Genomic DNA, 144,179 nt, shown 5'->3' with positions numbered 1-144,179 from the left:
TTGCCTGTGTATAAAGGGATTATTAATACTTTTCTTAGAAAAGTAAGTGAGGCCAAGTTGTGACAGGGCTTTGGATGCCATGTTATAGAATGTAGACTTTATTTCTTGAGCAGTAGAGAAGCATGATGGGTTTAAAGCAGAGCTTTATGGTAATAAAACTAGATACGATAGAAGTAGAACCATTCTAAGACAAAAGTCAAACTGCCAAAGTACTAAGATACATCCTACTAGCTATGGAGGCTTAGGTGACCCTCCTTAACTTCTCTGGGCCTCAGTTCCCCATCTGTAAAGCTAGAGAGTTGGACAAGATCAACAGCGTGAGTGACAGAGTGTGAGATGGTTGGATGGCATCACAGACTGTATGGACATAAGTTTAAGCAAACTTCGAGAGACAGTGAAGGACAGGGGAGCTTGGGGTGAGGCAGTCCATGGGGTCTCAAAGGGCCGAACACAGCTTAGCAACTGAACAACAACAAAAGGACCTCAAAAGTCCCTACTGTCAGGACCTCAGTTTTTCTCCTCTGTAAACAAGTGTGTTGAACCAGATCAGGGATTCTCAACATGGGCTCCACTGAGGGGTCATGCCCTTCCTCCACACCAGACTATATCTCATGTTTTAAAGTTCCTCCAGCTGATTCTAGTTGTATCCAGAGCTAAGAACCCCTACACCTGATGATACTCTCCCAGGTCCCTCTTCTTGCTCCACCCGAATTTATCCATCTGTTAAAAAAAAAAAAAAGCACTTTGGGAAATACCATCCGTCTGCTGGCTTCCCTTACTTCGGGGTCTCAGACCTCTCTGAGGCGCAGTGATTCGAACAAGCCCGGGCTTTGTAAGAGGGGGCACCATGGCTCCGAGGGAGGCCCTCCCGGTCATGGGGTCACCTGCATTTGTGTGAAGCGGCGGGTGGGAGCTGGGGTTCGAAGGCCAGGCAAACAGGTGCTGCTCATGAAAATCCAGCGCCACGGATGGAGCTGCCAAAGTTGGGACTTGGCACAGGGGAGGCGGCTTCTCAACCAGAGTGAATGGGCCGAACACTTCCTGGCAGCTCCGAGGTTCGGTCAGGCACCTGCAGGCCAGGGCTTCTTGGCAGGTGAGGAGGAGCGAGGAGAATAGGGCTTTTCTTGGGCTGTTCCCCAGAACAACCTCTCTTGACATCTGGGGAGAGAAGGGGTGGAAAAGACAAGCCTCCGCGTGTTCCTCTCCGCCTGTAAAATCCTTGCGGGTAGGGTTGGCAGGAAAGGGAGTTTGTGTTGAAGTGCCACTTTCCAGCTCTACGTCCGGAGCTTAGCATGTTCCGGGCACCGTGAATGAGACCGGCTGACGCTTTGTATCAAATGTAAAGTGGCCTCTTTTCACATGGTTGGCACTGGGGGCCAGTGACCACTCCGTAGGATCCAGAGCTCTCCGGGAACTTGGCAGGGCCAAGTCTGGGGCCTGAATTGCGGCTCTGTGGGGGCAGCAGGAACAATACTGTCAACACAGAACAGGATTCTCAAGCCTGGAAGCGGTGAAGTCCTTCTGTTAGAGACCAGTGAGCTCCTTCTGCCACCGTCCACCCCTCCTGGAGCCCAGGTCTCAAGTGCACCACAGATTTCCACCCAAGGCTGGGACATGCTGATTCAGTTTTGGAGATTGGATACCAAAATAATGGAATGTCCAGGAAAACTCCACATTTTACATGAACAATAGGAGTGAATAAATACTATTTTAATGAAGATTGTCTCTGGAAATCTGCTGCTGCTATTGCTAAGTCGCTTCAGTCGTGTCCGACTCTGTGTGACCCCATAGAGGGTAGCCCACCAGGCTCCCCCGTCCCTGGGATTCTCCAGGCAAGAACACTGGAGTGGGTTGCCATTTCCTTCTCCAGTGCGTGAAAGTGAAGTCGCTCAGTCGTGTCCGACTCTTAGCAACCCCATGGACTGCAGCCTACCAGGCTCTTCCATCCATGGGATTCTCTAGGGAAGAGTACTGGAGTGGGGTGCCATTGCCTTGAGGTTCACATTAAAGTAATATTTACTACTCTTTTTCATAAATTAAGCGGAAATTTTATTTCTAAGCTCTTCAAAGTTTATGATAAACATAAACTATCCTTTTAAAAGTGTGCATGTTAAATCAAAATGACATCATCAAAGTTAAACGCTTGTAACATTAAGGATTCTTTGAGGTTGTAAAATTTTCACATTACTTTTTTTTAACCATTTGCAATGTTTTGCAGGTCTTATTTAAAACATTTTTTTAAAGGCATGAAATAATACAGTATTTTTAAAGAGAACAATCATAGTACTCTTGTGGTACAAGAGTACCACAATCATAAAGTAGAGGAAATTAGGGAGACAAAGATCAAATCTATTTCATATATCAGATGGGGAAATCTAATATACAACACAGCATTAATCTTTCCAAACACATTTTCTAAGAAATACTTGCCAGATTTAGTGTTAAAAATAAAACAATTTTCTCATTTACAAAAGCAAATACATCATTTGATTGGTAAAATCTATTCTTCCCCTGGTATTACACTTGCTGGTCCTCATTTAGAAATTGTAAATTCACAGGAAAAGAACAAATTTATGTTATAGTATAGAAAACTTAGGAACAACTGATTACAGACATTCAATTTTTAAAAAATGTTTTCCTTCTTATAATGTAAACATTCAATAAACAAAGTATATATGATATTCCAGGTACACAAACACCAGTAATTCACTCATGAAAGAGATGTATTTTGCTATATTTCATGATAATGATTTGGTTTGCTTTAAGTATAAAGCAGTTCGGCAAAAGAACCAGGTGCTTTTTATTTAAAAATTTACTCCTTCACCCAGGTTCCTTATTTGAATGATTCACCAAGTTCTATAGGAGTTTGGCTATAGTGCCAGGCCACAGAAAACGTCTGAAATACCTAAAAGTCACTGGGCTAGAGAAAAGCATTCTTTTTAATTTGTGGAGACAGTCATTCATCACTTTGTGCTTGAACATATTCCTCAGTGAATTCTTCCGCACCATCTTCAGAGCAAAGCCCAAGTTGTGGGCTCCAGAGGGGTCAGTTCTATCTGGAACTTGGGCCAGCAGGGCGCCCTTGCCGGCCTTCTGCAAGCGGTGCTGCCTGAGGCCTTGATCTTCTCCACCTCGCTCCCATGCAATTGCTCTGCTAGGTGGGTCCTGGGCTCCCAGGGTGGGTAAATGAGGCTGGGTTGAACCTCTAGGTCTTCATCCTTATTCATATCTCCTCTGTGCTGATTCATCTTCTAAAAGCCTTAGAAACAAACTGCAATGGTGTTTTGGGCTAAATTATGTCCCCTCCACCCCAAATTTTATGTTCAAGTCCTAATTCCCAATATCTCAGACTGAGATTGTATTTGGAGATAGGGACCTTGAAGAGGTAACTGAGTTAAAATGAGGCCATTAGCGTCCTAACCCAGTATGACTCGAGTCCTTATAAGGTGAGGTGATCAGGACGTAGACAACAGACAGAGGGTCAGCCTTATGAACACACAGCCCTCTAGAAGTCAAAGAGAGAGCCTCAGGAGAAACCAATCCTGCTAACACCTTGATCTTTGACTTCTAGGCTCCAGAGCCATGAGAAAAGATTTTTGTGGCCTCCAAATCCATGAGAAAACTACCCACTCTATGGTATTTGTTAGGACAGCCCTAACAAATTATTACAGTTGGAGATATTATTATTCCCATTGTACATTGGGGAGACACTGAGATTCAATGACATGAAGCTGCTTGCTCACGTCTGTGGATCCCTGATTCAAACTCTGCTCTCATACCTAAACCCAAGCTTCTCCCACTAGGCTGTGCTTCCTGCAGATCCGGGAGGCAGCCGGGAGAGAGTATGTATACAGCAGAGCCGAGAGGAGACAAGGCTGGGAGAACTTGTTTGTGCTCCTCAATTTGACCAGCTATAGCGACATTTTTGGTGTCTGAGACTTCACAGATATCATCGTTGAGGCATCCAGGGAGGGTTCATGTGATTGCTAGAAACAAAAACCTATTCTGCCTGTTTCGTCAAAAAAGGGGTAGGGTGCCAATGCAGGAGATGCGGGTTTGATCCCTGATCTGGGAAGATCCCAAATGCCACTGGGCAACGAAGCCCATGGGCCACAACTACCAAAGCCTGTGTACCCTAGAGCCAACGCTCCATAACAAGAGAAACTGCTGCACAAAGAGAAGCCCCACTTGCTGAATCTGGGGAAAGCCCACGAGCAACCAGGCAACTGAGACCCAGTACAGCCAAAAATAAAAATAATTTTTTAAAAAGGGGGGGGTGGGAAAATATAGGGGCATCTCATGGCCTCCAATGACAGGAGATATGGTCAAGCCTCAGAAAAGACCAGAACTAGAAACTCTGTTAACCCCTCTCCCAGCCTGCATTGGGCTTCCTTGGTGGCTCAGTACGATGAAAGAATCCGCCTGCAATATGGGAGACCTGGGTTCGTTGCCTGGGTTGCGAAGAGCCCCTGGAGAAGGGAACAGCTACCCACTCCAGTATTCTGGCCTGGAGAATTTCGTGGGCAGAGAAGCCTGTTGGGCTACAGTCAGTCCATGGGGTTGCAAAGAGTCAGACATGACTGAGCCTCTTTCACCCTGCATTGATAGATGCTCAGAGCTTTTATGGGGAGATTCTCCAATTTGCTATTGACTGAGGGACTTTGTGAAATATTCCATTCATAAAGACTCCTAGTCTAACAATATGGAATCAGGAGAGTACAATTTTAAAACAAAACTAGAGCAAAAGGCCTCTGGCTTCTGGAATCAGGATAGACTTAGGTGTGTAGAGAGACTCTGCAGCTCTTATTAGCTAAGTTATCTTGGGAGAGCTTTATTGCTCAGAGACTCAGTTTCCCCCACTGGAAAATAAGGATAAGAAAGCCTATTTCAAAAGCACAGTGCCCACCACTTACTGTCAAATGTACTTAGCTTTCTTCTCCCATCACTTTGTAAGATAGAGGTGGCATAGAAAACCCCTGTGAGGTTATCATCAGCCAGGAGTTCTCAGTGTCTGACATGACAGGGCACCCCACAGGGGGAACTAGGGGATTGCCACTATCACTGGGAATTGGGATGTGAACTACTCTTTGGGAAGTAACACTTGCCTAGAATAGGACTCCATACTGTCTTCTCTTCACCAGAATGGCTATCTTCCTTCACTTGAAGCCCCAGAGGCTCTGGATGGGCTTTTGGGGAGAACTAAGAAGTAAAACGTCCATCATACGATTTTTATAGATGGGAGGAAATAAAGGGAAGAAGTGGTTTTGTATATTACTCTAACTGGTAAAATCAGGAAGCAATGCAAACCACAATGTGACCTGCATTTTAGAATTCTTTTCTGGCGGCCTTATCTGTCATCTTGTGATGCCCAGATGAGCCCCCACCTAGGAGGTAGGTGGATATCAGCGGTTCTTCTCATTCCCAGAAGAGGCTAGTGGGTGCACAGAGAGGCGAATGGGTGTGCCCCAAACAGAGCTAATTAATGGCCACGTAGAGAGAAGATACAGGTGTCTAAATGCTGGTCCAGTTCCCAAGGTTGCCAGTCCTGCCTTCGCCTGTGCTTGCTCCCTCCACAGGTGGCTCAGCCTGGACTGTCCAGGGAGTTTTCTTTCACTTTCAGTCCTAGTGCTCAGTTGTTCAGTCATGTCTGACTCCTTGCGACCCCAGGCTCCTCTGTCCATAGGATTGTCTCAGCAAGAATGCTGGAGTGGGTTGCCATTTCCTCCTCCAGAGGATCTTCCAGACCCAGGGATTGAACCTGCATCTCCTGCAGCTCCTGCATTAGCAGGCGGATTCTTTCCCCAGGCATCACCTGGGAAGCCCCTGGTCAGTCCTCACGAAAGGTCTAATGCTAGTTAGGAACTGGAGTTCCTGCCCTGTGGGCACTATAGGTGACATTAGGAGCACAAGAGTTTGGCCCAAGAACTGCCACCAAAAGCTCTGGTTTCTGTTTCACCTGGGATGGGGTCCAGGCACCTCAATGGGCAAAATGGGAAGCCTTTGGAAAACATATTAGGGAGAAAGAGAGGATAAGAACAACAAGAACTTCCACACACTGCGGTAGAGAGTGTAGTTCTATACATTCTCTTTGAAAAACCACTTATCGTTATTTGCTCTGTTGGAAATTCCATATGTATGGTACACCATTTCCACTAACGTGTGTAGCCTACAAAGTGAGCCTCAAACCAACAGGAAACTTGCACGAGAATGCTACAAGGATGCTCCTAAGAGCATTATTTGTAACAACCCCAATATAGAAACAATCGAAATGCCCATCAACTATGGAAGAGGTAATGGAATTGTGGTAGTCATGGAGAGGAATACTACACAGTAATGGAAACCAACACACCACAGTTACATGCAAGGACACGGATCAGTCTCACAAATACAATGTTCAAGGAAAGAAGCCAGACCCCAAATATTTCCTATTGTAGGGCTTCCATTTACATGAAGTTCAAAAATAAGCATGTGTTTAGGGATGCACACTGTGGTTATAAAATTAGAAAGAAAAACTTGGAAATGATTATGGTAAAAATGATTATGTTCTATAGAGGGTGGAAATGGGGTGATTTACAATTGGATCTGAGCCACAGCTGACTGGCTCAGATCATGAACTACTTATTGAAAAATTCAGACTTAAATTGAAGAAAGTAGGGAAAAACACTAGGCCATTTAGGTAGGACCTAAATCAAATCCCTTATGATTATACAGTGGAAGTGACAAATAGATTCAAGGGAGTAGATCTGATAGAGTGCCTGAAGAACTATGTATGGAGGTTTGTAATACTGAAGAGGAGGCGGTGATCCAAACCATTCCCAAGAAAAAGAAATGCAAAAAGGCAGAATTGGTTGTCTGAAGAGGCCTTGCAAATAGCTGAAAAAAAGAAGAGAAGCAAAAGGCAAAGGAGAAAAGGAAAGATATACTCATCTGATTGCAGAGTTCCAAAGAATAGCAAGGAGAGATAAGAAAGCCTTCCTACGTGCGAAGAATGTGAAAAAGTGTCCATCAATTAAATGTCCATTGCATTTCAATGTGAAGAAACAGAGGAAAACAATAAAATAGGAAAGACTAGAGATCTCTTCAAGAAAATTAGAGATACCAAGGGAAAATTTTATGCAAAGATGGGCTCAATAAAGGACAGAAATGGTATAGACCTAACTGAAGCAGAAGATATTCAGAAGAGGTGGCACGAATACACAGAACTGTATAAAAAAGATCTTCATGACCCATATAACCACAATGGTGTGATCACTCACCTAGAGTCAGACATCATGGAGTGTGAAGTAAAGTGAGTCTTAGGAAGCATCACTACACAAAAATTAGTGGAGGTGATGAAATTCCAGTTGAGCCATTTCAATACTAAAAGATGGTACTGTGAAAGTGCTGCACTTAATATGCCACCAAATTTGGAGAACTCAGCAGTGGCCACAGGACTGGAAAAGGTCCGTTTTCATTCCAATCCCATAGAAGGGCAATGCCAAAGAATGCTCAAACTACTCCACAATTCTACTCATCTCATACGCTAGCAAAGTAATGCTCAAAATTCTCCAAGCCAGGCTTCAACAGTACGTGAACTGGGAACTACCAGATGTTCAAGCTGGATTTAGAAAAGGCAGAGGAACCAGAGATTAAATTGCCAACATCCACTGGATCATCAAAAAAGCAAGAGAGTTCCAGGAAAACATCTATTTCTGCTTTATTGACTATGCCAAAGCCTTTGACTGTGTGGATCACAATCAACTGTGGAAAATTCTGAGAGAGATGGGAATACCAGACCACCTGACCTGCCTCTTGAGAAACCTGTATGCAGGTCAGGAAGCAACAGTCAGAACTGGACACGGAACAACAGACTGGTTCCAAACAGGAAAAGGAGTAAGTCAAGGCTGTATATTGTCACCCCGCTTATTTAACTTCTATGCAGGGTACATCATGAGAAATGCTGGGCTGGATGAAGCACAAGCTGGAATCAAGATTGCCAGGAGAAATATCAATCATCTCAGATATGCAGATGACACCACCCTTATGGCAGAAAGTGAAGAGGAACTAAAGAGCCTCTTGATGAAAGTGAAAGAGGAGAGTGAAAAACTTGGCTTAAAGCTCAACATTCAGAAAACTAAGATCATGGCATCCAGTCCCATCACTTCATGTCAGATAGATGGGCAACAGTGGAAACAGTGAGAGACTTTATTATTTGGAGGTTCCAAAATCACTGCAGATGGTGACTACAGCTATAAAATTAAAAGACGCTTACTCTCTGGAAGAAAAGCTATGACCAACCTCAGTTCAGTTCAGTCACTCAGTCATGTCTGACTCTTTGTGACCCCATGAATCGCAGCACGCCAGGCCTCCCTGTCCATCACCAACTCCCAGAGTTCACTCAAACTCCTGTCCATCGAGTCGGTGATGCCATCCAGCCATCTCATCCTCTGTCATCCCCTTCTCCTCCTGTCCCCAATCCCTCCCAGCATCAGAGTCTTTTGCAATGAGTCAACTTCAAATGAGGTGGCCAAAGTATTGGAGTTTCAGCTTTAGCATCAGTCCTTCCAAAGAACATCCAGGACTGATCTCCTTTAGAATGGATTGGTTGGATCTCCTTGCAGTCCAAGGGACTCTCAAGAGTCTTCTCCAACACCACAGTTCAAAAGCATCAATTCTTCAGTGCTCAGCTTTCTTCACAGTCCAACTCTCACATCCATACATGACCACTGGAAAAACCATAGTCTTGACTAGATGGACCTTTGTTGCCAAAGTAATGTCTCTGCTTTTGAATATGCTATCTAGGTTGGTCATAACCTTTCTTCCAAGGAGTAAGCGTCTTTTAATTTCATGGCTGCAATCACCATCTGCAGTGATTTTGGAGTCCCCAAAAATAAAGTCTGACACTGTTTCCACTGTTTCCCCATCTATTTCCCATGAAGTGATGGGACCAGATGCCATGATCTTCATTTTCTGAATGTTGAGCTTTAAGCCAACTTTTTTACTCTCCTCTTTCATTTTCATCAAGAGGCTTTTTAGTTCCTCTCCACTTTCTGCCATAAGAGTGGTGTCATCTTTATATCTGAGGTGATTGATATTTCTCCCGGCAATCTTGATTCCAGCTTGTGTTTCTTCCAGTCCAGCGTTTCTCATGATGTACTCTGCATAGAAGTTAAATAAGCAGGGTGACAATATACAGCCTTTTCCTATTTGGAACCAGTCTGTTGTTCCATGTCCAGTTCTAACTGTTGCTTCCTGACCTGCATACAGGTTTCTCAAGAGGCAGGTCGGGTGGTCTGGTATTCCCATCTCTCTCAGAATTTTCCACAGTTGACTCTGATCCACACAGTCAAAGGCTTTGGCATAGTCAATAAAGCAGAAGTAGATGGTTTTCTGGAACTCTGTTGCTTTTTCGATGATCCAACAGATGTTCGCAATTTGATCTCTGGTTCCTCTGCCTTTTCTAAAACTAGCTTGAATATCTGGAAGTTCACGGTTCACATATTGCTGAAGCCTGGCTTGGAGAATTTTGAGCATTACTTTGCTAGAGTGTGAGATGAGTGGAACTGTGGAGTAGTTTGAGCATTCTTTGGCATTGCTCTTCTTTGGGATTGGAATGAAAACTGACTTTTTCCAGTCCTGTGGCCACTGCTGAGTTTTCCAAATTTGCTGGCATATTGAGTGCAGCACTTTCACAGCATCATCTTTCAGGATCTGAAATGACCAACCTAGACAGCATATTAAAAAGCAGAGACATTACTTTGCCAACAAAGGTCTGTCTAGTACAAGCTATGGTTTTTCCAGTAGTCATGTATGGATGTGAGAGTTGTACTATAAAGAAAGCTGAGTGCCAAAGAATTGATGCTTTTTGATCTGTGGTGTTGGAGAACTCTTGAGAGTCCCTTGGACTGGAAGGAGATCCAACCATTCAATCCTAAAGGAAATTAGTCCTGAATATTCATTGGAAGGACTGATGCTGAAGCTGAACCTCCAATACTGTGACCGCCGGTTGGGAAGAATTGACTCCTTAGAAAAAACCCGACACTGGGAAAGATTGAAGGCAGGAGAAGGGGACAACAGAGGGTGAGATAGTTGGGTGGCATCACCGACACAATGGACATGAGTCTGAGCAAGCTCCGGGAGTTGGTGATGGACAGGGAGGCCTGGCGTGGTGTAGTCCATGTGGTCACAAAGAGTCAAACAGGACTGAGCAACTGAACTGTACTGAGGTTCTGGCCCCTGGCCAAGGTGCCGTCCCCTACCGTCTACCCTCCTACCATTAGGCTTCTCTCCTCCTTCACATCCGATCTGCTTGCCCAGGGCTCTGCCCTCCCTCTCAGGCCCTGCCCTCCCCTCAGGACCCGCCCCACCTAGCCCCAGCCAGGGCTAGGCTCTTCTGGGTGGGCCTCAGTGCACCAAAATTAGCGTATTTGTGGAAAGCCCTGAGACCCTGGTGGTTAAGAAAGCCTCTAAGCTCAGTTGTCGGTGCTCCCTTTCCCTCCTCAGCAACTCCCAAGGCCTCCTTCCTGTCCCTGCTGCAGCCCTTTTCCATGGGAGCCGCTGTGGCGGCTGTCGTCTTTCAGTGGCTAGGATTGGGCTTCTCCTGCAGCCCTGCAGGTTGTACCCAGGGGAACTGCCTGGGGTCAGAGGTTTCGAGGAGTGATGAGATACCAGGCGTTCTGGACCTCCAGCTCTTCCCAGACAGCAGTGGGCAGTGGCAGAGGGGGCAGGGACGACAGGCAGGCCTGGGGTAGCGAGGCTGAGCCGCACTGAGGTAAGGTGACATCTGGCTGGCTGCTTGGGGCACGTGGGGGAAGGGCTGGGCCCCGTGAGGGTGGAGGGGGTCGCGTGGAGGGACTGGGCCTGGGTTTGGGGTGTCGTGGCCCCCGGAAACCCAAGAGCAAGCATTTGTTGAACCTTTTCTGAGCGCCTGGCCCTGAAAATACAGTGGTAAGCAAAATGCTGACAGTCCAGTTGGGGAGACAGTCAGTAAACACGTACTCACAAATGTATAATTATGTAATTACAAATTGTGAGAAGAGTTGTGAAAGGAAAATACAAGGGACTCTGTGAGTCTCCTGGGGGTGAGGATAAACTTCCCTCTGGAAGCTTCTTGGTCAGTTCTTAACCTGAATCCTGGCACTGCCACTTACAAACTGGGTGTCCTGGACAAAGTGGGTGGTCAAGCTGTGCCATGGAATCTTGGATCAGAAATGAAGCTTGACTCTAAAGCCTTGTGTAAAGTGGCTTTAGAAAGTCTAGGAACTCTAGAAAGATGGGAGCTTGGCAGCTACTTAGAATATGTATTTATTTATGCAGCTCCAGTCTGTGTGCCCTCTGCTGTGGTCTGAATGTTTGAATCCACTCAGAAATTCATACATTGAAATCCTCATGCAATTTGATGGTGATGGCATTAGGTGATGGGACCTTTGGGGGTGATTAGGTCATAAAGGTGGAACTCTCACAAATGTAATTAGTGCCCTTATAGAAAAGGCCTGAGTGAGCTCCCTTGCCTCTTCCTCTAGGTGAAGACATAAGAAGTCTGCAACCTGAAAGAGGGCCCTCACCCGCCCATGCTGGCACCCTGATCTTGACTCCCAGCCTCCAGAACCGTGAGAGGTAAACTTCTGTTTTTTATAAGCTACCTGAAAGTGAAAGTGAAGTTGCTAAGTCGTGTCCGACTCTTTGCGACCCCATGGACACCAGGCTTCTCCGTCCATGGGATTTTCTAGGCAAGAGTACTGGAGTGGGCTGCCTTTTCCTTCTCCAGGGAACTTCCCGACCCAGGGATCGAACCCAGGTCTCCCACATTGTAGACAGACGCTTTACCGTCTGAGCCACCAGGGGAGTCAGTGGTATTTTGTTGCATGCGTGCTCAGTTGTGTCCGTCTCTTTGTGATCCTATGGACTGGAGCCTGCCAGGCTCCCCTGTCCATGGGGTTTTCCAGGCAGGAATACTGGAGTGGGCAGCCATTTCCTCCTCCAGGGGATCTTCCCGACCCAGTGATTGAGCCCCACATCTCCTGCATCGGCAAGCAGAGTCTTTACCACTGTGCCACCAGTGAAGCCCCTTATGAATGTTTATTCCTTGTTATTCCATTGTTATTCCTTGTCTCCACTAAGCAAGTAATGAAATTAAAAGTCTTACTTACAGAGCTATTGACTGATGCCATTATGGTAAAACCCAAAATAATAAAAACCTTAAATAATAAGCAACCTAATCTGCCAACAGTAGGGAAGTTGCTTAAGCTAAGGACAGTATGGCCACGTGAAGCAATACTATTCAAGTTACAAAAAAACCCAAGTGTTTCTGGGAATTCCCTGGTGATCCAGTGGTTAGGACTACATGCTTTCATTGCTGAGGTCAGGGAACTAAGATCCTGCAAGCTGCTTGGTCAAAAACAAAAAAACAAAACTGAAATGGTTCAGTATATAATTTCCTAGGGAGAAATGTGTTACGGTAACAAATGAAACAGTTTATAAAATTCTATATGATATAATCACAATTGTGAATATATATATTTTTTAAAAAACCTAAAAATCTATTTTCTGTTGGGCTTCCCAGGTAGTACAGTGGTAAAGAATCCGCCTGTAATGCAGCAGATGCAAGAGGGTCGGGTTTGATCTCTGGGTCAGGAATATTCCTGGGAGGAGGAAAGGGCAACACTGTCTAGTATTCTTGCCTGGACAACTCCATGGACAGAGGAGCCTGGTGGGCTACAGTCCATGGAGTCACAAAGAGTTGGACATAACTGAGCATGCACGCACGTGATTATCTTTGGTCGGTGGGTGAATGGCACATTGGTCTACCCACTGATGTTCCATTCCATCACTGGCCTTAGCTCTGGGTGAAGTTCAACCACAGTGGCCATTCTGCTCTGCGAACTCCACAAGGAGCACTTAGATGCACTCTTGAGACTGGAAGGGTCTTCTGCCAAGCCTCAGTGTGACTCTTCCACCCATGAGTGGACCCGAACAAGGCAGCATGGAGGAGAAGGCATAAGACTTGGGAGCCAGAGAATCTATATTTAAATCCTGGCTTGGCCACAAAAGAGTGGTGAGACTTTTGTCTCACCTATACATCTCTGCACCTTGAGTTCCTCATCTGTAAAGTAAGGAGAGTGGGCTGAGATGATCTCTGAGGTGCCTTTGGACTTTAACATTTTCCTTTGGGGGCTTCCCTGGTGGCTCAGAGGTTAAAGCGTCTGCCTCCAATGCAGGAGACCCGAGTTCCGAAACGGTAACCCACTCCAGTGTTGTTGCCTGGAGAATCCCATGGATGGAGAAACGTGGTAGGCTACAGTCCATGGGGTCGCAAAGAGTCGGACACAACTGAGCGACTTCACTTTGTTTGACCAGTATTGGTGAACACCTCTGTACCAGACAGTATTCCAGACATTGGGAATAAATAGGAAAACAAGGCAAAGGTCTGTCCCCTCCCTATAAACTGTAAGAGAGTTGTAGCACTATTGTTTTGGCTCATTTCCTGTAATGAGTTTTTAAGTGCCCCTGCCTTCCCTTCAGCTCCTTTCTCCTCAGTTTCACTTTACAAACTTTTATTTTTGTGTTGTCAAGATTCATAGTTTTAAATTCTGTTGGGTTGGGTAGTGGTACTTAACCCTTCCATACTTTGTCTATTCATTGATTCTAAATATTTTAAATCAATAACTATTTTTCATCACATAGTCAAGTTGTTGCCTTTTATTACACTTCCTTTTCAACAGTGCTTCTTGTCTCCTGGGGTTTTTAATTGCCTTTCTTTTTCTTATACAATTTGCCTGTCTCATATTTTCAATTTAAAAAGAAATCTCTTCCTCATAACAGGTATAGCAGTCATGGTTGAGTCAGAGAGCAGAATCATTACACACGTTATGGGAGACAGGATTCGTTATGGGAGCTACACACGTTATATCTCTAGATCTGTCTCCACCATGAGAGGGAAGAGACAGACCCCTCCTCTCACTCCAGATTCCTCTGACTCATGTGTTCTTCAAGACCTGTGCTGCTAAGTCACTTCAGTCATGTCCGACTCTGTGCAACTCCATAGCCGGCAGCCCACCAGGCTCCCCCGTCCCTGGGATTCTCCAGGCAAGAACACTGGAGTAGGTTGCTGTTTCCTTCTCCAATGCATGAAAGTGAAAAGGGAAAGTGAAGTCGCTTAGTCGTGTCCGACTCTTTGTGACCCCATGGACTGCAGCCTACCAGGCTCCTCCATCCATAGGATTTTCCAGGCAAGACTACTGGAGTGGGGTGCTTTTCAAGACCTCAGTTCAGTTCAGTCGCTCAGTCGTGTCCGACTCTTTGTGACCCCATGAATCGCAGCATGCCAGGCCTCCCTGTCCATCACTAACTCCCAGAGTTTACTCAAACTCATGTCCATTGAGTTGGTGATGCCATCCAGCCATCTCATCCTCTGTTGTCCCCTTCTCCTCCTGCCCCCAATCCCTCCCAGCATCAGTCTTTTCCAATGAGTCAACTCTTCCCATGAGGTGGCCAAAGTATTGGAGTTTCAGCTTTAGCATCAGTCCTTCCAAAGAATACCCAGGGACTGATCTCCTTCAGAATGGACTGGTTGGATCTCCTTGCAGTCCAAGGGACTTTCAAGAGTCTTCTCCAACACCACAGTTCAAAAGCATCAGTTCTTCGGCGCTCAGCTTTCTTCACAGTCCAACTCTCACATCCATACATGACCACAGGAAAAACCATAGCCTTGACTAGACGGACCTTTGTTGGCAAAGTAATGTCTCTGCTTTTTAATATGTTATCTAAGTTGGTCATAACTTTCCTTCCAAGGAGTAAGCGTCTTTTAATTTCATGGCTGCAATCACCATCTGCAGTGATTTTGGAGCCCAAAGAAATAAAGTCTGACACTGCTTCCACTATTTCCCCATCTACTTCCCATGAAGTGCTGGGACCAGATGCCATGATCTTCGTTTTCTGAATGTTGAGCTTTAAGCCAATCTTTTCACTCTCCTCTTTCACTTTCATCAAGAGGCTCTTTAGTTCTTCACTTTCTGCCATAAGGGTGGTGTCATCTGCATATCTGAGGTTATTGATATTTCTCCTGGCAATCTTGATTCCAGCTTGTGCTTCTTCCAGCCCAGAGTTTCTCATGATGTCCTCTGCATAGAGGTTAAAGAGCCTTGCTATTCAAAGTGTGGTCTGTGCTATTCAAAGCATCATCAACTTCACCTTGGACTTTGTTAAAAATGCAGAATCTGAATTTTAGTCAGGTCCTGGTACATTTTTATGTCCAGTAAAGTTTGAGAAGCTCTGGTCTGGGTTGCCTGTGGAGCCTGCCATTTTCTTCCTGGTCTTCTTTAGCTTATTGTATTGAGGCCTCCTGTCCCCATTGACCCTAAAATTGCTAACTTTACTCCTGAGGCTTTTCAGAGCCTGTACCCTTAATGCCTGAGAAGGCACTGTTATTGTTGTTATCAGTAGTAATAATAAAATAATAGATATTGTTTATTGATTATTTACTATGTTATTGATATTGTGTTAAGCACTTTGTATTGCCTCATTTCTTGCTCAGAATCTTCTATTGCATATTATAATTATCACCATATAATAGATGAAAAATTGAGGTGAAGTCACTTGCCCCAAATCACATGCAAGAACCTGATGCATCAGGGATTCAAATCCAACTTGTATGACTCTCGAGTCTGTATTTTTAAATATTGAGATATATATATACAGTCACATGTCATAACTGTATGGATGCCTCTCAAGCCTTCTTCCTGCTCCTTTTGAGGTACTAATCTTCCAAGGGTAGTTTCTACCCTGACATCTACCTGTTTAGATTGCCAGTTTTTGCACTTCGTATAAATGGCATGCCATAGGAAACTTATTTTGTCATCATGGAGCTACCTATCAACCACCTTGGACTTCCAGTTTTTGTGAGGAAACCCATTCTCTGGCATCTTTTGTTCAACATTGTGAGATTCATGCATATTGTTTGCATGTGGTATAGGTTTGTTGTATATGGCCTTTATTATGTTGAGGTAGGTTTCTTCTATACCTATTTTCTGGGATTTTTTTTTTTTATCATAAATGGGTGTTGAATTTTGTCCAAAGCTTTTCTGCATCTGTTGAGATTATCATATAGTTTTTATCTTTCAATTTGTTAATATGCATGTGGTGTAGATTGTTTATTCTCATTCTTGTGTGAATCTGCCTCAGTGTATTCACCTGATCTACTATTGATGGACATTTGGGTGACTTCCCAGTTTTAGGCTCTTATGGATATATCAACATTCTATACATATCTTATGTTGAACATAAGGAAGGGTTTCTTTCTAGATCAGTCCTAGGAGTAGAATTGCTGGGTCATAGAGTACATGTATATTCAGCATTATTCGATGCTCGAGTGGATGTACTAGTCACACTCCTGTCAGCTGTATATAAGAGATCTGGGTTGCCAACATGTTTAGTCTTTTGAGACATTTCATCTTTTTCATTTTAGCCGTTCCAGTGGGTATGTAGTCAAAGCCTGTGTGTATCTTTCACCTTTTTAGTGGATGCTGTTGGTTTAGTGGCCACTAGTGGTTGCCTAAGAATTGCCAGAATTCAGTATCTCCTTTCTTTTCTTTTGTCTCCATCCCTTTCCACGGGCTTTGGCAGAAGCTGGCATTGGCCTTGTTTCCATGTCTGGGCTTTATTTAACTGAGGGTAATCCTACTCTCCTTAATAATAATCAGTTTGAGAATGGGCAGGTGACACCATCCTGTCTGAAGAATCTTCAGGAAGTCTGTTGGAAGGATTTGGGTAAAGTTTCCTTAGTCTTAAGAGGGAACCATAGGAAAAGGTGATCTTAGATACTGTCGTGTCCAGATGTGATGTCATATTTGGGATTTCTTTCATCTTGCTGCTAGCTTTGGGGTGAAGTAGTATTCTCTTTAACCTTATAAGCTGCTGAATCAAGTACCTTGGACTTCTAGTCTTTGTGAGATAATTGTTCCCTTCTGTTTAAACCAGATTGAGGTTTCTGCTTCTTGCATCCTAATGGATACAACTTTTTCTTTAAAGTTGGTGCCCCCCCACGTCTGTGGGAAGAAAACTCAACTGCTTCTTCCTGGTGGTCTTCCCTATGGGCTTCCAGTGAAGGAAAGCCCCTTGTCTCCATTCACTGAGGCCTAAGGGACAGAAAAGGAAGAGCATGAGCTCCAGAGGCAGGTGCTTTGGGGGACAAGTCCTGACTCTTGCACTTGCTACAGTGTGTAGAGTGTGACCCTCAGTAAGTGCTTCATCTCCTTGAACCTTAGTTTTCCCATCTGTAACTTGGGGGCCAAGAATCTCAACTGACCTCACAGGATGTTTGTGAGATTCAGATGAGGTGTTAGAAGGGGAAAGTTTTCATAAACCATCACTGGCTGCAGAGATGTCAGGGCCAGCATCCCTCATAGACAGGCTGTCCTCTCAAAGCCAGTTGGTGTTAGAGCTGGGGCTTCATCTGATCTCCTGACCTCCGATGCAACATGATCTCTATCAAAACATGACTCAGCCTCACCACCTAGCACATCATCTCATTCTTTTCTGCCCTTTCTCCATTTCAAGGCCTGACTGGGCCCTGAAACAGGACTGTGTCAGTTTCCTGGGCCCACTTCTGTGAACCAGATCATCCCCGCCCCCCACTGGTGGTGCTCCATTGAGCCCAGCTTTGCCAGGCCCGGGTCATAATGCATCAGCCTGGACGGGTTTTTGTTGTTTCTTTGGGCTGCACACCCCCCTTGCCTATGGCTACTCTTGCTCATTTCTCTCGGGAGCTGCCTAGCTGCAAAAAAAAGGCCTTTGGAAACCTTTTCTTTTGAACTAGGCTTTATTGAATTTCACCTCCATTTTTTTTTTTTTTTTCCTTTCCAAATAGGAACATCATTTATCTTGGACTTTAAGTTGCAGAGCTCTTTAAGAGCTTTCTCTTTCCCCAGCTGCATTTGTTGACACACAGTCAATCTGTTTCTTGCCTCCACTCCCCTCCTCCCCCTCTACCCCCCAAGCAGGCCATAAAGTGTCTACAGCTGTGCCTTTATTACCCATCCCTTTCTATGCCCGCAAGGGGGACGAGCTGAAATATAGCACAGCCATTACCGCTGACAAAAAGGGACAATTTGAAAACATTTTTGCTTTTCTTTGGGAAAGCCGATGGCACAAAAGAAAGTGCATCATTTTATTGTAAATGCTTTTAAAATATGGGTCACTTGGCCATAATCAGCCCCAAAGGACAGAAAAGTTCAAAGCGTGAAAGCAGGCGCACAGATATCTAGTTCCCCCACCCTTGTCTTTTAAATTATGCTAATTGACACCAAGAAAAACAGGGATAGGTATCTCCAGCTAACCCAGGCCCTCCGTTGTCTCCAACTCCCTCTTCTCCTTATAGTAAAGAGCACATAAAATAAGTTTGCCGTGTCTGGAATGGCCACCTCCAGATCAGCAGGACTCTTTTCTTTTTCCTTCTGTTTCAGAAAGAGTTGGGCTTCCCTGGTGGCTCAGTGGTAAAGAATCTGCCTGCAGTGCAGGAGATGTGGGTTCGATCCCTGGATTGGGAAGATCCCCTGGAGGAGGGCATGGCAACCCACTCCAGTATTCTTGCCTGGAAAATCCCATGGACAGAGGAGCCTGGCGGGCTACAGTCATGGGGTCACAAAGAGTCAGACAGTACAGAAGCGACTTAGCATGCATGAATGCAGAAAGCATTAAGAGCAGGAGGCTTACGGCCTAGTCCTTTAAGATGGGATAATTTTCTCAGCTCGGGTGAAGAGGAAACTCTTAATGTGTTTGCTGAGGAGTTTCAAAGGTGGAGGGCTGCCCAAAGGCTACCTGTGTGTGTCTGACCAGGTGAAGGGAGAGAGCACAGAGGGCAGGAGGGGAGTGTGCAGGGTAGGGTAGGCAGGGGAGTAGGTATTCTTCTTAGGGCTGTACCCAGTCTGCAATCTTAAAGGTGTGATATTGATGGAAGCTTGTTAGGATGATGACGAGAGAGACGAGAGGTAGAGTGAAATGAAACACACAGCCCTCAGGGAAGATGGCCAAGTGGTGTCCGCTTGACATCCACCCCCAGGAAGCTCCCTTCTCTTATGATTTGGGTGTGGGACTGACAGTTGGGCCATAGGAAATAGGACTGGGTTTTGTAATGACACTGGAATGAGGGTTGTTACATACAAACTTCAACTGAGTGAAGTTTAAAGATCAAATTGACTCATTTGACAAATGATCTGGCAAGTAGAAAGGAGCTCTGAGAAGTTGAACAAAATAGAAGGCTCTTACAGGCAGAAGGGGGAAAGACTGAATTGTTTTAGGCTTGTAACCTACCTGTGGGGATGGAAGAGGACTATGCGTCTGATCACCTCATTGGTGCTGATAGGAAAAGCCCAGACTGACTCCTTCAGACTACATTCCCCAGGTACAGGTCTTTTACCTCCTTCAGTTCAGTTCAGTTCAGTTGCTCAGTCATGTCCGACTCTTTGCGACCACAGGAATTGCAGCACGCCAGGCCTCCCTGTCCATCACCAACTCCTGGAGTTCACTCAAACTCATGTCCATCGAGTCAGTGACGTCATCCAGCCATCTCATCCTCCATCATCCTCTTCTCCTTCTGCCTCCAATCCCTCCCACTGTGAGATGAGTGCAATTGTGCGGTAGTTTGAGCATGCTTTGGCATTGCCTTTCTTTGGGATTGGAATGAAAACGGACCTTTTCCAGTCCTGTGCCCACTGCTGAGTTTTCCAAATTTGGTAGCATATTGAATGCAGCACTTTCACAGCATTATCTTTCAGGATTTGCAATAGCTCAACTGGAATTCCATCACCTCTACTAGCTTTGTTCGTAGTGATGCTTTCTAAGGCCCACTTGACTTCACATTCCAGGATGTCTGGCTCTAGGTGAGTGATCACACCATCGTGATTATCTGGGTTGTGAAGATGTTTTTTGTACAATTGCACTATTCTCTCATGCTAATAAAGTAATGCTCAAAATTCTCCAAGCCAGGCTTCAACAGTACATGAACAGAGAACTTTCAGATGTTCAAGCTGGTTTTAGAAAAGGCAGAGGAACCAGAGATCAAATTGCCAACATCCACTGGATCATCAAAAAAGCAGGAGAGTTCCAGAAAAACATCTACTTCTGCTTTATTGACTATGCCAAAGCCTTTGACTTTGTGGATCACAATCAACTGTGGAAAATTTTGGAAGGGATGGGAATACCAGACCATCTGACCTGCCTCTTGAGAAATCTGTATGCAGGTCAGGAAGCACCAGTTAGAACTGGACATGGAACAACAGACTGGTTCCAAATAGGAAAAGGAGTATGTCAAGGCTGTATATTGTCACCCTGCTTATTTAACTTATATACAGAGTACATCATGAGAAACGCTGGGCTGGAAGAAGCACAAGCTGGAATCAAGATTGCCGGGAGAAATATCAATCACCTCAGATATGCAGATGACACCACCCTTATGGCAGAAAGTGAAGAGGAACTAAAAAGCCTCTTGATGAAAGTGAAAGAGGAGAGTGAAAAACTTGGCTTAAAGCTCAACATTCAGAAAACGAAGATCATGGCATCTGGTCCCATCACTTCATGGCAAATAGATGGGGAAACAGTGGAAACAGCGTCAGACTTTATTTTTGGGGGATCCAAAATCACTGCAGATGGTGACTGCAGCCATGAAATTAAAAGACCCTTACTCCTTGGAAGGAAAGTTATGACCAACCTAGATAGCATATTCAAAAGCAGAGACATTACTTTGGCAACAAAGGTCCATCTAGTCAAGGGGGCTTTTTCCAGTGGTCATGTATGGATGTGAGAGTTGGACTGTGAAGAAAGCTGAGCACTGAAGAATTGATGCTTTTGAACTGTGGTGTTGGAGAAGACTCTTGAGAATCCCTTGGACAGCAAGAAGATCCAAGCAGTCCATTCTGAAGGAGATCAGTCCTGGGTGTTCATTGGAAGGACTGATGCTGAAGCTGAAACTCCAATACTTTGGCCACCTCATGTGAAGAGTTTAACTCATTAGTTAAGTTTATTCCTAGGTATTTTATTCTTTTTGATGCAATAGTAAATTTCCTATATTTCTCTTCCTGCTATTTTGTTGTTAGCGTGTAGAAATGCAACAGATTTTTGTGAATTAATTTTCTATCCTGCAATCTTACCAGATTCATTGATGAGCTCTAGTAGTTTTCTGGTGGTATCTTTGGGATTTTCTATGTATAGTATCACGTCATCTGCAGATAGTGACAGTTTCACTTCAGTTCCAGTTTGGTTTCATTTGATTTCCTCTTCTCTGATCAATGTGGCTAGGACTTCTAATACTGTGTTAATTGAAAGTGGTGAGAGTGGGTATCCTGGTCTTGTTCCTGATCTTGGAGGAAATGCCTCCAGCTTTTCACCACTGAGTATGATGTTAGCTGTGGCCTTTAATATGCTAAGATATGTTCCCCCTATACCCACTTCCTGCAGAGTTTTTTTTTTTTAATCATAAATGGATGTTGGATTTTGTCAGAAGCTTTTTCTGCCTCTATTGAGATGATCGTATGGTTTTTATTCTTCAATTTGTTAGGTTGATGTATCACATTGATTGATTTGCCAGTATTGAGAAATACTTGCATCCCTAGGATACATCTGACTTGATCATGGTGTATGATTCTCTTAATGTATTGTTAGATTTGGTTTGCTAATATTTTGAGGATTTTTGCATCTATGTTCATCAGTGGTATTGGTCTGTAATTTTCTTTTTTTGTAATATATGTGTCTGGTTTTGGTATCAGAGTGATGCTGGCCTCATAGAATGAGTTCGGAAGTGTTCCTTCCTCTGCAATTTTTAGAATAGTTTGAGAAGGAGAGGTGTTAACTCTTCTTTAAATGTCTGGTAGAATTCATCTGTGAGCCATAGGGTCCTGGACTTTAGTTTGTTGGGGGTTTTAAAATTACTGATTCAATTTTGTTACTGATAATTGGTCTGTTCAATTTTATATTTATTCTTGGTTCAGTCTTGGGAGATTTTACCTTTCTAAAAATCTGTCCATTTTATTGGCATATAGTTGTTCATAGTAGTTTTTATAGTCCTTTGCATTTCTGTGGAGTCAGTTATAACTCTTTTTTTATTTCTGATTTTATTGGTTTGGGTCCTTTTCTTCTTGATGAGTTTGGCTAAATGTTTGTCAATTTCATTTATCTTTTCAAAGAATCAGCTTTTAATTTCATTGATTTTTTTCTATTGTTTTTTTAAATCTCCATTTCATTAATTTCTGTTCTGATCTTTATGATTTCTTTCCATCTACTCACTTTGGGTTCTGTTCTTCTTTCTCTAGTTCCTTTAGGTATAAGGTTGCATTGTTTATTTGCAATTTTTCTTGTTTCCTGAGGTAAATTTGCATTGCTATAAACTTCCCTTTTAGAGCTGCTTTGTCTGTGTCCCATAGTTTTTTGATCACTGTATTTTTGTTTTCATTTGTCTCCAGGTATATTTGATTTCCTTTTTCCTTCTCAAGCCCAGCTTGATTGCTAGTTAAATGATCTAATCTTTTGGCCTCCGTTTTCCATCTGTAAGTTAGGAACAATGGCTATGCTTTCAGGTTGTTGTGAGGACTAAAATGAGATTAATCATACAAAGCCCTTAGTGTCTTAGAGTAGGTACTTATTTCATCTAGTTTTTATTATTCCTGAGAACTCAGAGATGAGGAAAAAGAGGCTGGTTGATGATGTCCTCCCTTCCTTCCTTTTCTTTCAGCCTGTCTGGCTGCTTTATAAGGAAGAGAGCAGTGATTTAGGACTGGTTTCTTCAGAATTGACTGTACTTCATTTGTTAGTTGGTATGGTATAGTAAGGTAAAACATAATATCAGGGTCATTATAGCTAGGCATGAAATTCTTGCTCTGCCACCTCCAACTTTGTGACTTCAAACAAATTATCTTTCTGAGCCTCAGTTTTCTCATCAGTTAAAAGGTATAGGAACCCTTACTTGTTGATGTGCATACTGACTGAGATAATGTTTGTAATTTTTACCTCTGTTCTTTCCTGAGAGTCTGCCTATCTTGTGTTTTGCACTGGAAAAAGCAGGAGTGTGCAATATACTAGAATACTGATATGGGATGAGAAAATGAAGCCGGGACTCTTGTCAGAATATATAAATGAGGATCTCTAGGATTCGACTCTGAAAGATTTTCCGGGAGAGAAGCTTCTGCTAAGTACTTACAGTGCTGTTCTGAGATTTACCTTCACCGGTCTCTCAATTTGTGTCCCACTGTTTCCACTTTGCTTGATGATGATGAGGATGAAAGCAAGCTGAGATATCCCAATTCATAACAAGAAATCTGCATTTGGTCTTCTTTTGGTTCCTGGTCTAGGGGTCCTAAAACCCTTGGGATTTCCTAAGTGATGAGAGCCAAAAATGTGTCTTTGTTACGTTAATGAGGTGACTTTTGGAAACAGCCTATGGATAAGGGCTAGTTGCTGGGGGAATCAACCAGGTGATTAGAGTGGTGGAACTTAGAATCTCACTCCCTGATCTCCAGGGAGGGGGTCAGGTTGAATCAGGCGCCGCTGGCCAATGAAGTAATCAATCACACCTGTGTCATAAGGCCTCCCTGAAAACCCAAAACAGTGTTTAGAGAGCTTCTAGGTTGGTAAACACCTAGAAGGTTTGGGGAGACTGCAGTGTTCCAAGAGCATAAGTTAAGCGCCCTTTCCCCATACCTGGCCCTGTGCATCTCTTCCATCCGGCTCTGAGTTATATATCCTTTCCTAAGAAACTGGTAATCAGGTAAGTGAAGGATTTCTCTGAGTTGTGTGAGCTACTCTTGCAAATTAAACTAAACACAAAGAGTGGGTATGGGAGCCTCCAATCTATAACCAGTCGGTCAGAAACATATGAAACAACCTGGGCTTGCAAAAGGTGTCTGAAGGTGGAGGAAGGCAGAGCCCTTCACCTGTAGGGTCTCCAGGTAGATGGTGTCAGACTTGAGTTGAATTGTAGGGCACCCGCTGTCAGAGACTTGTTTGCGTTGGGGCAATCACCTACACCCCTATTCTGGTGTCAGAAGTGTTGAAAGTAGAGCTGGTGTGAGAGAAAGGGGGAACTCAGAAGGAGGGCTGGGTTTTCCTACTCACTAGTATTTTTGTTCTAGCTTGGGAAAAACTCCCTTCCCGTGGTTGCCCCCACATACAGCTAATTCTGGTGAAAATGAAAGGTGTTTTTCTTTTTTAATTAAAAAGCAAGGGTCGGCCTTCCCTGGTGGTCCAGTGGTTAAGAATTCACCTGCCAATGCAAGGGGCAGGGGTTCAGTCCCTGGTCCGAGAAGGTTTTATATGCCATGGGGCAGCTAAGCCCGTGCTCCACGGCTACTGAACCTGCGTTTCCTAGAGCCTGCGAGCCACAACTACTGAGCCTGTGTGCTGTAACTACTGAAGGCCGTGTACCCTATACCCGTGCTCGGGTACAAGAGAAGTCACCACAGCTAGAGAAAGCCCATGCACAGCAGTGAAGACCCAGTGCAGCCGCAAGTAAATAATTAATAATTTTTTTAAAATGGTAAAGAGGAAACAAACACAGGGAGTGTAAGAAGCCTGGTGTTCTATGGGCTTCAGTTTTCTGACTCTGCAGTTGTTGGCTTGCCCCCTGCTGTATTTTATATCAGTTCAGTTCAGTTGCTCAGTCATGTCCAACTCTTTGCGCAGCACGCCAGGCCTCCCTGTCCATCACCAACTTCTGGAGTTCACTCAAACTCATGTCCATCGAGTCAGTGATGACATCCAGCCATCTCATCCTCTGTCGTCCCCTTCTTCTCCTGCTCCCAATCCCTCCCAGTATCAGAGTCTTTTCCAATGAGTCAACTCTTCGAATGAGGTGGCCAAAGTATTGGAGTTTCAGCTTTAGCATCAGTCCTTCCAAAGAACACCCAGGGACTGATCTCCTTTGTAATGGACTGGTTGGATCTCCTTGCAGTCCAAGCGACTCTCAATAGTTTTCTTAAAAAGAAGCATCAACTCTTCGGCGCTCAGCTTTCTTCACAGTCCAACTCTCACATCCATACATGACCACTGGAAAAACCATATAGCTTTGACTAGGCGGATCTTTGTTGACAAAGTAATGTCTCTGCTTTTGAATATGCTATCTAGGTTGGTCATAACTTTTCTTCCAAGGAGTAAGCGTCTTTTAATTTCATGGCTGCAATCACCATCTGCAGTGATTTTGGAGCCCCAAAAAATAGTCAGCTACTGTTTTCACTGTTTCCCCATCTATTTCCCATGAAGTGCTGGGACCAGATGCCATGATCTTCATTTTCTGAATGTTGAGCTTTAAGCCAACTTTTTCACTCTCCTCTTTCACTTTCATCACGAGGCGTTTTAGTTTCTCTTCACTTTCTGCCATAAGGGTGGTGTCATCTGCATATCTGAGGTGATTGATATTTCTCCCGGCAATCTTGATTCTAGCCTGTGCTTCTTCCAGTCCAGCGTTTCTCAGGATGTACTCTGCATAGAAGTTAAATAAGCAGGGTGACAATATACAGCCTTGTTGTACTCATTTTCCTATTTGGAACCAGTCTGTTGTTCCATGTCCAGTTCTAACTGGTGCTTCCTGACCTGCATACAGGTTTCTCAAGAGGCAGGTCGGGTGGTCTGGTATTCTCATCTCTTTCAGAATTTTCCACAGTTGATTGTGATCCACACAGTCAAAGGCTTTGGCATAGTCAATAAAGCAGAAGTAGATGTTTTTCTGGAACTCTCTTGCTTTTTTGATGATCCAGTGGATGTTGGCAATTTGATCTCTGGTTCCTTTGCCTTTTCTAAAACCAGCTTTTCACATAGTATTTGTGATATTTATTCTCTGGGTTTCCTACCAACATGCCATCAAGGTTTCTAAATAAGTGTACTTTAAACAAAGTGTCCAGCTACCAAGTCTACTCCTGTCAGTTAATTTCTATTTTTACTTAATTGCATTGTTCAGCTCTAGAGTTACTTATTTTCGGTTATTGTTTCCTCCTTATCTGTTCTATCCTCATAATGGAGTTGATGTCTACAATTATTTAATTATAGTTTTCTATAAGTTTTCCTTGGTTCTGTGCTTTTCTGTTTGATTTGGTCTCTTTTTTAATTTAAATATAATTGATGTACAATATTGTATTAGTTTCAGGTGTACAGCATTGTGATTTGGTACTTTTGCAGATTATATTCTGTTTTAGGTTATTATAATAGTTATAATTTCCTATGACAGTATATTATTATTGCTTGTCTATTTTATATATAGTATTTCATATATACTAGAGTTAATTCCATACTCCAAATTTGTTCCTCCCCACTTTCCTCTTTCCTTTGGTAACCACAGGTTCTTTCTCTGTGAGTCTGATTTTGTTTTGCATATACATTCACTTGTATTATTGTTTTGATTCCATATAGAAGTGATAGCATATAGTATTTGTCTTTCTCTGACTTATTCACTAAGCTTAATATTCTTTAGATCTATCCATGTTGCTGCAAAATCAGTATTTCATTCTTTTTTATGGCTGATTGGTATTCCAGTGTGTGTGTGTGTGTGTGTGTGTGTGTGTGTGTGTGTGCATACACACACGTTTGAATATGCCACATTTTATTAATCTAGTCATCTGTTGATGGACACTTGGGTTGCTTCTTTGTCTTGGTTATTTTAATTAGCACTGTGACGAACATTGGAGTACATGTATCTTTTCGAGTTACTGCTTTCTTTTTTTTCCAATAAATATCTAGCAGTGAATTTTCTGGATTGTACAGTAGTTCTATTTTTCCTTTTTCAAGGAATCTTCATACTGTTTTCCATAGTGGCTGCACCTACACTTCTAACAACAGTTTTGGAGGGTTCCCTTTTCTCCACATCCTTGCCAACATTTATTTGTAGACTTTTTGGTAATACACATTCTGACAGGTGTGAGATGATACCTCCTTGTGGTTTTGATGTGCATTTCTCTAATAGTGATATTTGAACATTTTTGGTATGTCTGTTGGCCATCTGTATGTCTTCTTTAAAAAAATGTATACTCAAGTTTTCTTTGCATTTTAGACTAGATTGTTCAGGTTTTTTTTGATATAAAGTTATATGAGTTGTTTGTGTAGTTTAGATGTTAACCCCTTGTTGGTCACATCATTTGCAAAATATTTTCTCCCATTCTCTAGATTGTCTTTTCAGTTTGTTGAAAGTGTTCTTTGCTGCATACAAACTTTTAAGTTTAATTAGGACCCATTTGTTTATTTTTGTTTTTATTTCTTTTGCCTTAGGAGACTGATCCAATAAAATATTGTTATAATTTATGTCAAAGATTTCCCACCTATGTTTTCTTCCAGGATTTTTATGGTTTCAGGTCTTACACTTAGATCTTTAAACACTTGAGTTTATTTTGTGTATATATTAAGGGACTGTTCATACTGTTCAAACTCCCCAGGTTGGTAGGTGCTCAATATGCTACTGGAGATCAGTGGAGAAATAACTCCAGAAAGAATGAAGGGATGGAGCCAAAGCAAAAACAATACCTAGTTGTGGATGTGACTGGTGATAGAAGCAAGGTCCGATGCTGTAAGGAGCAATATTGCATAGGAACCGGGGTTAGGTCCATGAATCAAGGCAGATTGGAAGTGGTCAAACAGGAGATGGCAAGAGTGAACGTCAACATTATAGGAATCAGCACACTAAAATGGACTGGAATGGCTGAATTTAACTTAGATGACCATTATATCTACTACTGTGGGCAGGAATCCCTTAGAAGAAATGGAGTATCTATCATGGTCAACAAAAGAGTCTGAAATGCAGTACTTGGATGCAATCTCAAAAACAACAGAATGATCTCTGTTCATTTCCAAGGCAAACCATTCAATATCACAGTAATCCAAGCCAATGCCCCTACCAGTAATGCTGAAGAAGCTGAAGTTGAACGGTTCTATGAAGACCTACAAGACCTTTTAGAACTAACACCCCAAAGAGATGTCCTTTTCGTTATAGGGGACTGGAATGCAAAAGTAGGAAGTCAAGAAACACCTGGAGTAACAGGCAAATTTGGCCTTGGAGTGCAGAATGAAGTAGGGCAAAGGCTAATAGAGTTCTGCCAAGAGAACACACTGGTCCTAGAAAATACCCTCTTTCAATAATACAAGAGAAGATTCTACACATGGACATCACCAGATGGTCAACAGATTGATTATATTCTTTGCAGCCAAAGATGGAGACGCTCTACACAGTCAGCAAAAACAAGACCAGGAGCTGACTGTGGCTCAGATCATGAACTCCTTATTGGCAAATTCAGACTGAAATTGAAGAAACTGGAGAAAACCACTAGACCATTCAGGTATGACCTAAATCAAATCCCTTATGCTATACAGTGGAAGTGAGAAATAGATTTAAAGGCCTAGATCTGATAGACAGAGTGCCTGATGAACTATAGATGGAGGTTCATGACATTGTACTGGAGACAGAGATCAAGACCATCCCCATGCAAAAAAGAAAAATGGCTGTCTAGGGAGGCCTTACAAATAGCTGTGAAAAGAAGAGAAGCAAAAAGCAAAGGAGAAAAGGAAATATATATCCATTTGAATGCAGAGTTCCAAAGAATAGCAAGGAGAGATAAGAAAGCCTTCCTCAGTGATCAATGCAAAGAAATAGAGGAAAACAATAGAATGGGAAAGACTGGAAATCTCTTCAAGAAAATTAGAGATACCAAGGGAACATTTCATGCAAAGATGGGCTCAATCAAGGACAGAAATGGTATGGACCTAACAGAGGCAGAAGATATTCAGAAGAGGTGACAAGAATACACAGAAGAACTGTACAAAAAAGATCTTCATGACCCAGATAATCACAATGGTGTGATCACTCACCCAGAGCCAGACATCCTGGAATGTGAAGTCAAGTGGGCCTTAGAAAGCATCACTATGAACAAAGCTAGTGGAGGTGATGGAATTCCAGTTGAGCTATTTCAAATCGTGAAAGATGACACTGTGAAAGTGCTGCACTCAATATGCCAGCAAATTTGGAAAACTCAGCAGTGGCCACAGGACTGGAAAAGGTCAGTTGTCATTCCAATCCCAAAGAAAGGTAATGCAAAAGAATGCTCAAACTACCCCACAATTGCACTCATCTCACATGCTAGTAAAGTAATGCTCAAAATTCTCCAAGCCAGGCTTCAACAATACGTGAACCATGAACTTCCAGACATTCAAGCTGGATTTAGAAAAGGCAGAGGAACCAGAGATCAAATTGCCAACATCCACTGGATCATCAAAAAAGCAAGAGAGTTCCAGAAAAACATCTATTTCTGCTTTATTGACTATGCCAAAGCCTTTGACTGTGTGGATCACAATCAACTGTGGAAAATTCTGAGAGAGATGGGAATACCAGACCACCTGACCTGCCTCTTGAGAAACCTGTATGCAGGTCAGGAAGCACCAGTTAGAACTGGACATGGAACAACAGACTGGTTCCAAATAGGAAAAGGAGTATGTCAAGGCTGTATATTGTCACCCTGCTTATTTAACTCCTATGCAGAGTACATCATGAGAAACACTGGGCAGGAAGAAGCACAAGCTGGAATCAAGGTTGCCAGGAGAAATATCAATCATCTCAGATATGCAGATGACACCACCCTTATGGCAGAAAGTGAAGAGGAACTAAAAAGCCTCTTGATGATAGTGAAAGAGAAGAGGGAAAATGTTGGCTCAACATTCAGAAAACTAGGATCATTGCATCTGGTCCCATCACTTCATGAGAAATAGATGGGGAAACAGTGGAAACAGTGTCAGACTTTATTTTTGGGGGCTCCAAAATCACTGTAGATGGTGATTGCAGCAATGTAATTAAAGACACTTACCCCTTGGAAGGAAAGTTATGACCAACCTAGATAGCATATTCAAAAGCAGAGACATTACTTTGCCAACAAAGGTCTGTCTAGTCAAGACTATGGTTTTTCCAGTGGTCATGTATGGATGTGAGAGTTGGACTGTGAAGAAAGCTGAATGCCGAAGAATTGATGCTTTTTTTGGAGAAGACTCTTGAGAGTCACTTGGACTGCAAGGAGATCCAACCAGTCCATTCTAAAGGAGATCAGTCCCTGGGTGTTCTTTGGAAGGACTGATGCTAAAGCTGAAACTCCAATACTTTGGCCACCTCATTCGAAGAGTTGACTCATTGGAAAAGATTCTGATGCTGGGAGGGATTGAGGGCAGGAAGGACAGGGGATGACAGAGGATGAGATGGCTGGATGTCATCACTGACTCCATGGACATGAAGAAAGCTGAGTGCTGAGGAATTGATGCTTTTGAACTGTGGTGTTGGAGAATACTCTTGATAGTCCCTTGGACTGCAAGAAGATCCAACCAGTCCATTCTAAATGAGATCAGTCCTGTGTGTTCATTGGAAAGACTGATGCTAAAGCCGAAACTCCAATACTTTGGCCACCTCATGCGAAGAGTTGACTCATTGGAAAAGACCCTGATGCTGGGAGGGATTGGGGGCAGGAGGAGAAGGGGATGACAGAGGATGAGATGGTATCACCTACTTGATGGACATGAATTTGAGTAAACTCTCGGGGTTGGTGATGGTCAGGGAGGCCTGATGTGCTGTGATTCATGGGGTCGCAGTGTCAGACACAACTGAGCGATTGAACTGAACTGAACTGAAGGGATGTTCTAGTCTCATTGTTTTATATGTCTGGTTTTCCCACACAGCACCACTTGTTGAAGAGATTGTCTTTTCTCCCTTGTAGTTCTTGCTTCCTTTGTCATAGATTAATGGCATGTGTATGTGTTTATTTCTGATTAAAAAAACTCATCAAGATGGTTGTAGAGGGAACATATCTCAACATAATAAAGTCATTTATGACAAACTCAGCCAATATAATACTCAGCAGTGAAAAGCTGAAAGCCCTCCTTCTACATTCAGGAACAAGGCAAGGATGCCCACTGTCACCATTTCTGTTCAACATAGTATTGGAGTCCTAATCGTAGCAATCAAACAAGAAAAAGAAATAAAAGATATCCAAATTGGAAGGAAAGAGGGAAAACTGTCACTATTTGCAGATGACAATGGTACTGTATATAGAGAACCCTAAAGTCACCATCCTAAGCTATTAGGACTAATAACAAATTCAGCAAGGTTGCAGGATTTAAGATTAATATACAGAAATGTACTGCATTTCTATATGCTCAGTTCAGTTCAGTCGCTCAGTCTTGTCTGACTCTTTGCGACCCCATGAATCGCAGCACGCCAGGCCTCCCTGTCCATCACCAACTCCTGGAGTTCACCCAGACTCACGTCCATCGAGTCAGTGATGCCATCCAGCCATCTCATCCTCTGGCGTCCCCTTCTCCTCCTGCCCCCAATCCCTCCCAGCATCAGGGTCTTTTCCAATGAGTCAACTCTTCACATGAAGTGGCCAAAGTACTGGAGTTTCAGCTTTAGCATCATTTCTTCCAAAGAAATCCCAGGGTTGATCTCCTTCAGAATGGACTGGTTGGATCTCCTTGCAGTCCAAGGGACTCTCAGGAGTCTTCTCCAACATCACAGTTCAAAAGCATCAATTGTTCATCGCTGTATATGCTAATAAAGTGAAAAACTGAAGTGGAAGTGTTAGTGGCTCTAAGTCGTGTCTCTTTGTGACGCTATGGACTATAGCACGCCAGGCTGCTCTGTCCATAGAATTCTCCAGGTAAGAATACTGGAGTGGGTGCCCATTTCCTTCTCCAGAGGATCTTCCTAACCCAGAGATCAAACCAAGGTCTCCTGCATTGCAAGCATATTCTTTACCATCCGAGCCACCAGGGAAGCCCTATATGCTAATAATGAAATATCAAAAAGAGGAAGTAAGAAAACAATCCTGTTTAAAGCTTCAAAACAAAACAAAAAACTAGGAGTAAACCTAATCAGGGGGGCTAAAGACCTATATGCTGAAAACTATTAAAAAAAATTGAAGGAAATTCAAAGAATTCAAAGAAATGGAAAGATATCTTGTGCTCTTAGAATGGAAGAATTATGAAAATGGCCATATTACCCCAAACAGTCTATAGATTTAATGCACTGCCTATCAAAATAAACCATTTTTCACAGAACTGGAACAAATAATCCTAAAATTTATATGGAATTGCCAAAGACCCCAAATTGCCAAAGCAGTCCTGACACAAAAAGAACAAAGCTGGAGCTATAACCCTCCCAGACTTCAGACTGTATTACAAAGCTGCAGCGTAGTGTGGTACAAAAACAGATCCATAGATTAATGAAAGAGAATAGAGAGCCAAGGTCTCTCTTTTTCATGTGAGAGTGAAAGTCACTCAGTCGTGTCTGACTCTTTGCGATCTTATGGACTATACATTCCATGGAATTCTCCAGGCGGTAATACTGGAGTGGGTAGGCTTTCCCTTCTCGGGATTTTCCCAACCCAGGAATCGAATCCAGGTCTCCCACATTGCAGGTGGATTCTTTACCAGCTGAGCCACAATGGGAAGACCAAGAATACTGGAGTGGGTAGCCTATCCCTTCTGCAGGGGGTCTTCCCAACCCAGGAATTGAACCGAGGTCTCCTGCATTGCAAGTGGATTCAGGGAAGCCAGCCTCAGTTTATTCTTTGGCAGAATAGACTAGTACTATTTCACTGGACGTTGGGATGCTGTGTGTAAGGTGGCTCAGAAAATGAGTTGCTATGACGTCTCCTGTGCATTCTCAACAGTGTTAAGTGTGCCCCCCAGAGGGTAGAAATTGGTTAGGGAGTGGATCTTTTAAATATTGATATTCTGGAGTGGGAAGCCATTCCCTCTCCAGGGGATCTTCCCGACCCCAGGGATCTCTGACTGCTCTTTACGTTTCTTCCTCCAGCTACACTGGACACCTTGTAGTTCCCCAGTCATTATTGGTATTATTGCTCCGAGGTCTTCGCACTTACTTGCTGTTCCCACTGCCTAGAGAGAATATCGGCTAGACGTTCACATTGCTTATTTCTTCACTGCTTTCAGGTCTCTGCTCAAATAACACTTTATCAGAGATGCCTTCACTGACCCCATTTTATAAAACTTCTATCTGGACCTAACTCTGCTTTAGTTTCCATAGGTATTATTGCCCCCTGACATGGCATCAGGGATTGTGTGCTTTTTTAGGTTCACTGATACACTATATCTATTGTCTGTCTTTATCCAGAATTAAAACTCCTAAGATCAGGGTCTTTATTTTGTTCACTTATGTGTACCTGAAGCAGGCCTGGGGCATTAGCATGTATTCAGTGCATATCTCGTGAATGAGTGAATGGTGGCCTCCCTGAGTGTGAGAAGACCGGTATCTGGCCATTGCGTTGGAAGATCCCTACTTTTCATTCTCTTCAGATCCTTCTTTTGGGCCATTTTCCCAGCCATAAGGGTACTAGCTTCGAGTGCTCTTGGAGTTGACTGGGGGAAGGAGATCTTCTACCCGATCCTTCTGTTTTCAGTAAGGTACTCAGTTATCTTTTGTGCTCGAGTCCTTAGGTGCAGAGCCCTTCGAAATAGCTTCTCCTGAGGGAAGATTCCTGGTTTCTCTTGGGGAGGTAAGACAGGAATGTGTGCCGAGGCAGCTGGGCGAGAGGAACCTGGCTGCCTGTTTAAACCCCACCCACGTATCTGGAGTTTTGAGCATTTATTAACTTTGTTTTTAATATAACTTAATTAAAATTTATATAATTTTTAATAAGGAACAATTTTAATCAGCTTATAAAAATTCCTAAGCATTTAACAGTCTGCTCTCATGAGCTGGTATAAGCTGTGTCATCTTGCTTTTGGCTTCCCTTGTCTCTTGTAGGCTTTAATCTTTCTGCATCTTCTGTCTTCTTCCTACATCAAATATTTCTTGCTCATCTAAAATTTCCAAAATTTTTAGTTTCCAAAATTTTGTTGATAGCTCTTTTCAGCTGTCATCCTCTTTCTCATTTTCATTGCCTTACTGAGGTTAAGCCTTACTCCCACACATCCAATTCACTGCTATTTTAATAGGTTTAGGAGGTTGTCAAGGTAAATGCGTGTGTTCAGACTGCTTTGTTTAACCAGAAGTGTCTCTATTTGGAATTACTTTTAATTTCTTCTTGCATGTACATGCTTGAAAATGTATGATGTTACCATATTCTTTGACCTATGTAGGTTTTCTCTCTTGCTTTTTTTCCTTTTCCTTTTTTTCATTTTTACTATTGGTGACCTTTTATGGCTCACATAAAATTTTAGTATAAAATTCACTTCATTAATTTCTATTGCTTAATGTACCTTTGGTATGAAAATAGATTCATTTAATACCACAATAGTAACTCTTATAACCACAGACATTGAAACAATAAAAATTTTTAGTTTCAGGAATGTTTGCTTTGGGTAGAATGAAATAGTGTTTTACATCTATCAACATGTATTTTTGTTTACTGAGTTCATGACTTTATTCCTGGGTAGCTTATCATCTGTCTTGAGATAGAGGGGTGGAGGAGGAAGGAATTGTTAGAGAAGAAAAGAAAAAAGCAAGAAAAAAAATTTTTTTTTAACTTTAAAGACAAAATAATAGTTTTGAAAGTCATAACTCATTGTGGATAAAAGGATTCTATAAGTTCCTTTATCTTCCCCCTGTAATACAGCAAGACTTGGGTTTTGGTTGTAACTGAGACCCCCATGATATCTCCATCTTTGCACAACTCGGTTGTTCATCTCCTTCCCTTATGCTTTCATGACCAAGATAGTTCAACTTGAATTTCTGATACTTGTTACCAAGAGCTAAGTCCTTCCAATTTCGAGGTTTTGGGTGTTGTTTTTTTTTTTTTAAACCTGAACTTTGTGGATCTTCTTTCCACACATGATAGCTATTTATCATTATATATTTTGACAGAAATACAGATGGTCAAAAGGATATTATAAATTGAGTAATGCTTATCAATGAACTCTTACCACATCAACATGTGATACAGTATTTGTAAAACAGCTGTACTTGATATCCAAAACATTTTTCAGTGTGTAAAGGATGCTTGGAGACCCTACAGATCTGCAAATTCCTTGAAATACTTCATAGCACCACCCTCCTGTTCCCAAACCGAAAGTTGCTTAGCTCACAGGTTGGTCGAGCCAGTGTTTTAGACTATCTTTTCCCCAAAGTCATTCCCACCTGAGTTTAAATGAGCTCTTTCTTGCCTTTCCACAGTGCCAAATTGTGTTTATTCCAATGTCTAGGTATTTCTTTACTCCATTCCCTCTTTTTCACACCTGCCACTACTCCAGTTCAGGCCCTGCTTACCCATCGTGTAGCTGCAGCAGCCTTCTATCTGGTCTCTTTTCTTACTTCCTGTCCCTTCTCCACTCCAGTCTCCATAGGGAGATCAGCATGATCCTTCTGGTTTGTCCTTTCCTCGCCTGAAATGCTGCTCCTCACGTGTGCCATCTGAGATATGGGATGCCTTTATTTCAGTCCTACTCAGCTGCTTGTGTTCTATAATCACATCAAACACACAAGCTTTTGTTGGGGCCAGTTCTTTTGGTAGGAACAGTTTTTTTTCTCCTCCACATGGTGAACTCGTGCTCAGCTCAAATGTCACTTATGAGACTGTTACTCAACCCCACATTCCTGCTGGCATCCTGTAGCACTTTGTCTAGGCTTTGGTTATGGATTTCTCACACTATGGGCACTTTGGGGACAGGGACTTTCAGTTGTGTTTGTGTCCCCAAGCACCTCGAACAGTACCTGTGCATGCTGTCACTTCAGTCATGCATCAAAGTGAAGTTGCTGTCATGTCCGACTCTTTGCGACCCCACAGACAGGCTCCTCTGTCCATGGGACTTTCCAGGCAATAGCACTGGAGTGGATTGCCATTTCCTTCTCCAGGGGATCTTCCCAACCCAGGGATTGAACCCGGGTCTCCCGCATTGTAGACAGACGCTTTACCGTCTGAGCCACCAGGGCAGTCAGTCATGCATGGTACATGGTAAATGCTCAGTGAATGTTTACTGGACACCAATGTGGACTGGTGTGCTTGTGAGTATGGGCCTTTCTTTGAGACTAGCAGGGCTATGGTATTCTATGCAGTGGGGATCTGGAAATGGAGAGAGGAAAAATGTGTTGAAGTTATTTTCCAATTTTGTTTTTCCTATTCAATCTCTTCTGAAAATTTTTTCTCTCAAATAAGACTTTATTGCATTTTTTCTGACTGCAGAAGCAACATATAGTATAGTATTTACAGAGATATCATGTAGGTTTTAGTTCAAATTTTGCTACTTATTGTCTGTGTGGCTTGCACATAGTATGTAACATCTTTATGCCTTATTATTGTCATCTGGAAAGTGGGAATTATTCTAATAGTACTTACCTCATAAGACAGTCATGAAGATGTAATTAGTAAGTGCACATAAAGTGTTTAGACTATCTAATTATTCAGGAAGTATATACAGCTATAATTATGTTCAATGCAGAAAAGGTACAGGTCTGTGAGACCTGGATACAGTAGAGCTGGAGACTAGGGCCCAGGATCTTCCCTTTGTTACATTAAAGGAAAACACAAATCAGACTCCAGAAGCCTCAGATAATCATTTTGATCTTTTAAGACAGCCTTTCTCAACCAGGGTTCATCTGAACCACTGAACTCTGGACTGGAATAACAATTTTCTCCTCTCTGTCAAGGATGCTAGGTAGCTAACACCATTCTAGATGCAGAGGAATGCTGGTTCACTGTGTACAATGCATGATTCAGCAACTGAGGCTTAATCTCCCCACCCCTCCCTTAAGAAAAGGGTGTTCTGAGTCTTCTTAAAGACTGGATGCTGGGACAGTGTATCAGTCACATCCTCTCTAGAAACCTGTTTCCTTGCATCTTTTCACTTAGGGCAGTTGTCAGAACTCTCTCCCTCCTGCCTCCCTCACCCATATAACCTGTCCCTGGAACACCATTCATTTGTTCCTTCTCCGTGTTGGGCTCATCACTACCCACTGGTGTTGGCAGGTGTCCCTTCACTTTTCTTGAAAGAATAACATGTCTCTCCCCACCCCTGGGTAGACCCTTTCACTTCTGCTATTGCAGTGAAGAATAGCTCCAAACAATGTAATGTCAGTAACTGGACACCCTAGTAAACATGATTGACATCTTTTTTTTTTTTTCCTCACATGCAGAGTTCTTAAAGTCAGCTAGATACTGTGCTCTTTTCAAATGCCTCTCCTTAACAAAAATTACAGAATCATCTAGGCACTTAATCTAGCTGTGTCATGATCTGTGCCACCAAGGCTCCTGCTGGGCTGTGTATGGCAGAGCTAGTCTGCTCTCCTGGTGCCCATTCCCCTTTCCTGCAGCTCTGCAGTGCTGAAAAGGCCCACGCTGCCACCCAGAAAGGCAGCAGGCACTGATTATTGAGGGGATGAGGGATAGGTCATGATGTCTCCTCCATTAGTAAGGAAGAATAATACTGGGTAAGCAATTTACCACAATGCATATAATGGAATATCATATAGCCATTAATTTTTGAAGAATATTTATTGACATGGGAAAATGCTTACAGTATGTTAAAGAAGAAAGCAGGATACAAATCTGTAAATACAGCATGATCCCAATCTAGTAGTAAAATAAATTATATACGCATAGAAAAAACACAGGATGGAAATACACTGAAACATTAACAGAGACTATCTCAGGTGGTGGGTTGTGGGGTCAATGATTAACTTTAGCATTTTCTGTATTCTCCAGACTTTCCACAATGAAACATGTATTATTTTTAAAATCTGAGGGGGAAGGGAAGTCAACATGAGACATCTAGTACTGGGAGGCAGCAAGACTGATGGTCGTGAGGGGAGGTTGCATACTTATACCACCTCTGCCCACACCTTTATTAAGGAGGGACAGTAAGGTCCATCCTGTCCACCTCTCAGGACCAGTGGGTGTGTGAAAGGGGCTTGAAAGGGCTAGAAAGGGCCTCAGGTATTTGCTGACTGTTACTCTAAGCAGCTCAAGTGCCTTATGTTCAAACTTGCTTCCCCATACCGTTTTAAAGATTGGGAGGGATGTAGACACAGGGGCCTGCAGAGTGCAGTTGGCCAGTGTATTCTCACCATCCCCACTGCAGGTCACCGAGCCAGGACATGTTGAGGGTCAGGGCAGGGCGGTAGTGTTGGGGAGCCTGCAGCCCTAATCTCTGACCTAAAGGATTCCACGTCCTTATCTGAAATTCAGTACTAACTGAGCAAGTTTTCTGCTCATACTTCAACTTCATTTGGGTCACCTCCCTACGTAATAAGTTCTTTAAACCAGTTATGCTGAAATAGTTATTGGTTAAAATGGCCCAAGAATTACCAGTCTCCCAGCATTCCAAAGTCGTAAGGAGGCACAAGGTGGACCCCCGTGGGCAATGTGAAGGGGAAGGTGAGGTGTTGGGGGGTCAGACCAGCACAAGTTGGAGTCTTACTTGCTGTGTGATGTTGGGTAATTTACTGTGCTTTCCAGAGATGATCTCTAACATGAGATGTGATGAGAATACACAAGATAAAGATACATAAAAAGCCCAGCACAGAGCAAGCAATTGACAGATGTTGGTTCTCTTTCCATGTGCAAGATGAAGTCACTTTCATCTTCTCCCTCTGCAAATTCTCTCTTCAAAACAAAGCCTAGTGCCCAGCAAAGAGAAATTCAAAATGAAACAGAACTCACTGAAAACAGAAGAGCACAATAACTTAAACAAGACTGTTCAAACGCTAACTCTGCATAAAGCTGGCAAGATGGTATTTCATTAAACATGTCTTCATTTAGGTAAGCGACACTCATGCCAAAGCTATCTGATTGCAGAAATTATAAAAATATCTTAAAAATGCATTTGTAGAATGAAGTAACAAAAATACTTAAAATTCTTTTTTCTAAACTTTTTTTCACTTAATCTAAAATTATGAATTACCAAGTTTCACTTTATTTACTGTTAAAACATGGGTCGCCCATAACTTCTACTCCAGTTATTTTGGATGAAAATCCTAAAATGTATTGTGTTCTTTATAGTCTTTTTATAGAGTATTCTGGATTTAACTTTTTTTAAAAAGAAACACAAGGTCATCATTATTAGAATTAGTTTACAGGCCATACTATTGTATGGATACTTTCTGGGTCAACTAGAATGTCCTTTGGGAAACAGATGGTCCCAGACTTATGATACCTCAAGTAGTTCTCATTCTCCCCACATTCCTATCCAGTTTTCAGTTTGATTTTTGCTTTCAGTAGGTCTGCCTTCCATCCAACAGCCTCCTCCTTTGCCATTTTTTTTTTTTTTGGTGGACTTGAAAGTCAGATTAACTAAACATGTTAAAATATATGCAAATTTTAGCAGAGAGGCAAAAAGTGAGATAGATTCTTGAGGCTCTCACGTAGAAATAAATTCTAAGAAACACTGACATCTCTTTTGGCAGCTCAAAGGCCTTTTAAAACTGTATTCCTGATTTGTACTTTTGCCAGAGAAGTGACTTCTGGATAAAAGACATTTCACTAATACTCTGTGTACTTTATCCTTAAAAAAGCTATTTATTACAACTGAGATAATAGATGTAAAAGCACTTTAAAAAAGCATAAACAGTGAAATAGTATTTTTACCCCAATAAACAATAAATAGTATTGTTTATAAAGAAACACACACAGATGGCTAAATTGAATCAACCCCAATGTTTTATTTAATTTAAAGTTTTAAAAGGCAGTGGTTAAGCACATTATGTGTATATATATATATGTATATACACACACATATATATATATATAAGAGGAAACCAACCCCTTTTCAACTTTAGCCACTGATTAACTAGGCCCACTGTCTATTGCATGATTCATTTTCTACTTTTTCATATGACCAATCTGTTTTACCAAAGTAAAAACAGCCTTAATCAGTTTAACAGTAACTATTTGTGTTTCTTTTTTAAATAAATAAAGTTACCATTAAACTGATCACATATGGTAGAAAGGTAGAACACACACAAGCACACACAGTCCCCGATTTAAAACATGTGGCGTATCAATGACCTATATGTACAAATGGGTGCTGCTGTCTCCTCCACCCTCAGCAGAGGCCACAGAAGAACTCCCAGTACCCAGGGGTCCCCATTCCCTCTTCCGGGTTGGAGGGAATGTTTTCCTGGCACCCCTGTTGTTAGACCTCAGAATGCATGCTCCCCATGCAGCAATACAGGCGGGGTTCAGTTCTATGGTACTAGTGTTCAGGTTATTAGGGAATAAATAGGCATTGGTAGCTGCCTCAGAACTAAACCATCCTTTGTAACTTTATAGGGAGAAATGTATTCTGAAGTTCTAGATAACTGACATACAAACTTTTTTAATGTAATCAGTTTGCAAGTCTGGGGCTGTGTGTGTGTGTGTGTGCACGTGTGTGTGTGTGAGTCTCTATAGATTTATACAAAATTGAAATGAAGTGAAGAGTGGGGCTAGGCCTATGGAGCAGCTGCTTGGCTTCCATTCACTAAGGGTCACTTGCCTTAGCCCCTTTTAGCAGCTCATTCTGCTTCTCATGTGCCTCCGTCTCTGGAGAGATTCAGAAAGGGCAGCTCACACAAGTAAGAGGAAGGACACAGCTAAATCTTCTGTTAAGAATCTTGGCAAACAGAACTGCCAGATTCAACCAAGGCTGCCTTATACAGTGAAGTCCTTCAGTTCCATCTTGACAGAATGGAATTTTCTTTTCCTGTTCCTAGTCCCTGCAACTCCATCTAACTGCAGCTCTGTATGAATGCCTCAATATCGCAAAAACACAGGATCACTTCTTAAATACGCTGGATTCTCAATGAGTAAACCAGTTAATGTGTTTCTAGCCAAAGCAAGGGCATAAATGTTTTAGAGAAAAGATTCCCCTGGAGCTACAGAGAAAAGATGCTGATAAAAGCAATATTGAGATTTGAGCAGGTGATGCTTTCAGTCTGTGTCAGAGCTGGTCTCCTCGATGACAGAGTACTGGTTGAGTGCTTCCTCCAAAGGCGTTATTGTCCCATCAGGTTTTAGTCCCATTGGTTTAAGCAACTCCTCTCTGGAAAAAGAGATAAAAGAGAGAGAAAAAAGTATTCACCAGCATCACACACACACCCTCCCCCCGCCCAAATCCACATCCTTTAAAAAAAAAAGAAAAGTCTTTAAAAACCAAAGTATTTTTCCTCAAGCTCTCTCTGTGTGTTTGTAACAGGAAAGATGAAAGGGGTATGGAAAGAAAAAGAGGGAGATAAAAGACTTCATTCACACAGGCCAAACCTACTAAGCCAATTAAAAGTATGAAAAGTCAAGGTCTAAATGGGCTCAGGACAAGGAGCAGGTCTCTTCTGTTTTTAATAATTAACTTTTTTCCTTTTGTGGATTTGTTTTAGTGAAGTTGAAGCTGCCAAAATTTCACCTGTCCCAGTGGACCAGCCATGTAATTAAATGGCTGATTTGAAATGTATGGATTTCATTTAATGGAATAAATCTGCCATTTGATTTTTCCCTCTCCAGTCTCTAGTGATATATGAATACTTATTGATTTCAAATCAGTTGGCCTTTCCCAACTTTCTCCCTCCCTTTTCTTTCCTTCTTCTCTCCTTCTTCAAAAAAAAACAAAAAAACAAAAAAACACCATTGCTTTTGTTTGTGGCAGTTTAATTATGGGATTGACAGCCATTTTAATCTCTTCAAAGCTCCCCAACTGCCTCTCCTCAGCTAATCCAATTATATCTACTCCACAAGTTACGGCCTCATCTAAAGATGATTAATTATTGATTAAGCCAATCAAAAAGCATTAGGAAAGATTTGTTTAATCTTTTCATGGGCTCTTATTTATTATATGGAGATTATGGTGAATGTACTGTTGAGCTGCTAACTCTAGTCCTCCTCCCACCCCAAAAGGTCAGCAGTGTACTTTAAAAGGGTCTTGAAGAGCACACGAGCTGCTTAAAGCTTATTTCTCACAGAAACGGGCATCGCCCCCTACAAACATGTCTACAGCAAGAACCCACATGGCAGCAACTGTAATGTTGGTGGGAGCTAGAGTGAAGGAAGATAATAAAGCCTCCTCTCCCTCTGCTTCCTTGTGGTTGTCCCTCAGGCCAGCACAAAGAAGGGCTCCCTCCTGGGAAGGGCCAGCCACACAACCGTGTGCTAGTGTTACAAGTGCAGAGAAACTTCTGGGGAAGGGGAAGAACAGCTCAGTGGTCACTGGATAAGCCAACAGGAGCCTAATCAAGTAGCTCTTACCAGGAGACTACTGCTGAGAGTCTGAAGACTCTATTAATATGGATGTTTGACTGGTTAAATTGAGGTTGCTAAATATTTATAAAGTAGGAAATGTGTTTCGTGATCCCAGAAATGGGGTCAGAATCATAGAACTTAAAGTGGCCTTAGAGATCATTTAGTCCAACTCCCTTGTTTAATAAAGGAGACTGAGTGACTTACCCAAGGTCACATGTCTAGTGGCAAAGCTGGACCTGGGACAGTCCCTGAATCCCAGTTCAGGGCTCTTTGCACATCTGGATTAACTGCTCTAACTGCACTGAAGAAACACACTCTGAGTTCAGCTGTTCAACAACTATGTGCTGAGAACTGTGTCATGTACTGGGGAGAGAAGGAAGGCCAGGCACAGCTGCTGCCCTCGAGCAGTGAGTGAAACATACTCATGGAAAATAACTTAGGACATAATGGGGTAAATGCTGTAATAGGATCAGGAACAAAGGAAATCATAGCTCCTGAGACAAAGCATCGATCTAACCACCTGGGGAAGGTGGGAGCAGCACCTCCAGGGAGGTGTCCTATGCCAGGCAAAGATGGCACAGGACTTTTCTGGCAAGGGAGATTGTGTGGAGGGCTCTGTATGGTCCCACCTACTTGTGATTGTGTAGACCTTTCTGGATTGTGTCAATTTCTTTCTCTGCTCTCAAGCTGGGAAAGGGCACAGTGTTTGGGGAGGGGTAAGGTTCACTGAAGGAACAGCAGGAAGTAAGTCTGCAAGGGCAGTTTGGGGTCTGGGAGTCAAGTGTCTTGAATGTCAAAGTAAGCAGCTTGGGTCCTAGTCTGTAAGGAATGCCCAGCCAGGGTTGCTTTATAGGGAAGAATCTCTGGCAGCAGTGCAAAGACACATCGGAATCAGGGAAACTGGCAGAGAGGCAAGTCACGAGGATGTCACTGTAACAGTGTGTGTGAGAGGAGACAGAAAGTTGGGCTGTGGTTGTGGGAAGAAAAGGCATCACTTCCAAGGTAGAGCTGTCATCCACTGGGAGGGCAGAGTTGGTAAAGGGGAGTGACGAAGAGTGTCTCTATGGCTCCCAGCTCAGATGACCATGTGGATGGTGACCATTCATTCGAGCAAGAGCACAGCAGATGGAGCAGATTTTGGGGGATGGGGGAAGACACTGACATCTTTCAGGACAGTGAAGAACTCTACACGACAACCAGGCAGAAATGTTTAGTGGAACTAGAGAACAATCTGCTTCCACTGAAACTTCTCTCTAGTACCAGTTCATACTACACATCTGTACTTTAGTAACAATTCCTAGTTCTGGTTGTCCTGAAGGACTTTGTGATCCTGGACACTGTTTACTAATAATCAATACAAAAGGAGAAGGGGACCACCTTCTGGGGTGAAACACTAAGGGATCAGAATGTTCAAAGGTTTGAAGGGGTTGGTGACTGCAGGAACAGTAAGCTGAGGTGTGGTGAAGGGTATGGGTGGGTGGAATGGGATCAGTAGATGAGATTGTATGAATTCTACCAAGATAGTGATGAACTGCTGTGGGGGGGCATGCCATCACTCCTAATATTTCTGCATTTCTCTGGTAACAGAATGATACTGGGGCTAGCTACCAGCTTGCACAAGGTAGCCAGTACTTTCCCATCCAAACCCAGGAGGAATATTTTCAAATCAAGTCCATAGGTTTCACCCCTACTCCCTAATCCAATTTTATAATAGAAATAATTAAAAACATTACAAAAGTTTTATGACAAAATTATGAAAATTCACCTATAGAATAAAGGGGCTCATATTTTAATTCTCACTTGTGAACTATTCTTCTCAAGGCTTTATTTTTTGGATTTTCTGTATCACCCCTCTACTAACATAGATGCTCCTCTAAGGATATGAATTATTTTCTTTTTCACTTGGCTACAGGATGCTATAGGATGTCTTGTCTTACTGACACTCCTGTAGGAGAGGTGTCAGTGATAACTGGCCAAATAATTATGCATTCATGCAAATAAATTAAGGCGGCAATGTGATACACTGGAAAGAATAAAAAGGTCTAGAGTCAGGAAGTCTCTTTGAAGTCCTGGCTCTTCCACTTACCAGTTGTGTGATCTTGGGCAAGTCTCTGAGTCTCTGTATTCCCATCTGTGAAATGGGGATAATAATACTAGCTCTACCTACCTACTTCCTAGTGATGACTTAAGGGATTATAATACTAGCAGTGGTAGTAGTAACAGCAACAATAATAGTGTAAATGAAAGAGTTCTATGAACTGTAAAGGAGTCCTAAATATTAGTTGTTGTTATTATGGTACAGTGAAAGGCATATAAAGGTTTTGGAATCAGACCTAGGTTCTATAGCAGTAAGATCTTGAACTCTCTGAACTTCAGCTTCCTTATCGGTAGAATTGGGATAGCAATACCCATTTCACTGAATCATCATGCGGGTGAAAGGTCATTATACTTATGAAGTACATAGTGCAATGGCTGGGATGTAGTTGGAACCCATGAAATGCATTTCCTGTCCTTTATGTGCTTATGCAAGGAAGGTTTCCACAAGATTGTTAGGGCAGTCTTTGGGAATAAGTGGGGGAAGAGTATGCAGAAGCAAATAAAAGACATGGTCCCTGTCCTCAAGAAGCTTTTAGTCAGTTCAGAAGGTAAAACACACACACATTAAACAATATTAAAGGAATTACAGAACAGCAGATCAACAAGCTTGAGATGATTAACAGGCAGAGCTCTGATTCCCCTAGCCTGACAGTTCAATACACCCTTACTGTATCTGAAATTTATTTAAAGGCGATTTCTCATCCTGTTTGGGAATGGAAGGAGAGAGGATCACTTACAGATATGTGACTGTTTTCTCTTATGGACCCCGAGGCTTACTTTTCAAACCCCCATCCTAACGATTCTGATCTTCCTCTCTATCATATAACAGTCCACAAATACCAAAATGAATTCTTTGATATAGAAACTTACTCCTAAAAGGTCTGAAAAGTGACCTGGTTATACTAAACTGCTTCATTTAGTAAGATCTGTTGTATCTAGATCAGCAAGATGTGGACAGAGAATGGGAAGCATTAATGAATACCACAGAACTGTTATTCCACCAGTCATACGGGCTATGTACACATGGGAGGGACACAGAGGAGATGGGGATGCTGATCACAGGCTCCTGGCAGGAGATGGATTCAGGGCCAGACTGTAATGGCAGTGATGGACATAGATTCATGGGGAGAAAGGCATCCCGAAGCAGAAGATTAGTCAAGCAAAGGCACAGAAGCGAGAGTTAGTTGTGTGCAGGGACTGGCAAGCAGGCTGGCTTGGCTGAGATAAAGGAAAAAGAAAGCTCAAGACAGATATGGGGTACAAAAGAGGATTTGGATGGAGACTTTGCAATCCTGGGCTGACAAGTCTGGGTTACAGTACAGAGATATTTTGTCTTCTATTTCAAGGGTCCTGTATTTTAAGACTATTAAAAATAATTCTTATTACAAAGGTTGAAAGCTATAAAACAACACTGCTTTGACATATTAAAAAGAAAATATTCTACGCTTCATTTTCATATCCCTATGTGTCTAGCACAGTGCCTTGCAGATGGTAGATCCTCAATAAGTGTTTATGAACTCAATTTAGCTGCAGTTGGTATTATCTTGTATTTTCACAGAAAGGAATGGTATAGTGTTTTATGTGACTCCTAATAAACAAACCCTGACCAAGAGAAAAGGTTCACTTTCATCACCAAGATTTACAATTAGGAAAAGTATTAGCACTCTACAGGGAATTCTGCATGATGCTTTCCAGGGATTTCTCATTCTCTACTGGACTTGAGCAACTTGAGGACAGAGTCCATGTCTTATCTGGCTGTGATCTGCAGTATCTAGGATGGGCACATAACAGGTGCTCAGTAAAGTTCTACTGAGAGAATGTAATACATGGGTCATAGCATAAATGGACAACGGTAGAGAACCATTTGCCATGAGTCATCCTCATACTATTTTAACTATAATTACTTCCCTGATGAGTCAGTGTCGTCAGACATTCTGACCGTCCAGAAATCAAGGCCCTCTTTGTGCCATACAACCTGGAATTTCCAACCACTGATTCATGTAGACTTGGCTGCTTACATATGGGGCACCACTGGGTCTAGTCTCAGATTGTCCACTAACGTGCTTGGTGTCCTTGGGCAAGTCATTTCCTTCTCTGGGCTTGAGTCTCCCCATCTATAAAATGAAGGGGTTGGACAAGATGATCCCTAAGATTCTATTCTAATTCCAAGAGTCTAAATATTAGGTTACTAAGTAATTATGATCTACTTAAAAAGCTACTAGGTTTTTAAGACACTAAAACTGCTAGGCTTTTATTTCTAATCAAGATCTTCTAAACCTAAAAGTCAAGCACAGCAGCCTACCTAATTGTCACTGACATACACCAAGACCACAAGTCCTTTCTGCAAAGCTACCAGCAAATGATTAGAATGATTCCAAAAATAAAATCAAAGCAATGGCAAATGTTTTAAGGATGGATCTAAATTCAATCATGGCCCTCAATAAACAGGCCATTTCATGAAGAGTTACTGGTCCTAAATTATGAAGGTCCCATCTAAAAAGGATGGCTAGGTGTTAGATATATGTAGATCATGTAGTTAAACGAAGATACTGTATACTGAAATGTGCATCAGGGTTAAGAGATTCACATAGCAATAACTCCTTCATACTTACCTTCAATGCTATACACAGGCCTTAACACAAGTTAAGACTGCCCTCGTTATCATCAAAAAGTACAGTGATGTCTACTGGATAAAGAGCCCATTCTAGGCACTGTGACAGTATCATGGCGGGCTTCTCATCTGATCAGGCATCTGGCCAGGGAAGAGATAAGCCTCCAAGAATGTTCAACTGGAACGAAACATCATTTAGAAATTTGATCTTACTAAACGATAAGGAACCATAATCTATAAGGGCTTGGCCAGGCACGAGGACACAGATAAAGCACGTCCAAGAAAGGAAACCTTATTTTGCCCCAGCCTAACCCTCAGGACTGCTAACGGAAACCAAAAAGTACTTTTTTAAAGGTTTAGGGATGGGAGATTATGGAATTTATACCATACTGAAAGTTTTATAGTCTGTCTTTTTTTTCCCCAGATATAGTTCCGCATTTTCCTGAGCCACCATTTCCTTGTAAGTATGTTCCTCCGGGATGCCTGGGCTTATACAACCTCTCAGGACCTTAGAGAAAGCTCCACTTTTTAGACTTCTGGTTCCTATGTAACTTTCCCCCAGAAATGACAGTGCAATATTGGGGCTCAGATACTAACATACCCAATAGCACATTATAGAATAGGCCAGATGTGTAAGTGTATAAAACACCTTACTTGACCTGGAAACAAGAGAATACTCTTGCCCAAAGCACATGTTTTTGTGCAATACAAACAAAGCATTCAATTCAAGTGTACTTGTTGAAAAACAGGACATAATTAAGCAGTTGGTAAAATGCATTCTTGTTTCCCACTTGCAGATCTCCCAAGAGTCCCTTCGAATTTACCTATACGAGTTTCAGCTTCCCGCTTGCCACTTAGCTTGATAACGACTCAAAAATCATTCCCTTGTTTTCAAGGGCTCTTCTTTCTTGTCTGCTCTGTGTACTACAGGGCAGTATTGACACATGGAATTAATGACAGGGTCTGTAATGAAACAACAGTCATGCAAACACCAGTCTGCTCTTTTGATAAAACAGCATGTTAGAGACCTATTCACCTCCCTCTAATTGAGTACTGCATAATAGTTCCAATCCTTTTATGTAACATATTTTGTTCTATGATTAGAAAAGAAGAAAAAGGGGGAACCTATGAAGCATTGCTTCCTTCAATCACCCCCTGATTAATTCTGATTTTAATGAGGGTGGCTGTTATTTAGGCAGGTTCTGTTACATACTTGTTTTGTTGACTTCTGTACAATGTATAACAAAACCCAGGATGGGATAATTGGGAACCATTTCTTTGGCACAGGGATTCCTGTTCTTAATGTAAGGTTGGCTTGGAAAAAAAGAACCCTGACATTTAAAATTAGCCATTTTGTATTTAATTCCCTTTCACATTTGGAAGATGGGATGAAAATTAGTATATAAATAAAGCATTTTAATTAACAGAGCTTTTCCAAAAATGCCTGCTGTAACGGAGCCTGTGAAAGCCCCGAGAAGGAAGCTCTGTAATCTTTGCTATAATTCTGAGAGTGCATCTTATTTCAATACTTCAGCATCAACGGAATAGTCCATAATCTACTGAAGTACAATGGATTTCCTCAAAACTTGTGATATTCTGAAGTGTTTTAAGTGCTTTGTCCTCAAGAAATTAATACAACTTTCGGCACTAGTTAAATGTTCAGTTATATACCATCAGAGCATGTCCTTTGCTGATCCTTCATCTTTCAGTATAATCTTCCATCTGATGGCTTCCTAGTGCTAAAGTTACACTCATCTTTTACTAAGCCACTAACCAATAGGTAGGAGAGGTGTAGTGGCTTTTCTGTACCAAATCTGGGGTCTTCAAGCTCCATTTTTCAAAAACATTTCTGAGACCCTTCCCTCAGCCTCACCGTCATGCTTTGGGATTGGGTACAGTTGGGAAGTTAAACTACATAACATAAAAATATCATTCCCAAGAGAAATGGATATGGCACATTGTCCACACCATGCATGTCCTTCCACTTCGGGAGTTGAATAAACAGGCAACAGCCTTATAAATAGGGAAGTCTTTCTAAAGTTAATTTTCTTCATATGATCACACTGAATATAAGAATCTGTCAGAATATTCTCTTTTCAAAATAATTAAAATATTTTATAGTAACATAGAATCGTAGCAGTTTTACTGGTTTCCTTCATATGAAGCTGTTTTTGTTTTTGATATAAGCTGCTTAGGACCCGACTTGATGTTTGAGAAAAGCTCAATTATGGAATGAAAAAGCAGGAATGGCCTCCAAATCTTAATTTTCTTCTCAGGTAAATAGGCTTACTATCTGTCTTTGTCCTTTGAATCTATTTAAAATTTAGAGCATCTTACTAAAGATAATCAGACTGACAAATTTGAGAGCTGAATGTTGGTAATTTTTAAAAATAACACTCAAGATTTGGAGTCTGAAGTCTAAGAACAAAATCCTGACTATGTCATTAACAAGATGACTGATCTTGGTTTAGATACTTAATCACTGGTCCCATTTACGCCTCAATAAAATATCTCTTACCCTATCTAATTCACAAGGCTGTTTTCAAACTTAAAAGCAATATATAAAATATTAGTCTTTTATTATTCTCATTTCTGTTAGAAGATCACATGCAAAGCTTCTAAAAATGTGCTATCCACCTCACATTAAAGAGTATGGTTAAGAAAATATAGAGAAAGAGGTTAGGGATAGTGTTAGAAAAACAAAACTGAGTTTTACCCTTAAGTGAAGATGATCTTTATTTCTTGGCAATTTCTCTACAGACCTTTCTATCCTGTTGTCCAAAATTAGCAAAATAAATATTAGTAAGAGGTCAGCATGCCAACTGACAGTGTTGAATAAAGCAGTAGAAATGGAAGTTCTGACATGCTCTTCTCAATTAGAAAGGAGGAGGGTGACTAAGAGCAAGTAGTCAATGGAGATTATTCTTATTTGATGTTTCTCTAATAAACAAAAGCCACTATTTTGGCTAGCGCTTAAATCAAGAGCTCAAAGTAGGCATTCCTACTACAGAGTTAAGGGACAATGACTACTAATAAGCAACACAAAGATTGCATGACATCCTACTTAGAGGTGTCCAGCCAGTGGAAAGGCCCTCTTTAACCTAAAGATGAACAATATCATATTTCTCCCTTACCACTGTAAGGGTATATTAGTTTAACTGGATCCAAGTTCCTTTAATTAAGCTTCTAAGAAAACTCACAGTTTATTTTTAATGAGATAGAACAGTGCTGTCTAACAGAAACATAATGTAAGCCATACATATGCAATCTTAAATGTTCTAGTAGCCACATTGAAAAAGTGAGAAAAGATAAGTAAGATTAGTTTTAAAATAATTTGCTTAACCCAATATATCAAAAATATTATTTCAACATAAATTCATAATAAACAATTGAGGTATTTTATATTCTCTTTTTGTACTGAGTCTTTGAATGTCTGAGTATTTTAACACTTAGAAGACATCCCAATTCAGACTAGCCATAGTCATATATGACTAGTGGTTACCATATTGGACAGTGCAGATCTAAAGGATTTTCTGATGTAAGCAATTAAGATCATTGCACTTTCGTACCCACAATAGATCTTACAATGCTATAAAAACTGAATCGTATTTCTGAAATGTACCTACAAAGCATTTCCTTGATTAACTCATCAAGGTGGGAGTAATCACAGTTGTTATTTTTATAAGCAGAGTCAAGAAATTTAGTTATAAGGAAGAAATTATATAGTTATTACTTTCAGTCATAAATTACCTGTCCCAGCTTTAATAAGCTTAAAAATAATATTTGGAGATTAAAGGGGAACTATTTCTATATTTGGTACTTTCATTTATTAAGAAAGCCATGTCCCACCAATACTACACAATGGCTGGCAAAAATATATTGGACAAGGAGTAGATAAGAAAGGGAAGAAATGGAAAACAATTATTTATATAGATGTAAATTTTAGAAGATTTTGATATAATTTATAAGCAAAAAGGCAATGTACCTTGTTAAACAGTGATGGGGTAAGTGTACAGTAGAAGATTAGTCAGTCCTGTTCCAATTAAGAAACTAAGGGGGATTAGAAAAGTCACAGCAAAACTTGAAACTTGAAATATTACTTCCCTTGGTTAGTTTAGGCTTAAGCCAGTCAATCCTCTCTCCCTTCTTCTGGAGGAGGCTGTGCTGTAATATGCAAATGGTGCGCTGTAGCTAAGGTGAATGCAATTGTATTAGCCACACTGGACTTGCTTAACCACATACAATCCGAATTCTAATCTCCCACTTAAGTTGCAGGGACTTATATTTTTTCCAGTTCAAAATAGGAAAGAAGAGGTGGAGAGGCAGGCCAGTTTCATCCTCTTTCCCACCTCTGTTCTCACATTAAAAATGTCAATGAAGCTTTCTATAATCTCCATGCCTCTTAATGCTTATGTCTGATAAATATTACAATTATCATTCTATATTAAAGAAATTAGGTACCCCATTATTTAAATTAGCCACTCATGGACCAAAGTACCTTACAGAATTCCTTTCCAGACCTGAATTTTATGACATCTGGCCAAGAAATTGAAATGACAAAAGTATACTTTATAGTCTTTAAACCATGTAGGCTATTTTATTGAGCAAAAAAAATTAACCTTTGATTTGGGGATCAGCTTTGACATTTCATCAAACACACTGGGAAAATCACAGGGTACAAGGCACTGTACTAGCTAGACATGATGGGATTTATAGGGTTCAGATTATTCTCAAACTCTTAAGACCTCCAGGTCCACTGCCAATCCCCTTACCTACATCTGTCACAAACAGAATCCTTATACTAAAAAAAAAAAAAAAAAATCACATGGAATACCACTATCAGTTGGTATTCAATGGGAAGAAAATGTTTCAGCACTGATCTCTCCAGTGTCCTTAAAAATCTAGCTTAGATAAAGTTGCTAAGGTGGTGCACAACTTGGGGGAGTGGCTATGTCCAGCCTGGAGGCAAAATGGAAATGTAATTTAAATTTTCGTATTGGTGGTTTTTACAGTTTTGGTGGTAAATAACATCTGTACCCTACACCAGGCTCAGTAATAGTACTTGGCATGACCAACCTTAGTCATCACTTTGGTAAGTGCTTTGGCACGGGCCACTGTTGCTAACCACCATCCTGGTGCAGGTCCTTCACATCTGCTCTCCTATGGATGGAAAAAAGGGAGTGTCTAGTGTCCATTCATTGGCCACATCACCTCCAATACTATCCTTTACTCACACGCCTTTCAACTCAGGCCCAGGAGAAAATGATTTCATTTTTGGAAAGGAAAGCTAACCAGACAAAGCTATAGTACACTCTTAGCACAGTAAGACTTGGTGGGATGCAGAACATCCTAAAAGTGACAGCTGAAGGAACTAACCAATAGCACATTGCTGAAGAGGATGATTTAGGAAATATTCTGGCGAACACTGACTCTAACAGACAGACACAGTAGCACAGTGGACAGAGCAAAGGTCTTGAATTCTGAAAAATGAAGTTCTTAGCCTCACTTTAGCTAGAAAGACAGTGTACGTTTTGTAAACTGTGAAAGGAAATGTGTACATTTTGTAAACAGTTTTGTAAACTGTGAAAGGAAATGGATTTTCATCAGTCATTAGCTTGGAAATGTGTAGGGCAATTCTTTGGGCCTTGCTTCCCCTAATGATAAATCTGATAACTTAATCAGATTGTGATAAAATAACCAGAACTCTTTGGAAGAAAGATGCAGTATGTGAATTTCAAAGATTTATCTTATTAACAAGAGTAAGTTTCCCTCCACCTGGAATGGTCATTTCTCCATTTGTCAATCTAACACCTCTTAAACTTCAAGGATCAGCACAATTGTTACTTTCCCTGTGAAACAGTCCCTGATTCATTGCAACAGAATGAACTGCTCCTTTTCCTTGGTGCTCACAGTTCAATACAGACCTTATTTTGACATTACTAACTTCTACCCTGTGTTCTAAAATAGCTTACAGCCATATCCCACACTAAAAGGTGAGTTTTCCAAAGGCAGAGACTACCACATTCACCTCTGAATCTCCCTCATCTTCCTAGCACAGTGCCTTGCACAGAGTACCTGCTTAATAAATATTCCCCGAATTTACTGATTTTAGTCTCTCTTGGCTTTATAGCATCTTTTTTACCTCAAAAAAAAACAAAAAACAAAAAACAAAAACAAAAAACAAACCCAAAAACAACAGTGAAAAAAGAGAAGGAACTAAGACAAACACGTAAGACGACGCATAAAGAATGGGTTCATTCTTTGCATTCCAGCTTTGGAATGCCCACTGCTGATCTCCATACGGTTTTGTCATTGACTATTATTAGTGAGAGCAAATGTTAGAAAGCACATAAAGGCAGACAATGTTAAAAAAAAAAACAAACAAACCCACCACACATCATGGAAAAGTTGTGATTTAGGACTATTCTCAAAATTGCCTTAACTTCAACTTGAATGGCGAAATTCATACCATCAAAGCCAACACAAGACATATTTTGCTATGCAAAAATCAATACCACCTTCAGACTGAGCTGGGAGTCGGCTGGATGTTTACTCATCCAAGGCAAATGGGCCAGTTGGATAGTATCTGTGTTATCTTTTAAGAACTCATATTACTGAAATAAAATTTAAGAAAAAGGAAATTTATTCAACCTAACTAGTTCACTGTCTTCAAGCTAGTATGCTCCATTCTGGTCCTTGTTAATATTTCCCCCTCCATCTACCAGGTGGACTCTGTTGGTTCTCATCCTAACTGCTATAGTTACACTGCTGTGTTTCACTTGCCACATCAGATCCTTGTGAAGTACAAATCTTATTTTTATTTGTTCATTCAGAACTTGTTCCTCTGCCTCCTATGTTTGCTCTAACAACATATCTTCTCTTTAACTTTTAATTCATTCAGGGTAGAAACACGTATATTCTATACAAAGTATGAAGAATGTCATATGCAAAGAGATAACAATGTCTTTTGAATATTATGAGCATGGTTAGCTGTAAATTCTAAGCTTGGGAAAATGATGGAAATTTAAAAGGAATAGCTGGAAGTCAACTAAATTCTAGTCATACTAGCTTTTTATATATGAAGCTACTTACTTCTACATAAGTCTATTGCATTATCAGCATCATTTGAAAACTCAGACTCTGTAGAGGGTCTAAATATCCTAACTTGTCACACTCCTCATGTCAGCTCTTCCTGTTTTTGAACATTTCTGCTCTAAGCTTCCTGCTGTGCTCTTAGCCTCTGACTATTTCTTTATTATACCTTTCCCTTTTATGGTTCACTTTCTGGCTTTACCACTCCAGTTGCTATTTCTCTTGACTGAGGGATACTAGCCTGTGCAGAGTTGTTGTAAAGAGGAGATGACCAGAAGAAATTCACCTTCTGGTGGCAGCTGCCACCAACACACAGAAGCACTCATTCAAGATGGCTTAAAGGAGACAGTGACTCAATATATGACTAGAAAATTGAGCAATTCAGGCAAGTGTGAAAGGAATACTTTCTAATAACTCCTCCAAGATGACTAGTTACTTATTAGTATATATTTAGTTTAATTATTTGAAAAACTGGCTATTTTTGGAGGGGAAGGAGGTGTGAAGCAAGAAGGGAAGGTGAAATTGTTTTTAGAATCCCTAATTAATACAAGTGCCTGCTTTCAGAAAATCCTTCATTTGAGCTATTCCTTTTCCCCTTTTCCTAGACAGTTTAGAATTCTTGGTTTCAGCAGCAATCCAAAAAGAAAGAATGCAAACTTGCACATCAAAAATGAATAAAAATAAAAAGCATCATGATTTGGAACAAAAACCAAAACAGACTAAAACGAAAAAATACAAGAAGCAGCAAAATCATCAAACCTAATTCGCAGCATCTTTTTGAAGACAGGGAGGTTAGTTGGTTAAATATCACAGTGACCTGGCAGCTACTCTCCTAGCTTTGAGAGCTGAAATGTTTAGGAACGCACATCCATAAGCGGCACATGTAGAAGAACCACAGTGGCCAAGAGAGGTCTGAACTAGTGCTGCCTGGGCCAGCCTGTTCCAATCAACATGGATTTCCAGAGTTGCTGTTCTATGGTAACTCTCAGTGAGAGAGACAAAGAAATAGAACATTTTTAGAAACCAAGCGAAAAATGGAGGGGAATACAATACCTGGAAAGTTTATCAAGCATGTTGACAAGTTTCATGGCTTCATATTCTTTTTGTTCTTCTGTCATTTCATCTATGGGGTTTGGCATTGGTTCCTCTAAATGACCAGTGATAAGATTAATGCTACAAAAAGAAAAAAAAGTTATGCTGTATGTTTTCAAATTATGCTCTTTCTATACTTTTCTGGTCCAAGTTTTAAGTTATAATAAGAAAGAGTATAATAGCCAAAAAATTGGCAGTAGCAATTTTATGGTATAGAACTGCTATAGGAATTTTTTTAAAAAACTGACTTTTCCTACTAATTTGCTTTGGGAAGTGGGTGATAGCTACCTTGCCAGCTTTTTTTTTGAAGCATGGCTACTTTCTAAAAATTGGAAATTTGATTGGTGCCGTTAGGATAAATATCCTTGGATGCACAGCTTAATTATATAGGGGACAAATGATTTCAGAGAAGAAGAAACCTATTTTGTGATACAGCATAAAACAAATATGTCAAAAAAATTGGAAAAATGATGACAGGCTGGAATCTGAAAATGAAAGCATGCCAATTTATAATCTCAGGAAATTAGTCCATTAGTGAGACCACAGAAGGCAATGAGTGTTTAAATAATAAAAGATAAAGCAGAACAATTTTAATCAGATTTGATCTAACTTAAATTTAAAAAAAAAAAGGAATGAAATCTAGTCTACCAAAAGACAGGTATGCCATCTGGCTTTCTGGAAATAGATTTAATAAAGTACTTAAAATGAATGTGTTCCATAAACTTTGTATGAAGTTCTAATACCAAACCAAACTATCCTCTTAATTAAAAGTCATACTTTTTTTTTTTTTGAGGAGGAGGAGGTGAAATAAAAGATAATTCTTTCAATTGTTGCCAAATATCTATAGTTTAAACATCTTTTTGGATAAGCAGACAAGAGGTTATAATACTCTGTACCAGTCAAGGACAGACAGTAATGTTTTTAATGATCAAATATCCCTGCAAATAGCAAAGTGCCAATAAATTACTTTCTAGGGTTTATAAACACAAATGCTTTCAGGGGCCAAGCCTTAAGGACAGACAGATGAGTGAACTGGTTAAGTATAAGTAACGTGGAGTATTGTGCACTAGGGTAAAATGGAGAACAATTCTAGTCTAAACAGGGAAAAAAATCATGTGGGCCAAAACCAAGACATTGTGATTGATTACGTCCTCGCATGGCCAGCTTGCTGGCCTGGCTTTAGACTTTTCACTTGGGCAAGCTGACTTCCTTAACTAAGCAGGGCTTTTCCTCACATAGAGCAAGGGCTAGGTACTATAATGCTAGAAAAAATATTTCTTTTTCTACATTTCTCAGAGGCTGCCTGACAGATTCCTTGCAGAAGGACTCAGTGCTCACCATCCTCAAAAACTGGATCTCAAACATCTATTTTACCATTCTTGTATAAAGACCTTTGTCAAGGGCCATGGCTAAAAAACTTCTTTTTCCTTTAAAGCAGTGGAAACCCTCATCCTTTTAAACAAATGAAATCTACACAGAAAGCTGATATATGAAATAGATGAAAGTGGAACTGCTCAGGCAGAAGAGGGGCCAGGGATGGCCAAAGAGAGTAAGGGCCTAGAATCCCTTCTATTTGCTTCCCTTCTATCCTCACTCACTTGCTTCCTCTGAAGGCAGCCCCTAAGACACTTTCAGGAACTCTGGGGAAACAGTCTGAAAACCCACGGGCTTGTCAATGATTCTTAGCCTTGGCTGTAAAGTGCAATCACCTGAGAAACTTAAAAGATGCGACCTGGGCCTCACCTGAAACCAACTAAATGTTTTTTCCCAGGTGATTGTGATACACATTGAGGTTACAAACCACCGGGATACAGCCTACCTGAGACACTCCCTGTGTGCTACTAGTCCCTCTCCTTTCTTTTCAGGTGCTCATGCATGCTCAGTTGCTAAGTCGTGCTTGACTCTGTGACCCATGGACTGTAGCCTGCCAGACTTCTCTGTCCATGGGATTTACTAGGCAAGAATACTGCAATGGGTTGCTATTTTCTACTTCAGGGGATCTGCCCCCTCCAGGGATCAAACCCAAGTCTCCTCGTTTCCTGCACTGGCAGGTGAATTCTTTACCACTGTGCCACCTGGGAAGTGTCAGGTACTCATAAAATAAAGGAAAAAGGCCTCGAGTTGGTGGCCATTAACAAAAATGTTGAATGGGGTCATCATATTTCCCAAAAGTCAGGAACAATGAGGACCCAAATAAGGCTTCTGAGAAGGTAGTTTTTAAGAAGTCTCCAGATGCCACAATGAAAATGTAATTCCACCACTCATCTCTTATTTGCTTAGACATAAAACAACAGGACATATTTTCACTGGTTTCTCTTCCGCTGCCTGTTAAATTAGAAAAACAACTAGTCTTAAAAATAAGTAAGTAAAGGTACTTATAATGCACATGCCACTTTCCAAGCAGACAAAAGAAATATGGCCTTAGAAGAAGGTCTAAGGCAAGACAGGTGTATTAACTATTTTAAGTCATGCTCATCTGTCTCTTAAGAGAAGTCTTCTCTCTTCAAGTTCAATGGAAAGGTGACAAAAAAATTAGATCCACACACTGATTTAGAATATAATGAAATCAGCACAGGTCATCTTGTGCCTTAGGGAAAAAAATCTGTCAGGAGGATACCACAGCACATGAAGTCAGGACATGATTCTTGGATCAGGACACATTTGATTCTTTTATTGGTGCTTTTAAGGACTTAGTGGAAATGATGACTCTTTTCCACAAGCTCAAGTCTGCTGCTGCTAAAATGATTTAACAACTTGCTGTGAAATTAGCTACTAGAGTCATACAATGCTTTGCTCACTGAGCATAAAATTCACTCTTACAGACTAAGAACTTACCATCCTTTACCCATGTAGTAAAACATTCCAACCCACCCCCTCAAAACACTCTGGGAATTGAGCTTTCAATTTTTTCCTTGAAAAAACATCCCCTGCCCCAAACCCCAAGCTGATACTCAGAAGAACATAACCACCACCATGGCATGCAGAAGTTGCTGAACTCTGCCACTCAGTTACGGTTTAAAAAAAAAAAATCAAAAACGCCAATATGCGCGGGGCAGGAGGCAGCCTTAGACAGTCTCCCCTCCTGCTCCCCACTTCAAACCAGTCTCATGCAGTTTCCCCACCCAGAGAAAGAGAAAACAAATAATAGTCACCACCACAGCAACAGAGTGAGGCTTCATAAAAGAATATTTTCACTGAACAAATACTTGCTACCTTTATAATCTTAAGAGTATAGTCTGAGATGTAACTTTCCAGGTTTCAGAATCTTAACACTGAAATTCTGGGACTGGTTTTTTGTCCAAGACTCTGGTCCTAAGATACTTTAAGTACACTAACCACGGTAGATATTTTATTGGGTAATTTTATATTTATCATAGTTTTTCCCACCTTGTCTCTGCTCCCGGCCCCCATATTTTCATCACTCCAATCCTAACTCTTCTGTGTGATATTTCATCAAGAATTTTATATTGTATATAATGCTGTTATATGACTGCAGCTATAGGTCTGGAGACAAAAGGATTAAGACTTTTACTCTTCAAATTGTTGCTACATTTGGCCAACATCAATTGCATTATACTACTTCACTTAAAAAAAAAAGGAGCTATTAAATGTTCCCTGAGCTATAAGAAAGTTAACATCTATCTCTAAAAAACATAGGTCAAATTTTACTCCAAGCATCCTGGTTAACAAGCTGTAAAGTCAAGTCCCTGCAGAGGCTAAGGCAGATAAGATGAACAAAGAAGATACATTATCAAATTGAAGGAGCTTATTATGCCTGGTATGACAGGGGCCACAGTCACTCAACTCAGTCAGGTCCCATGTGGCACTGTAGGCCTAATGTTATCAGAACTTCCATCTTTTCAAAAGAAGTTAGGAATCTAAATTTTCATCTGAAAGATATGAATTCTAAATTAGTTTAAGCCCTATGTAAAACAGATATTAAAAACATAAAACCAAATAACCAATGCAACATCAGGCAAGTGAAGCAAAACCTACTTGTGGGCTAAATCTAGTCTGTGGACTAACGATCTGCAACTTCTAGGAAAGGGATCAGGATTTTTAGGAGAAGGCGTTTGTGAGTCCAGATTAAGGAAGAAGAGGGCAGTGGGGCGGGAAAGGAGACATTATATGCTCATGAAATATCTTTCCAGGAAAAACTCTCCATAACATCTGCCACCCATAAAACAATAAACAGAGTGGAAATTTACCATACCCTGTTTTCTTGAATTCCATCCGCTGGCCCCATTTCCCAGCTAGATGTGGAGCCTGAAGAAGGCAGGGACCTCATCTGTCTTGGTTATCCTCATGATAAGAAGGGGCTGATCAACTTAAATTTACTAACACCTTTAAAAAACTAATGTATTCAACAAAAATCTACTGAATGCCTACTGCACATGAGGCACAATTTTGGGGACATCTCAATGAATAAAAAAAATTCTCTCATGGAGTTTATCTTCTACTGGGAAAAACAGACTAAATGAATAAGTAAATTGTATGGTATGTTAGAAGGTGATAAGTGCTATGAAGAAAAAAGAGCAAGCAAGTGTGAGGTGGAGGGGTGAAGGAAGGATTGTGGCAATTTTTATTGTGGGGACAGAACAGACTTTACCAGGAAGACGATAACTGAGTAAAGATGTGCAGAAGCCAAGGGAATGGCCTTCTAGCTATCTGGAGAACAGGCATTCCAGGCAGAAGGAACAGTCAATGCCGAGGCCTCAGGAGTGTGTCTGGAGCGTGACAAACAGCGAATCACCGTGGTGATAGCCCAGTGAGAAAGGGTACATGTACGTCACTGTAAGGACTTTGATTTTTAGCCATTGGAGAGTTTTGAGCAGTGGTAATGTCTGACTAACATTTTTATAAAGATCATGTTGGCTGCTGTGTTGAGAACGAAAAGAATGACCAAAAAAAAAGTAAAGAAGTAAAGTAAAAAAAGTAAAGAATGAGTAAAGTATGACAAAGATAGAAGTAACAAGACCAGTTAGGAAGCTATTTAAAATGATCTGAGAGAGAGATAAAATTTGAGCTTGGACTAGAATAGTGGCAGTGATGGTAGTGAGGGGTGACTAAATTCTGAATGTACTATGAAGGGAGAGCCAGAATTACCTGAGAGATTTATACGAGTCAGAATGAACTGAATAAAACTTTTAACTTTCAGGGATATCAGGATTTATAAAAAATATATTTTCCCTTATTTTCTATTTTGGTTATATCAAAGAAAAATAATAGATGCTCTAAGAACAGGGAGATTACATGAAGGGCAAACTCATCTCTCATTTTGATTGGCCCTGAAGAATATGGTAGCAGTTAGAACACAAGCTTTAACTTCACACATGTTAGGATGGCTAAGATATTAAAAGAAAAACCTGAAAAATAATAAGTATTGGAGAGGATGTGGAGAAACTGGAACCCTTGTGCACTGCTGGTCGGAATGCAAAATGGTATGGCAGTTCCTCAAAAAATTACACATAGCATTACCATATGATTTAGCAATTCCCCTTTGGGTATATACCCAAACTTCATCATTCATAGCATTATTCACAACAGCCAAAAGGTGGAAATAACCCAAGCATCCACTGATGGATGAATCAATAAACAAAATGTGGTAAATACATACAACAGAATGTTACTCAGCCTTTAAAAGGAAGGAAATTTTGACACATGCTATAATATGGATGCATTTTAGAGACATTTTAAGTGAACTTGGTCATAAAAAGAGAAATATTATATATTATTTCACTTACATGAGGTTTCCTAGGCAAATTCACAGAGAAAGTGTAACAATAGTTACAAGGGGTTGTGGAGACAGGGGATAGATAAAAGTTTCAGCTGGGGAAGATGAAAAGTTCTGGAAATAGATGGTAGTAATGGCTACACGTTAATGTATATGGTGCCACAGATCTGTATGCTTAAAATGGTAAATTTTATGTATATTTTACCCTCAAAATAAGGCAGAGTGAAAAGTACAATAAAGCCTGCTTTGCCTGCCTCAAAAACAAACAAACAAACAAAAATCTCAAAAAAAGACCAGCTCTAGAGTTAGGTCACCTGATTGCTCATGAACTGTGTGCCCTAGACAAGTTCTGGAAACCACTGAGCTTTATTTTCCTCATCTGTAAAATGTGGATAACCTTTAGCCCAAAGTTTGCTGTGAAGATTAAATGAGATAATGTTATGAAAGTTTTTAGTACAACACATTAGATACTCAGTAAATGTCATTTATTCACTCAGTTATGTCCGACTCTCTGCATCTCTATGGACTGTAGCCTGCCAGGCTCCTTTGTCTGTGGGATTTCCCAGGCAAGAATACTGGAGTGGGTTGCTATTTCCTTCTCCAGGGGATCTTCCCAACCCAGGGATCGAACTCGCATCTCCTGCACTAGCAGGCAGATTCTTTACCACTGAGCCACCAGGGAAGTCCCATCCAAGAGTACTGGAGAGGGTTGCCATTGCCTTCTCTGACATTCAAGAAATCACCAGCTATTATTAGCATAAGTGAGCTACTTGTCAAGAAGTAAGCAAGCCAGAAGTCCTTGAATCCAGTGAGTTAGTTTATTAAGTTAAGTCATCACCATGGAGCTGCACATGCAATCTTCATTAACTAAAGAAGCCATGCAACAACTAGGTTTTTTGTGGAGTTTGCTATGGTTAAGTCCAGTTTCAAGATATTTTAAAGAGATACCAGTTAATAATGTTGACTGAGGTGAAAATTTGAGAATTACTGTATAAATAAGACTGATTTCACATTTAAGAAGTAGGATAAATTATGGAACAATGTCTTAATCAAAGATTTTGCATCCTATTAACAATGCAAAGAAATAGGGTAATGTGGTATGATTCATTGATTAAGTATCATGGATCAGCAATATAAGTAGACACACTGAATACACATATATACACCAAGTTGCATCTAGGCAACTAAAAAAGCTCCAAGATACTTTTAAATTACAGTGCTTTATATGTTTCTTATATTGGGCTGTTGGTTTCAAGTGATATCCTTGATATAAAGGATATAAAAAACTATGGTTATAAATCTGTAGGAAATAAAATCTGAAGTAAAGCTCAATATTGTAGATTCAGATAACACAGCTCTTGCTGGTCATTTCTTAAAATTAAAATACAAAAGAAAAATCAGAGAACTCAATTTGCAAAGTGCAAAGCTGGTATGAATTGTAAATATCACAAAGGCAAGTTAACCAGTATGCACAGCAGTAGAAGCAGTGATTTTATTTTCAATCCTGGTCTTTAGAGATCTGAATTTAGATTGTGCTTCATGACTGCTTACAGGAAATTAATTCTAGTTCCTAGAAAGGCTAGTTACAACCTACTATACATAAATATACCATCATAGTCTAAACTAAGCAAAACGAGAAATCTTCAAGTCCTAGTTCTGGTTTATCTACTTCAAGAAATATTAAAAACAAAGCTATCTCTTCATTTGTATAACCCCAACATATGGAGAAAATTATAATGGAACTTGACTTAAAGCAGCCTAACAAAATCTTGACAAAACAAAGTCATTTGTGCTGAAGAAACTATAATATCTATACAGCTGCTGCCATAGCTACTGTTGAAAAATACATGGTCAAGAAGAAAACACCCCCAAATTGCTTAGTAGTATAATACTTTTAATCTGCTGGGTGTAATTATGAACTAGTGTGGTGTATTAAGAATATAACAGGGCATCCAACAGTTCAATCCACTTTGGCCCTTCCCTTCTCCCCCTCCATACAGCAGCTCTTTTTTAAAGATACCCTTTTGGACTGATAGGCTCCTATATACCATACCAAGCCTGAAGGCAACTAGTCTAAAATGAGTCAAATGTCACTAGGGTACACATCTGTCAACTGATGTTTGGAATGATGTACAAACCACAGTAATCAGTTACATTGTACCATCTATACAGTCAAGGAGCCTTCATACTCAGAGGTGGAAAAGAAACAGGTATAAAGTTAGAATTTAGAAAGGTGTGCTAAGTCACTTCAGTCATGTCCAACTCTTTGCAACCCTAGAGACTATAGCCTGCCAGGCTCCTCTATCCATGGGATTCTCCAGGCAAGAATACTGGAATGGGTGGCCATTTCCTTCTCCAGAGAATCTTCCCAACCCAGGGATCGAACCTGCATCTCTTATGTCTCCTGCATTGGCAGGCAGGTTCTTTATCACGAGCACCACCTGGGAAGCCCTATACATTATATCACCAATACAGTCAAGGGGCCTTCATGCTCAGAGGCATAAAAGAAACACGTATAAAGTTAGTATTTAGAAATATGGTTTCTCTTTTATACAGGACCAAAGCTTATTTAATTATTTTTCTACAAACATGGCTAGACATACACCAAAAACCTGTGTGGCATATACTTGATTCTATGACTGTATTTTCTCTAAGTATGTTAATTGCAGAAAGCTATTTCCAGCCCATTAAATACATTTATCTTGACACAGAAAGGGACTGTTGTGATATTAACTGTCTCTCATGGCCTAAATGTAAGCTCCATACAATTCTTAGTTTCAGATTCCATTAAAGGATTACAGGTTACCTTGGTGCATTAATCAGAATCCACTTATATTTTTGACAACGGGATGAGGGCCAACTGAATAAAGGGTAATTTCTCCGCATCTGCCAATACTAACACTGTTTGTGAATAAGTGCATCATAAGAGAAGCAGACTGTGATCCTGAGAGCACTGACTGGTGATGATTAATCAGGCGGTAGGGGAGTAAGTCATCCTTTCAGATGCTGACTTTATAAACTTGACCAGATTGCTAAGAAGTTTTCATAACAATCTTAAAGGAAGAAGTTCTTTGAGCTTGTGGATCACTGTCCAAAGCACAAAGGATTGTCTTGCTTGCAAAGCACTTTGTTTACCACCACTTCCATGGGAACCGGTTTAATAAATATTTAAAATTAACAAATGAAACACTGCTGCACCTGAAAGGGGGAAGATGTAAGAAAAAAACAGAAGCAGATATATCTGAAAAGGGAAGATGTGATGCTATGTTAAAAGACATATTTACACTTGTAATGAGCAGTGTTTAAGAAACACAACAAGATTTCACAATGGTGACTATTCTGGCCACACTAACACACCATTCCTATACTAATGATACAGGCCAAGTCCAAAGGCTGAAGAAGATTCCAACCAGGGATGTAAGGCCTAAGCACAAAATCCTTCTATGGTCAAGAGTCAAGATAATAACAATATCACACATCATGGTCCTTGATTTCAAAAAACAGTACTTTCCTGAACTCTAACATCACTTCCATAATGTAACACATTTCTATTTCCTGTACTATTGGGAGACACCCAATGTTCTTGTATTTTTTCTGAGGTTTTTCTTGTTATAGTAGTAGTCTTGTGTTTGCTGGATCTATGTTAGTCACTCAGTCATGTCTGACTCTTTGTAACCCCATGCACTGTAGCCAGTCAGGCTCTTCTGTCCATGGAATTCTACAGGCAAGAATACTGGAGTGGGTAGCCATTTCCTTCTCTAAGGTATCTCTCCGACCCAGGGGTAGAACCCAGGTCTCCTGCATTGCAGGCAGATTCTTTACTGTCTTAGCCACCAGGGAAGCCCTGCTTGACCAATGCCATTTTAGAAGTCATCCACCAAACAAATTCAAAAATACACACTGAGATGCAATGATATCAACCATTCATGAGTACTCAAGAATTTCCTGTGTTAGCTGACTGTGTCCACATACCCAGGGACACACTGAATGCTTAATGTAATTTCTTCCTTAATTTAAAAACATGAGACTCTTTAAGTGGTACACTTTAATGTCTCAAATAGAGGATATTAAACTGATATGGAAATAGAGTTTATGAAATGAAAAAAATCAAGAGCTAGCAAGAATAATTTAGAATGATGACTTCTATAATTATCCAAAGATTAATATATTATTTTTCTACCTTAGCTTCAAATATCTGATAGAGATGCCCAATTTATAACATCTAAATGGTGTCAGTCTTAAGAATTTAATGCTTAAAGTCACTGCTAGCTTTTTTTCCCCCAAAGCCTTTTTCTTCTGGGAAATACTCTATAAGATCTTACCAAGGCTGAAAGATCTGGGAAAGCCACAAGTAACACCACCTACTCAGACCTGATTTGCTAAGAATACGGGCCCTATAAGTCTTATCTGATTAGGGAAGGATATTTTTTTTTTTTGTTTCTTTTACATTGGCTTTGGCAATGATTTTGGTTTTGAAACTTCATCAAACTAGGGAGTGATCTTTTTTACCTTCTGACAACCCATTATTGTCATTTCAAGAAGGCACAATCTACACTTTTAAAAATGGGCTGTATCTTGCAGATAATCATTTTTCCAGCCCTGATCAACTACTACGTGATCCACATCACACTCTAGAAGACTGTGGGTAGAAAACAGCATATGTCGATGTCATCATTGAGAGGGAAGGGCATACCCTTTTAACATTCAGTAACAAAACCCAAAAAACTGAGCTCAAATAACTCCTAATAAGTAGAAACTAAGGAGTTGAGAGGGGGATGAAAAGGATGGGAAGGCAGTAGAAGAGAGTAGAGGTGGTTTGTTTCGGGATGAGAGACAACTAGTGTCTTTGACTTACAGGCACTGAGTCAAGGAAAACTTGGTAAGAGTCTCTGGCTTGCCTACCCAGCGGACTAACGCCTCTGCTAAAAGATGGTTCCCTAGTTGCTAAATTAAAATTTACCACAGAGCCAGACTTCTTTCCTTTGGCTAGTAATGTGCCTTGTGGCTTTACTTGATTGACTTATAAGGACTTTCACACAAGAGGAAAGATCAGAATGTATGGAACCTACATTTAGATTTCTGAGGAAGACTGAAGCATCAGATAACCAACTTAAATTCTTGGTCTTGGTTATACCTTATAAAATCTCAACTTATGGAAAGGAGAGCACAAAATAAGCAACAATATCCTTTAAATATATGACAGGAGACGTCGAAAAATACTACCTCTCTTAATACTTAGGAGAGGATGATGAGCATGTTAAAAGTATCATGCAGCAAAACATTTTCTTGCAATATTATCCTTCCTCAATCACTTGATGTCATTCTCTAAGGCACTAGCTATGCAACCATCTCTAAAACAATACTAAACAGAAGCTTCCAAATCCACAAAAGAAGAGAAATGAAAGACAAAGGAAGTGAAAGGCAAATAACCAATCCAAAGGGAGACAAAGTTAGGTGAAAAGAAATGTGATACTATACTTTGGTTTTGCATTTTTGTATTCTTCAGTGTCTGTGTCCTCATCCTCTGAGTACCAATTATCTCCTCTTCCTCCAGCCAAGAGGCCCCTGGCCGCCAACAGTCCTGCAGCATTCCCATAGCCAGTGTATTTCAGGAGACTATCCACTGCAAAAACAGAACAGGTTTTTAGACAGGAATCCTTGAGTGCTCACTGTCATCACCAACGACTCACCAACACAGGGAAGCTGGACATACATGCCATGGTAGTAATCTTAAAAGTTGAGAGGCTGTCAAAGTGTGGTAGTAGTAATCCTATATGCTCTGAGGACCAAAACCCTTTTTTAAAGTATCAGAAATTCAAATGGAGCTGTTTTGAATACACTCTGTGGCAGGAGTGGGGCTTCTGTGACTGCCAGGCCATTGGTAAGGGTGATGTTTTAAGGTTTTGATCACAAAATTGTTCTCTTTATTCAGTTTCAGAGAAATGATGATTAGAGTTAAGGAAAGCCAGACTGGGATTTTACCAATATAGCATATAATGTAAAATCTTTCTTATTGCTTTTATAGGAACTGGAGGGAAATAGGAATTAAGATAATAAGGAATAACAAAACCTAAATGAAAGTTGCTCAGTTGTGTCTGACTCTTTGTGGCCTCATGGACTATATAGTCCATGGAATTCTCCAGGCCAGAATACAGGAGTGGGTAGCCTTCCCTTCTTCAAGGGATCTTCCCAACCCAGGTCTCCCACATTGCAGGTGGATTCTTTACCAGCTGAGCCACAAGGGAAGTCCAAGAAAACCTAAGGATATTAGCAAATGTAAACAGGATAGGCTAAGTTACTGCTTTTTCAAAGAAATCAGAAAAAGTATGGAAGCACATTATATATACCCAGTGAGTATAAGGCCAGGAACTGCTGGACCTTAATGACAACTCTACCACTTATTAGCACATGGACCTTAGGTAAATTATTTTGCAGTTCTTTACTCCAGTTTTCAGATATACAGAACTAGAATAATACCTAACTCACAGATTAATACATGCAAGGTACTTAGAAAAGTATCTGGTGTTAGGTTGGTACAAAAATAACTGCTGTTTTGGACAGTGAATTTTGAATGAATCATCATAACTAGGCTCAAATGCATCCTTATTAATCAAAATAGGAACTATTATCATCAACACATTTTGCCAACAAAAAGTAAGTTTGCTTATTCCTATAGTGTAAAAATCCACGCTTCAGGATTCCATAAACTCTTGGAAAGCATTTTCTGCCTCCTGCTGGTTGTGGAAGCATTTTTCCTTGCAAAAAGTTGTCGAAATGACTGAAGTGGTAGTTGGCTGGCGAGAGGTCAGGTGAATATGGCAGATGAGGCAAAACTTCCTAGTCCAATTCATCCAACTTTTGAAGCATTGGTTGTGCAACCATGCGATTAGGCATTGTCATGGATAAGAACTGGGCCCATTCCGTTGACCAATGCTGGATGCAGATGTTGCTATTTTCAGTGCATCTCATTGATTTGCTGAGCATACTTTTCAGATGTAATGGTTTTGCTGGGATTCAGAAAGTTGTAGTAGATCAGACAGGCAGCAGACCACCAAACAGTGACCATGACAATTTTTTGGTGCACGTTTGGCTTTGGGAAGTGGTTTGGAGCTTCTTCTCAGTCTAACCACTGAGCTGGTGGTCATTAGTTGTCATATAAAATCCACTTTTCATCACATTACAACCCAATTGAGAAATAGTTTGTTGCTGTGTAGAATAAGAGAGGACGACACTTCAAAATGATGTTTTGGTTTTTTTTTTAAATTTTCAGTCAGCTCATAAGGCACCCACTTATCTTTTTCATCTTTCCAATTTGCTTCAAATGCTGAATGACTGTAGAATGGTTGATGTTGAGTTCTTGGGAAACTTCTCTACTTCCAATGGCCAGTCACTACGCTCACCCTCAAGGCTCTTGTCTTCTTTGCAAAACTTCTTGAAACACCATGGCACTGTACCATGAAGGGCACCAAGAGGATGTAGGATGAACAGTCCAGGATAGAATTGTTCATTAAATTTTCAAATACTTTAATAACAGAGTATCTCCCTTGACACTGAAAATAGGTAGTTTGGGAGCAAGTAAAGGGAAGTCTGCTTTCAAAGGACTCAGAAACTAGTAAAATTTATGCAAAGGGAAATATGGATTAATAATGTAAGTAGATTAAATAAAGTTTTACATTAGTCACTTTTAACTATTTTCTACATCAAAACCTATTGGTAACTGTGATCTCTTTGGTACTAATTCTCAATGGGTGTTGGGTAGAATCATCAGAATTTAATGAGGGATCATGGTGATATAATTTGAAAGCCCTCTGAACAAGTCTGATATGCTCTCTCTTTCCATCAGTTCTTCCACAAGATGGAGTGATTTAGATAAATTAATGGATTATTATATGTGCATGCTCAGTCATGTCCAACTCTTTGTGACCCTATGGACTGTAGCCCGCTAGGCTCCTCTGTCCATGGAATTTTCCAGCCAAGAATACTGGAGTGGATTGTCATTTCCTGCTCGAGGGGATCTTCCTCATACAGGGATCAAACCCATTCTCTTGTGTCTCCTGCACTGGCAGACAGATTCTTTACCAATGCACCACCTGGGAAGCCTTAATGGTTATTAGGGGAAGTGAATAAAAAGTATATACAGATATTCCTAATATTCATGACCCCAGACACGGTCAGACACAAAGTCACTGAGGCTGAAGGATCATATATCTGAACCCACATTAATAATGACACTCTCATTGCAAGTTTTTGGATAAGATATATTTTTAAACAAAGACGGATATTTAGCAGTTCCAGAAAAAAAAAATACTCACTGAAACTGTGAAAGTCTAAATTGAGATGCTATGAATAAACGGTTTAAATAAATATACTAAAAAGTAACTAAAAAAGACACAAAATTTAAATACCCACCTACAGTGGCTAAACATTAAAATAGTTTAAGAATATAGTTTATGAAAGGCCAAAATAGGTTAAAAAGAAGTCAACAGAACACTAAATAACCTGCTTTCTTATGTAGAAAATCCTCCTGGAAGCTAGTGAATGGTAAAAATTCCTAGCACTTTTATGAAAATTGTACTTACTGTTCATTCACTGGAACAAACCTTCTGTGTCAACTCTGTGATAGGTTGGGTTACAAAGACTGTTTCAGACACACTTTGCTTTCAGAACAGTAGATAAGGCTATAGCCGATAATTTAAAAATCAAATGAACATTTGCTAATAAGATAAACACTTAAAAACTGGTGTTCGGAAGGAGAGACAAATGGACTACAAAAACCACACAGTGAGGAGGCATTTTCTTTGTGAAGTTCTGATTTATGTTACTGATGTCTAGTGGAGTGTTTCTAATTACTTTTCAGTCTATTTTTGAATATTCTCTATAATATCCTATTTGATATTGGGAAAGTAGTAAAAGGAAAATGCACTGAATTTGGATGTTAAGATGAGCTGTTAAGGCAAACAAAAGATCTTCTGAGTGGTCCTTAAAAGAAAAAAAAAAAAGAAACACAACATATGTTTTTGTCTTTGTCACAGTACTCATCCATGCACTTAGATGAAACTGCTGAAGAAATGAAACAAATGACAAGAAAGATTTCCGCATGATTTTATCAAGATGCTAGAGGGGACTATGAACAGAGGAAAGCAACCACAGCAGCACATGGCAAAGTCAGAACTGCACTGGTAGTAATGACATTACTGCTTATACAAAGCATGGGTTTATCACACTTGACTAAGAGAAAAAAAGAAAAAAGGCTTTGCTCTTTTACTGAGGAGAAAGAAGGGCAGAACCAGATTCTACCAGAAACCATTCCCCCCTCTCTCTTACACAGAGAAGTTTTTGCAGTACTTTTCCTTTCAGTTAAATGCTGTGACTTTTTGAAATACTGTACTAGAAGCTTCCTTTGACTAGTCTCTGGACTTCCAGTCTCACACCCCCTCCTCTCCTGGTTACACACAACTCCCTTATATCCTTGTAAAGCAAAAGTATGACATAAGCACCTTTCTGGATAAAACCTCCAAAACCTCCCCCAAAGGCTAAAGCTCAAATTCTAAAACAGGGCCTAGAGGGATCATTTTCTTGCCTCTGCCTTCTTTCCCAAACTCATCTCCTACTGCTCCTGTGCAATGCAGATTCCTCACACTTTGAACTAGTCTCTTTTCTGTATATAACAAGGCTTCTTCCCACTTCTCTTTTCTTTTGGATGAAGACTTTCTCTGACCTTTTCCACACCAACCAATCATTTCCTCTTCCAGGTTGCTGCTGTACCTGGCACATTCTTCTCTTATGGTGCTTACCAAAGTATATTACAATTATTCCTTTATATGGAAAAGTCCATAAGACAGTGTATTCACTACACTGAATTCATAGACAGCATTAATGTTTGGTCTTTCATTAAACATTTATGGGGTACCTACTACCTGTAAGGTACTCTGGTAAACACTGGGGAACCAAAGGTGAAGAAGACAAGATATCTAACCTAGAGAAACTCAATGTCCAGAATAAAAGTTTAACAAAGAGTTATAACAAATGTCAGAAGTATTTTAAAAAGAGAGAGGGCTAAGTAAAAATGGTACCAAGCAGAGAATGATGAACTCTTCACTGGATGATCTTCACACAGATGACACAGATGAAGATTATGATCTTCAAGAATACATAAAGCTCACTATGCTAACAAGGATGGAAGAAGCATTCCATGCAAAAGGAACAGCATCTGCAAAGCGGTGGAGATGAGCCAAGGAACAGTGTAGTATAATCAGGCAAGAATAAAGAAGTATTTAGCATGATTAAGCAAAAAGTGCAGGGTAGGGAGTAGATTTAGCATATTTACACTATAAAGGTAGGCCATGGAGGTAAGATTTGTATTTTACCATGGAGGTGACAGAGCCATTGAAAGTTTTATAAGGGGGAATGCCAATAGGATATGTGTACCCTAGAACAGTCCCGCTCTCAGCCGTGTGTAAGAGAATGAAGAAAACCTGACCAGAAACAGAGGGATAGTATTATTTTAATAGTTTATTAAGAGGGATGCAGCTTTGGAAATCCCCCTCAAATAGGCTGAAGCAGAAGCCAAGGGAGGGGATAATACTGCTCAGGAAGCAAGGTAGAGGATGGGGCCAGATGAGAACTTTAGAGAAAGATAGCAACTAGATGTGGACAAAGATAGGAGTGAACAAATCAGACTGAAAAGAATGAACAGAGAGGTGGGTCAAAGGAAATCTAGGAGTGTGTTGTAGTAGAGACAGACAGCGGTCAACAGTATCAACTGTTACAAAAGAAAGATGCTATTAAGATAAAGACTAAAAACTATCCATTCCTTTTGAAAATTAGTTGTGGCTTCCCTTGTGGCTCAGATGGTAAAGAATCTGCCTGCAATGCAGGGGACCAGGGTTTGATCCCTGGGTTAGGAAGACCCTTGGAGAAGGAAATAGTAACCCACTGCAGTATCCTTACCTGGACAATTCCACGGACAGAGAAGCCTGAAGGGTTACAGTCCACACGGGTCTCAGGACTGAGCAACTAACACTTTCTAACACTTTGTTTCTTTGTGACTTTGTGACCTTACTGAAAGCATTTTCAGTGGAATCTGGGAAGTAGGGAATGGTGGAAATGCCTTACTTGCTGCAAGTTGAAGTCTGAGTGGGTAATAAGGATACTGAAAAGAAGAACAAATTAGGAAGAGTTAATAAAGGAGCAAAGGGTTAACACCTGATGGAGCAAGGCTTTTGAGAAGACAAGAAGAGAAAAGATCAGGAGAGGGAGACTGCTTGGTTTCAAGCTGCTGCTGCTAAGTCGCTTCAGTCGTGTCCGACTCTGTGCAACCCCATAGACAGCAGCCCACCAGACTCCCCTGTCCCTGGGATTTTCCAGGCAAGAACACTGGAGAGGGGTGCCACTGACACTCCTATTACTGTGACTGAAATAAATGAGACAAAAGTAAGCATATAAAAGTGTGGGGCTATGTGCTGAGACAGTTTAAGCCTTATTTATCTCTGCAATTCAGCCTCTGCCCTACCACAGTGCCTAACACATGCTGAGAATTAATAAATGTGTTAAGAGGAGGAGTTTGGGGAGGGGGGAAATACCCACAAAGGCTTGTTTTACAAATTATTTTCCTTATTAAACTATGTGAGGCTTGTTTTAGGGCCCCTGTATAAAGCACATAATTGGCAGAACAGGTAATAAAAATTTAGTTTTGTCAGGGCTCAACAAAACAAAGAGGCAGCTGTTAGTTGTGAGATATGTTTAGCCTGGCACAGAGGGCACTTAGATAGCTGTTTCTGTACCAAATCTTCCATAGTTTTGAATTTGTATCTCGTTCTGTTTCAGTTTTCATTCTTAATCTCATCTCTGTTCGTAACCCAATTTGACTGCTTTGTGCTGTTTATACTTAGTGGTCTGACCTTTGTGCCTGGATCATGGTACCTTAACTTTCAAACTCAGCTTAAAGACATTCATCTTTAAGAGGCAAGTTTAATCACTCTGATAAATTATTTTAAATTTATTTTACTGTGATATAATCTGTCTCCAAACCCAACCCAAGCTCCAAAATCTTATGATGACTTATAAGTTGAATATGGACTACAAACTTTTTGGTGGTTTTAAATTAGAATTTTAAATGAGAATTAGTTGACAGCATTTAAAAACTGAGGAATTTTATGTAAAAATCCAGAGTCCTGGCTTATCTTGAAAAATCTGGATGATTTGGTAACACTGGCCACATGTCCCTTCATGGTAACAATCGGCTGGAGCTAAATAGCACCAAGGTCCTCTTTCTAGTCCCCCACATTCCCCTTGCTCCTCCACTCCCAACCCACTATCTCCCCAACAATTAGCTAAGTATCAGTTTTCATTGATCATCTTATGTTCTATCCATTTGACTTACTTTATTAATTTTGTAGGCATCTGAATTTATAATCCTTGATAAAGTAAATAATATGAGGGCAGAGACCTTGTTTATCATGTATATCTTTGTATTCCCAGGGTCTACCTCAAAAAGTATTCAAAATTTGAATAAGCAAATTTGTATTCCAAAAGAATACTTTTACTATTAAAGTCTAACTGGAAGGAAAAGCAGATGAATATAAATAATTGTTAAAGATCAAATGAAAAAGATAAAAGTTTTGCGAACATGCATTTGGGGCTCAAAGTTAGGACTATGAAACCTTGAATACGGGGTCCTAGGGGAACAAAGTTAACCATTTCAAATAAAAAACAATTAACAAATTCATTTTAAATGTATATATCATATGTGTTATGACACTAACACATATGTGAGGTGATTGATTATATTTATATATATACATTTATATATAAAAGATGCTTGCTCCTTGGGAGAAAAGTTATGACCAACCTAGATAGCATATTAAAAAGCAGAGACATTACTTTGCCAACAAAGGTCCGTCTAGTCAAAGCTATGGTTTTTCCAGTAGTCGTATATGGATATGAGAATTGGACTATAAAGAAAGCTGAACACCAAAGAACTGATGCTTTTGAACTGTGATGTTAGAGGAGACTCTTGAGAGTCCCTTGGACAGCAAGGAGATCCAACCAGCCCATCCTAAAGGAGATCAGTCCTGAATGTTCACTGGAAGGACTGATGCTGAAACTGAAACTCCAATACTTTGGCCACCTGATGTGAAGAACTGATTCATTGGAAAAGACCCTGATGCTGGGAAAGATTGAAGGCAGGAGGAGGAGGGGACAAGAGAGGATAAGATGGTTGGATGGCATCACCGACTCTATGGACATGAGTTTGAATAAGCTCTGGGAGTTGGTGATGGACAGGGAAGCCTGGCGTGCTGCAGTCCATGGGGTGGCAAAGAGTCAGACATGACTGAGCAACTGAGCTGAACTATATTTAGATTTATAAAATTATTTAGATATATATTTAGAAATGTAATTTATGTATTTAGGTAATAAATGCATGTTCATTGTAGAAAACTATAAAATACAGAGAACTAAAAGAAAATCTCCAGGCATTCTACTACTTAGAGGTAACAATGGATAAGATTTTGATAAATGTTTGATAAACATTATATTTTGATAAACATTTTTTAATGACTACATACATGTGTGGTTTAGATTTATGTGTATGTATATATACGTATACATACACACACACATATATACAAACAATTATACTTGAAAATCAGCTAATTTCTGATCTCAGAAAAATTGATTGAATTCAGCAAGTTCTTACAGACTACTAAATGCAAGGCACTATTCCAATCACTTAATTTAAAGATGTGGGATCTTTTTTCATAGAAATAATCGAATTGCTTAAAAGAGTAGATGTTAAATGAGCTAGTCTGTGAGAACAGTTGAGGATAATTACTAGTGACCCTTGAGCAACACAGGCCCTCCAAGCAGTTGAAAGTCCTCCCATAACCTTACAGCTGGCCCTCCATTATTGCAGTTCTATATCTGTGAGTTAAACTGACTGTGGCTCGCATAGTACTGTAGTATATGTTTACCTGCATATAAGTGGACCACAGACAGCAGTCCAAACCCAGGTTGTTCATTTGTATTGCATTATGGGTCACTTGTATTATGAGAGGAAATATGGCAGAATGGAAAGACAGGACTCAAATTCAGGCTTAGCTTTAAGCAACTGCATGACCTTGGATAAAACTCTTGCCTCATTTATGACACTGAAATAATAATAATATTTACATTAGAATCCTTATGAGAATGAAATGAGATTATGGCTTAGAATGTTTGACACATGATACCTCAATAGTTGTGTTTATTATCACTATAGTGATATTGATTTTATTAATATACTATCTTAGCAGTAACTTAAATGGTTGTATCAATTAGTCAGAAATGAAGGTTAAGAATTTCAATGAATGCAACTGAATAACAAAAGTTCCCAAACAATTCAATTAAAAATTAGGCAAAAGACCTGAATAGACACTTTTCCAAAGGCATACAGATGCCCAACAGGTACATGAAAAGGTGTTCAATGTCACTAATCATCAGGGAAAATGCAAATCAAAACACAATGAAATATCACCTCACAACTATTAGAATGGCTTTTATCAAAAACAAGAGATACAGGGATGTGGAGGGATGCGGCAAAGACAAAACCCTCTTACACTGTTGGTGGGAATGGAAATTGGTGTAGCTACTAGCTACTATTCCAAGAGTCATGTACAGATGTGAGAGTTGGACCACAAAGAAGGCCGAGAACCAAAGAATTGATGTTTATGAATTGTGGTGCTGGAGAAGACTCTTGAGAGTCCTTTGAAGTGCAAGGAGATCAAACAAGTCAATCTTAAAGGAAATCAATCCTGAGTATTCACTGGAAGGACTGATGCTGAAGCAAAACTCCAATATTTTGGCCACCTGATATGAACAGCTGACTCACTGGAAAAGACCCTGATGCTGGGAAAGACTGAAGGCAAAAGAAGAGGGCGGCAGAGGACGATATGGTTAGACAGCATCACTGACTCAATGGATTTGAATCTGAGCAGACTCCAGGAGATTATGAAGGACAGGGAAGCCTGGCGTGCTGCAGTCTGTGGAGTCACAGAGAGTTGGACATGACTTAGTGACTGAAAAACAACTACGGAAAACAGTAATGGAGGTTACTAAAAAATTAAATATAGAACTGCAATATAATCCAGCATGCCACTTCCGGAAATATATTCAAAGGAAATGAAGTCAGTAACTAAGAGATATCTCAGCTCCCATGTTCATGGCAGCATTTTTCACAATGGCCAAGAAATGGAAACAAGCTAAGTGTTCACCAACAGAAGAACAGCTAAGACACACAGAGTTGGCCCTTAAAGAATCCTAGGGTTGGGGATGTCCACCCTTCATGCAGCTGAAAATATGGATATAGTTTTATAGACTGCTTTCTGTGTCTGTGGTTCCACATCCACAGACCCAACCAACTGTAGATCTAACCTATTGTGGATCATGTAGTACTATAGTGTGTATTTATTTAAAAAACATCCATATCTAAGTGAACCCAAGCAGTTCAAACTCGTGTCAATGGTGAACTGTATATAAAATGGAATGTTATTCAGCCACGACAAAGATGAAATCTTGCTATTTGCAACACATGGATGGACCTAGAGAATATTTATGCTAAGTGAATAAGCCAGACAGAGAAAGATAAATACTAGAGAACTCACTTATAAGTAGAACCTGAAAAAAAATTCAAACTCATAGAAACAGAGAGTAGAGTAGTGATTACCAGAGCGTAGAGAGTAGGGAAACAAGGAGATCTGGTCAAAGGGTACAATTTATAAGATGAATAAGTTCAGTTGTAAGATTAATAATTTCTGGGGATCTAATATACAGCATGATGACTATAGTTAACAATACCCTGTTGTACACTTTAAAGTTGCTAAGACAGTAAATCTTAAGCATTCTCACCACACACACACACACACAGACACGTAACTATGTGAGGTAGTGAATGTGTTAATTAACATGACAGAGGTAATCATTTCACAGTGTATATGTATATCAAATCATCATGTTGTATACTTTAAATATATACAATTTTATATGTCAAATATACCCCAGTAAAGTTGGTGGGGGAGAAAAGAATTCAACTGACTGAAGAAGTGAGTGAAGTTTCTCACCTCTAAGTTATCTATCTCACAAAACTGGGGAACTTTAAAAAGTGGAATATAAAATCTGCTTAGTTGGGACTTTTACTAGTACTTTTATAAACTAGGAGATGAAGAAAGAAATAGGTAAAAATACCTGAATAACTTGGTTCAAGTTCTTGTTTGGAGAACTTTTGCAGAGCAAAATAACCCAATAATTTAAATTGTTAGATGTATTTCAGAAGGCAATCACTTTATATGAACTTATAGAATAGTATTTATTATAGTATAGTTACTTTTAGATTTCTTTCTACTTTTGTCTTACCATTAACACAAAGGTAAGGGATGTATCTTAAGCATCTATAGCTCACATTCAATAACTTTTTATTGATTAAAGAAGAAATGAAGAGATTAAAACTCCTATAGTTTTAATTCCAAGAGAAATTAAAAAGGGGAACTAACCTAGGCCTTTGCCTGGTTATCAAAATAGTAACACCTTAATTACGTAAGCAGATTCTTCATAACGATTCCAGGTCCTGACTCATAAGGATTAAGAAGTCTGGGTTAAGGATACAGGAGGCAAAGTTTAAATGTGAGTGTGTTTAGTAGTGTATCTGTCTGCATGCCTCAATAAATTCAGAAGTATATAGAAAAGCTTTTAAATTATTAATTTTTATTATCTCCTCAAACCCTCTAATGGAACAGATAGAGAATAAGTTCTGAAAAGAGCAGAACAGGATGGCCACTAATAACAGAAACATTTCCCAAATACCCTCAGAAAGGTGAAAAAGTAGAGGGCAAAGAGTTTAACCTACCTCTCTCTTTGCAAAGGACAAAAAGGAATTCAGCAGCAATTTGCTTGACTCCCAGGTCAACATGTGTCATGAGGCGCACCAGCTTATTTCTCACAGTTGAGCCAACTTCAGGTCGATTGGTCACATCCCTCAATGGTGGTAAAACCTAATGGCACAAATGCAAAACCATCATCAACCATTTAAGTGCTAAATTAAGTAAGAGTGGTACTATCCAACTAGTCTTTCTTATAATGTCTACCAAGCTTAGTTTTATAAGAGTAGAACAAACATTAAAAAAAAAAGTTTTCCAAATAAAATAAAACTAAACAACACCACCAACTCAATGGACATGAGTTTGAGTAAACTCCAGGGGTTGGTGATGGACAGGGAGCCTGGCGTGCTGTAGTCCATGGAGTCACAAAGAGTCGGACACAACTGAGCGACTGAACTGAACTGAAACAACAACAAAAACAACCTCATATAATTTCATTTCATGTCTGCAATGAAATTTCATCTGAAGAGAAACAGCTCTTCACTGACCACCATGATATATTCAAATCCATTCTTGGGTGTTTACTCATCTCAGTACCTTGGAATGCCCCAGCTGCCTCTACCAAAATCCATTTTAAAGTCTGGGTCAAATTTCTCTTTCTCCCTCAGAGACTTCTTTAATACCCTTACTGATTGATTTTTTTCCTTCTTTTAGTTCCTGCAACATTTTCATTAGTTATTAAACAAACAAACAAAAAACCCAAAAAACCCCTGTACATATGTTTTCTAGTTGTTTTCTTTATAATAAAATGGTTATTAGTATTGAGTACTTCCTATGTGCTGCTGCTGCTAAGTCATTTCAGTCATGTCCAACTCTGTGTGACTCCATAGACAGCAGCCCACCAGGCTCCCCCGTCCCTGGGATTCTCCAGGCAAGAACACTGGAGTGGGTTGCCATTTCCTTCTCCAATGCATGAAAGTGAAAAATGAAAGTGAAGTTGCTCAGTCGTGTCCGATCCTCGGCGACCCCAAGGACTGCAGCCTACCAGGCTGCTCTGTCCATGGGATTTTCCAGGCAGGAGTACTGTAATAGATGATATACATACCTTCTCTATGATCAACCCTCACAGTCACCACACAAGGGAAGTGGTATCAACACTGTCATTCCTATTTTATAGACTGGTCCCTAGAGGAGTTACAAAACTTGCTTGGTTTGTCTGTTTGATAACTCACTCACTCACCTAGACCTTTCCTCTTTTGGTTCTCCTATTATCTTACTGCTTGTTTCATCTTAGCCTCTAGGCCAATTCTCTTTTATTCTCTTGTTCTTTAAAAAAATATTTTTGACTGTGCTGGGTCTTAGTTGTGGCACATGGAATCTTTAGTTGTGGCATGCTGGATATTTAGTGGGAGCATGTGGGATCTAGTTCCCTGATCAGGGATCAAACCTGGGCTCCCTGTATTGGTAGCATGGAGTCTTAGCCACTGGACTGCCACGGAAATCCCTTTCCTCTTGTATTTTAACTGTTGGAATATTCAAGGGTTGAGTTCTTGGGCAACATTTCTTTACTATTTTCACTTTCTACTGGTGATCTCATACAGTTTTATGGATTTATATGGTCTCTATTTACTGCTAACTCCCTAAAGTATATCTCTATCTTGATTTCTTCCATGACCCCCAGACTTTAAAAGCTTCTCAAATTTAGAATGTCCTGAACAGATATTGAAGCTCCCAACAAAGTTGTTTCTTCTACAGTTTTCCATCTCATTAAGCGGCAAGTCTATTCTTTCAACCTGGGCTTCCCAGGTGGTGCTATTGGTAAAGAACCACCTGCCAATGCAGGAGACATAAGAGAATCAGGTTCAATCCCTGGGTTGAAAAGATTCCCTGTAGAAGTGCATAGCAACCCGCTCCAGTATTCTTTCCTGGAGAATCCCACGGACAGAGAAGCCTGGCAGGCTGCAGTCCACAGGGTCGCAAAGACTTGGACATGACTGAAGCGACTCAGCACTCTTCCAACTGTTTACTGCAAACAGCCTTAATTCCTCTCTTTCACATCCCATATCCAGTCCATCAGCAAATTATTTTGGCTCTACCTTTGCGTTATATCCACAACTCGACCACTTCTCACTACCTCCTCTAGTATTACTAAATTCAAGGTACCAATATTTTTCACCTGAACTGTCCCACAGTCTCCTAAGTCATCCCTGCTTCCATTCTGGTCCTTCTATGATCTATTCTCTACAGAGCAGTTAGGATGATCCTTTGAAAGTCAGATCATGTCATTCCTCTTCTCAAAGTCCTCCAGTTCCCATGGCCTCTCATCTCATGCATAATAAAAGTCGAGATCTTTCCAGATTCCTTGGGTTTCACATAATGTGTCTTACTGCTACTTTTCTGACAACTTCTTGCTCACATTTCTATACTTTCACAGATGGAACTCCTTAAACTAACTGACTACTTTCTTGCCTCATGGTCTTTGCATTTGCTGCTCTCTCTGCCCAGAAACCCTTTTTCTAGAAACTGGCTTGGCTCATTCCCTTACTTTCTTCAGGTCTCTGTTCAAATATCATTTACAGGAAGACAATCCTTGATCACCCTAAGGAATTCACCTTCAGCATTATCTTTTCTCATCCCTTGCTCCTGGTTTAGTCTTCCTCACAGCACTTATCACCACCTGACACAGTATACATTTCTTAACTGTCCACCTTCTTCCATAAGAGTCTGGGGGCAGGGATTTCTTTCTGTTTTGTTTATCACTCTCAGTGCCTGGCACATTACAGGTTTCGATAAATATTTGCTATTTGAAGGAAGAATGAATTAATTCAAGTAACTTTTTAAAAGTGCCTTCTATAGGCAAGGCACTAGGCTAGGAAATGGAGACAGACACAAAGTCAAGTTATAATTTACTATGCCAGACTCTTTATGTGCATATTATTTTTGTTTAATCCATTCAGCTGATTTCCTTCCTTCCTTCTTTATCTCTTTCTATACTGAGTGCCTACCATGTATCAGGTGGTGTAAAAAAAAAAAACAAACCAGAAATGAAATCTCAGAAAACTGAATAATCTACCCAAGTGTTTATAGAATCCATATTTCAATATCTCTGGCAGGACAGAGCAGATTGCTATTTGTGCCCTGTAAGCATAAAATAATTACACAATAAATTCTTATTATTTGATTCAGCTAACCCTACTGAGTTTATCTCCCATTTCTAGAGAAATGAGACATGAAACAAGTGATTTCATGTGGTATGTACCTACAGTTCCAGAGCACAGTATCTATTAATAAAGATTATCAAACAAAAATTTTATTAGCTATGTTTTCGGTTCCTTAAAACAAGTTTTTAAAGCGAAATTTTGTAGTTTTTAAAAACTGCATAAGTCTGGATCACCTCTGGCGGTGGTAGTGGTTTAGTTGCTAAGTCGTGTCTGACTCTTGCGACTGCATGGACTGTAGCCCGCCAGGCTCCTCTGTCCATGGGATTCTCCAGGCAAGAATACTGGAGTGGGTTGCCATTTCCTTCTCCAATGGATCATTTTTCTCCAAAATTTTTATTTTCCCCCAAATACTACCTTTCATTAAATTTTTTCTTTTGAGAGATCTCGTCCACTTCATTTTCAAACCCATGGAATCTTCATCTCTTCTATATGCCTCTCCAGACTAATCCAACCTGAATCAGTAATTTCTACCATCTGTTCTCTTTCTACCTGCCCAAATACTGAATATTCAAGACCAATTTACTTTGGGTATGCACAAGGTAGACTTAAGCAGGTATTAACCACTGGGCACAATAACTAATTAGCCATGGTTCCATTTACACTGTTACCAAAACTAATCATCTGTTACTTGAGGTTCTGCCCTTCTTGATCATCATAGTCTAGAGCGCATCTTCCTCAGAAGGAAAGTTGATTTTTGTATTGTGCCATTTATCCTTCTTTAGTCAACTTTTTACTTGTTATGTCTCCTTTGTACTGCAGTATTTCTTTGAGGACAAGGAGTGGGTCTCACAGTCTTTTGTACCTATATAATGTATAGACTAAGGCCTTCATATAAAGAATCTGTTTAACAAACAGGATATATTTGGGGTATCCTGCTTAGAGATGGCAAAATCTAAACAGTTTAGTAGAATGTGGCTCTCCTATGTGAAAAGCTAAAATATAGGACACAAAGAATTTTCATATATTATTCTTCACTAAGTCTTTCTAGTCAGAATAGCTGTCTTAAAATAATCAAACTTGGAAATGACTTTAATTCAGTTATCTAATTTATTTTGCTTAAATGATTATTCATGTTTGATGGTACCTAGTCCTCTAATGGACTATAAATTCTTCAAAGATATGAGTCCCTACTTTCTAATCTCTCCTTATCAGCAATATCTATTAATATGATCTACACAGAGCAAAGTGCTTATTAAATCTTGACCATAAACATACAGAGAAAAATGAACCTAGTTCATTTATTAAGAGAAATTCTACCTGACAATAAACAATGGGGTGAATGGTGGTGCCATGTATTGAATGAGGAAAGAAGGAGAAGATAGAAGGACGGAGGATAGCAAGTCAGGAGATTAGTTTGGGATATGTTAAACTTAAGTTACCTACTACCCATCTAAGGGGAGGAGATGGGTAGGCATACATTATATAAGTCTGGAGAGCTTAGGGGACAAATAAGGCTAGAGCTAGAAATTTGGGAGCCATTGGCGAATAGATTTTCAAAACCAAGATTGTTAAATGAGATCAGCAAGAGAGCAGACATAGGGACAAAGATAACATTGTCTTGGGGAACTCAGAACACTGCAAAGAAGAGGTTCCCTGTGTGTCCAAGAAACCAAGTGAAGAAATTACTTCAAAAACGAGATAATACTTAATTATATCAAAATGGTATTGGGGAATAAAAAAAAGATTTGAGAACTATTAGATCTGGCAATATTGGGTTGATAACTTTTGATAAACACCTCTGTAGTGGGGTGGAAAGCATGAAAACCTAATTTCAGTGGGTTCACATGAGAATCAAAATGAGTGAAAAGGAGAGAGAAGGTGAGCACAGAAAACTCTCCTGAGGAACACTCCATGAAGAAGAGCAGAGAAACGGGGAGGCAGCTTGAGAAGTGGGATTAAGGGAAGGTTCTTCTGCCTTTAAGATGGGAGATGTGTTTGGGTGCAGGCAAAAATGATCCAATACATTAAAAAAAAAAAAAAGGGTGAGAAGAAAGAGAATAAATGTAGGAGCAAAGTTCTTGAGGTGAGAGGGAAAGGGTTCCAGGATATGAGCACAGAGGCTGGCCACAGAAGGAAGCAGAGACAGTTAATCCCCTATGACAGAGGGGAGACAAAGGATATGGTGGTATAGACAGATGCAGACAGACAGCAGGTAGGAAGATGATTTCTTACCATGAACTCTAACTACTACCATCATAACCTTCAGCATCAGTTCTCTTTTGGGATGGTCTCCTCACATCTAGTCACAGTCCTCTGGCCTATCTAGTAGCCAGATTATAAATGAGGTGACACCACTTCCCTTCTCAAATCCGTCCAATGCTTTCCCACGTCACTTAGAAGAAAATTGAAAGTCCTACACAACCTTACGTTGTTTGACTCTTGCTTACCTCTTGTACTTTATTCAGCACTCTCTCTCTGGCATGACATTGTCTAGCTTTTCTGCTTTTTCTTAAGCATACCAAAATATCCTCTCATCCAGAGACTCTGAACTCATTCTCTCTGGTACATTCCTCTTCCAGAATATTCCCAGAACTATTCTCAGAGAATATCCTCTTCCAGATATTTTCAAAGATCCTTTTCATACTTATCCAAGCTTCTGCTCAAATTTTCTCAGAGAGGCTTTTCCTTATTCCCTTAAGTTTTCCCTTCCTCTGTATCTTTCTTCAGAACACTTATCACTACTTGCCATTGTATCAAGATACTTGTTTACTTTTTAATCTCCCTACTATAAGGGAAACTCCACAAGGCAAAGACTTCATTTGTATTTCAAGGCTTAGAACACAGCACACAAATCTCAATAAACATTTGTTGAATAAATGAATGAATGACTTAAAAAATATATAGGGTCACTTATTTCTGGATTAGGAAGATTTCAAAGATTAACACTAACTTTTTTGAGTTTCTGACATTCTGAAAGGAAATAACTGAAAGAATTTGACTCATTGATTTTATGTTAAAAAATACATATAGAAAGATTAACTTTGAGATGAAATATACATTAAACAGTTACCTGATCTTTGAGAAATTTCCTGATGTTTCGATGGGCTCGGGAACATTCTGTTAACAAGCTGAGAACTGGAGTGAGACCCTCTCTATAGCTGCTTCCCTATAAAGAAAACCATACATGCTGCATTAGATTAGTTTCTATCAGTATTACTTTTCTTCATATAACTGAGTATATTAATACTCCTCTTTTTGAGGGGGAGATATTTTATGTAACCAAAGCTGTAAAAACTATTTTAAAAATTATTTTCTTAAAAATATTTCTATTTCATGAGTTATCATCATGCTTACTAATGCTCATTTGTATCCTTGATTTTTCCTACATTTTATAGGACTCTCACTGGCTCAGACAATGGGCTTAAAGGCAGCAAAGGTTTTCATGACCGACCCCAACTAACTTTCTGCCTTTTAATATAGTTACTTGACAAAGACAGTGATCAGAAAGGAGAAAACAAGCAGCTTACAGTGGCAATTTTCCTTTAAAGATGTCTTTTGGAAAATATTTATCATCAATTTTTCTTTGGGGGGGATAATTTTTACCTCTAGAACTTATAAAATATCTACACTAGAAAATTACTTTTTCCTTTGTTTTCAGGCACTAGTCACAATTTTGGTGTCACATCAACATACTTTTCAGCTTTAAACAAATAAATTCACTTGGTTTCAGCAATTTGTCATTTATGGTAAATAAAAAACTTTCCAGAGTATAAATAATTATTCAAGATATGAGCTATAAAAAATTTAGATTAAAAAAATCACATCCTGTGATGTTTGTATATGTGTACAATTACATTCTTTAGAAGCATCTTCTCCATTTTATCAGAATTACCTTGTCTATTCTCTTCTCCATAAAATTGAGTAAGACATGAATGGCTTCCATATTCATACCATTGTATACCATGGTATTGCTTTTCAAAACTGTTTCTTTCTCAGCTGTTTTATCACTGGGCAGTTCATCTAAAGTCGTTGCTTCTTGGGCCGTTTCTTCATGGGTTAATGGACAAATGAGAACGTCCAGACAAGAGACCGGAACATTGCTTAAAAGGTTGACTGCATTGCTGAAAAGCAATTTAAAAAGACAATATTTTAATTTGATTGAATAGTCCTTTAAAATGCAAACTTAGTAAGACTTTAAGGAGTCAATTAAAATTCTTCTTTTTCAAAATGAGGCTTTAATATTATTTGGCATTTACTGACTAAGAGACAAAAAATAAAAAGAATTGTTTCAAATACACACATGGCAAATTAGAAAGAACAGATGTTAAATGGACATACACAATCACATGATGTCATGTCACTTTCTGAAATGCTAAAATAGGAATTAGTGAGCTTTAACACTAGCTCTTTAATTTTATTATGATACAATACTAGTCTTGCAGTTTTTCCTTGGGGTTTTAAATCCTTTTGTGGATTCACTGGTGTTATATTATTCCTTAGATTACAACATAAAGCATTTGAGAAGCACTGTATATAAGCAGCTTATCACGGAGGCAACAGTATTAAAAACCAAATATTGCAGGATTAAGTTTTGTCCTTTCTAGATGTAGAAATACAATTTTTAGATCATCCCCTTTTTCGTAAGACATTTCCAGAAAATGGTAAACGGTGCTTTTTCTCCCTCTCTTATGCCCAGATTTCTTTAAAAGAGGCCAATATAGCTATTTCAAATCTTCATCCCCCTAGGCCTTTCTTGCTGTGTATTAATGAAATCACAAGCCTAGTATGTACACCAGTAGGGGGAACCCAAACCCTGTATTTTTTGGTATTTCCTAAAAATTTTGTTCTGCTTCTCAGTGTGTAAGAGATTAAAATGACATTAACAATTTAAAAATCAGAATGCTCTTACTTAATATATTTTCCTTCATGTATTATTTCATATTTTTTCATTTAAAAGGAGAGGTGGTGTTCTGTGCTAACTGGATCTTAAAAGCCTGTGCCTCAGAACTTCCTGATAAACAACAATGGAGAGACAGGCATTACATTTCCTAGTGACAGAGAAGCAGATCTAAAAATAACCACATCCTGACTAAAAATAAACTCTTGCAAATGCAATTTTAAAGTCTAACCACTTGGAAACCAAATTCAAGGCTTAATCTAACTGATGCAGTCTTAATTTAGGCCACAGTAGTTTCTTTTAATTTAGACTATAGTGACACCCTCAAAAATAAAAAATAAACAGCAACAAAATAGAAATAAAATACAAAATATTTTCTCTCCTCTATCCTGAAGTGTGGCTGCATTTCCCTAAGAATGAGTATTTCTTTTCTTTCTTTTTACATTATGGGAAATATAAAAAAAAATCAAAACCAAGAAGAAAAATAACTTAACAAGTCCTATGAATGAATGGTTCCTGGTAAAATACAAGTTATTTGGTTCTACCTACAAAGAACCTACTACAGCTGCTGCTGCTGCTATCACTGTTACTAGTATTAAACAAAGTCCCTTTTTGGTTATTTGTAAAAGATCACAATTGGCTGAAATACCACAGTTTTCCCTCAAACTTTCCTTTTAAAATTTTTGCAATTATCTGTAGATAATTATCTATAGATAAAAATATTGTGCTCCTAACTTAAGCATTTGGGAACTATTATTAGATATCATAGATTTACTGGGGGTAAAAGAAAAAAAATAGAACTCTTCTTAATTAATTCCTAAAACTGTAAAATCAATTTTGAAATGTTACCAGTATTTTTTCAACACAGAGGGCAATAGGCTGGAATCTAACACAGAGACCACACTGAAATATTTAAGGTGATGCATTACATTATAAAGTACTGCTTCCGTCTAAATTCATCTAAAATTAGCAGTTTCTAGGAATTTGGTAAATTTAAAAAATCAAATGTAGAGTTTGAGTTAACAAATATTTGGAGGTTTTAGACTTTTCAAGAAAAGGTTCCATTTTCTCGTTTCTTATTGAACAACTGGGTTACCAAACAACTACAAAATTAATTTTCTGGCTCACTGTGTCCGAGCTATTCTTTTTAAGTAAGGAAAGCCAGCTTTTTGAGTTCTGTCACTTCTCTGACAGTTTTATTTGTGGTAGAAGAGTGTATGAAATTCTCCAGCTACCAGGAAGTCAGTGACTATGCACAAATCTGCACAATGGTGTTTGCATTCCTACTCCAGGGGGTAGAAATACTGTGTATATTACTCTCCCCTTTTCAGCCTCCTAGAGATCATTAATCACTGGGACATGACATCCTCCCACTCAAGCTCCCAGCCCCCTCCTGATATGCAGATTCAAAAGCAAGGGCCTATTTAGAGCTCCTTAATGCTCTGATTAAAGTCTAGTTAGTTGTGGGAGAAGGAAGGCAATCTGAAATCCAGTCCTGTATCAATCGCTGGGCTAAACATAATTTAATACCAGATGACACTGAGGAGCATGATAACAGTATAAGCAGACCTACAGCTGTTAGCAAACTTTCCTGGTCAAATGTATCTTCTGTGTATTGGGAGCTCACATACATTTTTTCATGGCTGGAAAATCTACTTATATGAATCTCAAGATCTTCAAAAGATTTTCAGAGGTAAATACCTAAGTTTACCTTAATCTAACTCAGTTCAGTAATTATTAATTACTTATGCCAGGCATTTTTAGGCAGGTATTATGAAGAAAACAGAGGTAAATCCCTCCCCTTCTGGAGCTTATTTTCTAGCATGTAGAGATCAGTCAAAACAAGCTAACTGAGTAGAAGGCAATAAATGCTCTGAGAGTAAAATTCAAGAGGGTAAAGGGACATGTGCATGGTGGTTTAGCCACAAACTTCTTGGCAGTTCTTCACACCTGCCACTGCTCCTGCCCTTGGGCCTTTGCTTCTGTGCTATTTCCTGGACCGCTCTTTCCCCACACAGTCAAAGGGCTCACTCATTCCCTCCCTTCCTTTAAGTCTCTGCTGAAATACCATCTAGGTGAGGTCTGCCCAGATTACCCTATTCAAAACTACAACTCATCAACTTAGTTGGTGAGCCTTGGAGAACAAAGATCATACTCTCTTTTTCTTTGTCGCCTCTAGAGCTCAACATAGTGTCTAACACAGAGTAAGTACTCAGTTTATAAATATAAATCAAATGAAATGTTCCAATTTTCAAACATTTATCAAAAGTCTGCCATGTGTGAGACATTATGCTTATTTTTTAACATTTTATATTCATAATATGTGTATCAAATCAACACACTATACCCCTTAAATGTACATAATGTTATATGTCAATTATGACTCAGTAAAGCTGGGGGAAAAAGACATTATACTTAGCATTGTAATGAGGTGTCATTAGGTACTGAACTGTCCCCTTAAATATGTGAGATAAAATGAATTGGTCTAAACAAAGAACAACAAAAAAAGCAAGGAAGCAAGTACTTTTTAAATACACACTGGTACTTTTGGATACAAAAAAAGAAATCTTTGTAGATGCCAATGTGTTGAGTGAAAGAATTAGGGTGAGAAGCTGAAGGAAATTAAATCAGATCTGGTCCTTCTCTCTCCTTTCTTCTCTAGCATACAGGCCATCCCCATCTTCCCCCTTCTCTCCAAAATAAAACAAAACCACAACCACATCCACAAGCAACTCTTTTTTTTTTTTTTGGCTAAGTGTTTAGCATACGCTTACTGATTATGGACAAGAGGGCTGAAAATACTCTCAGGCAGATAGCAGAGATAGACAGAATTAGGGTGTCCTTTAATGGAGCCATAAAGGTGGATCATACCAACAATTTACTTTTTACCATAAATATAGACAGAAGGAAATGAAACAGAACATATAGATTTTAGAAAGTATATAAAATTCTGATTAGTGGTAATAAAGTTGATGTCAAGGTCAGTTGTCTTTTTCAGCTAACTCATTTTATCTCTATGTCCATGTCCTCCTGATTTCTCTAGGGGAAAAAAGAAAGGCACTGTCTTACAGAGACAACGTATCAGAAAAAGCTGCTGCTAAGCCATATTTTTACTCATTTGTCTCCTAGAGCACCTTAGCAGGTTCCTGACATGCCTGCCAAGCATCTGGCTTGATAAAATCTTAGATTAACAGAAAAGAGATTTCACTACACAATCACAATATATATAAAGAAACAGCTTTCTAAACAAAATATCAAAATTGAAGAAACTTTAAAGAAGAGATTTAGAACGAAATATTGGATCTCAAAGCCAATATGCTCATTATAATAACAGTAACAGAAGCAGCAGTGGCAATAGGGTTGTGGTGCTGGCAGGAGCAGCTTCTCCCCATTTTCTGAGAATTCACTCCATACCAGGGATGGATGGCTTTACTAATTGCTCTCATTTAATCACTATTACAATCCTTTGAGTTTGATGACAATGCATAACCATCCACCACACTATCTAGGTTTACTTATTTCCTTACATTTTTTCCTCTTAAAAAAAAAAGCAAAAACAAATTTACAAAATAAAGGTAAAAAATGGAATGAGGTGTTGAAACATGAAACATTCTGATTATCTTTAAAATGATGCTTTTAACCACACACATAAGTTTTCAGAGCCACTACAACTGGCCAGAATTTAGTAGATATTACAATTCTAATAAGGTTCTTAAAATAACCCTTTGAGGCTGGTACAGTTTTTCTGCATTTAAATAGATTAGCTTAGAGTACTACTGCTCTAATGATACTAATCACTTTAATTCTGATTAAAGGGACATGCAAGGCCAGTCCAGATAAACTGTCATGTCAGCAGCAACCTCAATCTCCCAGGAAAGCCTTTTAGAAATACATATAAATCTGTCTGTGGCCCTAGGGATATTCCTTTTTATTTACAGTAGAACTAACACATAATTTATCAGAGCAACTTATAAGATAAAAATAAATTTAAAGAAAAATATTTTTTAAATTTAAGAAAAATAAGTATTTAAAGCAAATATCAGAAATAAAATAAAGATATCAGATTACTTAAAAAAAATCTTTTCTTGTGAAAACCTCTATACAGTTTTGCTCTCTTTTGATGAATATTGGGTACTGTTTTAAAATATTAAATTCACTCTTCAGAGAAATTCTTAGCAATGTTTTTGTGACTAGTGTTAACAACTGCCATCAAAACACTTTCTTCTCATATCCTTGTATGAATGTCATTTAACTTGTGATATCAGATTTCCAAAATAAAGAAATTTATACCTGGGCTTATAAACCCATTTTCTTTTAGCTTTAATATCTAGGTTTCCAGTGTTTCTTGTTATGAAAAAATTAGTGAGATAAAAATGCTCAATAAAATCTTTTTTAAAGGATTTGAGCTACTGCAGTTAATCTGATTATTTTTAAAGACACAGTTCTAGATATTTAAAGGAACTTTTGATCTGTAGCTACAGAAAAAAGTATACTTTTTAATTGTGAAGAAAACAATTGTTTGAAGGCCTGCAGGGCAGAGTACATAAGGTAACCTACCAACAAACTGAGTACAATATCAAATGATAAACTGCCAATCATAACTAAAATAATATGGATATGACTGAAAAATAACAAGGGTATATTTTACACTCTGGCTGTATTTCTATACAGTTTTACTTAAGCTATATTTTGGATATACTGTATATTTTGGATATACGTATGTGCTGTATGTGCTGTATACACTGTAAATATAATGTATGTTTTGGATAATTTCTAAAGATAATTTCTACTATTAGAAGAACCCAGTTTTAAATTGTTTTTAAAGGAGATTTAATGCCAAAGTTTACAAATTTGAATTTATTTGAATTGTTTAAAATGCCATTTGTGTTCTTATAGAATAAAGCACCATAGACAATCTCATGTTAAAGTCAGAAGTGATGTTACTACTAATCTGACATAAAATAGAAAGTAAGAGAACTAGAAAAATGCATTAATACTTCTTCAGTTGTTCTCAGAGAATGATAACTTTTAACAGCAGTCCATAATAGCTCTCGTGGGCAAGTCACAAAACTTGAACTATTTTTTTATATATTGATGATACTTGAGACTGTGACCCAATTCTTATAATAAGTTTTTAAAATTTGATTAACATTGCTTAAGATATACTTTATGATAAACCCTCTTACAATGAAAATATAGTATTAGTTTAAGTGTAGTAATTAAAATCAGGGTTCAACCCCAAGCTCTTTCACTTATATGCAATCTCAGAGAAACTGCTTGATTTTTCTTTGACTCAGTTTCATCACGTATTGAAAGGGAAAAATAGTACCTACCTCATAAGATTGGTGTGATGATTAAGAGAGGTTAGTCTTTATAAAGCACTCAACATAATGCTACACACAGTATTCAATAACTATGTGATATTATTATTGTTGTTCTGGGTTTTACTGTTGAATGCAACAAATGCCAAATTCTCTTCTCTTGCTGAGGGGCTCAATATAACAAAGTCAAAGAAAACAGAATGAAAATTTCTCATCAGGGCACAGTAATGATTTTCAACCAACTGGCTACCTGATTTACTATAATATTTCCACTTTCTTGTGTTTATAACAATTAAAATCAAATGCATAAAAACAATAAGAACTGATTATGTCTTTCATTGAGATATCAATAGAGGCTACCTACCTGTGTAGCTCTTCTGTTTTGTCTTCAGTTGGACCTACGATTAGTAAACAATGACGAAGGACAGCTGCCATGACACGAAACTGATGAGACTCACTCTATGGCAAATAAAACAGAAGAAAAATTGGAGATTGAAAGAATGCCTTAGCAAAGAGTCTGGTACATTACCACATTCCTGGGAGTCATCCTATGGCATATCAGACCCCCAAAACACTTATTCTCATGCGTACATAATAGACACTAGGATGTTCCAGGAACAATTCCAAGGTAACACTAAGTGAACAGTCATCTCATATGAACAGCTACAGCTACTGCCAGAAATGGCTGAAACCAGAAATTGTTGATCTGGCCTCTCCCTTATGATGTGTTAGTCAAAGAAAAACATGATCAGATCCATATATTGCCTACTCTGTTTTACCTGATGACAAGATTCAGTGCAACTAGGGATCTTTTCCATTTCCACAAAGTCTAGATTCTTTTGTTGGATAATATACTGTTCCAGTTTACAAGTCAGTGTAAAAATTCAAACACATATAATACTATCCGATATTTCAGAAGTAGGTTGTGGGTTCTCAGTAAAAATATCTTATCTCTTAAGTTTCAAAGACAATGGATTGAAATCTACTAATCTATCTACTTCATTTTAATGAATCTTCTTAATCTCCTAGTTCCTCCCAATCTTGCTCCTAGGCTCTCCAAAGTGACAAGCAAGTGATGAAAAACAAGCAATCTGAGTTTAATCTCCTATTTTCCTAATGTTTACTCATTGGTAGTGGTATTTGGTGGCTGAGATGGTAAAGTGTCTGCCTACAATGCAGGAGACCTGGGTTCAATCCCTGGGTTGGGAAGATCTCCTGGAGAAGGAAATGGCAACCCACTCCAGTATTCTTGCCTGGAAAATCCCATGGACGAAGGAGCCTGGTAGTCTACAGTCCATGGGGTCGCAAAGAGTGGGTCACAACTGAGTGACTTCACTTTCACTTTCAGTGGTGTTAAAGACATGTAGACAGTCAGATAGCTCAGTTGGTAAAGAATCTGCCTGAAATGCAGGAGACCTCGGTTTGATTCCTGGGTAAGGAAGATCACTAGAGAAGGAATAGGCTACCCACTCCAGTATTCTTGGGCTTCCCTTGTGGCTCAGCTGGTAAAGAATCTGCCTGCAATGCGGGAGACCTGGGTTCAATCCCTGGGTTGGGAAGATCCCCTGAAGAAAGGAAAGGCTACCCACTCCAGTATTCTGGCCTAGAGAATTCCATGGACCATATAGTCCATGGGGTTGCAAAGAGTCAGACACGACTGAGCAACTTTCACTTGTCAGAGGCAAGGCAAATAATAGGAAATAAGCTAAGCTCTGAATAATCATTTGGTTTACCTCTTTATTTTTAGTGAGATCTTGGGCCACTACAATTTTTTTAACCATCTGCATCAAGGTCGTACCTTTCTTATTCCAGATTTTTAGTAATTAAGAAGACATGTGAAATTAGTGATAATTATCTACTATAATCAGATCCTAGATACGGAAAATCCCATGGACCGCAGCCTACAAGGCTCCTTGGTCCATGGGGTCACGAAGAGTCGGACACGACTGAGCGACTTTCCTTTCACTTTTCACTTTCATGCACTGGAGAAGGAAATGGCAACCCACTCCAGTGTTCTTGCCTGGAGAATCCCAGGGATGGGGGAGCCTGGTGGGCTGCCGTCTATGGGGTCACACAGAGTCGGACATGACTGAAGTGACTTAGCAGCAGATATGTTACATTTTAGGAAGTTTCCAATTACTTCAAAAGCTATTAAAAGCTTTAAAGTTTTGTTTGTGTATATATATATAATTGATTCCAAGTCTATGTAAAGTGAAATATGGTCACTATACATATCTGGACTGATGCTGAAGTTGAAGCTCCAATACTTTGGCCACCTGATGTGAAGAGCCGACTTAATGGAAAAGACCCTGTTTCTGGGAATGCTTGAAGGCAGAAGGAGAAGAGGGTGACAGAGGATGAGATGGTTGGGATGGCAGCACTGATTCAATGGACATACTCCGGGAGATGATGAGGGACAGGGAAGCCTGGCACGCTGCAGTCCATGGGGTTGTGAAGAGCTGGACACGACTTAATGACTGAACAACATCTTATATCCCTATATACAACTTAGCACATCTAGAAAGATGTCTTTTATAAAATCTAACAAAAAACAGCACAGTTGCATTACTCATAATGTAATATTTTGAATATCTCAATATTTCAAATATTTCATATTTCAATATTTTCAAATAACACTGCTGCTTGCTGCTGCTGCTAAGTCGCTTCAGTCGTGTCCAACTCTGTGCGACCCCATAGAGGGCAGCCCACCAGGCTCCCCCGTCCCTGGGATTCTCCAGGCAAGAACACTGGAGTGGAAATAACATTACCACGTGCTAATTTGGAAAAGATGAAGGTCTCAATGGCATGAGAGAAAAAGCATTGCACTTAGAGTCAAGAGTATAGGTTGTGACTTTAGGCAAGTCATATAGCTTCTCTGAGCCAAAGTTTCCTCTATGCAGCTCCACAAACATGAGACTGCTGGGGTTACAAAAGGATTAAAGAAGCTGACATACATGAAAATGCTTAGTACTTTCAATGAAACATTTGAGAGTGAGGGGGAAGGATGAGGTAGGAAGAAATCAAAAGGGAAGACTGATAGAGCTGAAATGAGTGATAAGGAAATTATTGTGTGCTGGGGAGGGGGACAAGTGGAATGCTAGAAATGCTAAGGGTTTGGAATGAATGCTGTTCTACTTGCCATCCATCTTCAAATGCCTGAATCAAAATTCTCTAATATGCAAATTACTTTTACATACATCACATTACATGAAGCACACTGAAATGCACGTGAAATTCATCTATTACTTAAATCTTGGGCTTCCCTGGTGGCTCAGATAATAAAGAATCCGCCTGCAATGCAGGAGACCTGAGTTTGATCCCTAAGTTGGGAAGATCCCCTGGAGGAGGGCATGGCAACCCACTCCAGTATTCTTGCCTGGAGAATCCCCATGAACAGAGGAGCCTGGTGGGCTATAGTCCATGGGGTTGCAAAGAGTCGGACACGACTGAGCAACTAACCACAGCAGTTAACTCTTAAAAAGATCATATTTTCTTTGGTTTGGATAATTAACTAGGAATACACTTCCTTTAACACTAGATTTTTCTTTATTTTAAATATCACATCATTCTCTTCTCATGCTGATGTTGACAAGCCTCTTGCAAAACTCCATGCTGGTCTTTCCACTAGTCTTTTCACTTCTGCAGCTGCAAGTGAAAATCCTACTTCTTTCCATCCCTTCTCCTCCTGTCCCAATCTTTGTGACACCAATTCCCAGGTTGTACCTTATGTCTGCATATCCTCTTTTACTGTAAATACACTAAATTCTATTTCTTTACTCAAAATAACTACTGAAGTCCCTAGAGTTTTTGCCTTGGTTATCGCTGATTACTTTTCATCCTCCAGGTCTCAGAGAAGCCCCTTCTTGGAGCTTCAATTCCTTCTTTTATTATTCTCTTTCACTGTATCTTGTTATGATTTCTTTCAGGGAATCATAATCTGTAATTTCACATTTGTTTATATACTTACATAGGCATTGTTTTCTCCATTCATCTATTACCTTCACAGGTTTAGAAGGCATATGTTTAATAAATGTTCAATAATTTTAATGTAAATAAAACATTAAAAAGTGCTCAAATCCTAAGTGTACGGCTAGATAAACTTTCACAAAATGAGCACGTCCATACAACCAGCATGAAAACAAAGCAATGCCAGGACTGAGAACCTCAGAACTGCCCTCATGACCTCTTCAAATGATAGATCTCTAGCTCTTCAATTATAATTCTAACAAATAACATCATAGGTGAGTGATTTTTGTTGTCATGAATTTTATATGAAGGGAATCGTAAAATAAAGACCTTTCTGCCTCTGCTTGTGGGATTCATCCACTTTGCTCTGTGCAGTTGTCGTCTGTTGATTTTCGTTACTTGAGATTAGTTATTTGAAGTGCTGGTCTGCACTGTTTGCCACTGATCTGCAATGCCATGAGTACAGAAGGTACACTTGAACATTTAGAAGCTTTTCTAGCAGTCTGACGTTGTTGTGTAATACTGTATTACAAGAGTTCCATTCTGACATCTAGGGAAAACAATCTGTTTCCTCATAGCTAGGTTAGGAAGTCACTGCTGAATGTATTATAATTCACATAGCCATCCTACTCTTGCTGGACACGTGGGCTATACTGAAGAGTGCTGCTATGAACATGTACATACTTTCTTACATGCCATTTGGTACTCTGGGTCATATACATAAGACACACTTTAGGAGGTTCCACAAAACAGTGTTTCAAAGTGTTTATACCAGCTTACACGTCTATCAGTGTGTTCTACAGCTGTGCCAACACTTGGTATTGTCAGCCTTTTAAATTTGCCATACAGAGGTTTTATTATGCATTTTCCCAATGACCGATAATGTTGAACACATTTTTTTCTTATGTCTGTAAGTCATTTGTATAGCTCTTTTATGAGGTGCCTGTTCAAGCCTTTCGCATGTTTTCCCATTGGGTTGATTGATATTCTTTGTAGAACTTCTTTAAAGCATTCTAGGTAGAGTACCTATTGCATATATGTATTACAAATAGAATTTCCCATTTGGTAGCTTGGTTTTTTTACCTTCTTCTCTTGACGAACTCATTTTAATGAAAGCAAATTTGTCAATTTTTCCTTTATGGCTTGATCTTTATTTTGTACTGTTTTAAAAATCTTTCGTATTTAAGAAATGCTTGATTATTTAAAATAGAGTCATGAAGATAATCTTCTGCTTTCTTCCAAAAGCTTTTATTACTTTACCTTTTACATTTTAAAATCTCTTACCCATCACAAATTTTTTCTGTATGGTATAAGGTAGAGATTTAAATTTATTTATGTACTTTTGGCTGTGCTGCGTCTTTGTTGCTACATGCAGGCTTTTGCTAGTTACAACGAGCAGGGGCTCCTCTCTAGTTGTGGTGTGTGGGCGTCTCATTGCAGAGGCTTCTCTTGTTGCGAGCATGGCCTCTAGGCATAACACAGGCTCAACAGTTGTGGCTTGTTGGCTCCAGAGTGTGGGATCAGGAGTCGGGGCCCATGGCTTAGTTGCCCTGTGGCACGTGGAATCTTGCTAGGCCAGGGATCAAACCTGCGTCCCCTGCACTGGCAAGCAGATTCTTAACCATCGGACTACCAGGGAAATCCCTAAATTCATTTTTAATTGATTAAAAAACCCACCTTTTCCCACTGCACTTCAGTGTTTCCTGTATCACAACTCAGTTGACTATATATGTACATGTTTGTTTCTAGACTTTTTATCCTATTATTAGTCTATGGCTCAATAAATATTTGTTGAATAAGATCTATCATTTAAGATGTCTTACTTAACAAAGTTTAGAGTGGACATGATTTCCTACTATCGGTTATTCTGCTGTGTGACTACATGAACTCTTTGATCTTCACTGTCCTCATTTGTCAAATGAGATTAATATTCCTCCTGTCTCATACGGATGCTTGAGGGATTAAATATAATTGCTCTTTACAAAACAGTATACAAACAACTTATAAACCGTCATTTACTTCTTAAAGAGCTTAGATTTGATATCTTTAGGGCATCAGTATTTTCTCTTCTGTAATCCTACTATCGCCAAAGATTGATAAGGAAAAAAAATCCCTAAGACAGAGAAGAGGAAAAAAGAGAAAAGCAAGCATGCTTGTTGGGATAGCGGAAATCAAAATGAGATAACACTAAAAGAGAGGTAGAAACTCATGAAACTGTTTGGAATCTTTTTTTGGTGGGGGGACCTTTTTAAATAGACTTTGCTTCTTATTTATAGATTCCACTACTGTACCATTGCTTTCTCCTATACAATCTGTGTAATATTTTCATTTTTGTTTGGTAAAGGTATCAATATCTTCATACCTTTTCACTGAAAGCTTTAACTGATCTAATCAAGGCCTGAGAAAAAGTCTGAAAGGAGAATACTTCACACCAGTGAGTCCTAAACAGGCTATGTTATCCCAGGGTAGTTCTAATTAGTTCAAGAAGGTTTAGGAAACTAGTCCTATGAAAATTCAATTTCAATTCTACAAAGGTGAAACATAAACACACACGCACACACAAACGTAAACATGTACTCTTACCTGGAAATATAGCTATACCCTGGGTAGTATTTCACCCTATATTTTACCCAGGCTATTTTTCAGTTATTTGCCCTCCTAAATTATATTATGTTCAAAGATCTCTGTCTCCTTACAGGCAAAGATTAAGTATTCTACCTTCACATCTTTTACAGCTAACATGGTGCTGGGCATAAAGTAATAAATGTGTTTTTGAATTAACTCACAAAGGGAAATATAAATGCTATAAAATAGTGTGCCGTATCTTCAAAAAAGAATCTGCTCTCTAAACAATGTTATTAAATGTTTTGTTTCCAGAAAAAATTTTTTAATAGTTTTGAAATTTTTAAAGGTATCATAAACTTTCTTTCCTCCCTGTCACTTAGGGCTATTTCTCTTATATATTTCTGTTTATGCAGATTGCACAAACTGCATCACATTTTATTTTTCATAAAACAAATACTCACTAAACATTTATTCTGTGCTAGGTATATTGCTTAGCAAAAAGACTAAGACAGTGAGGTCAGATATACCTGCAAAGATCTATAGAATACATGGCATTTGTAGCATCTGTGTATTCTGAGGTAATTCTTTATTTTCAAACATACAGAAAGTGTAGAGAACAGTAAATAATAGGACAAAACAGTTATGTATATCCATCTGTTCACATGTCTGATTTTCCTATTGTACTGTTAGTTCTCTGAGGGCAAAGATGCTTTATAATGCATATTGTGTACCTAATATGAAACTCTGCATATGTTGGGGACAAAATAATGTTTGTTGAAAAAATGATTCAGTTAAAAGAGAGAAGCTTTATTTTTAATTAAATAATGTTATGTACTTTTTTCACATTTCCTTCAAAGTCTCTAAAATAATTATGGGATCAACCTCTTCTGTTACAATGTGACATTCCGACTGACTCCTAAAGATACTCACTCTCTTATCTCACTCAAACAGCATCCTTTAATACTCAGATACTTGTACTACTTCTCTGTTTGTACTTGGTTGTCTGGCTCTAACATGTGTGCTTGTCCTTGTATTTTTTCACTACATTGCATGGATACCTAGGAAACACTGCAGAAGGAAACATATGTTAAAAGTAAGGGATCTCTAGAATAACATGCTTTCCTCGATGAGCCAAGACATTTAGCAAAGGGTTAAAACAGGAAGAAGATAGGATCATTTCCATGAACTTTTCCAGAATTGACTTTGGGTCCTATAAAAGGAATCACTTGACCATTTGACCTTTTAAAATACATTACTATCAGCAAAGGGAGAGAAAGAGACAGGGAGGAAGGTAGGGAGACAGACAGACACCACATGTGGAAATAAGGCTAGCTACATTTCCTAATGAATGGAAAAGAATCTCCAAATTCTACTGATAGCACTGGCTTCCAGATAGTAACATTGAGGCATGAATCTAAAATGAACAAATTCAACTAATTTGCTAAACCTCAAGAGAAATTTAATTTTCTGTTTTTGTGAATTGTAAATGAACAGTCATAAAAATACCTACTGGAACAGTTAAAACCAAAACCAAACATATTTTTTTGTGACAACTGAGTTGTAAAATAGGTAAAGATTTTAAAAAGTGAAATGCTTAGGTTTTGAAAGGTATAAACTAGTACTATTCTTCTGAAGGTCAATATTTGGTAATACATATACATTTAAATACATATGATACATACAAAAAACCCTAAAGTTTTGAAAAATCCTTTGGCACAGGAATTTCAGGAATTTATCTACAAAGACTTTGTAAGAAAATTCACTGTATTACTATTTAAAGTAGCAAACAATTGCAAAAAACCCAAATTCTTACACACAGGGCATTTGGTAAAGGTGGAAGGATCCTTATGAAGGAATACTTATAAGTATTTTTACACATATACTTGTGAGTGTTCTTTCATAAGGGCTTCCCTGGTGGCTCAGCTGGTAAAGAATCCGCCTGCAGTGCAGGAGACCTGGGTTCAATCCCTGGGTTGGGAACATCCCCTGGAGAAGGGAAAGGCTACCCACTTCAGTATTCTGGCCTGGAGAATTCCATGAACTGTATAGTCCCATGGGGTCACAAAGAGTCGGACACGGCTGAGCAACTTTCACTTTTGTTCTTTCATAAAGATTTATTATCTTTAACAAATATGAAAAGAAAGTGGTTATTAAAATTTATTTTTTTTGGATGCAGAACTCTATATCCCAAATGAAGTCTAGTTATAACCTAAATTTAAAGAAAAATAACAATAGTAACAGCAACAATCAAAGGTGCTTTTTTTTAAGAAAGGGTGGGAAACTGAAACACTGTCCACTCAACCTCAGAGGTCACTCCTAGGAACTTTATGGCTTCAAGGAACACATCATGTAATCTACTACTCTTCAAGAACATTTATTGTGGAAAAGAAAAAAAGCAAGATGATAAAATGACTGCATTTTTGTTAAAAAAAAAGTATATATATATGTTTATATATTATACAATGAAGAATGATTAGAAAGATATACAGCAAAATGCAAATAAGGCTTATCTCTGAGTGGTGGGTTTACAGGTAATCTGTCCTTTCTTCTTGCTCATATGCTTTTTCCCTTAGATCTTTGAAGTATTATTTAGCAAGTATTCCCTTTCAGAATAAGGTAAATATTATTTTTAAATATGTATTTTAAAGTTGGATTCTTCCATACAGTCAGCTTTCCCATCCCTTTATTTCAGTTGGTATTTTATTTAATTTATTTATTTATTTATTTTTTCAGTTGGTATTTTAAAGTATTAGCAATTCTTTAGATGATTGCTCACCTGGAGAAAGATGTCTTTAATCTGACAATCAAGTAGATATTAAAATTCAGGTAAATGAACTCTTCCTGACAAGAGGAAGAGTTTCTCTGCACCCTTACTACAGATTTTCTTTATGCCAAGTTGTAGCGTATTAGTCTCTCAGTTGTGTCCAACTCTGTGAGCTCATGGACTATAGCCCACCAGGCTCCTCTGTCCATGGAATTCTCCAGGCAAGAATACTGGAATGGGTTGCCAGTAATACATCCTCCTCCAGAGGATCTTCCTGATCCAGGAATCAAACCTAGGTCTCCTGCATTGCAGGCAGATTCTTTCCTGTCTGAGCCACCAAGGAAGCCCAACTCAGTTTAGATGATCCCAATTTTGTTGGCCACATCCAAAGCATCATAGTCAAGTTGTATACACCTCAATAAAAAGTATTCTATACTCTGATTTCTGTGTCTCTTCACATGCTGTTCAATCTCTGAGAAAGGTTTCCTCCCCTCATTCTTTAGAAGGCTGAATCACTCTCAGTCTTCAGATCTCAGGAGAGACTTTCAGAGGTCTTCTCTAACTATAGTAAATATTCTCCATCATTGTACTGTTTCTTTCCTAGCACTTAACACAATTTAAATTACATATTTGCTTACTAATTACCTGTCTCACCAATAGAACTGAAGTTTGCTTTAATACTATTCACCAATATATTTCACAATGCCTGGGTAATACCTGGCAATTGTTCATAAATATTTGTTGACTGACTAAATGCTTGCTAAAATTTGAATTTAGAGACTTATGGAGACTCAAATGGTTTAAATTAACCTTTCCCATGCATGCGTGCATGCGTGCGTGCAAAGTCACTTCAGTCGTGTCCAACTCTTTGCAACCCTATGGACTATAGCCCACTAGTAGTCCAATTCTCCAGGCAAGAATACTGGAGTGGGTTTCCATGCTCTCCTCCAGGGGATCTTCCTAACCCAGGTATCAAACCTGGGTCTCTTAAGTCTCGTGCACTGGCAGGTGGGTTCTTTACCACAAGGGCCACCTGGGAAGCCCAACCTTTTCCAGACTCAAGACTCTGTTGTCAATACTGTTTACAACTTCAGATAATTTCAAAATAGCCCAGAGGCATATTAACTACGTACATTTTACAAAGGTTGTATCCAGTGATCCATGACTCACAAGGGATTTGTTGAGATGTCCACTTCTGGACTACTGATCCTTTATCATGTATCTTTTGAAAAATAAACAGTCTATAATACAGAGTAAGCATTTGCCACTTCAACATTTTCTAAAGCCTCTTCCAGCCCTGCTATTAATTATAACTGAAGCACACTAATTAGGGCTAATCTCAGTATACTGTTATTTATTACACATCATTCCATACATATGCTGATGTACAGCCGCTGAACTATAAATCCTTTCTGTCAGGAATCTGAAAGGGTCTGAGCTACTATTTTGGACACAATTTAAATAACAGGGCCTCCAACAATGGCAAACCAACAGTCTCAGAAAAGCTCTTGCAACTAAATGGAGAACTTAAAAACACCAAAGCAAACAGTATAAGAAAAATAACCATAGAAGGTACCAAATAAGCATAGAGACATAACATTTTAAATACTTCCAAATATTTGGTTTCAAAGCACAAATGGAGCATGTGGGCTTTCTGCATCTTTTTCTGCCAAGTCCCAGGAAAAACTAACCATACTACAGTCATCTAAAACAGCTGTTAGGACTGATCTTCAAATATTTGGTTTCAAAATATAGACCTATTTGCACTTTAAAACTCAGATGCCTGCATACTGCTCCTATAGCACCACACTGAGATAATCCTTTCAAAGTAAGGTGCTGGCAAAAACAGACCTTTATTCATGGTGAGAACTGCCTCAAATAGACATGGGAAAATGTTAACTTGAGTCCTAAAGTCAACTGTCAAAAAAGATAATTTGCTCTGGCACCAAAATACTTCTTTTCCTTCGTTTTGTAAGAGACTATATTTTATGAGTTACTTAAGGTTAAAGAGTGATGGTAAATGTGAAATATTAAGATTATAGAAGCAAGGGAAAAGGTTTGTCCTCTTCACTGAAAATAGTTGACTTTCTTAAACTAATCTTCTCATTCAGCATATTGTTCTTGTGGTACTCAAATATAAACTATCAAATCTGCCTCACTTTGGGTTGCTGGACGGTCCAAGCCACGGAAAAGGATCTTAGTCTAGAAATAAATCAAGTGGTTTAAAATAACCTTCCCATATTCTGGTGTAATTATACTGGTGTATCAGCATATATTCTAGCTGTATCCTACACTTCTGCTGGAGTAACACATCAGGAGACTGGTATGACAGGTGATAAACACAGTGTCTTTTACTCTTCTGAGCAGATATCCATTCTGACTGATTTCAACTGGCATAAATATCTCAATGTTTCTTTAAAACAGAGGCAATGAACATGCCTATACCTTTATGAATTATTGTTTTGTTTCCCATCAACTCTTATAATAATTTAAACCTTGTTTCTGAAAGAGGCACTTAAAAAAAAAAAAAGACACATGATAGTACAACTCAAAAAGGAACTATACTTGGCACCTTACAAAACAGCAGTCCATCCTCACCCTATTCTGATAAGTGTCACACAGATGGAAAGAGTAAGAGTTACAAATAGTTAAGAAATGTATCCTGAGTCATATAACTGATTAATGTGGGAATTGGAAACTTCTTCCATTTCCCTGTTTAGCATTCCTTTGTTTCAGGCAGCTCCCAAATCAATGAAATTCCAAGCAGACGAGAATACTCTTCTTGACCTTACCTCTTTATGCACCTTCCAACTGTCTACCGTCACATTGAAGAGAGCTTTAAGGGCCTCAATGGCACAGTCTGTCTCCTGAGGTGAGAGAGGAGGTCCATTATGGTCTATGGCCGATTCATATTCATCGGTCCACTTGATGCTAAAGGCACTTTCCAAGATCTGGGTTAGCAGCGGTAGTCCTTGAAGCTCATAGCGCAATTGTGACCTGATGTCGGTGTGCAAAAGTGACAGGACGAAGAGCAAGCGCAAGTCAAAGCACTTAATGTCATTGATAAACTTTCGGTCCTTGCACTTTCTCAGGAGGTTACAGAGCTTTGCAGCAAGGTTAAGTTCCAGACTGAGCTGCTGTGCCATCTGACTGTTGAACACTATGTTACAAAGACATTTTAATGACTCCACAATAACTGGGAACTCTGACACCTTCTCCAAAGAATCATCCGACTCATTTAGCTTGGCTAGTCGCAGCAGTATCTGCATATTTTCCTTGGTTGTTACAGGAACTAAAACCTTTTTGTCTCTGGAGAGAATGCGGAGAACTTCCAGGCAGGACACTTGACATGTTGTTGGGATGTCCTTTAAAAGGACTTTAAATATGCCTTCACAGAGTTTCTGAAAAACAAGAATGAGTATGAAAAATATGGTTATTTGGCTTAAGTGATTTAAAATGGACTGTTTCTCTATCAGTGTATTAAACTGCAGTTCAAGATCTGGCTAGAAAAGATTTTTACCTTTTTAAAGTCACAGAATGTTAGAACTGAAAGAGACCTTATATTTGGTGCACTTCTTTCATTTTACAGATTTGGAAATTGAGGGCCAGAAAGGTTAAGCTACTTGTATGAGGCCAGAATGAATTAGTGGGGTAGCAAGAATAACAGTATGGGTTTCCTAACTTCCAGCCTAATATTCTTAGTTTCAAAGAGAATTAGTGACTTTATACAGATGAGTTTCAAATATCTTATATAAGTTTGTTCTCAAGAATTTTTAACATCAGACTACATATACTATGAGGATGGAAGGTAATCGTCTGAATCATAGCTATTCCCCTCCTGGAAATAAAAATTAATGCCTTGAGAACTGGTTCACATCTGGCCACAAGTATAGGCTCTTATAAAAAGACTTAAAGAAGCCTACATTTATGCCCAGTTTCAGCCTTGCTAATGTTTTCCGAATTTATAGTACTATGGGCAGTAGTCCCATGTTATATAAACCTTAGAACTCTCTTTAGCTAATATGTAATAACATTTAATTATCAAATGACCCCAGAGAAGATCTTTTGCTGACAACATTGCTAACAATTATTTCAAGTACTGGGTTGCAAAGAGGGCTCAGCTAGCATATGTGATTCCTTTCAGTCAATTGCAAAAAGGTGCCCCTCTCCACGCTAACTGCAGACAGTGTTCCTACTGGGTGGTCAAATTACCAAAAAAGCCCTCTTCCTCCACACAGCCCTGTGCCAGGACACATGGCTTAGGAAGCTCAAAGTGTGGGCAGGATCTTAGCTCTCCGTTGTTCTCTTGGAGTAGGGCACAGATTACACAAGTATACTAGTAGTCCTGGTTCTGAATCTTGCTACCACTATCTCAGAAACAATTCTTTATTTGGACCCAAGTGTACGCTATCTTGAATTTTTTGAAAAAGTTTTTTCTGTCATTGCCAAATTTAAGGACCACTAATAATTCTCTTAAAAGTCAATGTCCAGTTTTCTTCTCCATAAACTGCAGATCTGGGTCTCTGAACCTCAAACCTTGTATGAGGAAAAGCAGGTATAACCATTCCACTGCCAACCATTTCTATACCCATTACATTTTATAAAAACAAAAGCAACAACTATGACCAATACGAGGTTTTACAAAGTTTCTATTACTCTGTCATCAGACTTTAACTAAAAGAGGCTATCTGTGGGTCAAGAATTATGATCTTGGCAGAAATTTTAGGCCATGTGCATCTTCTCAGTACATCTGAGTCAAACAGCTATGGAAATGTCAATTTTAAATGTACTATGTTCTCTAGATGGAGGTGGAAAAAAAATTAACCTAGCAAGCTAAAAAACACTTCACTACATTGTTAACTCTATCCCTTAACATACCTGATTAACTAGAAGGGACTTCTACTTAGTATTTTAATATCATCATAAAAGCATTTTTTTCATGAATGCTGTTTTGGGATAGAGGAAAGTATAATATGCCCATTATTAATAATACATAAAATAGGAAAATTTCTCCAATTTCAGATTTTTCACATCCAAGACAAAGAAAAAAAATATCTTTTACACACTGTTTCCTACGTGCTATATTCCTGGGTGGTAGAGTTAAATAACCTTTGCTCCCATATAATTTTAACCAAGAAGGAATTATCTACATTCCTATTTAAGAAATACATAATAAATAAGGTATTATAAAATGTTATATACATGTATTTGGAGTTCTACATATCTAATAAAACACAGAAATCTTTAGTTCTTTTCTTTCTAAACCAAAAACAATAATAAAATCTCCTCCCCTCGCTCCAAGTCTGTGGGTAGGAATGACTTCTTTCTTCCTCCACTGTCAGATTCAAGGAAAAAAAAGAGCAAAGTATGAATACAAATAGCCAAGGCTATAAACCAAATGGACTGTTAAAACTCTGGGACATAAGGCTACATAAAAGAGATTAGAGAGGCCTACAAAATTTAGAGTTAAAAACTGCCTCACCTAAAGGCTTGCAGGAAATCCACAACCAAGACTGTTTCAAGCACAGTTTTCAATCAGTTGTTTTTAGACATGTCATTTCTCATCACAGACTTGCCTCACATGACAACTGTTAGGTAGCTTTTTGTTATAATGTCTCTTGAAAAGTAATAACCACTTCTTGGACAATGAACCCCTCCCCTTTTGTATTACAACTTTAAAAAAAAATCAAAGATGTACTCAAAATATAAGAAGTTATATTTAACAGACACATTCATTGCTCTACTCAATACAATTATTTCTATTTAGAGAATATTATAAAGAAAAATTAAACCATGTACCGCATTTGGATGAATCAGAAGTTTTTCTTTGCATATGAACCACATTAAGAACACTGAAGAGGTAGCATTCCTTATGATTCCCCCATCTGTTGAGTGCATGAAAGACTTCTGTTTCAAAGGTGCTCGTTTCTTTATTTTGCCTTAATGGTATTTTCCTGTACTATAACTGTTTTTTTCAGTTGATTTTACTCCTTCAAAAACATGCCTTGCTTTCTGCAAATGCTTTCCATTGCTCCCTGCTGCCCACAGAATACAGCTGAAATAAGCTCAGTGTCCCCTTTCCTATATCTCTGTCCCATACATACACCCTCCCTTTTCTTTCCTTTCCAAGTGCTCCAAACGGACTCCCAGTTCCCTGACAATATGTCCTGAACCTTCTCCCACCATTACCTCAGCATGGCCTACCCTGTCCCCATTTCCACCAGTCAGGACTCCACTCTTTTTCTAAGGCTTAATTTGAAGACTGAAGGGAACAAAAGATTCCCCAGCTGCTCCATCTGCTCTCCTTCTATACAGCACTTAGTTTCAATAAGCACTTAGTTCCTTATAGAGTGAGATGGATGTTGGGGCATCTCACTCCTTTCATCTGTATCCCACTGGCAGGCCCAGGTGTGCTATAGCTGTTTTTAAGTGCAAGATACCCACATACTCCCAAAGATTATCTGCTTTAAAGTTTACTACCTGACTCTCCAACCCCTTCCAAAGAATAATTCCTTTGTATTCCTCCACCACCAGCCTCCTCTCACTATCAAGTCTTCTCTTCCTCTTTTTGCAAGTACAATAAATCATCATTACATAACATTTTAAGTACAAACAGTTTTTATTAACTTTCTAAGTATTTATTTATACAAACTTGTTATCACGGTTCAACTGATGTATTTTTTAATCTGAAAACTATTTTGGTATCTTAGATAACCATGAAACACATAATTTTTTTCCATTAAAATTGATGGAAATATCTTCTGCTTTAAAATCTTTTCACTAAGAGGTAACGTTTTCAGGAATGAACTAAAGTCAAAAAGCAAAGCTTAGGTATGCTCATAAAGTATAATTACTTCAGAGAGGCTGACAAAAAGCCCTTTTAAAATGCTCATTAGGTTGCAGTGCGCGTGCTCAGTCGTGTCAGATTCTCTGCAAGCCCATGAACTGTAGCCCACTGTGAATGGTATTATCTCAGCAAGAACACTGAAGTGGCTTGTCATTTCCTTCTCCAGGGGATGTTCCTGACCCAGGGATCAAACCCACATCTCCTGTATTGGCAGGTGGATTCTTTACCACTGAGCCATCTGGGAACCCCCCACTAGCTTAGTAGCCATGGCTATTTCCATAAAGTTAGGCTGTAAGACCCAGCGGCAGAGACTCAAGATTGAGATTCTCAATGTTAATACCATGTTTTGTCAAAAAATTTTTGGTAGCTTGCTCCCTAATGGAAACCCTAGAGTATACTATAGTAATGGTTTTCAGCATGCATCATAATCTCTTAAAAGAATTATTTGTTGTTCTTGTTAATTTTATTGAAGTAGAGTTGATTTACAGTCTTGTGTTAATATCTACAGTACAGCAAAGTGATTCAGTTATACATATATATGTATATATTCTTTTGCATGTTCTCTTCTGGATGGTTTATCACAGGATACTAACTATAGGACTCTGTGCCGTATAACAGGACCTTGTTGTTTATCCATTCATATATAATAGTTTGTCCCAAACTCTCAGTCCTTCGCTTTCCTACTCACCCTCCTCCATGGCGAACCACAAGTCTGTTCTCTATGTCTGAGTCTGTTTGTTTCATAGATATGTTCACTTGTGTCATATTTTAGATTCCACATATAAGTGATATCATATGGTATTTGTCACTCTCTTTCGGACTTATTTCACTTAGTATCATAATCTCTAGGTGAGGATTGTTGAAACACAGATTGAATCAGAGTTTCCGATTTAGTCAGTCTGGAATGAGGCCAGAATTGGGACTCTTAACAAGTTCCCAGTTGATGCTGTTGCTGTCAGTTCAGGAACCAATGAACTACAACTAACAATGGACTGATATAACTTGGATGTTGGGGACCAGGGGTTAACTGAGAGTAACTGACCAGATAAGCACAGAAAAGTAGGCAGAGCTGAAAGCCATTAGCACAAACACCGTAACTTCTCCTCAACTGTCCTAAAGACGTATCAGGGTGGCAAGAATAGGGATGGGATGTCATTATCTGGTCACACTACTTTTCGTAAATGTTAAAAATCACTTGAGGTGTAAAGTGTATTACTTGTTTAAGATCAGTGGTCCTAGGCCTGAAACTTGTTCAACTTATCACAGACTCCAGAACTAGAACAGTGTTGTGATTAAGAGCAGGGGTTCTGGATTTAAATTTGTGTTTAAAGGTTGACTCTACTCTCTTCTAATGGTGTGATCTTGGAAAGTTACTAAATGAAATCACATTATGTAGAGTACTTAGAACAGTGCTTGGAAAGCATTAAGTGTTCAGTACTGGTTATCATTTATATATTGTTATAAGGTAAAGATCTCAAATCCTCAGCTTAGGATTTATGATCCTCCTTGAGAAATCTGTATGCAGGTCAGGAAGCAACAGTTAGAACTGGACATGGAACAACACACTGGTTCCAAATAGGAAAAGGAGTCCGTCAAGGCTGTATATTGTCACCCTGCTTATTTAACTTCTATGCAGAATATATCATGAGAAACGCTGGACTGGAAGAAACACAAGCTGGAATCAAGATTGCCAGGAGAAATATCAATAACCTCAGATATGCAGATGACACCACCCTTATGGCAGAAAGTGAAGAGAAACTAAAAAGCCTCATGATGAAAGTCAAAGTGGAGAGTGAAAAAGTTGGCTTAAAGCTCAACATTCAGAAAACAAAGATCATGGCATCCGGTCCCATCACTTCATGGGAAATAGATGGGGAAACAGTGGAAACCGTGTCAGACTTTATTTTTTTGGGCTCCAAAATCACTGCAGATGGTGACTGCAGCCATGAAATTAAAAGACACTTATTCCTTGGAAGAAAAGTTATGACCAACCTAGATAGCATATTCAAAAGTAGAGAAATTACTTTGCCAACTAAGGTCCGTCTAGTCAAGGCTACGGTTTTTCCTGTGGTCATGTATGGATGTGAGAGTTGGACTGTGAAGAAGGCTGAGCACCGAAGAATTGATGCTTTTGAACCGTGGTGTTGGAGAAGACTCTTGAGAGTCCCTTGGACTGCAGGGAAATCCAACCACTCCATTCTGAAGGAGATCAGCCCTGGGATTTCTTTGGAAGGAATGATGCTAAAGCTGAAACTCCAGTACTCTGGCCACCTCATGCGAACAGTTGACTCACTGGAAAAGACTTTGATGCTGGGAGGGATTGGGGGCAGGAGGAGAAGGGGACGACAGAGGATGAGATGGCTGGATGGCATCACTGACTCGATGGACATGAGTCTGAGTGAATTCCAGGAGTTGGTGATGGACAGGGAGGCCTGGCGTGCTGCGATTCATGGAGTCGCAAAGAGTCGGACATGACTGAGCGACTGAACTGAACTGAACCTGCATTTTGAGTCTTCTCTTTCATACTGTTCCCCTATCAAACCCTCCTCTCTAATTATATTTATTTCAAATTATTTCATGTAGAGTTTTTTGCGTTTTTTTTTGCTTTCTTGTTATCTCCCTTGTATATGCATCAGTCCTTCTCCTTTGATTATTTAAGTTTTATCCATTCTCCAAAACTAAGCTTAAAATTAACTTTTGATATAAAGTTTTTCCTTACTACTTCAGCCCCCAACATTCTTCCTCTCCAAGTAATGCCCATACCAAAATTTGTAGCAATCATTGGTATTTAGTGAATTCTTCCTGTTGTTTTATGAGTTTGCCTCAGCTACTAAAAGCTCTCTGAAGGTAGAAAGGACATCTTTCTTTTATGAGAGAAGAAAATGTACTGTAGAGGCTTTTAAATCAGAAAAACCTGGATTTAACAGCCAGCTTTACCACTATGATTCAGACATTTTTTTTTTACTTCTGTGAGCCTCACTTTCTCATTTGTAAAATGGGAATAATATCACTTATATCTCAGAGGGCTGTTGTGAAAGAGTCTCTGGGACATAACAAGCACATTTGAATTGTGACTATTATTGTGTTTTATTTCTTCATAATCCTTGCAGCCCTCAGCAGAGCAACAAGAAAACAATGAGCACCCAACATATAAACTGATTATACTAAGAAGTTCCCTGATTTTAAAGCATTAGTAGAAGTCAACTAATGTTGCCCGGATAGTTGCCCTTTCTAAGAAGGAATGGGAGAAGCAGTAAACGCTGTTCTTGTGATTGTACTGGTAAGATGGTTTGTCCTATGGTGTAAAAAAGTCTTTTTATATGAAAAGCAAAAATTATGTGACTTCAAATAAAGTTCTCTTTTCTGAAGAGTTTAAATTCCTTATGCATGTTCTTTAAAACGTAAAATGCATTAAACTATCAAAGAAAATAGAAAATACATTTATAATTATACTATGCAGTATTAACATATTTTATATGCAGTGGACAGAAGATTTATCATTAGTCAATCTACTTGAGTATCAGTAACAAGCACATTACTTCAGCCTACAGAATCACAATCATCATGTGTAAATAATTTTGTCTCCTGTCTTTTAAATTTACTTTTTCCACATTGCTATAGAGTCCTTATAAACGTAATTTTAATTTGAAAGTGAAAGTCACTCAGTCATGTCCAACTCTTTGAGACCCCATGGACTATACAGTCCATGGAATTCTCGAGCCTAGAATACTGGAGTGGGTAGCCTTTCCCTTCTCCAAGGTATCTTCCCAATGCAGGGATCGAACCCAGGTCTCCTGCATTGCAGGAGGATTCTTTACCACCTGAGCCACAAGGGAAGCCCAAGAATACTGGAGTGGGTAGCCTATCCCCTTTCGAGCAATTTTAATTTGATGCAATATTAAATATGACTCCTGTTTTCAACAGGTGTTTAGCATGAAATATAGCAGAGTTCAGGAAAAGCAGTGGACTTAGTATCAGAAGGGATGATTTCATAATTTTAATAATAATAGCAACATTGTTTGCTTAAGTGCTGTATAGTTTACAAAAAACTTTCATATACATTCCTCAATCTAAGGAATGCTTACTGAACACTGACTATGCTAAGTCACTTTAGTCGTGTCCGACTCTGTGTGACCCCATAGACGGTAGCCCACCAGGCTCCCCCGTCCCTGGGATTCTCCAGGCAAGAACACTGGAGTGGGTTGCCATTTCCTTCTCCAATGCATGAAAGTGAAAAGTGAAAGTGAAAAGCTCAGTCATGTCCAACCCTTAGCATGGACTGCAGCCTACCAGGCTCCTCCATCCATGGGATTTTCCAGGCAAGAGTACTGGAGTGGGGTGCCATTGCCTTCTCTGGAACACTGATTATATGGTTCTTGAAATGACTACCTAAGAACACTTAACTGAGAAGTAGAAGGCCAGGACTCAATCCAGATCATCTGACTCCAGTGTGATTTCCACTTAAGTCCATGATCATACTATGCTATCTCTCATTTAGCTGCAACCCTCAGTAGGTCACTTTATTAGATTTTCTTCTTCCTCTGTATCGTGCATCAAGACTCTTTCAGGCAACCTTCTTCCAGCTCCAGAATGGTAAGCTTTTCACTATCAATCTGTAAAACCAGGATTAGCTGTAACTTCAACTATGAAACAAGCGAAAACAGGCTATGACATATATATGAGCATTCAAATAATGTATCCATCATGATTTATATGCTATCCTAAAAGTTTATTTCTAAAAATATTTTTAAAAGAGAAAAGTCAAGTTTTATATACACGAAGAAAATGTCTTTGCTTATAATACAGACATCATAGTTAGTCTATTATACTCTGGCAACTCCAAAGAGGTAGTAAGAAAATACTTTTGAGACAAATATTACTACTCAAAAGTGTCTGCAGATTGGTGCCAGTTCACAAACTGTCTGTTATCAGACCATCCCTGGTAGCTCAGCTGGTAAATAATCCACCTGCAATGCAGGAGACCCTGGTTTGACTCCTGGGCTGAGAAGTTCTGCTGGAGAAAGGATAGGCTACCCACTCCAGTATTCTTAGACTTCTCTGGTGGCTCAGACGGTACAGAATCTGCCTGCAATGAGGAAGACCTGGGTTTGATTCCTGGGTTGGGACGATCTCCTGGAGGAGGGCATGGCAACCCACTCCAGTATTCTTGCCTGGAGATCCTCATGGACAGAGGAACATGGTGGGCTACAGTCCACGGGGTCACAGAGTCAGACACAACTAAGCACATAAAAAGTTGAGAATATGTATTCAGAAACTGTTATAGTGATTTGACTTTGCTATCCAAGACTGTAATTATTTAATGATTCATTTTTATTGTACTTTCAAAACTACTGGTCTATTACAAATTAGAGGAAAATTAAGAAACAAATAAGCAAAAAACTTGGTCCTTCATCACAAATAATGTGAAGGCACAGCTCTAGAGAATGCATTTTATCCCATATGTTTTCTTCAAATATATAATGAAGGCAGTAAAATTAACTCAGATCCCAGAGTAATGAGGAAATACTATAATGCCTCATAAACAGACTTTGTTTTTGTTGCTCAGTCACTAAATCGTGCCCAACTCTTTTATGACCCCATAGACTGTAGCCCGCCAGGCTCCTCTCTGTCCATGGGATTTTCCAGCTAAGAATACTAGAGTGGGTTGCCATTTCCTTCTCCAGGGGATCTTCTAGACCCAGGGACTGAACCCCCATTTTCTCCTTGGCAGGTGGACTCTTTACCACTGAGCCACCAGGGAACTTACTAAGGCTTTAATTATTAGGCACTGTGGTAAAAAGTGATAGATGTCCATCAAAATCCATCCTCCCTTTCTTAAACAGTAAGTTTCATGGCTGCCTGGTTACACTACATTCCTCAGCTCTTCTTCATGGCCATATGATTGAACTCTTGCTAATGGAACATATGAGGACACATTGTATGCCCTTTTCAGGTTTGGGTCATTACAATAGTGGGCATGCCTTCTCCCCTTTCTTGTCCCCTTCTGCAGCCCAGAACCTGGAAGTGGCAGCCCAGTACCTGGAAGTGGCAGCCCAGTATAGGCTAAGACAATGTTCAATGGCAAAGATATGACTTGACAAACCTGTAAAGAAGCTAGGTCACTGAATCAACACATGGAGCAGAGCTACTCACCTGCATGGTTGATCACCTATGAACTGTTATTTGGAAAGGTAATAAATGCCCATATTCCTTAAATCACTTCCTCATTGGGGGTCTCTCTGTTGCAACAACTTGGCTTTACATTTAAATAAGAATGTACCTTTGAAATATGATGTCCTAATGATGCCCCATATAGAACTTCTTATACCATCATTTCATAAGTAACATAAGTAATATTGTACCTCCCTGGTGACTCAGATGGTAAAGACTCTGCCTGTAATTCAGGCAGATGTGGGTTCGATCCCTGAGTTGGGAAGATCCCTTGGAGAAGGGAATGGCTACCCACTCCAGTATTCTTGCCTGGACAGAGGAGCCTGGTGGGCTATAGTCCATGAGGTCGCAAAGAGTCAGACATGACTGAGCAATTAACATTTTCAATGACTAAGCAACTACTCTATATCTAATACCAAGACTCAGACTAACTTGGCCTGTTTGTGCCATGGTTGGTTTGTATATTCATTTGTTCATCTATTTATCTATTCATTAACAATTCACCAAATGTCTGTTTACTAAATTCAAGATAAAATGGGAATGACAGTATCTACTTCATAGGGCTATTGGGGGAATTAAATAAGATAATATGTATGCGCTGCCTTAGAATAAAATACTCAGTTTACCACTATAACTATAATGTATATGCCATAATAGAAAATTTGAGTTGCCAAGTCAGAGAGACTTCACTTTGCTATTTTATTAGCTGTGAGATCTGGGCAAGTTATTTGTTTTTTTCTGAGCATAAGGTTCATTACATGTGAAATGGGGATAATACCCTATATATTACAGTACTGCTTATTAAATGAGAGGATGGTACACAGTAAGAGACAAAATTGTACATTTCTAAGAACAAGACCTCTAAAAATGGGCCAATGACTGAACAACCAAATCAAAAATGAAATGGCAGTGAACAGAGAAAGTGAACACTGCAAAAGACAAGGACTAAACTAATGTCTGTTTTATTTATAAGAAACAGGAAAATGCAATAACTTTTCAGTTCAACTTGGAAAGAGGGGCAGAGTACACACACAGCAGAGGCAGTGAGTTCAACTTGGCAGTAACCCTATGATAACTACAGGCCAGAAAACAGTTGAAGAGCCAAACAAAATGAGTATAATTTCTAGAATCAGAATATTAAGAGTTATAAAGGGCTATAATGACTACTTAACATCAATAAACACTAGCAGTGCAAAAGGTTCTATTAAAAAAATGGGTTTTGTTAAAGAATAAATCTGGGAAATTTATAAGGCTTATTAAAATATTAAAGATTCTCAGATGAACTGTAGAAAAGAAACATGTTTTTTAAGCTGATACTTCCTTTATTTATTTGACCATAGAATCCTTTTAGAAAATAATACTTAATAACATATTCAGGATTGTGTGTGTGTGCCCAGTCATGTCCAACTCTTTGAGACCCTCTGGACTGAAGCCCACCAGGCTCCTCTGTCCATGGGATTATCCAGGTAAGAACAGTGGAGTGGGTGACCATGCCTTCCTCCAGGGGATCTTCCCAACCCAAGAATGGAACCTATATCTCCTGCATTGCAGGTGGATTCTTTACCCATTGAGCCAACTAGGAAGCCCATACTCAGGATCAGGGGATTTACTTTATAGATAATGAAAACTGACTCCCAAGGAAGCTAAATGATTTGCTTAAGTAGCACAGAAAGCTACAATGGAAAGGGGGACTAAGATTATTATTTGACTCCCAGTCCTACTCTCTTTTCATTCTACTGGTATCTGGTGACTAAATAAATAAAAAATGAATGTTACAACATTCAAAGCAATTCTGGGATAAGCTAGGTCTGTGAAAGGAATTACTAAGGACTGATTGTTTTTTCTCCTTCAACAGACAAGTCCTTAAACATGGTTCTTATTATTATTTACTGTTTCTGGTCTTCTATTGTGTGCTGAAATACCTATCCATTCTCCTTAATAGAATTAAATACTTTCTCTTTAATAAGAGTGGATTCCCCATCCCACCCCCACCTTCTTGTCCATTATGTCTGCAGTGTTAGCCACATGCTTGATTTATGCTCTCACTGCAATCAACCAGTGTTCCTATAGTGATGGGAGAGAACCCTGCTCTTAAAATAGGCACATTCATCTGGGAGATTTGGCACAATGCCAGAGATACTTAAAGTCACAGGACAATCCTTGTGCATCCTCTTTAACTAGAAGATTTACTAAAAGATTTATCAAGGGTGGAAACAGGGAAGTGTTTCTACATGAAAATAAACAAATGTGTTACAACTTACAATACAAAAAGTCACATGAATTTTTAAGATAAAAATTCAAATGGGAAACAGTTTTGTAGTTAAGGCAAAGTCCCTTGAATGATGCCTCCCTGGCTTCTCAGGGTTATGCCTACACTCTTTTCTGATGGATGTCACTGGATATATATTCCACAGGGATCTAATTTTAGTTCTTAACTGGAGTTGAAGGTCAGCCACCTAAATCTGATAGTTCTAAACTTTTGCCTTCTGTGCACAGCAATGTGTGTGTGTGTGTGTGTGTGTGTGCGCGCGTGCACGTGCGCCCACACACATGCATATGCACAAGACAGAAAGAGATGTGTTAAATTCTAAAATAAGCTTATTATAATCAATAGTTGAAACAGTGCTGTCACTGCCAGAAGACAGACCTATTAAAAAATAGTATTTTACAAAAACATTAAACAATTAATGACTTACTGCCAGGGTTCTACACTGCACTTCTAAGAAAGGTTAGAGAGGATTCTGGAGGTCAAATTTGAAATCTCTTTATAAAAAGCAAAATATAAATAAATGCCCATGAAGCTGGTTTCAATTACATTTAGTTTAATATGATATGATACCTATACACTTTGGGGTTTTTTTTTCCTACTTTTACTATGGGAGGCAATAGTAATTATCACTTTTTAGTTAATGGATACTGTCCTTGTGAATGAAGTTTTTATTTCACTTCCTTAATTTCACCTTTAGCTCCATTTCTTGCACATGTACATTTTTTTTTTGAATAATACAACCCTTCTGGCTATGTTCTATATCATGGTGATCCTGCCAAAAGACTGAGAGTTCACAGTAACAACAATTATGTAAGTTTGGCTCAAGTTTCTTTGCTAATTAGCAATCCTGAGAAAGACATGATGCATCATCAAGAGTTCATTAACAGATGGGAAAAATAGCTTAGCTGTAAATGAAAACTTAAAAACCAATCAGCTGCCTTTCCCTTCTTGACTGAGGGCAGAAATGGACATGTCAAAACTATTAATCTCTCTTCAAATACAGTACCAGCCAACTCTGGTTTTCTTACTACTTAAGCAAGAGTCTTTATTTTTCAGAAAACAAACGTTCTTCTTCACTACCTATACAAAACATATTTTAGTATTTTAAGTTAATATACTAACAAATACAGGAGCATTATCATTTGCTGCATTTTAGTTTGCCAAATAAGGGAACATTATCACATTTAATCTTTACTGAGTTCTTAGCCAAGTCATAGTTTGATTATATAAAAGCACACTAACAAAGCTGGCAGATATACATTCCGTCACAACATATATTCTATATCTTGGTGGCTGGTACAGATTCTCATCCCGTGGATCTCTACAGCTTTTTGTCTTTTTCAGTGTATCAAAGTGCTACCTATATAAGGTTTCCCTGGAATTTCTTTGTCTCCAACGTCGTCTACTCCACAATGCTCACCTCTTCACTCTGAAATACTCTAAATCCCTAGATCTCAGCTCTAGTTGCCCAGGCCCCTATAGAAGATAATCAGGGACTCTGATGGTAAGCTGAAGTTATGGACTAAATATTTGTATCCCCATTAAATTCATATGTTGATGTTCTAATCCCAGTGTGATGGTATTTGGAGATGGGGCTTTGAGAGGGTTATTAAGGTTAGATGGGGTCATGAAGGAGAGGCCTTGATCTTATGGGAATAGCATCCTTTTTACAAGAGACACCAGAGGGCTGGCTCACTCATTCCCCACTCGCTTCCTTCTCTGCACAAAGAGGAGATCAAATGAGTACACAGTCAGAAAGCAGGTGAGTATAAACCAAGAGAAGAGGTCTCAGAAGGAAATCTACCTTACCAACACCTTGATCTTGGACTTCTAGCCTCCAAAGCTGTGAGGCATAAATTTGTTTTGCTTATGCAACCCAGTTTTTGGTATTTTGTCATGGTAGCATGAGCAGACTAAGACAGCCGAGAATAAGGACAAGAGTAAAGTTGTTTCAATGAGACAGCTGTGATGTTAGAGGTCTTCAAAGGCACAAGAACACATGAGTGGTGTAGCAGAAAAAAAGCACAGAAACAGTTTGGGCTTTTTCTAATTCCTAGTTCTATTATTTTTTGAATTTGGATCTGGAGCAATTTATTTATTCCACCTAAAGCTAAATTTAATCATGTGTAAGATATAAATATATCTATTTCACAGTTATTGTGAAAGATCTATATTATTAATATCATATATTATTTAACATGAACAGCATGTGAGACAATATATTGTAAGGAGTAAGGTATCTCACAGGTTATTTATTAGGAAACAGTACAACTGAAGTAAGGAAAGCACCTAGGTTCAAACACTAGCTTATAGCTGTATGACCTTGGCAAATTTTTTAAAATCACTGCGCCTAATTTCCTCATCTCTACAAACAGGAATAACATCTAGGGCTTATAAATATTAAATGAGATGATATATTTAAAAATCTCTAGCACAGTGCTTGGGATAGAATAGAGACTTATGCACATTACCTCATAAAGATAGCCAGATGGACGAGCAGATCAAGTAATATTAACAGGCACACTCTGCACAAGCACAATAGGGCTAGGAAATTTTTATCTGTATTTTCCATTTAATGCCAAAGCCACTTGAAAAGGTAAGTGCGGATGTTATAACATGGCAATTTTGTATTAGTTTTATAGATTCTGTAGTATCCATTTAGAATCTATCGAGTTCACTGCTGAGTGCTTGCGCACACAGGCCTGATACAGGCACGTAACTTAAAATGCTCTCAATGTAAAATTCAAGTACATGCAAACTATTCAAGAGAAATAAATGCTAACCAAGCGACAAAAGGTTGAGTTGGGGTTAGGGAGCTATAAAAGCACATAACTCAAGTTATTTACAATACTATGGAGACTGAACATATGTAAAATGAATAAGGACTGTAAATGTATTTCAATGCATAGCAATTTAAACTGTGTATTAAAGCTTAAAGAAATAAACTACATAGAGAATTTAGCTAGAAAAAGCTTCTTGATAAATGTGAGTGCTGGTTAATAAGTAGGGGAAAAAATGAAAGAGACGGAGCAGGGGAAAGAAGGTAGAAGACAAGCTAAGTGGTGGACAAAGGCAGAGGCAGAGAGGGATAAAGCAGGAGGATCAATTAAAGCAGATGTCAAGTTCATACAAGTAAAAACTCTCTAACAAAGTTATCTAACAGCAAAGTGGCTGCTGTGGAGATCCCATTACTGAAAGTATTCAGTCAGATTCTGGTTGGTTACCCTCAGCACAAGACACCTTAGAAGGAATCACTGTCCTGGAAGATCTTCCGGGTCCCTTACTATACTGTAAATTCCTGAGGGGCCATGCTGCAATGACAGCCACTGAAGGCAGGAAAGGAGGCAGAGGACCTAGTTTGAGTCCCAGATCCTCCACTCATTTTTCATAACCTCAAGTAAGCCAACCTCTCAGTTTTTCATCTATAAATGGGGAACTGGAAATGTCTGTTCAGCCTGGAATTCTTTCAGGTCCTAAGAGTTTTCAGTTAGCCAAAGATGTACATGTTATACCCTTTCCTTAGTACATGGCCAAACTGTGTAAGGAAGAGCTAACTGCTGAGATGAAAAAAAATCAAAACCCTACATTTTAGGCAAAATAATAATCGTATAAGACATCTGTAGCATGCCTATAGGTCAAGTACTGTACTGCTTATGGGGAGGGCTGACACTAGTTACCCTATCCGGTCATACTGTAAATCCTGGACTTCTGTTTTCTGTCAATGGTTTTAATTAACTCAGTGTCAAAGTTTTGTTTATGCTCTGCAACAAATCTCAAATTCTGGAGAGAGTTGGAGCCTACAACCAGAAAACAGAATCAATGCATAAGCTATACACAGGTCAACTCAATTATTAATGAGTGGCAGTATGGTGTAGCACAAGGGCTGTGGACCACACCGCATAGGCTTAAATCATGTCCTCCCACTTCACAAGTTTAGGCAAGTAATTTACTTCACTAGTTTAAGCAAGTAATTTCTTTGTGTGCCTTAGTCTCCTCATCTGTAAAATAAGTAAGAAAACAGTACCTCATTTATTAGCTTTGTTATTAGGATTAAAGGTGTTAATATTCACATAGTGCTTGGAATGATGGGCATGTAGTATTTAATAACAGCTTTATCAACATAATTTATATATCATAAATTTACCCTATTAAAGTATACAGCTCATTGATTTTTAGTATATTCACACTTGTGCAACCATCATCACTGTTTAAAACATTTTCATCACCCTAAAAAAAACCCAATACCCATTAGCAGTAACTCCCCATTCCCCTCTCTCCCTAGCCCCTGGGAAACCAATGATCTACTTTCTGTTATTACAGATCTGCCTATTTTAGAAATTTCATATGAATGGAATTGTACATTATGTGGCCTTCTATGTCTTCCTTCTTTCATTTAGCATAATATGCTCAAGGTTCATCCATGTTATAAGCACTTACAACAGTTACTTTTATTCTTTTTTATGGATAAGTAATATTCTATCGTATGGCTATAATACATTCCATTTATCCATTCACAAAATGATAGACATTTGGTTTGGTTCCATTTTTTGGCTATTATGAATAATATTGCTGTGAATATTTAAGTACACAGTTTTCTGTGGACACATATCTTCATTTCTTTTTTGTAGATACCTAGGAGTGCAACTGTTGGGTCATATAGTAACTCTGTTTAATCCTTTGAGGAACTCCTAGATTATTTTCCAAAGTGGCCACATCATTTTACATGCAGTAATCTATCAGTAATGTATGAGCATTCTGATTTCTCCACATCCCTGTCAATACTTATTATCCAACTTTTTTGATTTTAGCCATACCAGTGAGTATAAACTGGTATCTCATTACAGTTTTGATTTTCATTTCCCTGATGGTTAATGATGTTGAGCATCACATGTTGATTGGCTATGTGTATATCTTCTTTGGAAAAATGTATATTCAGAGCCTTTGCCCATTTTAAAATTCAATTGTCTTTTTATTATTGAGTTCTTTATATATCCTAGATACAAGTCTCTTATCAGACATATGATTTGCAAACACTATCTTCCATTCTGTGGGTTTTCTTTTCACTTTCTTGATAGTATAAGCACAAAAGTTAACTTTGATGAAGTTAACTTTAATGTATTGATTTTTCTTTGGTTGCTTGTATTTTTGGTGTCCTAAGAATCCACTGTCAAATGCAGGCCATGAAGACTTACCCTATGTTCCTGCTAACAGTTTTATGGTTTTAGATCTTACATTTGGGTCTGATCTATCTTGAGTTAAATTTTGCACACAGTGTGAATTAAAGGTTCAATGCATTCTTTTATATGTAGCTAAGTTTCTCAGTGCCATTTGTTAAAATATTCTTTCCCCACTGAATGGTCTTGTCACTCTTGTCAAAAATCTGTTGATCACAGACACACTGGTTATTTCTGGACTCTCAATACTATTCCATTGATCTACATCTATATCTATATGCAGGTTTTTTTTCCAGTAAATACATACAAGATCCACAGTTGGTTGAAATTGCAGATGCAGAACTATGGATGTGAAAGACCAACTATAAAGTTACACATGGGTTTTTGACTGCTCAGGGAATTGGCCCCCTAAACCTTGAGTTGCTTAAAGGTCAACCATATGTATGTTTATCTATCTTTGTGTCACAGTACTCACTGTCTTGATTACTGTTGCCTTGTACTAGGTTTTGATGTTGGGAGTTGTAAGTTCTCCAGGTCTGTTCCTTTCAAGATTGTTTTGGCTCTTCTGCATCCCCTGCAATTCTATATGAATCTCAGAACTGGCTTGTCAATTTGTACAAAGAAGCTACCCGGAATTCTAAGAGGTATCTCATTAAATCTACAGATCAAAACGAGAAGTAGTGCCATCTGAGCATAAATCTTCCAAACTATGAACATGGGATGTTTTCTCATTTCTTTACATCTTCTTTAATTTCTTTTTCAGTTCAGTTCAGTCACTCAGTCGTGTCTGACTCTTTGCGACCCCATGAATTGCAGCATGCCAGGCCTCCCCGTCCATCACCAACTCCCGGAGTCTACCCAAACCCATGTCCATTGAGTTGGTGATGCCATCCAGCCATCTCATCCTCTGTCGTCCCCTTCTCCTCCTGCTCCCAATCCGCCCCAGCATTAGGGTCTTTTCCAATGAGTCAACTCTTCGCATGAGGTGGCCAAAGTATTGGAGTTTCAGCTTCAACATCAGTCCTTCCAATGAACATCCAGGGCTGATCTCCTTTAGGATGGACTGGTTGGATCTCCTTGCAGTCCAAGGGACTCTCAAGAGTCTTCTCTAACACCACAGTTAAAAAGCATCAATTCTTCGGTGTTCAACTTTCTTCACCATCCAACTCTCTGCATTTGGCTGCGGTGGGTCTTCATTGCTACATGGGCTTTTCTCTAGCTGTGGGAGCGGAGCCCATTCTCCAGCTGTGATGCACAGGCCTCTCACTGTGTTGGTTTCTCTTGGTGTGGAACACGGGTTCTAGGGCATTCAGGTCTCGGTAGCTGCACTGTGCAGGGCTCAGTGGTTGTGGCTCCTGGGCTCCAGGGCAAAGGCTCAGTAGTTGTGGTGCACAGGCTTAGTTGCTCCACAGCATGTGGGATCTTCCCAGATCGAGGATCAAACCTGTGTCTCCTGCATTGACTAGCAGGCAGATTCTTTACCACTGAGCCTCCAGGGAAGCCCTTAGATCTTCTTTAGTTTCTTTCAATAGCATTTTGTAGTCTTTTACAAAACGGAATTATTTTCTGAGTCATTTCCTTAAATTGTTGTTCTAGGGCTTAAATAGCTTACATATATATATATCTTAACAGAATTAGCTTCAAATTACATCAGTTCCAGTGAGGTGTAGAAACACTGCTTCTATATGATGCTGTCCCTTTCCCCTTTGGTGGCATTATTGTTATACATATCAAAAATGATTACTTGATATATAATTTTGTCTTTTGAAGTCACTGAGAAGAAACGACAGCTGGTATATACTTATCGCTTTTGTTATTTTGGCCTTCTTATTTATAATTTTTGGTTCTCTAGAACCAAATAGTGACTTTATTATCTAGAGCCACTTCCTTAGTGCAGTACAGCTTTGCTCTCATCAACCTTTGTGCTATTTCTGACAAATACATGATGTTTCTGTGTGTTACTAGTTGAACAATGTATTATAGACATATTGTTTTATACAACTGTTTTTAAGATCATTTAAAAGAATAGGAGAAATATGCATTTATATTATCTTTTATAATTATATAATTACCTTTATTAGTTCTCTTTTGTTTCTTTGTGTGGATTTAAATCGCTGTTTGAGGTAACTTGCTATCTGTTTTTCTTGTAAGGTGGGTCTAGAACAAATTCATTTTTTCATTTATCTAAAAATGTTTTTATCTCCCTTGCAATGTTAAAAGATAGCTCTGTTAGATATAAGATTCTTGGTTGAGGTTTTTTCTTTGAGCTCTTTGAATACATTATTCCACTGCCACAGGCCTACATTTCTGATGAGGAGTCAGCTGTGTATCTCATTGAGACTGTTTTGTAAGTGATGATCCATTTTTCTTTTGCTACTTTTAAAATTTTCTCATTGTGTTTGCGTTCTAGCATTTTTATTGTGATGTGTCTATGGATCTTTTTGAGGTTATTCTACTCAGACATTATTGAGCTTCCTGGATATGTAAGTTGTTTTCCAATAAGTTTAGGAAGTTTTTAGACATTTCTTCAAATATTTTTTCTTCCCTTTTCTCTCTCCTCTCCTCTGGTACTCCAATTATATGTTATGTTGATACATTAACATCATCTCATATTTCTCTGAGGCACTCATTTTCATTATTCTTTATTCTCTGTTCTTTACCTTGTATACACTATTGATTTATCTTCATATTTGCTCATTCTTTCTTCTGACAGTTTGAACCCAACATTGGGCCTCTTTAGTGATCTTTTTCCCATTATTGTACTTTTCACTTCCAAAATTTCCATTTGGTTCTTCTTTTTCTTTTTAATCATTTCTATCTTTGTATTGATATTCATTTGTTGTGATATCATCAAATTTTGTATTACTTCTTTAATTATGGTTTCCTTTACTTTTCCGAATATTTGTTTTTTCTCTTGTTTTGGCCACACCGCACAGTATGCAGAACTTCTGCCAACCAGGGATCAAACCCAAGCCCCCTCAAGTGAAAAGCACAGAGTCGTAACCACTGGACCACCAGGGAAGTCCTTTCTGAATATATTTATAATGAATATGTTGAAGTCTGTCTGTTAAATCCACCCTCTGGTTGTTCTCACAGGCAGTTTCTACTGCCTGCTTTTCCCCCAGTGTATAGGTCATTCTTTCCTGTTTCTTCACATAGCTTTGTTTGTTCTTTTTTGAAGCCATTTTAAATAATACATCAACACTGGGTATTGTCTATGCCATCCAAGATTTGCTATTGTTATTTTTCTTATTTGCTCAGTGACTAGATGAATTATTTTAGTTGAGTATATTTTCCTCCTCCTCCCTGCAGATGTAGCTCCTCATGGGTCTCACCCTTTGGTATGCTACAGTCATCCTCGGATGACAGTGGCTTTGGCAGGCCTCTCTTTGACTTTCTCTTCCCTGACCACACCCAGCTGTTAAGCTCCACTAACTGCAGAATGATTGATCTATTGTCTTCAACAACGTCCTGGGGCATAAATTGCTCTACAGACTGAACCAATTTATTACAGCTCTTTTGAAGAGATAGTTCCTGAGGTAAGTATTTAAGATTTGTTCTAATTACAGGAAGGTTCCTCCCAGCTGTCTTTCCTCCTTCCTTTCTAGCAAACTAGCTAGACTGTCTGGTTAGCCCCATAACTCCAATCAAAATGTCTGTCTCCTCCCAACTCCTCCTTTCACCACAACCCATACCTTCAGGCAGAAACTTCACACTGTAGCAAAAAGTTGGTCCCTCTGGGGAGAGATTCAGAGCTTACTGTTATAAGGTCTGCTTATTTCTCTTGGCAAAATTCCTGAACCTTGGTTCTGATGCTGAGGGCAGAGACAACAGCATGCTTCTTTCTAGGTGACACCTCCTTGAGAGTTCAACTGGAGGAGACAGGGGAGTAGCAGGCCCAAAACTCCTCAATTTGCCTCCTCAGATTCCAAGGTGGAATCTGCTTGTCCCACCAGCCAGGGCAAGGGCAGTTGGTGCCCCAATATTCTCAGTGTTGCCTTACTCAAGGTAAAGCCCATGACCCACGAGTGGAGACTGGGTGAAAGAAGACAGACCCCATCTCTCAGCTAAAATTCACCCAGAATTTTGTCTCAGTGACATGTGGCTGGGGCAGGATGTCAAATGCTGACCTTATCCCTGTCCCTACTGGTTAGTTAGCCTTCCAACTGAGGACTGAGGAAAGTAGGAGCTCTGATCTTGGCTCTATCAGTTGCTGTTGTTCAGTCACTAAGTCATGTCGAACTCTTTGCAACCCCATGGACTGCAGCACTCCAGGCTTCCCTGTCCTTCACCATCTCCCTGAGGTTGCTCAAACTCATGTCCATCAAGTCAGTGATGACATCTAACCATCTCATCTCATTCTCTGTCATCCCCTTCTCCTCCTGCCCTCAATCTTTCCCAGCATCACAGTCTTTTCCAATGAGTCAGCACTTCGCATCAAGTGGCCAAAGTATTAGAGCTTCAGCATTATCCTTCCAATAAACATTCAGGGTTGATTTCCTTTAGGACTGACTGGTTTTATCTCCCTGCTGTCCAAGGGACTCTCAAGAGTCTTCTCCAGCACAACTGAAAAGCATCAGTTCCTCGATGTTCAGCCATATGATCCAACTCTCACACCCACACATGACTACTGGAAAAACGATAGCTTTGACTACACAGACCTTTGTTGGCAAAGTGATGTCTCTCTGTTTTTTAATAAGCTGCCTAGGTTGTTCATAGCTTTTCTTCCAAGGAACAAATGTCTTTTAATTTCGTGGCTGCAGTCACCATCCACAGTGAGTTTGGAAGCCAAGAAAATAAAATCTGCCACTGTCTCCACTTTTCCCCCATCTATTTGCCTTGAAGTGATGGACCAGATGCCATGATCTTACTTTTTTGAATGCTGTTTTAAGCCAGCTTTTTCACTCTCCTCTTTCATCCTCATTAAGAGGCTCTTTAGTTCTTCTTTGCTTTCTGCCATTAGAGTGGTATTTGCTTATCTGAGGTTGTTGATATTTCTCCCAGCAATCTTGATTTTAGCTTGTGATTCATCTGGCTCTGCATTTTGCATGATGTACTCTACATAGAAGTTAAATAAGCAGAGTGACAATATACAGCCTTGACATACTCCTTTCCCAATTTTGAACCAGTGTGTATGTCTATGTCCAGTTCTAACTGTTACTTCTTGACCTGCAAATAGGTTTCTGAGGAAGCAGGTATGGTGGTCTGGTATTTCCATCTCTTTAAGAATTTTCCAGTTTGTTGTGATCCACAGAGTCAAAGGCTTTAGCACAGTTAATAAATCAGAATTATTTTATAACATTTATAAAATATTATAAAAACATTTTATAGATGTTTTTCTGGAATTCCCTTGCTTTTTCTATGATCCAAGTGATGTTGGCAATTTGGTCTCAGTTTGGAGGAGGGTTTCCATCTCACTGCACTGAAAGTGGGAAGAAAGGGAGCAGGTCTCAGTTCAAATACCACAGACTTACACTTTTCTTTCAGTATAGTTTCCTGAATAAGCATTCCTTCATTGACTTCATGCTTTTAGGACGACTTCCAGATAATTTAAATGGCTATTGTTGTTGTTGTTTTTAAATAACCAGTTTTTAATTAAGGAGCAGGTTCATAAAGCTATCACACTGTCATGGCTGGAAGCAGAACTTCTTGCTGAGTTTTTTATATGAGAAAAAGGATTGAAACTCTAAAGTACAAATCAGAGATACTACTCTTAACATTCCCAGGCAGAAAGTGATCCATACAGAGATCATGTATGGACTGTCACATCTACGGCTTACTATATCAGAAGGCTGTTCTGTTCTTTCTTCCTACACTTGTCCTTCAATACCTTGGCAGCACATCTAATATAAAAAATGGAGTCTGAAATGAAGCCTAAATTATTTTACTTCTGAACTACTGTGAGGTATTCATCCTGGCCTATGATATAATTCAGCCCTTCTAGTCAAGTTTTATGCCAGATCCAGCTGGATAGAAACTTTAAAAATAAAAGTTTTAGAATGCATTTGGTAATATGTGTGTTTGTGTGTTTTAAAGAAATCAAGACGTTAAAAATGATTATCTTTAAAGTTATTGGTTTCTAAATGAGAACCAAACTTGCATCATATATCAAAGTATTCCCCAAAGTGAGACATCAACTAAAATTTGAGTCAAATTTGCAAGACACACAAAGCTCATTTTCTTTTAGTGAAAATTGGAGTTTAACAATTTCGAATGACTATACTAAATGTAAAAGGCTTTTAGAACAAGCATTCATGCCTCAAGCTATCCCTAAGCATGGATTCACAGTATACGACTGATGGTTCTATCTTGGCACATTTTTCTTGGGGGACTCTAATATGGAAAATTACCCATTCATTTTCTATAGTCCACAATGACAACCCTCAGTATGCATCTGTAGCTGAGAAATGCCAAACCAAACACCATAGGAAAATAGCCAACTTAGGAACCAAGGCCTAACACAGGACCTGGCACACAGGAATTACTGAAAAAATATTTGTGGACTACAGAGATCTCTACTAATATGCCAAGTACATCCAACTTTGTGGAAAAAAGAAGAAATATTTCAAATGGTAAAATGGACTTTGTGTTCAAATAAATTTATTTCACTCCATAAACTAGCTCCACAAGGGATACTATCTCCAAACCTAATAATATTTTTATGTTCCCCCAAAAGGTATATGTAAGATAATCACAAAGGGCCAATTTTAGAAACAATAAATGATTTTAAAATGTATTGGGTCTTTGCTTACATCCCGAATCACATAACTCTGAAAGAATATATTATCACATATATTATTATCATATTCTTATATCTGATATACTGTAATGAAAAAGTTTAAAATATAGAAAAGAGAAATGAAAATATAATCCACAGTAATAATACAAAGCCACTATTTAGTGAATTTCCATGTAGACATTTTTCTTTGTATTAGTTTTACATGGTTGTGATCACCTGTATGAATATTTTTGTATTCTGTATTTTCAGTAAACAACAGTATGAAAAGTGCTTGAGAATCTGCTGCCTACTTAAGAAAATATCAAACTGAAAACCAAACCATATGTACAAGTTATACAAATTCTGGTCTCCACTTAATCTCCAATCCCCTTTATTCATTTAACAGGTATGTATTGTAGGTACCTATTTTGTGCCAGATGCAGTGTCAAGGACTGAAAGTACAAAGAAAAGAAAGCTAGAATTTTTGTCCTCAAAGAGTTCTCAACTCAGTAACTACCTTATACCTTCACAGATATATGAAATTACCTATGTCAGTTTGAAGTTAATGAAATAAATGCTTGAAATTTAACTATTTTTAACTTGATTCTTTTGAGGAAAATAACTAAATACCTAAAAGTTTATCTCAGACAACAACTGAAGTTTTCTGCATTGGATATGGTTGTATTCTTATAGGTGAAAGAGCTGCAGTTTTTAAAATCATTTTGCGATAGATATTTTTCAATATTTATTGCAATTAGTTTTCTTTATTGGCCTTGAGATCAGCTGTGCTTCAGAAACCAATATAAGAACTTTCATTTCCTTAAGGTATAAAATTTCAGATTATTCATCATACCTTCCTCCGTCCTTCATATTTGCATGATACATTTGTTTATGTGTTGGTATATAGTCATAGCCATCTATTTAGGTAGAGAAGATGTAAAGTAAATGCTTTAGTAAGCACAGGTGCTTACACCCAAATATATCATGAGCTACATGCACCTGGAACTATTTGCATTCTATGCACAAACATCAGAAATGTGTGTGTCTTTACTTCTCTGGAAAAATTTAAGCACTCCTAGTTGGTAATTTCCTTTGATATTTTCTGATTTAAGTCTAAAGTCTAGTTGCCTAAATGGTGTCTCAAGGTATAAGAGATGAAACAAAGTATTGAGTCATAATTTCAAGCCTTCTGAAATATACCTCAAGTGATAATGAGAGGGAGCCATGGAGCACTAAGCAGTGAAGGCAAGAAAATCTGTTCTCTGCTTGAGGCTCCACCACTTATTAGTAATGTGAGTGTTAACAAGTTGTCATTAACATAAGCCTCAGTTTTCTTATCCATAAAATTGGTATGGTGATATTCTCTCCATACTTATAACATTACAACTTTACTAATGAAAAGCAAATCTTCATAAAAATGCAAAATGCTACACAAATGTTAGGAATTAGTTCTAAAGATCATTACTTTATAATCAATTCCTAGAAAGTTCACATAATCAAGTTTTATTTTTTGAAAGGCTCTGTTCCCTTACATCTACTTATTGGTTGTCATAAGGTTTTACATAAGAGAGGTATGTTTTTCAGAGCAACAGCACCTGTAGTTTATGGAAAGGGGTGATGCTGTTACCAACAAACTGATAGAAGGCTCCAGAGACATGTTTAGGAAAGAGAAAAAGAGAACTAGAGCAGGAAAGCAAATTGGATGGTAATTTGAGTTCCTCCTTTCTAAGATTGGGTTTAATGTGGAGACATGCCTATTATTCCATGTCTCTCTACACTGAGAACTGAGAAAGCTGTTAGGATACAGATCCTTTAGAGAAGTCCAATAATTTTGATTTCAAAGTCTTTATGGGCCTTAGGCATGAAAGAGTCACTAAATGGTTTCAACCTTTGGAGACTGAAATAGTTTTGTTTGCCAATGTTTTTACGTTAATGAAGATTACCTAGCTAGGTCCCTAATGACATTTGTTTATATCAGACCTCCCAGGAAGCAGCAATCTATACACTAAACCAAATTAACACCAGTACAGTAGTTATGGTCAGCAAAAATCTAAAAGGCAATAAAAGATAATACCTTGAAAATGTTAAGTTTTGCTACTACCCTACAGGAAATAAACATGCTTTACTAGCAATTGTGTGGGGATTTTTCTTCCCTTAACTGAAAGCCATATGGAGGGAGGGAAATCTCTGTCTTTACGCACTTACTTTGACTAGTGAAAGCACTGTCAAAGATTCTGGCGTCAGATCCACAAGGTACCACAAATCTATAGATATAGTATGGATTCTCCCAACTAAACTAAATAGCAGCTGCCTTCCTAGCCTTAATACCTAAAAAATGTATATATTCATTTTTTAACACCTGGCTTCTTTTTTCTTCTCACTTGACCATCTCTCCCATTAGCACATAATAGTCTCTCTCCTCCCTGTCCTTCTCTCTTTTACCACAGTGCAGTATTCCATTATGCAAATCTCCATAAGTTTCTACAAATATTCCCTGATTCCTGGAGGTTTTATTGTTTCCAATTATCTGCTATTATGTACAATGCTTCAGTGAGTAACACTGCTTACTTTATTTCAATTACCCACAGAATAGATCTAATAGTGACATTGCTTGGTCAAAGGGCAAAATGCATCTGTAATTTTGGTAGATATAACTAGCTTCTATTCCATAGGGACTTGTGTTATTTTCTACTCCCACCAAGTGAGTAAGGTACTTATTTCCTGAAGACCATTTATCAAAATGCACATGCCTGGATTCCATCCCCCAAATTCTGACTCAGTAGGTAGCGATGGGGCCTGAGCAGGCCTGTTGAAAAAGCTCCCCAAACAGCACATCCCTGGCTGAGAACCCTGTTCTAAAAGGTATTCTAGTCTTATTTACATTGTTTAAATTCAAAAGAAAATCAGAGTAAATCTTTAACTTCCAAAGTTTATCCTCCATGTCACTCACTGAATAAAACTTTTCAAGTACCTATCTGTGCTGGGCATTCTAGATGCCGAGGATATAAAGATAAATATTATAGGATCTGTTTTCAGGGAGTTCACAGACTCTAACAATGAGAAACATACACACACATATAAAATTAAGAAACAAATAATAAGCCTAGGATTAAAGATTTACATAAAATTTTATAGGAATACTGAAAAGGGGCATTTCACCCTAATCGGAATGCCAGAGGTTTCCTGAAGGAGAAGCTCCTAGAGCTGAGTAGGAATTAAACAGGTGAAAGGGTGAAGAAATATACAAGAGGGCATTCCAGGCAGAAAACAACACATGCAAAGATAGGAAGTAGGAAACAGAAGGGATGTGTATGTGTACATAACTGGAAACATTTCATGTTGCTAGAGCATAAATTACAAGGGACAGAAGTAAGCAACAGGCTGCAAAAGTAGGCAAACTTCAGATCACTGAGCATCGAGGTCATGATAAGAAGCTTGAACTTTATCCTATAGACAAAGCCACTCAAGGGTTTCAAGGTTGAGAGTGACACAGTCAGATTGTTGTTATAGAATTATGGACAATGGAATTATGGAAGGCCACATAACTGGAAAAAGAATGAACAGTTAGGAAACTGGTACAGTAGTCCAGATGGAGGTATGAACAAGGGCTGGGCTAAGGAGGGAATGTATGGAGAAATCTTACAAGGCAAAATGAGCAGGATGTCGACATTAAATATGGGGGTAGACGTGAAGAGGGATGATTTCAAGGTATGATCAAACCATTACCAGCAAAGCACTGGACTTAAGCTATTTTTCCAGCAGCAATCATGGGTTTACACAGATTCAGTCATGCTTTCTCACCTGGTCTTACTGTTTGTAAGGCCAAGGATAGAAGTACAGGGCCCAGGAAACACTGAGGCAGAACTGGTGAGCTTCTCCTTGAACATCATATTCTAATCAACTAAGTAAAGCAACCACAAGCTACCCCGACAGGCCAATGTAACATTTTATGATCCGATCTCTGATGCACCCTCTCTTATAATAACTCCTCTAGTGATGAGCCTCTTGATCCCATTTTCCTCTTTACCAGTGAAGTCAGTGACCAAGATGATTGCTGGCTACAAAAAAAGCTGCCAGCACAGAGAACAATATGTGGTTGAGGCACAGCAGCATCAATAGCTATTTCCCCAAAACTTAACCCAAAGCCAAGCTTGGCTTTACAATATTAGCAATTAGCAATTTTTGGCAGCCTGCAATCCTGCCATCAAACAAAGCCAATCTCTGGAGAGGAGAAGATATGGGGAAGGGTCCCCTCTGAACCCCTCCCATTCCCCTGATTTATACAAGTGTAATGGTCCTATGGGGATGGAGCAGGAGGGTGTTGTGTGTAATTCATACTAAACCTGGCACTTGTCTTTCTTCTCAGAGGTCCTAAAAATCAAACACAAGGGAAACTGAATACTAAACCATTAGATGAAATCAAGTCTGCTGTTATAAAGCGGACTTTATGAATGAAAATACATACAGACACACACACCACACAAAGTAACATTAAGGCTTACCTTTCTTTTATCTTCATCTGTTGATTCAAATTTGAAAGTAGCCCTATGCTGAAGAGGAAGAAAAGGGAAACAATGTCATTTTAAATACACAGATTTTTCATTTTGGCTACGTTTAAAAATATCTGATGTCTATAAAAAAAGTTGTCTTCCCAAATCACCTCAATATTCTTACTAAATAACTATAAAGCAGTACAAAAAGACTAAAGCAAAAATATATACAGAAAAGAACAGAGTACCGAGCCACAAACTGTCCAGGAAAATCTGGAATGCTTTGCATAGAGTATAGAGCATTTGAGCTGGACCTTGAGGGATGAATAGGAGTTTGCCAGGAGGCAAATGAAAGCATTCTAGGGACAGAAACAAAGGCTCATGTGTCAAATGGTATGATATATTTGTGAAATAAGCAGCTCTGTTGGAATGAAACACAGGACACATGTCAGAGAATGACAGGAGTGGAGGAAGATAAGAATGGGAAGGTAGACTGGACAGAGATTTGGAAGGATCTTCCAGTGTTGTTAAGGAGCTTGTACTTTATCAAATGCAATAAGAAGTCATCAGAGAATTATAGATAGGGAAGGACAGTAATTCTGTAAGAATGAGAGTTTAAACCATGGTTCCACCACTTATTAGTTAAGCAAGTAACAAATTATAACTGTATTTCCCATGTGGAAAGAGGGGTGCCTACTTCACAAAGCTGCTGTGAGGGTTAAAACAGCTAAGGCATAAAATGTACCATCTGAGTGCCTGGCACATAGTAAACACTCAGTTAGCAGGAGGATGATTATCATTAGGATGATAATGATGATGCCAATGATATTGAGAAAAAAATAACTGAAAGAAAAAGGAGGGTCACGACTCTCCTGAAATTACTGGCAACACTATTTTTTCTCTGTAGCTGAAATAGAGAATGGAGTAACTTGTCCTCTGTCAGAGAGAGGCAGTACCCCCCAAAAATAGAGCATAAAGTTCTTCATTCTCCTCTCAAGTTTTATTCAAGAGAGCCAAGTGCACTTAAGAATCCTCTAAGTTTTCCTTTTTAAAAAAACCTTTACTGAACATCTCTCTGCCTTTCCTTTGTATTTCTCATTGGCAACACTGACAAACATTTATTGGCAACCCATTAGGAGTTAAGTACAGTAAGTACTGAAGATATTATCATTACAGGTGGTTCTGCATTGACAGCTTTGTAGAAGAACTGATTTTTGAAATTAAATGAGATTGAGAAATGTTGACAAAGAAGCAGTTCTAAAGTGCAAAATAGTCAGAGGGAAGACTTAGAGGTAATAGAGAAGGGCCATTTGAGGAAACCTAAAGAGAAGCTACCTCACATATGGTTTGCAAAACAATTAAAATGGATGTCAGATGGTGAGGGCTTGGATTTAAAAATTTATACCTGAACTGACATAAAGGTGACAGGCCACCAGGGGAAGACTCTGAAGGAGGTGTAACAGTAGCTTATTCTGGAAGAATATTTTGAGCAGCAGCCTACAGACCAGAGCAAAGGAGAACAAGGCTGAGGACATAAAGCTCTCTGAAAAATGAGCTTCAGTAATCCATGTGTAATATTGCTGGAGGCAGTATAAATTGACACCATCTTCAAAAACGAAAGTGATTTGGCAACACATAATAGCAACCATAAAAATATTCATATCCTTTGACCCAGAACGTCTACTCCTAGAAATTTATCCTAATGAAATCATCCAGAGGAGATAAAAATTATATTCACTGCAGTGTTACCAAATGTTACAAAAGAAAAAAAGAGACAACCTGAATATCTAACAACAGGAGACTGATTAAGTAAACTACTGTGCATTCATCTGAAACATTATCATACTGCAGTTTTTTTTAAGATGGCTAAAAAGTTCTGTAACAACATGGAAAATTATTTTATGCCAATGACTGTAAAAATAGTAAAATATCAAATTGTATGTCTATGATGACAGTACCTATATCAATGTATGGATGGATGCATTCAAAGGCTTGAGTGTTAAAAATCCAAAAATAAAACCTATACAGGGTTGGTGGAATTTCTGGTGGTTCCTTTGATAAAACTTGTTGATATATTGTTATTATTAAAAGAAAAAAATTAACAGAAAAATGAATTAATGAACAAACAGAAAAGAAAGAAGAAAAGGAAGGAAGAACAAAAGCTTTAACTTAGAAATTTACAGATCCAAGGTTTAGTAAAAACTAACACTGAACAAAAGATACAGAATCAATAGATTGTTGGTAATAAACTGAAGCCTAGTAAAGGTTCACTACAAATGAAAATACATAATTGCATTTAGAACTAAGAAAGCTTAATTTTTGCCATCATATATGAAATATTAATTCCATACATTATCTGGAATAAATGTACCTAGTTGCCAATATAATAGTCCTCCTAAACCTTTCTTTTTTTTTTTTGCATTTGTGGTAAGGAAACAGAAGAAGAAATCATCTTTTAGAAAGACCATCACTAAGTTGTGAAAATATTTTTTAAAAGGTTTCTACATAGAATTAAATCTTTTAAGGTGATAATTTAGAATAGTACCAAGGACTAATTTTTCTTTTGCTTTTTAAATGTAAAGTTGATCCTGTGGTAAAACTACAATATTAAAAAAGAAAGAAAAGAAGGGAAGAAGGAAGAGAGTAAGAAAAGCTTTCAAAAGCCCTGTCCAACTAGCATGAGGGCTTAATTTAATTAGCAAATATACTGGTGTTGTGAGGCAATAAATTGAATTTAGAATATGCCAATCTATTCAGGAACTCAGATGCCTATGGTTGTTTGGATTCAAAGATGTTGATTTCTCTAAGGCAGGCTTCTCTTATCCAACTTAGATCATACCTAACCTATTCTGTACCAGGCTTCCCTGGTGCTCAGACAGGAAGGAATCTGCCTGCAATGCAGGAGACCTGGGTTCAAATCCTGGGTTGGGAAGATCCCCTAGAGGAAGGCATGATACTCCACTCCAGTATTCTTGCCTGGAGAAAAGCCATGGACAGAGGAGCCTGGTGGGCTGCAGTCCACGGGGTCAAAAAGCATCGGACATGACTGAGCAACTAAGCACAGCACACCACAACTCTTGTTCTCTCCTCTTTTTAAGGCTGAAAGGGAAGGGAAGGTTATCCAGCATTTCTGGCTGCAAATGCCTTTCTAGAACTGCTGACCAACAGTAAACCACTTCACCTTCTTTATATGCTTAATTTCCGGATGAAAAGGAGCAAATATGAACTCAACAGTAAAGCTTTAGGGACCAAGTAAGTTAGTAACAGCTCAGTAACACATCCAGCTCTTGAGGACTGCCCCCGCCAGTTTCACATCCCATGAACAGGCTAGGCTCAATAGTCAGAAAGCACTGGTTTGAGTCCAGTCCCACTGTTTACTGAAAGCGTGACCTTGGTCAAGTTATTCAACTTTACTACCTGTCAAGAGTTTCCTTATCTTTGTGTATAGCACCTTGCACACTGCAGGTGTTCAGTAAGTAGACACTACTGTTGTTACTGCACAGTCTACAGGGAGGCATCCAGCCAAATACTGATCCACTAGACAACTAGGATTTATTTCATAGATTTCCAAAGATATACTCAAACAGTACCAATGCAAAGGAATCAACCTAACTGGAGTGGTGTCTGTGTGTGTATGTGTGTTGTGCTGTGTTTTAGGAACAGAGATTATTTTTAGAACTAAACCTCAGTAACTGAGATTATATAATCCAATCTGGAAATAAGAACATGTATAACAAACGAACAGCCCACTACACATGCTCATCAAAAATCCGTAGAATGAACTCAGAGTCAGAACTCAACCTCAAACTGTAAAACAAAATGTCCTCTTAACATGGTCCAGGATGTTTATACACCTTACTCAAATGTGGAGGCTGTATTTCTACAACTGTCTCCAAATTAGGTCCCTATCAATTAGATTCTTATGGCAATCCACTCCAGTACTCTTGCCTGGGAAATCCCATGGACGGAGGAGCCTGGTGGGCTACAGTTCATGGGGTCGCGAGGAGTCAGACACGACTGAGCGACTTCACTTTCACTTTTCACTTTCATGTATTGGAGAAGGAAATGGCAACCCACTCCAGTGTTCTTGCCTGGAGAATCCCAGGAATGGGAGCCTGGTGGGCTGCCATCTATGGGGTCACACAGAGTCGGACACAGCTGACGTGACTTAGCAGCAGCAGCAGCACATAAACACACCTCACTACTATCAGTGCTGTTCTCCTCTCATGAGGACTCATCTCAGAGACCTACCTACCTGTCTGTATCTTAAGTAACTTTTACCTTTCATTTGGCCATAAACTTGTCATACTTACATAATGGAATTCTGTTGGAGCTTGCCAAGGGGTAATCATATGCCCCAGTGGCCTCTATGGCCGCAAAATATCTCTCTAGTTATCATCATAGTTGATGATGATGCTACACCAGTTTCTTCTCCTACTAATTCAGAGTATTGGACCCAATGATCTTTGAGGTTCCTTCTAGTCCAAATATCCTGGATTCAAGGAACTAAGATACTTTTATGCACCTCAAGGCCCCAGATCACTGTTTGTTGTTGATAATCATAATGAAGGCAACCAATATCTCTACTAAATCTGTTAAAAGAACATGGCACTCAATACATGTTAACAGATGAATTGAGAGGAGAGGAAAAGGGCAACCACTCTTCCTATTTTTAAAAAATACTTTCCTACACTGAGTCAACTTGCATTATGCCCTTGAGAAATAGGCAAATTTCCTTTTAAAAGGGATAGCTTGATCTTCCTTCTCCCCAAGATGACAAGATCAGTGAATAAGAGAAGGTGGCTTGCAAATCAGAATCTCCTTAACACAGTAGAAATTAGATGTTACCTGGAGCCAGACAGGTAAATGTTGCTTTAAACATGGTACAAAGTATTTCGCCAGCCATTAATAAGTGCCAAGGGTCAAGGAAAAAGAAAAACTGAAGTATATTCTCTATTTTTTTAATCAGGCGATGTCAACTCCATGGCACAGGGTTAATCCCTGACTTTTTCTGTTTAGAACAGCTATGGGTTTTTCTTCAGTGCCAGGCACTGTTCTGATTTATACATATAACTTATTTAATCCTGGCAACAATGTATGATGCAGGTACTATTATTATCCGTGTTTGGCAGATGAGTGAACTGAGGGACAGTAAAGTTAAGTACCTTGTTTTATACACATGGATAGTAAATTGGGGATCAGAATTCAGGCAATTTGGCTCTAGAACCTGTGCTGTGGCCACAGGACCTCTTGAGAACTTTGATCATTAGGGAATGCCTCCTAGATGCCTTGTACAGTATTTGGTATCATACATCAGTTAATTTAGACCTCATAATAACTTAGGTGATGGAACCTAAGTTACAGATAAGGCACATATCTGTACATAGGTACATATCTGTTACCTATGTTACAGATAAGGAAACTGAGACTCAGGCTTAAAATAACTTATCCATAGTCATGAAGCTAATAAATGGTAGATCTGAAGCAAGATTTATCTGATTCCAAATTCAACCTTCTTTCCACAATACTTGAGCTTCCTTTTGAGAACAAACTAATCATTCTCTCTCTACATCATTCATTTCCCTTCTTGGTTAGACTCTTTAATGCCTCGTAATCACTTCATTCTAAACATTTCTCATCCACTCTTCCAGATAAAGAAAATGAGGCACACAGTAGACCCAGGCACATTTTTAGAATTTCAGATTCCGTTTCCCAGAGAGTGGGACAATTAATTTGACCTCCTCATTCTTACTGCCAGACCACTGCAATCATACTTCCCCTTCTTCTTCATCTGCCTCTAATGTCTCTTCCCTTGAGGGAAAAGCCCCACTGCCAACATGAAATGCAGCTATTTTCTTTGTTCTCTGGATCTACTGCAATCAGCATTAAACATGAAAGCTCTTTTCTGAAGAAGTTGGCCGACCCAGTTCACATCAAGCCACAGCATTCTCAAGGCTGGCCCCCAGAATACCACCCCAAAACTACACACATTGGGCATTATAACTCTAAAACCATTCCCAATGTGAAAGTTCAGAATTTAAGCTCTGATAGCACTTGGCCAGGAGTAGTAAATGAAACTAACCTGGAGGGAGACCAAGAAAAGGAAAGATAAACTAGAGGAAGCAAATCTGGAGTTCTAACTACTTCAGTCGTGAAGAGAAGGAGGAATATTGAAGGAGGTGATAAGATCCAGGTAGACGTTTTTTCCTCCTCCCTTCCCACAGAAGAAAGTTTCTATTTATTGCTGGATACCTGGGATATAGTAAGTGCTAAATAAACACTAGGTGATTCAACTCAACAGCCAAGTTTTCTATTGCATTTTGTTCTTTTGAAAATCTGTTTGTAGCTGCCTCAAGTATTTTTTGGAAAGCAATTATAAATCAAGTTGCGTGAATATACCATCAGGCCTCCATATCTGCAGGTTCCACATCCATGAATTCAGTCAACCATGGATCAAAAGTATTTGAAGGAAAACAAAACAAAACAAAACTGGAGAAAGTTCCAAAAAGCAAAAGTTGAATTAATGGGCAACTAGCTACATAGGAAATAGATGGGGAAACAGTGGAAACTGTGTCAGACTTTATTTTGGGGGGCTTCAAAATCACTGCAGATGGTGACTGCAGCCATGAAATTAAAAGACGTTTACTCCTTGGAAGCAAAGTTATGACCAACCTAGACAGCATATTCAAAAGAAGAGACATTACTTTGCCAACAAAGGTCCATCCAGTCAAGGCTATGGTTTTTCCAGTGGTCATGTATGGATGTGAGAGTTGGACTGTGAAGAAGGCTGAGCGCCGAAGAATTGATGCTTTTGAACTGTGGTGTTGGAGAAGACTCTTGAAGAGTCCCTTGGACTGCAAGGAGATCCAACCAGTCCATTCTAAAGGAGATCAGCCTTGGGTGTTCTTTGGAAGGAATGATGCTAAAGCTGAAACTCCAGTACTTTGGCCACCTCATGCGAAGAGCTGACTCATTGGAAAAGACTCTGATGCTGGGAGGGATTGGGGGCAGGAGGAAAAGGGGACAACAGAGGATGAGGTGGCTGGATGGCATCACCAACTCGATGGACCTGAATCTGAGTGAACTCCGGGAGTTGGTGATGGACAGGGAGGCCTGGCGTGCTGTGATTCACGGGGTCGCAAAGAGTCGGACATGACTGAGCGACTGAACTGAACTGAGCTACACAGTACTTACATTGTATTTACATAGCATTTACATTGTATTATTAGCAATCCAGAGATAATTCAAAGTATAAGGGTGGATGTGTATAGGTTATTCCCAGGTGGTGCTAGTGGTAAAGAATCTGCCTGCCAATGCAGGAGACACAAGAGATGCAGGTTCAATCCCTGGGTCAGGAAGATCCTCTGGAGTAAGAAATGGCAACCTACTTCAGTTTTCTTGCCTGGCAAGTTCCATGGGCAGAGAAGCCTGGTGGGCTACAGTCCTTGGGGCTGCAACAAGTTGGACATGATTGAGCAACTGAGCACACAAGCACACATGCCATTTTATGGGCTTCTCAGGTGGCTCAGTGGTAAAGAATCTGCATGCCAATGTAGAAGATGCGGGCTCAATCCCTGTTTCAGGAAGATCCCCTGGAGAAGAAAATGGCACCCCACCCCAGTATTTGTGCCTGGAAAATCCCATGGACAGAAGAGCCTGGTGGGCTATAGTCCATGGGGTCACAAAATAGTTGGACATGACTTAGCAACTAAGCAACAACAACATGCCATTTTATATAAAGGACTTGAGCATCCATGAATTTTGGTATCCATGAGGGAGGGAAAGGGTCCTGGAACAAATCCCCAGCAGATACCACTGGACGACCATAATCTCCACAATATGTACACCTGTGCATTAAATGAATTTCTCCTAAGTTAAGCAGATATGCAACAATAAAGCATATCAGAGACTGAAGAAACTAAGATATGAATTTAACTGAATCCATACAGCCTCCCAAAGAAAACAGCATAGTACTGTAAAAGAGCAATCAGAAAACCTAGATTCAAATCTCAGCCCCATCTCTCAATGACTGTGTGGACTTGGGGCAACAACATTCTAAATTTTCTCATTTGTGAAACAGGGAATACCGTCACTTTCCTCACAGGATTGTTGAGAAGATCAAAGGGGAGTGAAGTTGCTTGATTTTTTGATATTCTCCACATAGGGCAGAAATGGCATACTGGCAGCTCCATAATGCAAAGCATAGGTTAGGGCAGTGGTGGGCACATAGCAAACACAGGAGAAATTATGAATGGAAGCAAATGAAAGGAAGGAAGATGTTATATCTAGGATGTGACATGGTGCTGGGTGTGTTTTCACAGAAGTCAGTCATTTCTATTAAGTAGTCTTCTAAATGGAAGAATAAAGGTGTGGTATGTCACCTTTAGAAGCGAGCTTGTACAATTCCTGGAAGGAAAAGTAATGGAGAGCTAACGGTTCTTGAAGAGACATTCAGAGAAGTGACTGGGATATAAAAGAAGATACCTTTTTAGTGTAGAGTTGTAAAGTGGAAAGAATAATGAATGGTTTGAAGACCTAGGTTGGAATCCCAGCTCAGAAGTATGACCTTGGGCAAGTTACTTAACCGATCTAGAATCTCAATTGCAAAACGCAGATGAAACCTCACAGAACGGCTGTCAAGATTAAATAAGATAAAGGATGGGAAAGCTGATAATGCGATACAAGTAACAGGTATTATTAGGAGTTAGTCTCCTCCCAAGTACAACACAGTAGGTCCATGACCTTGGCGTGATTTCAGTTCCTCGTGCCTCGGTATTCTCATCTAGAAAATGGGAAGGATGATACTCTCTACTCTACAAATATTCTGAGAATCAAGTTAGACCATATATGAGACATCACACCTTGAAAACTGTACAGTGCTGTGTCTATAAAGTACTGCCATCGTGGCCGATACGTCTTAAGCATGTCAAAGGCCGTGTTTATGCAAAGAAACACGTATTTTTATGCTATGCAGGTGAGGAAGCCTCGCGTGCATTTCTGCATCCAAGAGTGGGGCACAGGGCACAGACGGACATTCACCGATTCCGGGGGTGTGACTTGCACGCTTGGGAAGAGGACCGTGGGACAAGCTGCTGGGCCGGAATCAGAGTGGTGGGAGCCAGGATGGGGGCAGGGGGGATACAGGATGCGCGGATGGAAAAGGCTGGGGGCACAAACACGCATGCCCAAGCCGGAAACGTTTTCGGGGGAGAGCAATGCGCATCCCCGGCGTGAGGGGGGGCTGGGAGGGATGCGATATGCAAGCCCAGGGGGGCGGCCCAAGGGTGCTATACCGCACGCCCGGGGCCAGGGCTCTTTACCTTATCGCTGTAATCCCTCAGGACCCGCTCGATAGCCCCCGCCTCGCCGGCCCGGACGATGTAGAGGGCGCGCTCCTCATCCATGGCCGCAGGTGCGGGGGAGCCGCGGCCGCTCTGCGCGCCCAAGCCGCTGCCTCCAGGTAAACGCCTCGCGCCCCCGCTCGCTCGCTTCTTCCCAGCTTCCTTCCTTCCCTCCTTCCCTCCCTCCCTCTGCCTCCAGCCCGCCAGCCTCCGCCCGGGCAGGCCCGACGTCACCGTCCCTCAACTTTCACCCCGCGACGTCACCGGTCCCCCAGCAACCGGCGCCTAGCCGCCACCTCTGACAAGGCCCAGTACTCGGTAGAGGCCTGGCGGACGGGGTCAGGCCCGAGACCCTGCTTGCTCCCCTGCCTCTCTCTCCCTCGGAGAAGAGTCCAGCCTTTTAAATGGGCTTTCACGGACAGAGCTGTTCTTCTCTCCTGACCCTCCTCTATGAATCATTCTCCTCAGCTGACGAGAGCGACCCGGCTCTTCCCCGCCCCTCTAAGAGCCACCAGCTAAATGGACTACAATTCCCTGCGTGCGACGGGGTCATTCCACTCTTCCATCTAATCTACTGGAGTGCCGAATGGCATGTCGGGACTCGTAGTCATCCAGCGGGAAAGACTTCCTGCCAAAGGCATGCTGGGAACTGTGGTCCTGCAGAGGCCGGAAAAGGGAGTCCAGCGGCCGCCTGAGGCCAGCGGCCCGGAGACCGTTAGGGGGAGGGTCCAAACGTCGGCTCTGCCTCCTTTTTGTTCCTTACCGAGCTGACTGTCCTGCTCGAGCCCTGGCTGGTCGGACTGGTTGACAGTCGCGGAAGCTGGCACCCCTTGGTGGGAACTGTCAGGCACCGTTTTAATTCCCTGTTTTCTCGTTTAGTGGTTTCGGTCTCTTTGAAATTCTTTCCTTCCTTCCTTGTTTGCGGTCATGCTATGTATTCAGCTACAGTAATGTGGGAAAATGGTAGACAGCTCTCGGATAAAAGGGGACTCGGCGGGTTTTTTTTGCCTTCATAATAATAATAATAGCCGCCGTGTATCGCGTGTTAGGGACTCAAGACTCAGTGTTAGGTGATTTCTCACGGCACTGAGATTTTTGTGGAACCATACGAATCCGAATAGGTTAAGTAATTTGTCCAAACTCACACAGCCAGTAAGTAGGGAATTCGATGTTTGTATCTACGTCTTTCCCCAAAGGCAGGTCCTCTACGACCGCTAGTAAATAATAATATGGATATACTAGTAATGGTAATGATGATGATGATGATGGAATCTCACATTTGCTAAGTGTTCGCTACATGCAGACATTCTGTCACACACTTTACCTATGTTATCTCAGTTTCTCACAAACCAAGTCAACAAATATTAGAGACTCTATGCTGTGCCAGACACTGTTCAATACAGTACAGTACAGTTCAGTGTGTCTACAGTGGACCCAAAATGAAGTCCCTGCTATTATGGAGCTTCCATTTTAGTCGTTAACCTTATGCTCAGTTGCTTCAGTCATATCCTACTCTTGGTGACCCTATGAACTGTAGCCCACCAGGCTTCTCTGTCCATGGGATATTCCAGGAAATGATACTGGAGTGAGGTGTCATGCCCTTCTCCAGGGGAGCTACCCCACCCAGGGATCAAACCCACATCTCCTGCCTCTCCTGCATTGCAGGCAAATTCTTCACTGCTGAGCCACTGGGGAAGCCCTAAGCTTGTGAGGGAGGTACTGTTCTTAAGATGAGGAATCTGAGTCTTGAAGAGGTTAATAGGTTAATTTACTGAGATGGCAGAATTTGAAAACTGAATTTGAACTAGGATCCTATCTATGCTCTTTCTACTCTCCCAAACTATTTGCTAGAGTGTGCATGAATTCTCTAAGTAACTTTCAGTTTTCCATTCCAAGCTACCTTTATCAGAATCATCTCCCATGCCAGCCCTGCTTACCTCTCCCTCTTGAGCTGTGCTGAAGAATTAGAAGGGGCAAAAATTTATTCATCTAATAATTATTGAGTTTCTTCTATGCATCAGATGTTGTGCTAGGATCTGAGAACTTAGAAATAAGAAGTGGAATCTGAGCTCATGGAGCTTTTGGTCTTTGGTTGGATTGTACGTTTCATGCAGCAAACCTTTATTGAGCATATTTGTTGAGCCAGATATTGGGGTAAGTGCTGTATCCATAGTAAAGTCAGATTTTGGTCTGTCTCTTTAAAAAGCATCTTCTTAGGCAAGGTTTAGTAAACTATATTCCTCATTTAATAGTAATATCTTGCAGTTATCTTTAATTGTTTACAAAGCATTCTACTGTACACCATCTCAGTGGATCATTGAGTGAGGTATTCCCATTTACATATAGGAAATCAGGCTTGGATTAGTTAAATAACACCAACTGAGACTCAAACCGAGAACTGTAACATAAAATATTTGGTTGCCTACTCTCTGTCCAGTACTATTCTACATGGTTTTGGGGTAACCATGTATTTATTTTTGGAGCAACGGCTCCTGGACAGGATACTAGCTAGCATAAAGTATCTGAGTAGAGACATTTATTTTAAAGAGGGTCTTATACACATGTGTTTGAAATGTCTGTTTACCAGAAATAGGCTTATGTTTTTAGGCTTCAACCCTCTACTTCTAAAAAGAGATTTTTAAAATGTGAAACCACATGAATTAATGGCTTGGGAAATTGCACTTTAGTAATTTTAATTAAGCACTAATATTCTGATTTTATAAATCAAAAGGATCTTTGATTCAAGTCATCCTTTGACCACTGACGAGACTCTGGTCCCAGAAAAATTAAGTGACTTGTCCAAAGTCAATAGTTAAAAGCAGACTCTGGGACTAGAGCCTAGACTAGCTAAATTCTGGATCACTACATCACTTTACCTCCCTGAA

General features: G+C 39.4%; 1 protein-coding gene across 5 annotated transcripts; it reads right to left on the bottom strand.

Moving 5' to 3' along the window:
- Window positions 37,436-141,772, bottom strand: RIC8B (RIC8 guanine nucleotide exchange factor B). Of its 5 annotated transcripts, XR_001918082.1 has the most exons (13): window positions 141,274-141,772; window positions 131,966-132,013; window positions 103,077-103,685; window positions 91,354-91,448; window positions 84,664-84,892; window positions 83,842-83,937; window positions 77,640-77,784; window positions 66,239-66,383; window positions 54,988-55,107; window positions 51,919-52,002; window positions 47,667-47,805; window positions 46,844-47,020; window positions 37,436-40,947 (listed from the first exon to the last, which is right to left on the bottom strand). XR_001918082.1 is itself a non-coding variant. In XM_018048212.1 (10 exons), exons 1-10 carry the CDS (start codon window positions 141,355-141,357, stop codon window positions 40,836-40,838), a joined length of 1,683 nt encoding a protein of 560 aa, XP_017903701.1. In that variant the 5' UTR covers window positions 141,358-141,771; the 3' UTR covers window positions 37,436-40,835. The 5 variants fall into 5 exon arrangements, 3 of the variants coding, with proteins under 3 accessions (XP_017903701.1, XP_017903703.1, XP_017903702.1); XR_001918083.1 differs by lacking the exon at window positions 51,919-52,002; XM_018048212.1 differs by lacking the exons at window positions 46,844-47,020; window positions 47,667-47,805; window positions 51,919-52,002 and having other exon boundaries at window positions 141,274-141,771.

Source organism: Capra hircus, chromosome 5, assembly GCF_001704415.2.
Source record: "Capra hircus breed San Clemente chromosome 5, ASM170441v1, whole genome shotgun sequence".
Classification (NCBI taxonomy): Eukaryota; Metazoa; Chordata; class Mammalia; order Artiodactyla; family Bovidae; genus Capra; species Capra hircus.
The sequence above is the reverse complement of the archived record's forward strand: the minus strand, read 5'-3'. Positions and strand labels throughout refer to the sequence as shown.

What these genes read in the sequence shown, in the direction of transcription:
- RIC8B (XM_018048212.1), bottom strand. Translation starts at nt 141,357, where the DNA reads ATGGATGAGGAGCGCGCCCTCTACATCGTCCGGGCCGGCGAGGCGGGG. An exon ending in GTTGGAAGGTGCATAAAGAG is followed by an intron (nt 91,449 to 103,076) that starts GTAAGGTCAAGA and finishes TATTTGCCATAG; the next exon opens with AGTGAGTCTCATCAGTTTCG. An exon ending in AAAACAGAAGAGCTACACAG is followed by an intron (nt 84,893 to 91,353) that starts GTAGGTAGCCTC and finishes ATTGCTTTTCAG; the next exon opens with CAATGCAGTCAACCTTTTAA.